Source organism: Heteronotia binoei, chromosome 15 (assembly GCF_032191835.1).
Source record: "Heteronotia binoei isolate CCM8104 ecotype False Entrance Well chromosome 15, APGP_CSIRO_Hbin_v1, whole genome shotgun sequence".
NCBI classification, from domain to species: Eukaryota; Metazoa; Chordata; class Lepidosauria; order Squamata; family Gekkonidae; genus Heteronotia; species Heteronotia binoei.
Genome location: NC_083237.1, coordinates 18,649,280 through 18,782,609, shown reverse-complemented (window position 1 = coordinate 18,782,609; position 133,330 = coordinate 18,649,280). Strand labels below are relative to the sequence as shown.

Here is a 133,330-nt window from a genome sequence, read left to right as displayed (position 1 = left end):
TTCTTCATCAGCGAAAGCCAGTCGGAAGAGGAAGGTCTTGCAGGCCCTGCGGAATTGTTCAAGATCCCGCAGGGCCCGCATTTCCTCTGGAAGTTGGTTCCATAGGCTTGGGGCTACAGAGGAGAAGGCCCGGTTACGGGTGCTTTGCAGCTTCACCTCTCTCGGTCCGGGAGTAGTCAACAAGTTTTTCCCGGCTGACCTCAGTGCTCTCTGGGGTTCGTATGGGGAGAGACGGTCCCTAAGGTAGAAAGGTCCTCGACCATATAGGGCTTTAAAGGTAATGACCAGCACTTTGTAATGAACCCGGTATATAACTGGCAGCCAGTGCAGCTCGCGCAGTCCAGGCTGTATGTGCTCCCATTTAGGGAGCCCCAACAACAGTCTAGCCGCTGCATTCTGCACCAGCTGCAGCTTCCGGGTTCGGTACAGAGGCAGCCCCATGTAGAGGACATTACAGTAATCCAGTCTCGAGGTGACCATTGTGTGAAGTACCGTTGCCAGATCTTGGCGCTCTAGGAAGGGAGCCAACTGCTTTGCCCGCCTTAGGTGGAAAAAGGCTAACTTGGCAGTGGCTGCAATCTGGGCCTCCATTGATAATGAAGGCTCCAGTAAAACTCCCAGACTACTATCTGAGACTACTATGCTGAGACTCTATCAGCAGATAGAGTTGGGTGTCATCAGCATATTGATGGCACCCAACTGCATGTCTCCTGGCAATCTGGGCAAAAGGGCGCATATAGATATTAAATAACATTGGTGAGAGAACTGCCCCCTGGGGCACTCCACAATCCAGTGTGCGCCTCCGGGACCGTTCGCCCCCAATTGCCACCCTTTGTCCCCGATCCTTGAGGAAGGAGGAGAGCCATTGTAAGGCAGACCCCCTTACCCCTATATTGGCGAGGCGGCGGGGCAGTAGCCGATGGTCGACCGTGTCAAACGCGGCCGACAGATCTAGCAGCATCAGCAACGCCACACCGCCTCAATCCAGGTGCCGTTGGAGATTGTCTACCAGGGTGACCAGTGGTTTCTCCGTCCCATAACCCGGGCGAAAGCCGGACTGGCAAGGGTCTAGGATGGAAGTGTCATCCAGAAAGCTCCAGAAAGAAGATGACTCAGATGGCTCTTGTCTCTTCCAACACACTTTTGAAGGGTACATGTCTGAATCTTATCTTCCATTTCCCAGCTGTTTGCTTTGTGTGCTACTCATGAGATATCGAGTAGCAATATGGTCTCTCATTTTAGCAGTGAATGGCTCCATGGAAGCTTTTATAACCAGAACATGGAGATTTCATCTTGGATTTGTTTTCTGTTTCATTCTGGAAAATTACTGAAAATTCGACTGATTGAAGAAATGACAGTCATTTTGGTAATTATACTGGAGCTAATCTCCTCTGGAAGACTGTAATGTCCTGAGGTCATTAGCTGCAGAAATAGTGAAGCAAAAGTATTTGTCTGATCTCATCTAGCAAGATTAGCAGCTGGAATGGTGTGGTCAGACCACCAGAGGCCATGGCCATCCATGATGCAATCCAAACAACAACAACCAAAAATGGGATGGGATTCTCAGACAGGAAGTAGCCATGCAAAATCAGTGAGCAACTTCTCCTTGGATGCATCTATTTGTTTATTGATTCAGAACATGTCTGCACCACTTGTGCAGAGAACCTGTGCAAGCTGGTTTACAACCTAAAACATGATAAAGCAACAAAGAGCATAGAATCTCACTCAAGAGTTTAAAAGATGCCCATTCACTATTACTGTCATGAGGGAGGGGGTGTGACTCAATGGTAGAGCCGCTGCTTGGCATGCAGAAGGTTCCAGGTTCAGTCCTCAGCATCTCCAGTCAAAATGCCTAGGTAGGAAGTGATGTGAAAGAACTCTGCCTGCTACCCTGGAGAGCCACTTCTAATCTGAGTTGACGACTGACCTTGATGGACCGATAGAAGATAAAGGACAACCCTTTCTTCATCAAGCCGCATTCCAAAGTGACAGCTCCCCCCCCCCCAACCTCCACACCCACAAAAAAAAGCAAGATGTTTCCTATGGGAACTGAGGCAAAAATGTCATGATAGGGTCTTGACCTCCTGATCGGTAAAATGAATGCCTGATGTAGTGGGATTGTACTTTTGGGGGGAATGTTCTGTTTTGGAAAGTATATATACATTTATCTCTATATATACATCCACAGTAAAAGTATATTTTAGAATCCTTGTACATCCAATGTCCAGAGCATTTTAAAATTTCCTGTTCTTTGGTCTGTGATCCTATTTAAAAGCAAGCATCTTTCTGCAAGGTCTTACTCCTAAAACAAACAAACTAGAGGTGTTCAATTTCAAGATGTTTTGATAATTCCATCTATCTTATAATATATAGCCATTTGTGAGACCAACAGCATTTGACCGCAAGCAGTCCTAAAAGGTCACGGTCCAGTGGTTTTATGGGTGAGAAGTTGTAAACTTTGTTGTGTTAGACTCTCATCAACAAAAATTATGGTTGTTTAGCCCCCCCCCCCCTCTGAGCACTCATGGATCCTCAAGACTTCAACAAGTACTGCACACAGCCAACAGCTTTTCTCAGTGATTACAAGGACTAGAAAAATGCTTTAGAACACAGAGATTTCTGCACCGAAGAACCATTTTACATGCAGAGTAAAAAAAGCATGGATGCAGCTGCTGCATAGAAGCTTCTGAAATTGGCTGGGGAAAAAAAATGCAGGGAAGAGGGGAAGTTATACCATACAAGTTATGCCACATTGAGGACTGGTTCTCCTCCACCCTTGGTGCCTCAGATCCCAAGTGACTGTTCATTATGAGCGCCTATACATGTAGTTGTTCACTTTCTGTACTGGTATGGGTGAGGGGCAAGAACCTCTGAATCTTAGTGCCAGGAGGCAAAATCAGGGGGAAGGGCTTGGCCCTCCAGACAGTGTAACAGGCTGTCCACTCTGTGAGGCAAGATGTTGAATTAGATAGACCTCTGGCCTGATCCAGCAGGGCTCTTTTTACGTTCTTATGAATGTTTTTGCTTAAAAACAAAGAAGGGTGATTATCCTGAATGCGGTGGTTACCTAGCTATAGACATTATGCATTATAAAATGCAACCAAACAATTTAAGTCAGGCTGTTTTGTTTTTTGCAATGATGCAAACCTTCAAGACCGGCTGTGAATCTTATGTCCGGCCATCAAACAGGGCCATACCAGAGTGTTACTCTGGTGCTACTGAGCAATTAGAGAGAAGGACTGGTAGAAAGAGCCGATCCCTCCCTCAACACGGGATGTTTCTGACACCGAGGATATTTCCTAGGGCATGAAGTGTGTGCCTTCTCTGCTGCCACCTACCCAAGTTCTCCATCTGAGGCGGACTGCAGAGGCACTTCCTTCGCAACCTGCCTCAAACGGAGCCAGCATGAACAGCAGAGAAGGGCAAACATCCTCTAGTGTCACCTGGGAGGAAAATGTAAATGTCCCCTTATGCTATTCAGGCAAGATCCACGGTGGGGTGTAGAAGTCTCTGCTTCTTGCTTTGGACCCTTAACACCAGCAGCTCTGGTCTCTGGTGAGGAAAGGGCAACAGGGACGCCACGCATGTCACCTTTTTTCCATCGTCAGCATCATCCACCTGTTAGCACTCCAAGGAGCTGTCTGGGGGTTACTTGAGCAATGAACATGGCCCCGGCAGTAGAAGGTTGCCTAGGATTCTAAAAGAAAAAGAAGAGTTTATCGTTGCTGCTTTAGGGAGAAGAGGAGGTTGTGGGTCATGGGCAGCCTAGGAACTGATCTCCTTGATGAACCAAGGGTGCAGGCAGAGGAGCGAATTCCACATTTTAATCACTCTCTGTGTAAAACAGTATTTCCTTTTGGCCACCCTGAATATGCTATCAGCCTCGTTGTATTGAGTTCTAGTATTTTGAAAAGGAGAAAAAGTTCTGTTTGTCAACACTCTCCACCCCTTGCATAATTTTATAAACCTCTATCTTGACCCCTCTCCCCTCCCCCTCCCCCACTTAGCCATCTCTTTTCTAAAACTGAAAAGTCACTCATCAGCCTTTCCTCATAGGGAAGGTGCTCCAACCCCCCCCCCCATCAACTTTGTTGCCCTTCTCTGCACTTTTTTTCTAGCTCTGCAATGTCCTTTTGGAGATACGGTGACCAGAATTGTACACACAATTCCAAACAAGGCTGCGATATAGATCTATACAGGGGCATTACAATATCGGCTGTTTTATTCTCAATCCAGTTCCCAAGAATACCTACCACAGACTTTGCCTTTTTCATTGCTGCAGCACACCGGGTTGACACTTTCACCGAACTATCCACGACATACTTGGGATTTTCCCCCCTCTCAGTCACAGCAAGTTCTATCCCTATTACCTTATAAGCGAAGTGGGGATTTTTTTTTTGTCCCACTGTGCCATCACCTTACACTTACCAGCACCTCACCCCTAGTTCCTAATCATTTATGAATAAATGAAATAGTCTTGCCCCCGTACCAATCCTTATCGGACCCCGCAGCATACTTCCCTCCATTGTGAGAATTGTCCACCGATTCCTACTCTTTACTACCTGTCATTTAACCAGTTTTTTTAATCAGAAAGAGAACCCATCCTCTTATCCCATGACTGCTAAGTTTACTCAGGAATCTCTGGCGCGTCTTTCTCAATGAACTCTAAAAGGTTGGTGAGGCAGGACTTCCCTTTGCAGAAGCCATGCAGGTGAAGATTAAAAACAAAAAACAAAAAAACCTGGCACGATTGTGATCTGAGGGTGAAAAAATGTTTTTGTTTCAAACAGTCTTATTAGTAACATATGGCAATAAATTTCAATTTCTTACATCATTAATAATTACTTTTTATCTATCCCATATATTACTTTCTACCCACTCCTCCCCTGTTACTTGACACCCGCAGGTGCTTTACACTTAAAATCTTAATATTAAAGGTACCCTTAATTAATAAGAACCAAAATTAATAACCTCCTCCCTCTTGTACTTAGTCATTATCAAAAATTGTCCAATGTCCTTTTATTTTCCACTCTTTTTCTACGTATCTTCTGAACTTTTTCCACTGCATCTTAAATACTTTAAATCACAGTCTCTTAAGGTTCTTGTTAACTCGTCCATTTCACTCCGTGTCATAACTTTTACAATCCAACCCCATTTCTCTGGTATTTTTTCTTGCTTCCACAACTACGCATATAATGTCCTAACAGCTGAAAGCAAGTACCAAATTATAGTTCTATTTTCTTTTGGAAATTCTTCCATTTGTAACCCCAACAGAAAAGTCTCTGCAACTTTTTTAAATTCGTATCCCAAGATCCTAGAAATTTCTTGTTGAATCATCCGCCAATGCTTTTTTTTTTTTTGCTCTTTCACAAGTCCACCACATACGGTAGAAAGAACCTTCATGTTTTTTTACATTTCCAACATCGGTCTGGCATCTTATTATTCATCTTTGCCAATGTCACCCAGCGAGTTGCATTTGAACCCGAGTCTCCTGGGTTCTCATTTAACACTTAACCCGCTAGAGCCAGCGGAGTATTTTACTTACTTTACTGTAGCTCCCCCCCTTTTTTTTTTGCTGAGACTGAAGGCAGCTTACACAAATGTAAAAACAATGTACTCAACTAGGATAGGCATTAGAGGGGCACACTAGGATCCGGAACATAAGAACATAAGAGAACCATGTTGGATCAGGCCAACGGCCCATCAAGTCCAACACTCGGTGTCACACAGTGGCAAAAAATTTTATATACACACATACACTGTGGCTAATAGCCACTGATGGATCTGTGCTCCATATTTTTATCTAAACCCCTCTTGAAGGTGGCTATACCATCAAGTTCAAATCCTGACTCTGCCACGCAAGATTGCCGGTGACTTTGAGCCTATCACGCTCTCTTGCCTTAGCCTATCACGCTCTCTTGCCTTAGCCTACCTCACAAGGTTGCTGTTGCGAAGATAAAATGGAAAAGGGGGGGAAACCATTTGATAAGCTGCTTGGTATCGTGATTAGGGAGGGAAACAGGATGTAAAAACTAAGCGCTACCCCACAATGGTTTCCATGAAATGTGTGAGCTGGACGGCGGTAAGAGATCGCAGAGGCTACTGTTACACGGCTAACCCTACCGGCTTCCGAGCTCTGACAAAATTGGGCTAGTCAGTTATATTCAGGCTTCCCATGAAACATTTACACGCGGATATTTAGAGAAATAAGAGCCCCAGTGGTGCAGAGTGGTAAAGCTGCAGCACTGCAGTTCTAACCTCTGTTAACGACCTGAGTTTCACGGTTAAAACAATTTTATTCGGTAACATATGGTAACAAGTTATATTTCTTTCATCATTAATAACTTCTTTTATCTATCCCATATATTACTTTCTATCTACCCCTCCCCCATTACTTGACCCCCACCGGTGTTATTTACTTAAAGTACTAATGTTTAAAGGTACCCTTAACTAATAAAAACGAAAATTAACATTCTTCTTTTTTTCTAAGACTTCATCATTATCAAAAAATTGTTCAATGTCCTTTTATTTTCCACTCCATCTTAAAAACTTCTAAATCACAGTCTCTTAAAATTCTTGTTAACTTGTTCATTTCACACAATGTCATAACTTTTACAATCCAATCCCATTTCTCTGGTATTTTTTCTTGCTTCCACAATTACGCATATAATGTCCTAGCAGCTGAAAGCAAGTACCAAATTATAGTTCTATCTTTTTTGGGGGGGAAATTTTTCCATTTGTAATCCCAACAGAAAAGTCTCTGCGACTTTCTTAAATTCACATCCCAAGATCCTAGAAATTTCTTGTTGAATCATCTGTCAATACTTTTTTTTTTTTTTTGCTCTTTCACAAGTCCACCGCATACGGTAGAAAGAACCTTCATGTTTTTTACATTTCCAACAGCTGTCCGGCATCTTATTATTCAGCTTTGCCAATTTTCTTAGGAGTCATATACCATCTATATATCATTTTAAAACAGTACTCTTTAATACTCTGATACGTCGAAAGCTTCATAGAGTTCTTCCACAAATATTCCCAAGTTTCCATATATATTTCTTTATTTGCATTAATTGCACACTTAATCATTTGAGATTTCACTAAAGCAGAAACAGATGTACAGGTAAGTTGTGAGAAAAGAGGTAAGCTGGGAGGATTGCAATGGCAGGTCATGTAGCGTTATGCCCTTTCTTTTTTTTAAAATTAGGCGGCGGAGGGATCAGAGACCAAAGTCGCTGATTTAGAGGATTTGATCATGTGTGGGAAGCTAACCCTGGTGTTGCTCAAATCTTTAAGAAAGCGTGGTTCTAATCTCAAGAACTCAACAGAGGTGGAGAATTATGAATCCCCTTTGAGGGAGAGTTCCACAAAGAAGGCTTGGGAAAAGGCAGAGCTCTCTGAGAATGGCGTCTCTATCAAGGAGTCAGAACGTGGAGGGAAGGCACAAGAAAATATGGAGATTGTGGAGGAAACAGTCTATTTGAACGCGTTCTTTCTGAATGTAAGGCCTAAAAAAAAACACCGAGGTGTATGGAATTGGGGGTGGAGGGCACGCTCATGAGACAGGATACTATTTTTTTTTTTTTTTGTTCTTCAAACTTTTAGGTAGAGAATGTGGCAGCGGTCAACTCAGGGATGCCGGACACCTGTCACTGCCCATACTGTGGGGGTCTAGCACACTTTCAAGATTCAGATGAGGAAGATTCCCTAGCAGATGCCGAGCACGGTACCGCCGGTGATTCCGGAGCGGACATGGAGGATACCTCTGGAGATTCTGAAGCAGACACGAAGGATGAAGCTGTGGAAAAGGCGAGAGAACCCCCGATTGATGAAGCGCAAACACCAGAGTCTCCAAAGGAGGTTGATTCCCTCATGGAGGAAGAAGAAGAGGTTGCAAAGAAGGAAAAACATACAGATTAGAATCGAGAATGTCCCAACCACATGTAGATGAGAAAACACACACGTCTGTTTGTATATAAGACCCGTATCCTGAAGCAGATAGTAAGAACTGTATTTTTTCAGTAGGGTGGGGGAAATAGCACGCTTGTTTTTGTTTTCTCACATTGATAAAGCGGATGTATCGTTGCTACACTTTCTGTACATACACACGTGTCTAATCCTTGTGAATCGCAACACGACAAAGATGTATGCCGTGTATTTCTTACCCTGCCCCCCCCCGCAGGATTTCTTGGCAATCCCCCCTTCCCTCCTATTCGACAACAAAGTGGAAGACGCCTCATTCGCGGGGAACTGTAGACACGTGGGTTGGGATGCAGATTGTTGTTAATTAAAAAAAAAGCTACGCTTTGTATATTCTCGCTTTAATAAAATGCTTTTCTATTAGATATGACGGTATGAAACACGTGGTATGCTCGACTGAAATAAGCTTAGAATTCCCTCCATAAAAATCCAAACACACATCGTTACGCCGGTTGCACCGCAAGGTCATCTAACGTATTTTAGCATAACGTCTCAGTTCTCTAGAATGGAACTAACAAAACATACAAACTTAGGATCTGAACAATCTTTGTTTCCATTTGTTTGGTTTTTTGACGTTGCCAAGGTGGGTTGTGCTTCATTTAAACATTCAGGCCTAGACACCGATTTAGGCAACATTATTAAAATTGTAAAAATATAGAGCGGACTCATCACGGGTACTTGTTCATAGTTTCATCGCGCTTGTTCATAGTTTCGAATTCACGGTGTACTTTTATCGCACAGCCATGAGGAAAGCTAATCCCGCTAGGACAAATCCGGCGGTCGCTATGATAGTGTTGCTTTTGGTATCGCACCGGCTGATTGAATCAGAACCGTGTTTGTTGAAGCAGCGGTAGAACCCTTCCCAGCCACCATGAGCCTCCGGCCACTCGCGCTTCTCCACAGACAGATAGATGACCAATGCCTCTGTCAGGCCGCCGATCTCCTCGTGGGCCCCCCGCTCAGCCAGCGCTGTTGCCAAGGTGCCGGTGAACACAAACAGCGCCACTACTCGACCCCAGTTAAGCCCTCCATCAGATCCTTCGGGCATCCGGTTTGCGGTGGAGCGGAATGGCGGCGTCTTGGAGAAGCTCCTCCGAGGCGTGCTAAACAAGGCTCTTCAGGGGGGCTTGAGGGTCCGTACAGACCTCCAGTCGAGGAGGCAAGTACACTGAGGGGGGGAGAAGAAGGTACCGGAAAGGGATTTTCCCGGAGGTGCCGGCTCTCTTACCCTGTCCCGGAGCCAGCTGCGCCTGTGGGCGGTTTAGCTCCTGCCACCGGAACACTGAGGCTGCTTGCTGGAAAGCTGGCGCGTTATTTTGGCTGTTTTTTTGCTTTGTCGGTGGCTTTTTGTTTGTTGGTTTGTTTATTTATATCTGGTCCCTCCCTTAAACCCATTGTTTGGGCTGACGCTGATATTCTGCTAGCTGGAGAAACGGCGGCTTGCAGTGGGAGGAGAGGCACGCAAACAGGCAGAGCCGGTCGGTGACGCGGAGGAGAAGAAGGAGGGGAGGAGGAGAAAGAGGCGTCGCTGTTTCAAGCTGAGAGGAGAGGTACGACGTAGAAGAGGAGAGAGAAACTGTTTTGCAAGAAGGATCCTATTACTGAGTGGCCAGCTGGATTGAATCTGCATTTCTAAAGCGACGTTGAATCTGCATTTCCAAAGCGACGGAATCCTTGAGTGGCTGAGGTTGCTAGGAGTTGCTGCAGTGACAAAACTGCAGTGACAAAACTGAACTGAACTGAACTGAATTAAACTGAACTAAACTGGAGTAAAGAGGATACAAGGACTGCAGTGGTGATTGACGGAGAGGGCTGTGAAACTTTTTGCACCCTTTTTGTACCCTTTTTGCACCCTTGTTTTTTTGTTTTTGTTCTCTCTTTCTCTTTTTTATATATTATATGGTGTACAAGTGTTGTATAAATTGGTGTGACGGGGGGGGGAAAGTGTTTGGGAGTTGAAACTCTGATCACTCTCTGATTTCAGGTAGAGTGACCAGAACTAGCTGGTCATCCTTGGGCTTTGTAAAGAAGCTAGTCAATAGTAAAATCAAAGAGCAAAAATACTTAGCAAATATGTCCCAGCAGGCTAAATCAAAATTTTCCCCTGGACAGCCAAAGTCAGTGGGGTCGTTACTCCCGCAAGACTCTCTTAAAGAGATTCAGCAATCTTTTCTGGATGCTTTAAACCAGGCTCAAATGTCTTTAAGTAACCAAATAGAGGGGTTGGCAAACAAACTAGAACTACTGGATAATAAGTTTAAAGACACAAAGAAAGATATCATGGAGGTAATAACAATTACAAGGTCCATAGAGGATAAACTCAGGCTAACAGAAGATAGAGTAGCTGAAATAGAGACTAAACAAGAGGAGCAGGATAGTAAACTGTTAAAAATGGAAATAGGTCAGGCTGATTATATGTTCAGATGTTTGAATATCCCTGAGGAGAAAGATGAACACCTGGTTAACGTCCTGGCTGAAGCTTTGGCCGAAATTTTAAAGACGAGCAAAGATGACGTAGAAAGAGAGCTTGACTATATTTATAGAGTTAACTCGCAATTTGCAAAGAAAAATGATCTTCCAAGGGAGGTTCATGTAAAGTTCGTTCGTAAATATATGAAAGAAAAGGTATGGAGAGAAATAAGGGAGCAACCTCTCATGATCAAAGGGATTAGGATAAAGGTTAAGAAAGAAATCCCTTGGGCAGTTAGATATAAGAGGAAAACATACATGAATTTAGCTTTGATGCTGCAAGAAAAGGGAATTATATATAGATGGTTGACTCCTGAAGGATTAATGTTTACTCATGCAGGTGTCAGATTTAAGATTGATTCATCGGAGAAAGTTGAGGAATTTATAAGAAGCCATACCAGGAACTGGTCCAAGAATTTAAATAGAGGGAATGTTAAATCCATACAGGTCAGAGAGAGTCAGAGCGAATCTAAAGAGAGGGGTGACCCTACTAATACTAAAGAACGAGAGGAAGGTGAGGTTGAACAGGAAGAGGAGTTAGCATCTAGAGAAACAAGGTTACAGAAAAAAAGAGAAAAATGTTCAAGGGGACCGTAAAGATTTTTAAAATACAAACATGACAAACCGAATGAAGATCTTATCAGTAAATATTAATGGTTTAAATGCACCAAAGAAAAGAAATCGTGTTTTTCTTCAACTAAAAAAATTAAATGCGGACATAATTTGTTTGCAGGAGACTCACATGAAAAGGAAAGACGAATTTCTATTGATTAATAAGAAGTTAGGGAAAGCGCTAATAACGTCAGAGATAGATAAGAAAAAAAGAGGACTTGTAACTTATATTAGAGAAGGTCTAGAAGGTAAACTGATATTCCAGGCGGCTGATGCGAGGTTTCAAGGAATTGAAATTATTAATGACCAACAAAAGTTCTTATTGGTTAACATTTATGCGCCTAATGATTGTCAGGGGAAATTCTATAAGCAGTTATACCAGGTAATTAGTTCATATGATTATGAGAAGATCTGCTTTATTGGAGATTTTAACGCAGTAAATTGCTCGAAACTAGACAGAAGCGTTAAAAATAATAAATCCAAGATATCAAGAAGTAATACCCTGCCCGAGTGATTTTACAGAATGGTGGATGAATTCACCTTAGTAGATGCTTGGAGGACTTTGAACCCGTCTAAAAGAGATTTTACTTTTTTTTCTAGTAGACATTGTTCATGGTCCAGAATTGATATGGCACGGGTCACGGCAGGGCTAATGAAATCAATTGAGGAGGTAGAAATTTTACCGAATACCTTAGGTGACTATAACCCAATCATGTTGTATATGAGAGTGCCCCAAAAAAAAATCGGGTTGGAGAATGAACCCAAAATTGATGGAGGATACGCAATTTTTATAGTATCTCAAGGATGAGATGAGGTTTTTTTTTCATGCAAATACACAGAAAGAGGTTTCTTACAGGACTATTTGGGAAACAAGTAAGGCTTATCTTAGAGGTTTAGTGATAAGTTATAACGCCTATAAGAGGCGGGAAGAGAATAAAAATATGGTAGACCTAACGGAGGCATTAAAAAGAAAGGAAAGACAATTAAAAGAAAAATCCACACTACAAGAAATTAAATTAGAATTAAAAGTCCTACAGCATAGAATTCATGTTATGTTTTTGGAAGAGATGGAGAAGAAGGTTCGCTATGCTAAGCAATTTTTTTTTGAGTCAGCAAACAAGCCGGGGAAATGGCTTTCTTATAGAATAAGGAAAGAACGGGAAAGAAAAATAATAAGAGTTCTGAAAGACAAGGAGGGCAAACAAAGATCCTCGTTAGAGGAAATGAAAATGATAATATGGGATTTCTACACACATCTGTATAGTGTGAATGAGCTTGACCGGGATAAAGAAAAATGTATTTAGATAAAAAATCTCCGCAAAAATTAACAGAAGATCAAAAGAGTATATTAAATAGTCCGTTTTCGATATTTGAAATTGAAGAAGCATGGGGTCAACTAAAGAGTAATAAAGCGGCCGGACCAGATGGTCTCCCGGCAGAGTATTATATGGCCTTTAAGGAAAACATTATTACTCATTTCAAAAATTTAATAGACGAGGTTTGGATTTCAGCAGAAATTCCGGACTCCTGGAAATATGCTAACGTAGTGTTAATACCAAAAACCACAGAAAATGTTAATGAGATTGGGAATTTTCGACCAATATCATTATTAAACGTGGACTACAAGATTTACACTACTATTTTGGCCAACAGAATAAAGAAAATTATGAGAACTATAATTCACCCTGACCAATCAGGATTCCTTCCTAGGAGGTACATGAGGACCAATATTAGAATTATATCTAACCTATTGGAATATTACGAGTTACACAGGGAAAAACAAATGGTGTTGTTTTTTATCGACGCTGAAAAAGCATTTGATAACTTAAACTGGAAATTCATGTTACAAGTGTTAAAAGTAATGGATTTCGGTGAGGATTTTACTAAAAATATTCAGGCCATTTATAATGATCAGTCAGCGAGATTCATTGTTAATGGTGCACAGACAGAGGAGGTTAAAATTTGTAAAGGAACAAGACAAGGGTGCCCCCTCTCGCCGTTATTGTTTATTTTAACTTTGGAAATTCTGAATAACAGTATAAGGAATAATGAAAAAATTCTAGGTTTAAAAGTCAAAGGAGAAACATATAAGATATTATCGTATGCAGATGATATGGTCATGATATCCCAAAACACCTCAGAGTCAGTAGAGGAGTTGTTAAAAGAATTAGAGGAATATGGATATGTCGCAGGTTTAAAAGTAAACAAGCGGAAATCTAAAATACTCACGAAAAACATGTCACCACAAGAAGCTCAAGATCTTGAAAAGAAAACGGGCTTCACTTGTGTGAAAAAAATTAAATATTTAGGGATAAGTATGTCAAACAAATGCAGTAATTTGTACGAAAATAATTTTGAGCCACTGTTAAGAGAGATAGATTCTTCTCTGAAAAAATGGATTAATATGAAATTATCGTTTATGGGTAGGATCACAGTAATCAAAATGAATATTCTTCCCAAAGTTATGTTTTTATTTCAAATGATTGGTTTCGCGATTAGGAACCTTTTTTTGTAAAAATAGACCAATTGACCAAATCTTTTATCTGGCAAAATAAGAAGCCCAGGGTGAAATGGAAAATTTTAAAGGACACTAAGGAAAATGGGGGCTTAGGCCTCCCGGATTGGGAAACATATTACACGGCCTGTGTTACAGTATGGTTGAAGGATTGGATAATTCTAGAAAACATGCATGTGTTGGCTTTGGAAGGATTTAATTTACAGGCTGGATGGCATGCAAACCTCTGGTATATTAACAAAGAACAAAGATATTTTAAAAACCATTTAATCCGTAAAGCTATTCTTGATGTGTGGTTAAAGTATAAAAAATTAATTTATACCAAGACCCCAAGGTGGCTGTCTCCTGAAGAAGCATCATTGCAGCCGCAGTTATGGAATTGCTCTAAGAGGTTAAGGTATCAGGACCTCCTAGATGAAAAAGATAGCTTGAAAAGTCAAGCGGAATTAGAACCTCTGGGTATAAAAATGGACTGGTGGACAAGGAATCAGATTGTAGCCAAGTATAATAAAGATAAGCTTCAAGGTTTCACAAAAAGTAACTTTGACTTTGATAGATTATTACTGTTGAAGGAAACCAAAGTGATTAAGTGGGTATATAATTACCTGATTCAAATAAAATTGGAGGACGAACTAGTCAAAGAGACAATGGTCAGATGGGCAAAAAACTTTCAAAAAAAATATTGATTTAGATCAATGGCTTAATCTTTGTAAAATGAATTACAAGATCATGAAGCCAGTCAACTTCCAAGAAAATTTCTTTAAAATGCTCCACAGATGGTATATTACTCCACTGCAAATATCTAAAATTAATAAATCTTTCCCGGCTAAATGTTGGAAGTGTGGAACAGCAATTGGCTCCTTCTTCCACATCTGGTGGTCCTGTAAAACTTCTAAAAAATACTGGATAATGGTATTTGATTGGTTAAAGGATATACTGGGAACAAATATTCAATTCAAACCCGAGCTGATGCTTCTGTCTTTAGTGAAAAACGAAGTGTGCTCAGACGATGAATATATAACGGTGTATATGACTACTGCGGCAAGGATAGTTTTCGCCAAACATTGGCGGCAAAAGATCTGCCTTAATTAACTGAGGTGATTGATAAAACGCTTCAAGCTGCCGAAATGGATATACTCTCCAAGTTATTAAGAGGAGAGTCCAAAACTGAAGCTAGCAGAAATTGGGAGAAACTTTACAAATGGTTGGGGAAAAAAATCTCATAAGAACGCATTAGGATTATAAGAACTATATGGAAAATTAAGACTTTTTTCATATTATCTAGAACAATGTATATCTAGGTTACTGATTTAATGTTATACAATATATTGTTATCATCCACCAGCACCCTCCCTGTGGAAGACTGATATATGTATTATGTGACTCATTTACTGTTGTATTACAAGGTTTCTCTATTTATTTTATGTTGTATTTTGGTCACACGATTAGGTGTTTAATAAAAATTAAAAACGGAAAAAAAAATAATAAAATAATAATAATAAAAAATAATAAGCCCACCATCAGATGCCATCTGCGCCGCCACACGTCTCAAATGGACGTCTGCCCTACCAGGCTCCGGCAAGATTGCTGTGGAGCAAATGGAGCGAAAGAATGTCTTCTCACGGCTCTCCAGCTTGTCAGCCACTCTCCGCAGGGTCTTGGCCATGTGGCTGTGAGACAGCACCGAACCGCTCAGGTTGTGTCGCAAGTAGCCATCCACCAGTCGCCTTGTCTCAGCTGTCAGATCGCTCAGCATAGCGACTCTTCGATGACTGCCGAAGAATACGTCGACCCACTCCAACCGTGCCCCAGTACCGCCGGTTCTATACAGATATGGTTTTACAACCTACTTTCCCCCAATCGGTAGGTTTCTTACAAACCGAGAAGCCGACAAATTAAGCATCCGTAATAGATACGGTCATAGAAATGTAGAGGAAGTACCGTCCGAAAGAACATGGGTAAAAGAATGATAGGATTACCTACGTGTATAGACAAGGAACATACCCTCCCCTTCCCTAAGATGATCCAGCAGCGGACTATAACGCTGTTGCTCGGGTGTTACTTTGTAATATGTTTATTGTACCCCAACCTGATTCCGGCCTCCCCCATTCTCACCTTTTCCCATTATGCTCACCCTCGGCACCTTTGATTCGTAGCCATCTTTATACGATATTACACCCGCTTTTCTATATAAAATCAGATAGACTCCCTCTGTTTCTTGCCCCGTCTGCCCCAGCTAATTTTAATCCGCCCAAGCAAACGCCGAAGAAACCTATCCTCCCACAATTGCGATCCACAGCCTTTACACCATCACTCCTACCCTGTTCAATAGGTCATATTTACAGGGGAGTGTTTCACTGTAAAGTGAAAATAAAGGGAAAAAGCTTATATGTAATAACCGGGTGTGTCCGATTATTCAGTGTATTTTTATACTTTGTTTCTTTGTTGCCCAAAGTGTTTTACAAAAAGCCATTAGCCAAAAAATTGGCATGACTATACATTATTAAAACAAACCAGGAGAAGGACTTTCTGTGTTGGTGGTATCGGATGAGAGAAGAGATGGCCCCCGCCTTCAGCTGGGGCATAAGAATGGAACCGCTACAGAAAAAGACTTGCTTCGGCTTTTAAAGAACTTTTAAAGAGCTGTTCAGGATTATGTGGGGAAGAGCGTGCACTGTGTTGTTTTTTAAAGTAAGGAACCCATGAAAACACGCTGTCGGTATTAGGACTTGTGTTTAAATAGCTCTCGGTCTATCTTAAGTTTTCTCGGTGCAGAGACGTTATTTTCAGCGTTATTGGTAAAACCATACACCTATCGGTGTATCAGCGTCAATCTCCCTCTTACTGATCTAAAGCGACCTCCCTAAATGCAACGTGATCTTTTTAAATATCGAATATTTTTTAGTATCAAAAATTCAGTATCAAAATTTGCACAAACTCAATGGCTTCTAAATACATTTTTATTTTTATACATGTGAATGTATAAAATGTACATTTATTACAGAAAGTTTTTAAAATTTATTTACAAAAGGGGGAAAAGAAAGGTATTCACAGATGTGCCATTCTGAAATGTATTATGCAGAAATTTCTCAACAAGTGTCACATAGGGTCGGTGGCATTTCTGAAACAATGTTCTCAATTGTTCACAGGGGGTCGGGGATGTTCGTACGCCTTCCACCAGGTTGGCCAACGCTATGACATGATTCTTGTTAATACCACAACAATCAAGAAAACACGCAATAACCGTGATCACATACAACACGGGGCCCATATTCAGATTGCAACAAACATATCTTAAGTTCTCATCGTAAAAAGCAGAGGACCACGTCAAACATACATGAGAATTCTGTCCGGGTCTATCTAAAATGCATCCGTCACACATAGAATAAGAGAGATCGTTGGAGCAATAATTGAGAACCGAATAAGCGGTGGCAGTTATCAGTTTGTACATCGCAGAACGTGACTTTTGCTTGTCCACAGGTGGAACGTCTTCATCGGACACTCCCACATATTTTTGCAGGACGGTTTGAATCGACGTCTGAACACCTGACAAGTCCACGAGACAAATTTTCTAAAAAAATCACAAACACACAAAATGAGAAAAGGAGCCTAAACAGAAACAACACAACCTTTTACACATCTTTCCCATGTTGTTCTACCCACCTTAAATGTATCTTGTTGTGACGGATTCACGGAGTCACAACTCTCACCATCCTGGAAACATCTACTCCGCTTCGGTGTACAGATTTCTGCCCCATCTTTCATTTTCTCGGGGGAAGCAAAAAGGCGTTTAGCAAGAACTGGCTGTACATTCTCCTTGTCAGAATCGGTGCTAGGTTTTTGAATCCTCGCTGTAGTTTTCCTCCTCACAGGTGCTCCAGGGACCACAGGATTAAAAACAGACAGGGGTGTATTCGCCATGGTGGTACGGAGCCGTCAGAACGGCGCTCGGGTTTCCCGTATTTAAAGAGAATCCTGCGCTGACCCCCCCGCACCCGCTGGCGCGTTTGAACAACGGCGACTCCCCTATTGGTGATGGGGCCGCGGAGCTGAATTCGCAGAAGGGGGCCTATCTCGGGGTTGTCAAAAGTCAGAGTAACAAGGTTGTCTAACGTTATACTTCGCGATTGCGTATTATATTTTATTTGATTATATACAGTGACCGTCTAAGACACGCGTAATCAAAACATCGAATTGCACGGATGCTTTAGAAACTACCGCCGAGGGCCCCGATTTGCGTGCCTTTGTATTAAAACTGAAGCGCGCAAAACATGATCAAATAGCAATCTATGACAAAGGAGCAGTCGTAACATTTCTCTATCCTCGGTGCCTGCAGAAGTAATAAGGATAACGGCGGCGATGGGAGAGGGAAAAAGGGTGTCATATAACCAATTACTAAAAATACAAAGCTGTAAAATAGAATTGAAAACTGCTGAAGAGTTGAATAATAAATATGATTGTTTCAAATGCAACAAATAAAAAGTTTGGTGGAAAGCGATGTTAAAACTGAAGGAATAAGATGAGAACAAACAGAAATGGGAAAAGTTCTGCTTGGAGATAATGAAAAATTAATTTCAAAATTCTATAAATTACTTTTAAAATGGTCTACGGAAGATGAAATAGTGAAATCTCAAATGATTAAGTGTGCAATTAATGCAAATAAAGAAATATATATGGAAACTTGGGAATATTTGTGGAAGAACTCTATGAAGCTTTCGACGTATCAGAGTATTAAAGAGTACTGTTTTAAAATGATATATAGATGGTATATGACTCCTAAGAAAATTGGCAAAGCTGAATAATAAGATGCCGGACAGCTGTTGGAAATGTAAAAAACATGAAGGTTTTTTCTACCGTATGCGGTGGACTTGTGAAAGAGCAAAAAAAAAAGTATTGACGGATGATTCAACAAGAAATTTCTAGGATCTTGGGATGTGAATTTAAGAAAGTCGCAGAGACTTTTCTGTTGGGATTACAAATGGAAAAATTTCCCCCCCAAAAAAAGATAGAACTAGGCCGCCTGAGACGCCTAGGCGGGGAGGGCGGGATAGAAATAAAAGTTATTATTATTATTATAATAACTATAATTTGGTACTTGCTTTCAGCCGCGTAGTTGTGGAAGCAAGAAAAAATACCAGAGAAATGGGATTGGATTGTAAAAGTTATGACATTGTGTGAAATGAACAAGTTAACAAGAATTTTAAGAGACTGTGATTTAGAAGTTTTAAAGATGGAGTGGAAAATAAAAGGACATTGAACAATTTTTTGATAATGATGAAGTCTTAGAAAAAAAGAAGAATGTTAATTTTCGTTTTTATTAGTTAAGGGTACCTTTAAACATTAGTACTTTAAGTAAATAACACCGGTGGGGGTCAAGTAATGGGGGAGGGGTAGATAGAAAGTAATATATGGGATAGATAAAAGAAGTTATTAATGATGCAAGAAATATAACTTGTTACCATATGTTACCGAATAAAATTGTTTTAACCGTGAAACTCAGGTCGTTAACAGAGGTTAGAACTGCAGTGCTGCAGCTTTACCACTCTGCACCACTGGGGCTCTTATTTCTCTAAATATCCGCGTGTAAATGTTTCAAGGGAAGCCTGAATATAACTGACTAGCCCAATTTTGTCAGAGCTCGGAAGCCGGTAGGGTTAGCCATGTAACAGTAGCCTCTGCGATCTCTTACCGCCGTCCAGCTCACACATTTCATGGAAACCATTGTGGCGTAGCGCTTAGTTTTTACATCCTGTTTCCCTCCCTAATCACGATACCAAGCAGCTTATCAAATGGTTTTCCCTCCTTTTCCATTTTATCTTCGCAACAGCAACCTAGTGAGGTAGGCTAAGGCAAGAGAGCGTGATAGGCTAAGGCAAGAGAGCGTGATAGGCTCAAAGTCACCGGCAATCTTGCGTGGCAGAGTCAGGATTTGAACTTGATGGTATAGCCACCTTCAAGAGGGGTTTAGATAAAAATATGGAGCACAGATCCATCAGTGGCTATTAGCCACAGTGTATGTGTGTATATAAAATTTTTTGCCACTGTGTGACACCGAGTGTTGGACTTGATGGGCCGTTGGCCTGATCCAACATGGTTCTCTTATGTTCTTATGTTCCGGATCTTAGTGTGCCCCTCTAATGCCTATCCTAGTTGAGTACATTGTTTTTACATTTGTGTAAGCTGCCTTCAGTCTCAGCAAAAAAAAAAAGGGGGGGAGCTACAGTAAAGTAAGTAAAATACTCCGCTGGCTCTAGCGGGTTAAGTGTTAAATGAGAACCCAGGAGACTCGGGTTCAAATGCAACTCGCTGGGTGACATTGGCAAAGATGAATAATAAGATGCCAGACCGATGTTGGAAATGTAAAAAAACATGAAGGTTCTTTCTACCGTATGTGGTGGACTTGTGAAAGAGCAAAAAAAAAAAAAGCATTGGCGGATGATTCAACAAGAAATTTCTAGGATCTTGGGATACGAATTTAAAAAAGTTGCAGAGACTTTTCTGTTGGGGTTACAAATGGAAGAATTTCCAAAAGAAAATAGAACTATAATTTGGTACTTGCTTTCAGCTGTTAGGACATTATATGCGTAGTTGTGGAAGCAAGAAAAAATACCAGAGAAATGGGGTTGGATTGTAAAAGTTATGACACGGAGTGAAATGGACGAGTTAACAAGAACCTTAAGAGACTGTGATTTAAAGTATTTAAGATGCAGTGGAAAAAGTTCAGAAGATACGTAGAAAAAGAGTGGAAAATAAAAGGACATTGGACAATTTTTGATAATGACTAAGTACAAGAGGGAGGAGGTTATTAATTTTGGTTCTTATTAATTAAGGGTACCTTTAATATTAAGATTTTAAGTATATAGCACCTGCGGGTGTCAAGTAACAGGGGAGGAGTGGGTAGAAAGTAATATATGGGATAGATAAAAAGTAATTATTAATGATGTAAGAAATTGAAATTTATTGCCATATGTTACTAATAAGACTGTTTGAAACAAAAACATTTTTTCACCCTCAGATCACAATCGTGCCAGGTTTTTTTGTTTTTTGTTTTTAATCTTCACCTGCATGGCTTCTGCAAAGGGAAGTCCTGCCTCACCAACCTTTTAGAGTTCATTGAGAAAGACGCGCCAGAGATTCCTGAGTAAACTTAGCAGTCATGGGATAAGAGGATGGGTTCTCTTTCTGATTAAAAAAACTGGTTAAATGACAGGTAGTAAAGAGTAGGAATCGGTGGACAATTCTCACAATGGAGGGAAGTATGCTGCGGGGTCCGATAAGGATTGGTACGGGGGCAAGACTATTTCATTTATTCATAAATGATTAGGAACTAGGGGTGAGGTGCTGGTAAGTGTAAGGTGATGGCACAGTGGGACAAAAAAAAAATCCCCACTTCGCTTATAAGGTAATAGGGATAGAACTTGCTGTGACTGAGAGGGGGGGAAATCCCAAGTATGTCGTGGATAGTTCGGTGAAAGTGTCAACCCGGTGTGCTGCAGCAATGAAAAAGGCAAAGTCTGTGGTAGGTATTCTTGGGAACTGGATTGAGAATAAAACAGCCGATATTGTAATGCCCCTGTATAGATCTATATCGCAGCCTTGTTTGGAATTGTGTGTACAATTCTGGTCACCGTATCTCCAAAAGGACATTGCAGAGCTAGAAAAAAAGTGCAGAGAAGGGCAACAAAGTTGATGGGGGGGGGGGGTTTGGAGCACCTTCCCTATGAGGAAAGGCTGATGAGTGACTTTTCAGTTTTAGAAAAGAGATGGCTAAGTGGGGGAGGGGGAGGGGAGAGGGGTCAAGATAGAGGTTTATAAAATTATGCAAGGGGTGGAGAGTGTTGACAAACAGAACTTTTTCTCCTTTTCAAAATACTAGAACTCAATACAACGAGGCTGATAGCATATTCAGGGTGGCCAAAAGGAAATACTGTTTTACACAGAGAGTGATTAAAATGTGGAATTCGCTCCTCTGCCTGCACCCTTGGTTCATCAAGGAGATCAGTTCCTAGGCTGCCCATGACCCACAACCTCCTCTTCTCCCTAAAGCAGCAACGATAAACTCTTCTTTTTCTTTTAGAATCCTAGGCAACCTTCTACTGCCGGGGCCATGTTCATTGCTCAAGTAACCCCCAGACAGCTCCTTGGAGTGCTAACAGGTGGATGATGCTGACGATGGAAAAAAGGTGACATGCGTGGCGTCCCTGTTGCCCTTTCCTCACCAGAGACCAGAGCTGCTGGTGTTAAGGGTCCAAAGCAAGAAGCAGAGACTTCTACACCCCACCGTGGATCTTGCCTGAATAGCATAAGGGGACATTTACATTTTCCTCCCAGGTGACACTAGAGGATGTTTGCCCTTCTCTGCTGTTCATGCTGGCTCCGTTTGAGGCAGGTTGCGGAGGAAGTGCCTCTGCAGTCCGCCTCAGATGGAGAACTTGGGTAGGTGGCAGCAGAGAAGGCACACACTTCATGCCCTAGGAAATATCCTCGGTGTCAGAAACATCCCGTGTTGAGGGAGGGATCGGCTCTTTCTACCAGTCCTTCTCTCTAATTGCTCAGTAGCACCAGAGTAACACTCTGGTATGGCCCTGTTTGATGGCCGGACATAAGATTCACAGCCGGTCTTGAAGGTTTGCATCATTGCAAAAAACAAAACAGCCTGACTTAAATTGTTTGGTTGCATTTTATAATGCATAATGTCTATAGCTAGGTAACCACCGCATTCAGGATAATCACCCTTCTTTGTTTTTAAGCAAAAACATTCATAAGAACGTAAAAAGAGCCCTGCTGGATCAGGCCAGAGGTCTATCTAATTCAACATCTTGCCTCACAGAGTGGACAGCCTGTTACACTGTCTGGAGGGCCAAGCCCTTCCCCCTGATTTTGCCTCCTGGCACTAAGATTCAGAGGTTCTTGCCCCTCACCCATACCAGTACAGAAAGTGAACAACTACATGTATAGGCGCTCATAATGAACAGTCACTTGGGATCTGAGGCACCAAGGGTGGAGGAGAACCAGTCCTCAATGTGGCATAACTTGTATGGTATAACTTCCCCTCTTCCCTGCATTTTTTTTCCCCAGCCAATTTCAGAAGCTTCTATGCAGCAGCTGCATCCATGCTTTTTTTACTCTGCATGTAAAATGGTTCTTCGGTGCAGAAATCTCTGTGTTCTAAAGCATTTTTCTAGTCCTTGTAATCACTGAGAAAAGCTGTTGGCTGTGTGCAGTACTTGTTGAAGTCTTGAGGATCCATGAGTGCTCAGAGGGGGGGGGGGGCTAAACAACCATAATTTTTGTTGATGAGAGTCTAACACAACAAAGTTTACAACTTCTCACCCATAAAACCACTGGACCGTGACCTTTTAGGACTGCTTGCGGTCAAATGCTGTTGGTCTCACAAATGGCTATATATTATAAGATAGATGGAATTATCAAAACATCTTGAAATTGAACACCTCTAGTTTGTTTGTTTTAGGAGTAAGACCTTGCAGAAAGATGCTTGCTTTTAAATAGGATCACAGACCAAAGAACAGGAAATTTTAAAATGCTCTGGACATTGGATGTACAAGGATTCTAAAATATACTTTTACTGTGGATGTATATATATAGATAAATGTATATATACTTTCCAAAACAGAACATTCCCCCCAAAAGTACAATCCCACTACATCAGGCATTCATTTTACCGATCAGGAGGTCAAGACCCTATCATGACATTTTTGCCTCAGTTCCCATAGGAAACATCTTGCTTTTTTTTGTGGGTGTGGAGGTGGGGGGGGGGGGACCTGTCACTTTGGAATGCGGCTTGATGAAGAAAGGGTTGTCCTTTATCTTCTACCGATGGTCTGATTCAGTATAAGGGAGCTTCATGTGCTCATGTGTTCATGACTGCTGTGTAGAGCAGGGGTGGCCAACGGTAGCTCTCCAGACGTTTTTTGCCTAGAACTCCCATCAGCCCCAGTCAGCACGGCTGATGGCTGGGGCTGATGGGAGTTGTAGGCAAAAAACATCTGAAGAGCTACCGTTGGCCACCCCTGGTGTAGAGTGTGCACTATCCCACCACACAAACACACACCATGTATAAGATCTGGTAACTTTCTAAGCTATGAACTTGCCTTATGTTTAACATCTGATGGGGCATATAGAGAGAGAGAGGGACAGAGGAATTGTGTTTTACCCATTTCTTTTTAATCCCTTGCTCACCCTAAGCTGTGCTAAAAGTATGCTTGTTAACATTTTTGCTTTAATAAATGATTTATACCTAGGCTGTCAAACATGCAGCCCGAGGGACAGATCAGGCCCCCAGAAGGCTCCTATCAGGCCCTACTGTCATCTGATTCCTTCTTCCTCTCTCTTGCTTCCTTCTGCATCACCGCTTGCTTTTTCAGGCTTGTTCAACCACACAGGAGCTACAGAGCAAATCCTCTGTTTTCTCTATTGGCTGACCAGCACATGAAGCAACTTATGTATAGAGCTCACAATGCCCAGCCGTTTCATGTTTTCTCCTGGGTCTTAGGCTCAAAGCATTTACCTTGAGATTTCTGCAATGGATGTCAATAAATCAAAGGTAGGCTTGCAACTTACAGACACACACCTGAACAACACCCGAACAGTGTACTCAAGATAGCTACAGCACAGACATTGTCTCCAGATTTTGATGCAATAATTCAAAGCAAGATGTGTCAGTTATCAGAAACTGTTAGATAGGCAAAATATTGCAAGAGTGCTAATATTTTAAGCGCATTTTACTTTAAGTTTTTTTTTAAGATTATTTGTGTTTTTCCGTGTCTTTTATAAAGTTTATATCTCCACTACTTGGCATTACATTTTATGACATGCATGGCCCAGCCCGACAAGGTCTAATTTATGTCAGATCTGGCCCTCATAACAAATGAGTTTGATGCCCCTGCTTTACACAATTTGATCTTTTTAGTGGTTCTCTGTGCTACACAGACCCCCACCATCTTGAACATGCCATTTTAGAAGGAGTACTAGGAGGAAGGGGAGGACAGTCATTGGGCAAGTGGCTGTTCCCCCAGTGGTGCTCAAGGCAGTAAGCTGTTCCCATGGTAACCAGGTGCAGAGGAGGTGCAGGGGCAAGGCCTCAGAACTTGGAAGGGAAGTTGGGAGTCCTGACCATCACAGGGGCAATTGCTACAAAGGGCAGGTGGTGGTGGTTAGGAAAGCCTTGGAGGGCAGGGTAGCACAGGGCCTAGGACAGAGCAGGACCATTCTGCTACAAAGGGCAAAGGTGAAAGTGGCTAGGACACCCTACTGGAAAGGGACCCAGAATACAATGCTCTCCTTGTGAAGGGTCATGGCTCCTACACGATTTCAAAACGCTCGGGGGAACTGTAGGATCCCAAATATTTGTTCTCTTGAGGTTGCAGTGGGAATGTGGACTGTAAACCTTGAAGTTATTGAATTTTTAGTTCTCATTGACCTCTTGTGGAAGTCACCCTACTGGTTTACCGCTGGGTGACCGGATGGGGTCCAGGAGACATCCTACAGAAGCTGGCGGTCATAGTCAGAACCCAATACCGCCAGACTAGACTGAGATAGCGTACTAGTTTTTAACCTGATAAATGTTTTATGGTTTTATATGTTTTATGGAATTGATTGTTTTTATGATACTGTAAGCCGCCCTGAGTCCGCTTGCGGAGAGGGCGGGATATAAATGTAAAGTAATAAATAATAAATAATAAATAAATCTAGAATGACCTTGGCAGAGAACTCACACTAAATCTGACAGATGGTGGTACGGTGCTCTTTCGAAGACCCAGGGCTTTTTTTGTAGCAGGAACTCCTTTGCATATTAGGCCACACCCCCTGATGTAGCCAATCCTCCAAGAGCTTACAGGGCTCTTAGTACACGGCCTGCTGTAAATTCCAGGAGGACTGGCTACATCAGGGGTACATGGCCTAATATGCAAAGCAGTTCCTGTTACAAAAAAAAAGCCCTGGAAAGACTTATAAAGCAGCAGCAATTTCAGCAAAGAGATGATATCGCTACTACTGCATCAGAGGTGGCTTGTTATTGCCTTCCACTGCGTAGTGACTCTGGACTTCCTTGTAGTTCTCGCATCCAAGTATCAACCAAGGTGTCCTCATTTAGCTTTGGAGATCAGGCAAGATCAAGCCAGCCTGGACCATCCAGGTGACAGCTACAGTGATAAAATACATCTTGTTATATTACTCAGTGGCATTGTGAATTTGCATCAAGATGTCTTCTCAAAATTGGATGATAATTTCATCCGCCGCATCTCCATCCCCAAAGACAAGCATTGGAGGATGCGGCGCTCTGGGTTTCAGGGACTCTGGCAATGGGACTCGGGGAAGTAGTTTGGCCCAGGGCATGAAGTCCTTAGTATTGATGCAAGGAACCCTGGAAAATGCAAGCCTTGAGACCCCTTATGTTAGGAAGGGAGGAAAGCCTTGCAGAAGTAAGACATCTCCACTGCCCATATCAGGTATTAGGAAAGGGATAATAAAACACCATCATGTTTTCCAGGGCTTTTTTTGAGCAGGAACGCACAGAAACACAGTTCTGGTGGGCTTGGTGGCAGGGGGTGTGACATAATATGCAAATGAGTTCCTGCTATTTCACTATATGGAATGGTGCTGATTGCAGGGGTGTGGCCTAATAGGCAAATGAGTTCCAACTGGGCATTTTCTATAAAAAAAGCCCTGGTGTTCTCAATGGTATTTTGGGGAGAATGTGACCATTCATGTTTCAACGTCAGAAAAGGATTTATCTAATTTTCAGGAAATAACCATTCTTTATTGAGCGGATGACAGTAAAACCATCCCTATGATGTGTCTTCACATATAAATTAGCATTACCCACAGTTAGATCATATAGATAAACAATAATGATTTCCACATACAATTACGTTTATCGAACTAGCTGGAATGCATAAAAATTGTGAGTGCCTTATAAAATAATGGAGAATTCATTTTATTGTATGTGTTACAGAATATATACTTGAAAAGTGCTTGCAGAGTATTCTAGTGGAAATGTGTACTGTTGCCTTCCAGTGCCCAAAAGGAGTCAGAAACACTGAACAGGGATCTGTGCCTTTGTTATCTAGCACTGACTGCATCAGCTTCTTCTTTTTTTTACATGGTCACTGTTCTTTTCAAAAAGACCTCTTTTCTCCTCCATAATCGGAACAGCGCCTCCTTTACCTGATCATTCCTCAGACAGTAAATCAGGGGGTTGAGAAAGGGTGTTAAGGCAGTATAGAAGAGTGCTACTGTCTTAATGACATTTGAATCCGTCTCTCCTCCTGGGTTTACATACAGCCCTGCTGGAGGGCCATAGTAAAGCATGACCGCTAACAAGTGGAATGATATGGTGGAGAAAGACTTAACCGATTGCCTTTGCTAGAGTTTTTCATCAAAGTGACAATCACAGAACTGTAGGACAGCACAGTAAACACGATGTTGCCGAGGATCACCACAACATCCATGAAAATCAGACTAATGAGGGGAGCCTTTGGTAGTGGAGGACAAGCCAAAGGCAGAATTGGCCCAGGGTCACACAAAAAATGGTCAATGATATTAGGACCACAGAAAGACATCTTGGAGATCAGTGTGACTGGGGCAATGTATGCCAGGAAGCCAAGGACCCAAGAAGCAGTTACTAGGATGCAGCAAAAATTTGGGGACATGATCTGTGGATATCGCAGTGGGTGGCAGATGGCCAAGTACCGATCCAAGGCCATAGAAGAGAGAAAGAAGCATTCGGTACTGCCAAGAGAGAAGAAGATGTAGAACTGGAGGAAGCAGGAACTGAAGGAGATGATCTTGTTGGACAATGCCAGGTCTAAGAGCATGCGGGGCACCGTGGTGCTCGCATAGCAGATCTCCAGCCAGGAGAAGTTGCTCAGGAGAATGTACATGGGAAGCCGGGACAAGCGGCTGTCAAGATGCACCAACGTGATGATGGTGATGTTCTCCGCCATGGCAAGCATGTAAAGAATAGTGAAAAAGGTGAGGAGCAGGAGTCGTTGCAGGTGCCCAACTTCAAAACCCACCAAAATGAATTCCTGAACTGTCCTGTTGGTGAACTCCATCTGGAATTAGAGAACAGAGTCATCATTGCATACGATATACTCTTATCTGGCTATTTGTCTCCATAGAAAGAGAAATGCTAAAAAGACATGGCATCCAGTTAGGGAGAAAGGGGATGTCCACGTTTCAGATCACATCCATTTAGTCATAGAATCATAGAGCTGAAAGGGACCTCCAGGGCCATCTAATCCAACCCCCTGCACAACGTAGGAAACTCACAAATACCTCCCCCTAAATTCACAGAATGTATTGTTCCTCTGGGTACTTATAAATAACGATTTATAAAAAGTAGTAGCAAAACATGCACTTTAGTAACCTTCTGCACAGGGTAGGTAGGAATGAAGTTACTGCAAAAAGATGGTCACAAGTTCTAAGCTCCAAATCTCAGAAATCAAAATGTCAATGGTTATTTAATTTTTACTTTGGCTATTAAATTGCTGCCAAAAGTACTGTAAAATCAATCAATTAGAATTAAATTATGAGAAATCAAAAGTGTTAGTCTTCTCCAAATCTAGGAAGCAATATACTTGAAGGGTGGGTGACCACGAGCTCGAACAAGTAAAACACTTCATGCACTTAGGGTAACATTTCCAGGCTACTACATCATGGACCCAACTATGCAAAGTAACGATTAATAATGCCAAAGCAAATGTTAACTCACTTCTGCGTTTCTGTTTCTCTGAAAAAGGGAATCAATATGTTCCTGCTGTGCTACAAGTTTTTAATTTGAAAACTGACCCTCAATTACTCTATGGAACCCCTATTTGGATTGATTCAATAAATAAAGCAGTTGAACAAGTACACTCAGGCTTTCTACAGAAGTTTTTGGGTGTTCCATCTTGCGTACCATATGCTGCCTTATGCCTGGAATGTGGCCAAAATTTTATGACCGCAAGTGCGAGGTTTATGACCATTAAATTTTGGCTTCGATTGCACTATAGATCTGAGCCCCCTAGCTACTATGGCCAATTCTTGACAGAAGGCCCGGCCCTTCCCAGCCAAGCTGGCATCGCCGGCGTTCAGGCTGGGGGCCGTCTTTGCCCCCTCGGAAGCAGGGAGCAACAGAACGCTCGGCCCGGAACATCCGGGTCTGTTTCTGGGCATGGCGTCAGGGCTATATAAGCCCCGGCCCCGCCCAGAGCTCTTCAGTTCCTTTTGGGCTCTCTGAGTTGAGAGCCACGTGCAGCGTCAGCACGCTAAAGGACGAGGCCTTGAGCGTTTGTGGCCGGTGTCCGCTGGGTCCGAGGCGCGTGCGGTTGCAGTGCGGCGCTGGCGGCGGCTGAGAGGCGCGAGCGCCGGGAGAGCTTCCTTTCTACATTGTGGTGAAGTGCTGGGGGGTGCAGCTGATGGCAGTTTGCGCTTGCGGCGGCCATTTTAGGGTGCACTTATCTGGGTGGCAAGGGAGCGGGGGGAAAGCACGCATGGCGGCCATTTTAAGGGCTGTTTGCTCTTTAGGTGGCAAGGGTGAGGAGAAGCGCGTGCAGTGGCCATTTTAGGGGGGAGAATGAAGTCTTGGTCAGCATAGAGTCTAATAATATACCTTGGTAAGGTGTTTGAGGGGTCCTTTAGGTGGATATCACCACCACCACCCCCGCCCCTTACCAGGCCGGGTAGTCTGCTCCCTTCCCGTCACTGAGTGGGTGTGCATAGAGTCTAATAATATACATCGTTGGGGTGTTCGAGGGGTTCCTTAGGTGGATATCACCCCCCACCCCCCCTTCTGCTCCTTACCAGGCCTGGTAGTCTGCTCCCTTCCCATTACTGTTTGGGTGTGGAGTGTCTGAGGCGGTGGGGGGGCGGGGTTTATGGCTTATACATCCACCTATCCTTCTGTGGACACCAGCACCCTCCCTCCTATTTACACTGTGCCCGCTGGCAGTTGGAAGAGCCCCTCGACGCAGAGTGTTAAAGCTGCAGTACTGCAGTCCTAGGCTCTGCTCATGATCTGAGTTCGATCCCTGGCGGAAGCTGGGTTTTCAGGTAGCCGGCTCGAGTTTGACTCATCCTTCTATCTTGAAGCTGCTTGGGGTCTTGCTTGATCTTTCTCTCCCCTAGTTGGGTCGGGTGGCTAGGGGGTGCATCAACCTTCTGGGCACCCATCCACTTATTGTGTCAATTAGGCTTGACAGGGGAACTTGAGACCGGCTGGGAAGGTGTCGCACAGTTACTGCTGTGGGCCTGGCTGCTGGTGGGAGGCGTCCTGATGGCACCCATGAAAGAGCAGGACAGGTCTAAGGGCAAACAGCCTGCCCGCCCGGCCCGGGGGCGAGGCCTGCAGCCTGGTCCTGCTGAGGAGCCGGGGAAGGGGGAGCGGGTCCGAAGGGCCATCATGGGCCAGTTAGAGGCCCTCGAGTGGGAAAGAGTTACCAGGGTTGCTCCCATTTGGGAGGGGCGTCGTCGCACCTCTGGGCGCTCGGCGCGGCTAACTTTTGAGACGGAGGTGCTGGCCCGCTTGTCTGCTTTACAGGGCGGCGCACCTGGGCCCGAACCTCAATTGGAACCGGACCAGGACGATGGCACGGACGAGGGTCTGTCGGGTGAACAGGCGAGCGGCGGCGCGTCTGGAGGCGGAGTGCAGCAGACCCTGGGCGGGGCTGGAACACCCTTGGGTATTGGTGGTAAGCTCCTGTTGCAGCAGACACAAGGGTGGCCCTGGGGTCCTATTCAAATGCCATCCCTCCCCCCGGCGGCGGGGGGTGGGGCTTGGCGCACTGGGCAGTCCGGAACTCCTGCCGAGCGGTGGGGTTCCGGGCTGCCTTTGGCTTGGGGCATGCAGGGCTGCATGAGTTTGGCCAGTTCGGCGTGGGGATGTGGCGGTGGTGGCTGCTGCTGCTGCAAAGCAGCACGAGTTCGGCCAGTTCAGCCTGGGGACGCGGCGGTGGCTGCTGCTGCAGGGCGGCAGGAGTTTGGCCAGTTTGGCTTGGGGACGTGGCGGCGGTGGCTGCTGCTGCTGCAAGGCAGCATGAGTTTGGCCAGTTCGGCGTGGGGATGCGGCAGCGGCTGCTGCTGCTTCAGGGCGGCATGAGTTTGGCCAGTTTGGCATGGGGATGTGGCGGCGGCTGTTGCTGCAGGGCAGCACGAGTTTGGCCAGTTTGGCTTGGGGACGTGGCGGCGGGGGCCGCCGCTGCTGCAAGGCAGCACGAGTTTGGCCAGTTCCTGCTTGGGGATCTGGAGTGGTATTGCGGGGGTGCCGAGAGCCTGAGTTTTGGGGGTTGGAGGGCTCACGGTGAGGCCGGAGGGCCTCCTGCCCCCCCTTTCCTTGCCATGGTGGCTGAGCTGAGCGGGTTGTTTGAGGAGTGTGGGTTTCTTTTGCAATCTTTGGAGTTGTGGGTAGGCACCCCCCCTCCGCTTGTGGTCTTGGAGAGGGGCGTTGGCTTGGTTGCAGGGCATCTGCTTGGCAAGCTGAGGGGCCCTGTTGCTATCCCTAACAGCCCCAACTAAAAAGGACTCCAGGCAAATGGGCATAGAAAACCTCAGCTGGAGGCCCAGTGAGCTGCTGCCAGTCTGTGCGGACAATTCTGAATCTGACAGACCCACGGTCTGATTCTGTATAAGGCAGCTTCATATGGTCATATGTTAGTTTAATGTTCTCCCCTTTACCTCACGGGGAACCAGCCGATTCAATCCCGGCTATTATGCTGGAAGTTTGCTTCAAAGGGAGTGTGCCCCAGAAAACCCTGCAATTTCAAGCACGAGTGTCCACTTTGCAGTGGGGCTCATGCCTTCTCCGCCTGTAGCAGGTCGAAGCCGAGGCCTGGGGGTAGGCGCCCCGGCAGGGGCGGTGGTGGCAGTCAGCAGTCCCCTGGAAAAGGGGCCCAGCCCCATTCGACTGATGGTACTCAGTAGATTATTGAGTAAGTACCCACGTAAAGCGGATGGCCAGTATCTGTCAGAGGGGTTTTCGGATCCCTTATCAGGGGCCTAGGCCCCCCCCTTTTTGGCTGCTAATCTTCGGTCAGTGGCGGGTCTTGAGCATGTAGTTAGGGCTAAGATCACCAAAGAGTGTCAGGAGGGCAGGGTCTTGGGACCCTTTGATACGCTGCCTGTACCCACATTGTGCGTATCTCCCTTGGGGGTGGTGCCTAATAAGGCGCCAGGGGAATATCGCCTCATTCTTCACCGGTCCTACCCCAGAGGGGCGTCGGTAAATTATGGAATTATTTTCGGTACGGTACACTTCCTTTGACCAGTCGGTCAACGTACTGTGGGGTTTCAAGTACATCAAATCGGCATTTCGCCTCTTGCCAGTTCATCCCAAGGATTTCGAGCTCCTGGGGTTTTTGTTTTGAGAGTAAATTTTACATGGATCGCGCCCTCCCGATGGGGTGCTCGGTCTCCAGCGCTGCATTTGAGCGCTTTAGCTCCGTGGTTGAGTGGGCGTTACAGGATAGGACTGGGCTTAATGACACGGAGCACTACCGGGGTGACTACCTTTTTGTCGGTCCAGCGGGCACAAGGTGATGCGCCTGGCTCTTACATGCTTTTCAGGAGTTGGCCATCATGCGGGGGTGAGCAACTCGCCAACCAGTTTGTGCTTTTCTGGGGCGATAACATGGCGGTAGTACATGTTATCAACTCCTTGACCTCTAAGTCATGTTGGTGATGAACCCGGTTAGGTTATTCACACTTCGTTACCTCCGGTGGAATATTTGGTTCCTGACAGGGCACGTACCCGGAGGCTGCAATGGGGTGGTGGACGCTCTATCTCGCCAACAGATGGAGCGCTTTCGGCAGCTCGCCCCGGAAGTGGACTCGTGGCCGGCGCGAATGCCCCTGGACCTCTGGTAACTTGGGAAGCTGAAGCTGGTAGGGACATTCAGCTGGCTTTGGCACCTAGTACCAGAAGGGCTTATGGTAGAGCGGCTTCCCTATTCTGGGAGTTTCGGAGGGCCGCTGCGCTGCAGGATTGCTGGCCGATTTCGACGGCTCATATTATGCAATTCTGCGTGTTTCAGAAAGAGAGGTTTGGGGTTGAGGATTATTAGGGGCCAACTGGCGGCGTTGGCCTTTATTAGTAAAGCCCATGGGTTCGTTGAGAAGACCTACTAACAGAAGGGCATACGACAGAGCGGCTTCCCAATTCCGGGCATTTGGGAGCACCGCGGGACTGCATATTAGTTGGCTGGTCCCGTGGCACGGGTTATGCAGTTCCCCTTTCGGGGCCGCCCTGCTTCATGCGGCCTCGTTGATGGCCTTTTTCGGCGTTATGTATCAGCAAGTTAACTAAGACTGACACTGCGGGGCGGGCACCCCAGGCCAGGGATGTCAACATTGGTTGGCCTGTGGAGGACGGCAGCCTTTTGAACCAGGTGCGCCCGTTGGTCATCTAGGGGGTATTTGTGGAGGGCGGTGGTTTCATCGCCTCTTTGTTATTATCTGTTCTGACAATTTTCTGTTTTTCAGGTGCTGTGGCTCGTAGTGAGAGGCATCGTGTTCTCATCTGCGCGCACAGCAGGGTGTCCAGGCGACCCATCAAGCCAGGCGGTCTCCAATGGGCACCCAGCTGGGCTTCAGCGACGGGACAGTTGGGGAATGGCTAGGTCGCCGGGGGCCGGTGTTGCCCGGGGATTAGGCCATCGTAGTGCGGAGAGAGGAGGGCACCTCATCCGCACATCTGGGTCATTCACTTGGGCGGTTTCAGGGGAGCACCTATGGCCTAGCACCAAGTATGCAGGTGGTCTGTATGAACCGCAGATGGGCTACACGGCTCAGTGCGGGGACTGCAGATCACGGAACAGCCTCACCTGAGCATATCTTTCCATGGGGGATTGACGCTAGCCCAGGTGGTGAATGGCTCGGGGCCTGGCCGCTCAGCAACAACCCGAATCTGGCGGACTTGTGCTGGGGGCAGGGTGGCTCGCCCTCCAGGATAAGGCGGGGTCAGGGTGTGACCCCAGGGCTTGTCCTTCTTGGCTGATCCTGGTATGGTCAGCTAGATCGCCATGCAAGAGTTGGAGGTGCCCCTTTCACCTGGTGGGATAGAGCGCTCTAGGCGCAAGGCCAATAGGGCCCTGTAGAAAGCCATGGAGCATGGCTTGGGGATTTTCTCCCTCATCCGGCCATACGGGTCGAGGACGCCGACCTGTATCGGCCGGATGGGGTTCATCTTTCGGAGTTGGGCAACCGGGCCTTTTTAGAAGGGATGCGGCAGGGTTTGCGGTCGGCTTGGGGTCGTCCGTTGAGGCGCTAATGCCTAAGCAGAGGCTTGGCATTGGCGGTGGCTGGAGGATGTTTTGGCCACAGTGTTTTAGGGGAGCACCTATGGCCTAGCACCAGTGGTGCGGGTGGTCTGTAGGAACCGCAGATGGGCTACACGGCTCAGTGCGGGGAATGCAGATCACCGAGAGCCTCACCTGGGCGGATCTTTCCGAGGGGGATTGATGCTAGCCCAGGTGGAGAATGGCTGGGGCCTGGCCGCTCAGCTACAACCCAAATACGGCGGGCTTCTGCTGGGGGCAGGGTGGCTCGCCCTTTGGACAAGGCGGGGTCAGGGGGTGACCCCAGGGCTTGTCCCATTCAGGTCCCATCCCTGCCAGTTATAGGTTGATTAATTATTTAATAAAGCGGCCCGGTTTTTATACCCAACACTTTGTGTCTGTCTCTTCATTCCGACTGGGGGGGCAATCTAATATTTCCCCATGGCTGGTAAATATTGAAAACAAACTAAGAACACTGATTATTTCCTTTGAATCTCTTCTCTCCCTTTCAGAATTAGAGGCAATGTGAACAATAAGGGACAGATATTTGAGGTCGAGTTATCTGAACTGTACAATGCCGCTAGTGACATGCTCGCCTCTTAGTCATGGGATCTTACCTACTGCTAGCTACTTTTACCAACTTCAGACTCCAGCATTACGCAGAATCTTTTCTCTTGCTCGGTTCAATGCCCTCCCTTCAGCGATTTTAACTGGGAGATCTAACAGTACACCTTTTGTTAACAGACTATGCCCTTGTGCAAGTGGGTCCCTTGAAACTGTGCCTCATGTGTTATTAGGAAGCTTTTATTATGTTAATATTCAGCGTAGCGTTTTATCGTTAATTCTTGATAGTATCTTAGAGCTTCCGGATTCATATAAACTGCTGTATGTATTAAACAACAAAGATGGGAACACAACTGATGCTGTGGCAATGTTTTTGCAGGCTGCTCTTCTTGTACGCAGTAATGTGTTGTAATTTAAATTTGTATTAGACAGATTGATTTATTTTTGTACAGATTTTAGACCCTTTTAGAATGTTCTTTTGTCTTGACTCATGTTGGCATGTTTTATCTATTTTTATACATATATGTTGAAAAAGCAGGAGTCAAGAAGCACCTTTAAGACCAACCAAGTTTTATTCAGGACGTAATCTTTTGTTTGCTCTCTAAGCACACTTCATCAGATGAGGGGCTCAGATATTGTGGGCTGAAATACAAGCAGTTTGTTGATTAAGTATGCAGACTGATCACATGGTAAACCAGTGTGGCTTGGCCATTTGGTCTGGATAGCCATAAAAGGTAATAAAGTCCTCTGCCAATTGGTGTTTCTGTATATCTAGGTGAATCACAAAAGGAATAGGCAAGCCACACTTGTCTACCATGTGATCAGTCTGCGTACTTAATAAACCAATCTCTTAAATAGACATTCTGTATTGCTAGTACTGCTATATATCTTGTGCTTTCCAGTTAGGATGATGTGAGAGGTTTACAAAGTACATAGATCATGCCATCAAAATCAAAGGATGTGAAAAGCGGATTGTGTCTTTATGATTTCTATTTTTATGATTTTCTAGAACACGCCAGAAGAAATGAATTGGACTGAATTCACCGTGAAATAGCTGGCTTGTTTCACGCCACTTATGGCTAGCGTAACACCAGGTGTAAAATGAACACACAGAACGGAACTCTTCCACCAGAACCGAGATGATGACAGAGAACATGAGATGATGACAGAGAAATTGTCAGCATCAGCAGGAGTTTCAAAAGTTTCTATCCCATATGAGAGTTTACAAATACTCGTTTAGATAGATGCTCTGAAACTGGTGTTGGAGTGGGGAAAGAGAGGGAGAGAAGGGAAATCAATCAAAACACATTTTAATTTTTTTCACAGACCCTTGAATGATCAGGAGGGGATTTGTCTGGTCTTCCAATTGTTCAGTGCACTGAATGAGAGACCCTCCTTGCGGGCAGGCAGGCACTTTACTGCCTTCTACTATCAATGCCTTTTCAAAGTTGGTATTCATGATCCTTCCCACCATTTCCTTTGTCATATATCTTATGAGTACATCTCTTGGTAAGTTATTTTTCTTGGCAAAAAGTGAGAATCGTGAAAGAGCTGCCAAGGCAAGTGATAAACGATAGAAGAACATATAAAAAGTTGACAGAAGAATTGAGAGACAATGGAATGAGGTTTAGATGCATAATACCTGAAGGTTTGAGCTTTGAACTCCAGGGTAAGAGAATCACAATTACAAATGCTTGGGAACTGCGTAGATTTTTTGAAGAAAATAAAGAATTTGCACCATGATGGATTACAAATTATTGTTTTGGAATGTTAATGGACTAAATTCACCACAGAAAAGAAGGGCAACATTTCATTGGATTAAGAAACAAAACTGTAATATAATTTGTTTGCAAGAAGTGCATATTAAACAAAAAGATTATAGATTTTTATGGAACAAACAATTGGGAGTGGAATTTTTTTCATTGGCTGAACAGAAGAAAAGGGGAGTGGTTTTGTATATTATACAAGAATTGGAGCCAAAATTAGTGTTTAAAGATAAAGATGGAAGATTTGTAGCAGTGGAGACAATATTAAACGGGAAAAAAGCGTTGCTATTGGGATTGTATGCGCCTAATGGCGCAAAGGATTCTTTTTTAAAAGACATTATACAACAGCTTGATGAACTGACCTATGACCAAGTTTTGATAATGGGAGATTTTAATGGAATAGTTAAGAACTCATTGGACAGGTCTGGAGGGAAAAAAACAATAGCAAAGAAGGAAAATTGCCAAAGTCTTTTTTTGAATTGGTGAAACAAGAAAATTTGGAAGATATATGGAGGAAATTCAATCCTGAAGTCTGGGACTATACTTTTTTTTCAGCAAGACACAAAACTTTTTCTAGAATTGACATGTTGTGGGGAACTAAAGATTTAGGTCTTATAACAAGGAAGATAGAGATTTTACCTAAAAATTGGGGCTGATCATAACCCAATAATGTGGATTACAAAATTGTCCAAGAAGTTGAGAAGATGGAGATTAAATGAAGATTTGCTACAGAATAAAGAAACAGTGACATACCTAGAAAATGAAACCAAAGCTTTTTTCCAAGTGAATGACAAAGAGGATATTGATTTTCAGGCGGTCTGGGATGCTTATAAAGCAGTAATGAGAGGAATGTTGATTACTTTGAATAATAAAGATAAGAGAGTAAAAGAAAAACAGTTGTTGGACAATCAAAATGAAATAAAGAAAAAGGAAGGGGAGCTGAGAAAAAGGCCAGGGAAAAAGAAAATTTTAAGGGAAATTACAATATTACAAACTCAATTGAGACATTTGTTAAATAAAGAAGTGGAATGGAGTTTGAAAAGACTTCAGCAGAAATCCTTTGAGGGAGCAAATAAGCCGGGAAAGTATTTGGCTTGGCAATTGAAGAAAAAGAGAGAAAATAGAATTATTAACAGAATTGTGGTAGATGGAAGAGAAGTGGTTACTCAAGAGGGAATAAAAAGATAATTCTTTAAGTACTATGCCAAATTGTTTAAAGGTGTTAAAATAAAGAAAGAGAAGATGGATGAGTATTTACAAAAGATAAAAATAGCGCCCTTAACTGAAAATATGCGGAAAGTTTTGAATGATCCAATTGAAAAAATAGAAATTGAGCAGCAATTAACGCAATGAAAAATGCACTGGGGCACCGGGGCCAGATGGATATACAGCTAAATATTTTAAAACCTTTAAAGATGAATTAATACCAAAACTGCAGAAGTTGATGAATACGATAAGGATAAAAGGGAATGTACCAAACACATGGAAAGAAGCTGTTATTTCGTTGATACCCAAGGAAGATAGAGATGTCACGAATGTAAAAAAATTATAGACCAATTTCGCTATTAAATAATGACTATAAAATATTTACAAGAATCTTGGCAAAACGGCTTAAACAACATTTGATAAACTTTATAAAGGAAGATCAAGCAGGGTTTCTTCCCAAAAGACAAATAAGAGACAATATTAGAACTGTTGTAAATATTGTAGAATATTATGAAGGACATCCAGAATAAGAAGTAGCATTATTCTTTGCAGATGCAGAGAAAGCATTTGACAATTTAAATTGGGACTTTATGTTTGCAGTAATGGAAAAAATGGAGCTGGGAGAAAGTTTTATAAGAATGCTAAAACAATATACTCTGAACAAAGTGCAAGGTTGTGTATAAATGCAGACCTTACAGAAGATATGAAAATTAGCAAAGGTACTAGACAAGGCTGTCCGCTTTCACCACTGTTGTTTATAATGACTCTTGAAATATTACTGATGCAGATCCAAGAAGAAAAAGATATAGAAGGTTTAAGAATACAAGGATTTACTTACAAATACAGAGCTTTTGCTGATGATATAATGTTTATAAATGAAAACCCCATACACGTTACACCTTTGCTGTTAGCTAAAATACAAGAATATGGGGAGTTGGTGGGACTTTGTATTAATAGAGAAAAATCAAAAATTCTGTGTAAAAATATGCAGATGAACAAGCAACAAGAATTACAGAGACTAATGGGCTGTGAAGTCACTTCCAAGGTAAAGTACTTAAGGGTGGAGATAACAATGAAAAATATTGATCTGTTTAAAAATAATTATGAGAAGTTATGGCGTAAAATGGATGAAGACATGCTAAATTGGAACAAGCTTAATTTTTCATTGTTGGGTAGAATAGCTGCAATTAAAATGAATATCTTACCAAGAATAATGTATTTGTTTCAAACTATTCCTATTGTGAAGGATGGCAAACAATTTGATAAGTGGCGAAGGAAAATCTCAGAATTTGTGTGGGCTGGGAAGAAACCAAGGATTAAAATGAAAATTTTGACAGATGCAGAAGAGAGAGGTGGTTTTCAACTACCATATTTAAAATTATATCAGGAATCAGTTTGTTTAGTATGGATGAAAGAATGGATAACGTTGTTAAATAAAAAACTTTTAGTGCTGGAAGGTCACGGAAATAAATTTCGCTGGCACGCGTATTTGTATTATGGAAAAAAGAAGATGGACAGTTTTTTCTCTCACCATTATATAAGAAATAATTTGCTAAATACATGGATAAAATACAAGAAATATGGAGATGAGAGAATACCGTTATGGATAGTGCCAGCTGAAGTAATAAAAATAACAGCGGGGATAGGCGAATAAAAGTGGTTGTCATATAATCAATTATTAAAAATACAAAGTGGCAAAATAGAACTGAAAACTGCTGAAGAGTTGAATCATAAATATGATTGGTTTCAAATGCAACAAATAAAGTGCTTGGTGGAGAATAATATTAAAACTGAAGGAATAAGGAAAGAGCAAACAGAAATGGAAAAAGTTCTGCTTGGAGACAATGATAAATTAATTTCAAAGGTATATAAATTACTTCTACAATGGTCTATCGAAGATGAAGTAGTGAAATCTCAAAGGATTAAATGGGCAACTAATGTAAATAAAGAAATACAGATGGAAACCTGGGAATATTTGTGGAAGAATTCTATGAAACTTTCAACATGTCAAAGTATTAAAGAGAACTGTTTTAAGATGATGTATAGATGGTATATGACTCCTAAAAAATTAGCAAAGATGAATAACGAGATGCCAGACAGATGTTGGAAATGTAAAAAACATGAAGGTTCTTTCTACCGTATGTGGTGGACTTGTGAAAGAGCAAAACAGTATTGGCAAATGATTCAACAAGAAATTTCTAGGATCTTGGGATATGAAATAATGAAAGTTGCAGGGACTTTCCTATTGGGATTACAAATGGAAAAATTTCCAAAAGAAGATAGAACTTTAATCTGGTACTTGCTCTCAGCTGCTAGGACATTCTATGCGCAGTTCTGGAAGCAAGAAAAAATACCAGAGAAATGGGATTGGATTATAAAAGTTTTGACATGGAGTGAAATGGACAAATTAACAAGAATATTAAGAGACAATGATTTAGAAGTTTTTTAAGATGGAGTGGAAAAAGTTTAGAAGATACATAGAAAAAGAGTGGAAAATAAAAGGATATTGGACAATTTTTGATAATGATTAAGTTTTAAAAAGAAGAAGAATATAAGTTTTTGTTTTAATAGTTAAGGGTACCTTAACTATTTGCGAATATAATGCGCATATAATGTCTATGCAGCTGAAAGCATATACCAAATTATTGTTCTATCTTGCTTTTGAAATTTTTCCATTTGTAATCCCAACAGGAAAGTATCTGGTGCTTTCTTAATATTATATCCCAAGACTTTTGAAATCTCCTGCTGAATCATTTGCCAATATTGCTTCGCCTTTTCACAAGACCACCACATATGGTAAAAAGATCCTTCATGGCATTTGCATTTCCAGCATCTGTCCGACAACTGATTATTCATTTTTGCCAGTTTCGTAGGTGCCATAGACCACCTATATAACATTTTGAAGCAATTCTCCTTAATGTTATAACAAGTAGAAATTTTCATAGAGTTCTTCTATAGGTATTCCCACAACTCCATCTGTATTTCCTTATTTATATTTATCACCCATTTTATCATTTGTGATTTAACTACTTCATCTTCCGTAGACCATTTCAATAATTGTATGTCCTTGAAATCAGCTTTTCACTTTCTCCAAATAGCATTTTCTCCAGTTCTGTTTGTTCTTGCTTTATTCCCTAGTTCTTAATATCCTGTTCAAGCAAACTCTTTAGTTGTTGCAATTGAAACCAATTATATTTATGTTGTATTTCTTCCGCTGTTTGTACTTCCACCTTTTTTTCTTGGATCTTTAAAAGCTGGATATAGGTTAGCCACTTCTCTTCTTTAATATCTGAATACAATTTTATTACTTCTGTTGGTACGATCCAAAGCGGTTTCCTCTCGTCACCATATCTTTTATATTTTAACCAGGTATTTAACAGATTATTTCTGATATAGTGATGTGAGAAGAAACCATCCATCTTATTTCCCCCATAGTACATATAAGCATGCCATCCAAAGACATTTCCATGTCCTTCTAATGTCAATAACTTTCTATTTGATAATGTCATCCATTCCTTAATCCACACCAGGCAAACTGCATCATGATACAACTTTAGATTAGGCAGCTGGAATCCACCTCTTTCTTTCGCATCAGTCAGAATTTTCATCTTAATTCTTGGTTTTTCCCAGGCCCATACAAATTCTGAAAGTTTCCTTTGCCACCTAACAAATTGTTTATTGTCTTTCACTATTGGGATTGTTTGAAACAGGAACATAAGTCTCGGTAAAGCATTCATCTTAATTGCAGAGATTCTACCCAGTGTAGATAGGTTCAATTTGTTCCATTTAATCATATCTCCATCAATCTTGCGCCAAAGTTTTTCATAATTATTTTTATATAGATCAATATTTTTCATTGTTATTTCCACACCTAGATATTTTACTTTTGAAGTAATTTCACACTCTGTTAATTGCTGTAGTTCTTCCTGTTTGCTCTTTTTCATATTTTTACACAATTTTTTTGATTTTCCTTTATTTATATAAAAACCTGCCAATTCTCCATATTCTTGTATCTTACGAAGCAGCAATGGTGTTATATGGGTGGGATTTTCATTTATAAACATCACGTCATCTGCAAATGCTCTGTATTTGTAAGAAAAACCTTTCATTTTTAGCCCCCCCCCCCTCTCTCTCTCTCTCTCTCTCTCTATATATATATATATATATATATATATATAGAGAGAGAGAGAGAGAGAGAGAGAGCCACTGTGTGACACAGAGTGTTGGACGGGATGGGCCATTGGCCTGATTCAACATGGCTTCTCTTATGTTCTTATTATTATCAGAGTATAATTTTTTAATTAGGGATTAATTAGGGATTCAGGGGTTGGCCTTACAGGGCTTTCCTCTTTCCTGGAAGGTCGGGGACAAAGGGTCGCAATTGGGGGGGAGCTGTCTCGGAGGCGCTCACTTGATTGTGGTGTGCCCCAAGGGGCGGTTCTCTCCCCGATGTTATTTAACATCTACATGCGGCCTCTTGCCCAGATTGCCCGAAGGTATGGGTTGGGGTGTCACCAGTATGCTGATGACACCCAGCTCTATCTGCTGATGGATGGCCAGCCTGTCTGCGCCCCGGAAAACCTTGACCAGGCACTACGGGCCGTGGCTGAGTGGCTCAGACTGAGTGGGCTGAAGTTAAATCCTACGAAGACAGAGGTCCTTTGCTTGGGCCGCCGCGGCCCGGGGAGGGGGATCCCCCTGCTGGCTTTTGATGGTGCGCCGCTTATGGCGGCAGACAGGGTCAGGAGCTTGGGGGTGCTGTTGGAGCCTTCTTTAAAGATGGAGGCTCAGATAGCAGCCGCTGCCAAGTCCGCATTTTTTCATCTTAGACGGGCAAGGCAGCTGGCCCCCTTTCTGGAGCGCGACGACCTAGCAACAGTGATCCATGCTACGGTCACCTCAAGGTTGGACTACTGCAACGCCCTCTACATGGGGCTGCCCTTGTCTCGGACCCGGAAACTGCAGCTGGTGCAGAATGCCGCGGCCCGGCTGTTATTGGGTCTCCCAAAGTGGGAACACATCCAGCCGGGTCTCCGGACTCTGCACTGGCTTCCAGTGATATACCGAGTCCGGTACAAGGTGCTGGTTATTACCTTTAAAGCCCTATATGGCCTGGGACCTGCCTACCTGAAGGACCGTCTCTCCCCACATGTTCCCCAGAGAGCACTGAGGTCAGGAACACAAAATCTCCTCACTATCCCCGGGCCAAAAGAAGCCCGCCTGAAAGCCACCAGGGAAAGGGCTTTCTCCGTTATGGCCCCCGTATGGTGGAATCAGCTGCCGGAAGAGGTGAGGGCCCTGCGGGACCTAGCGCAGTTCCGCAGGGCCTGTAAGACGACCCTCTTCCGGCTAGCCTATACCTAGCCTACATTTAGCTAGGATAATAACTTGAGGAAACTGGCCAGCCATCTGTTTATAGGAAATTGAATTACTCTGTTTTAATGTTTTAACTGCTTAAATTATTTAACTGTTTTATATTTGAAATTGTTTACTTTTAAGTTTGACTAATTGTTGGAAGCCGCCCTGAGCCATTCGTGGGAAGGGCGGGATATAAATCCCAAATAAATAAATAAATAAATAAAAAAATTTCCATTACTTCTCTCAGAAAGAGAGAGAGAGAGAGAGATTCAAATGTATAATTCTTCTGTTTGAAATGTAAACCTAGCCTAATGAAAGAATGTCAGGAAATGGTTCATTGGTTTCATTCTCTCCACAAAACAAAAATTCCTTATTTGCATTTGATAAAAATATAACTGGAGAACAAGTGGATGGCTGACTAAAGAATTAAGTGTTTTTTCCGTATCAGCAGCTCTCTTGTGTTCAACTCAGGTCTCAGAAGAATGACATAGCATTTGGGCAAAAAGATACAGCCTAGCAAGCCAGCACTGGAAGCTAAGATGGAGAAGATCTCCACAGCCACCGTATCTTTTCCTTTCGTGCTCAGGTAGGTGGGGACAAAGGACAGCCAAACACTGCAAAAGACCAGCATGCTGAAGGTGATGAACTTGGCTTCGTTGAAACTGTCAGGCAACTTTCTTGCTATGAAAGCTACAATGAAGCAGATGGTGGCAAGGAATCCAATGTAACCCAAGGCACAGTAAAACATGGTGACTGACCCTTCATTGCATTGCATGATGACTTCTCTACTCAGTGAATGCTTGTCGATATCTGGGAAGGGTGGAAAAGAACCAAGCCAAACAGCACAAATGGAAACTTGAACAAAGGAGCAAGAAATAACAATAAAATGTGCCAATTCTTTCCCCACCCATTTCTGAAAAAGGTTTCCTGGCTTGGATGCCATAAACACCACAATGACAGTCACGGTTTTTGCCAGAACAGAAGAAACAGCAACGGAGAAGATGATGGCAAAAGTCACTTGTCGGAGGAGGCAGGTCACCTTGTCAGGCTGCTCGATGAAGAGCAAGGAGCAGAGGAAAGAAAGGAAAATGGAGACTAGCAGAATGTAGGTGAGGGTCCGATTGTTGGCTTTAACGATGGGAGTGTCCCGGTATTTTATAAAGGACAGAATCACCAGAGCTGTTATCAGAGACAGGAGAAGAGCAAAAAAGGCTAAAGCAATGCTCATCGGCTCACGGAATGAAAGAAAGTTTGGGATCTTGGGAAGGCAGTGGTTTTGTTCCTGGTTTGGATAATGACCTTCAGAGCAAGGGATGCAATAATCCATGTCTGAAAGGAGAAGAAAACCTACTGAGGCACTTTGATTCTACAAGAAGAGGTTTTTGTAAGATAGTAGCTAATATTTTCTCCTCAGTCCATGATGAAAACAGTTTTATAAACCTGTCCCAACATTGAAAATAAGTAAGAAGCAATAACACCATTTGCACCTTCCGGGGTATACCGAGATGAACGCACAAATCCTATTGTGGTTGAAGAACTTTTGTTGTTCCTGCTGATCCTTCTCAATTTCCTCACCAGACAGCCTCTGTCCTTCAAACAGAACTAAGCCATACTGGTGTTCAGGAATTCTGTTACTTTTAAATCTAAATTCCCATAACTTCACAAAATCTCTGGAAACAACTGGAGAAATACACAGGAATGTTCAACACCAGTAAGTGTAAGGAGTGGTAAGCTGCAGTACTGCAGTCCAAGCTCTGCTCATGACCTGAGTTTGATTCTGGTGGAAGCTGGGTTCAGGTAGCCGGCTCAAGGTTGACTCAGCCTCCCATCCTTCTGAGGTTGGTTAAATGAGTACCCAGCTTGCTTAGGGGTAAAGTGTACATGACTGGGGAAGGCAATGACAAACTACCCAAATAAAAAATCTGCCATGATGATGTTGTGAAAGCAACGTCACACCAGAGTCAGAAATTACTGGTGCTTGCACAGGGGATTACCTTTACATTTTTTAAAAGTCTAAGGTTACAAAAAAATTCCCATCTTCAAATATATACTAATGAAGTCTGAACTTTGGGAAACTGAGAAGGAAAGAGACCTTGAGTTCCTAGTGGATAACTCAATGGTGTGCCACAGCAGTGAAAAATGCTAACTCTATGCTGGGGAGCATTCGAAAAGGGATTGAAAATAAAATATCAGTATCAAGCAGTATCACAATGCCCCTATGTAGATCTGTGGTGCAGCCTCATTTGAAATACGATGTGCAGTTCTGATAACCGCATCTCAAAAAGGACACCACACAGCTGGGAAAAGTACAGCAGAGGGCAACCACAGTAATTAAAGGATTGGAGGACTTCTCCAATGAGGAAAAGCTGAAGAATTAGTTCAGAAAAGAGATGACTAAAAGAACAGACCTGATAGAGGTTTGGAAAATAAACATTGGATAGAAAGTAGGGGCAGAACAAAATAACTTTCTCTGCCTGACCCGAAATACTAGAATTCAGGGGTATTTCAGGAAACTGATGGGCAGCAGATTCAGCACAGACAAAAGGAAGCACTTCTTTACACACAACCTAATTAAAAACAGGGACCGATTTCCCACGAGCCTTACGCCGGTCTCACGCTCCTCTTCTCTGCGGGGCTTCCGCCGGATTTCACACTATCTGCCCCGGGACTGTAACTAGCTTCACCTTTTCCCCACGGCAAACAGAAACTGGTTTTTAGAGGATCTTGTTTGCTGCGGCGAAGCAAGTTGCAGCCCTGGGGCAGATAGTGTGAAATCCAACAGAACCCCCGCTGAGAAGACGAGTGTGAGAGCGGCATAAGGCTGGTGGGAAATCAGTCATGGAATATGCTGCCTGTTGATGTAGAGATGGCCACAGACTTTGGCAGCTTTAATAGGGAATCAGATTCATGGAAGATGGCCTGTCAGTGGCTTCTGACCTTGTTGACTAAAGGGAACCTCCACATTCAGAGGCAGCAAACCTCTGAATCTCAGAGCCAGGAGACAACGTCAAGGGAAGGCTTTGGCCTCTATACCCTGTTGTTGGCCATCCAGATGAACGGGTTGGCTAATATTGAGGAAGGATGCTGGAGTTGACAGACTGCTGGTCTGATCCAGTAGGGCTCTACTTCTGTTAAACATTCTTAATGCATAATGACAAAATGGCCAATTTAAGTCTTTTTTGATAATTCCTCAAAGAGTAAATGTTTCAAATTCCCACACTTTGAGTAATGAAACATTTGGGGAATCTTTAAAAGGAGGAATCTTTCCCAGAGCATCTCCTACCTTCTTTGTCTGACATTTTCCCTTCTGGACACAGATCACAATCGTAGCAGCAGAACTTCTCCCCTTCCTTCTTTCTCTTGCTGTAACCAAGTTTGCAGTTCTCATTACACAGGGAGGAAGGAGGCACCTGTCCTTGAAGAAAGCAAGAATTTAGAACTGAGGACAAAGTAGGAGTCTAGTAGCACCTTTAAGACCAGAAAGTTTTATTCAGAATGTAAGGTTTCGTATGCATAACACTCTTAACTCACCAGCTATATGTATTTCAGCTCACTGTACCCCATCCCCTCGTCTGAAGAAGTATACACGCATACGGAAGCTTACATTCTGGATAAAACTTTGTTGGTCTTAATGGTGCTACTGAACTCCTACTTTGTTCTACTGCTTCAGACCAACACAGCTGCCCACCTGGATCTTAAAACTGAGAAGCTATCATGAGTACTTTGTCTCAGAATTACTCTACAAGTTGTCAATGAAATGGAAGTGTGATATCTGGGATCTCAAAGATGGCTCATAGTGTGTGAGAGGAATGCACACATGTGATTACATGTGGCATTTTTGTTGCGCTTATTGATTTGATTTGATTTATATCCTGCCCTCCCTATACAGGATGCTGTAATTAAGAGCTGATTTAGCAAATGTCATGGATTAAAAACATCATGGAATCCATTTGCTCCCCTTAAGTCTTCTCCTTTCCCATTTCATTAAACGATGAAGGGTTTTGTATTTGTTTGAGAAACACTGAGATGGTTTCTCACCTGTGGAAGGTGCCTATTCCACTTAATCTCATCCTGATCAATTATCACTCGTTGACTACGGGGAACCTGAGGATCCAGCCTCCCGATCTTGACTCTGACATAGGACTTATTTGGAAAAGCGATCATGTTGGTAATATCGAATCCACCTTTCAATTCTCCATGTTCATTGAAGGCCACTTCATCTCCAGCGCTGTTGTTGAAAGCAATTGTCTGAAGAAGGGTGTTGAGCTTGGTGGAAAGAGAAGGAGCATTTAAGGGCATGGACTGAATTGGATGGGTTGGAGTGTGCTCACCAATACTTCTCAGTGTCAAACAGAGTTTTAGATTACTTTCTTCTAGGAGAGAAGTTATTTATGAATGCAACTAATTTGTTCTTTTGCCGATGAAAATAAACTTCCATTGCCAGACACAAGACAAAGGAAAGAAGAAGAAGACGACTGCAGGTTTATACCCCGTCCTTCTCTCTGAATCAGAGACTCAGAGCGGCTTACAAACTCCCCCCACAACAGACACCCTGTGAGGTGGGTGGGGCTGAGAGGGCTCTCACAGCAGCTGCCCTTTCAAGGACAACTTCTGCAAGAGCTATGGCTGACCCAAGGTCATTCCAGCAGCTGCAAGTGGAGGAGTGGGGAATCAAATCCGGTTCTCCCAGATAAGAGTCCGTGCACTTAGCCGCTACACCAAAAATGTGATGTGAAAGGTGATGTGAAGGGAGTCAGTTTGATCTAGCGGTTAAGTGTGCGGACTCTTATCTGGGAGAACTGGGTTTGATTCCCCACTTGCAGCTGCTGGAATGGCCTTGGGTCAGCCATAGCTCTGGCCGAGGTTGTCCTTGAAAGGGCAGCTGCTGGGAGAGCCCTCTCAGCCCCACCCACCTCACAGGGTGTCTGTTGTGTGGGAGAAGATATAGGAGATTTTGAGCCACTGTGAGTCTCTGATTCAGAGAGAAGGGCGGGGTATAAATCTGCAGTTTTCTTCTTCTTCCTCTGCTGGACACTCTGGAGAGCTGCAGCTAGTCTCAGTACACCTTGATCCAGGGCCGGATTAACAAATAGGCCAAATAGGGGCTGGCCTATGGACCCCCATGCCTTCATTGGCCCTGGGCCAGCTTCCCCCCCGCTTGCATCTCTCCCAGCCTGCACGCACAGCCAGCAACTGAGCTGCTCTTGGCTCAACTTGCCTGGTAGTGCATCCTTCTCATTTGCACAAGGACTTATCCGTGGCACATCCAGCTAAATAGAACAAGTAGTATTCTCACAATTTTTTTTGCTTAATTTCACATTTTTTTTTAAAAAAAAAATTAAAATAAAACTGTGGATAAAAAATGTAAATAGTTTCAAGTTTCTTCATTTTTCCTACAATTCTGTTTTTTAATTTTTTTTTTTGGGGGGGGGGTGAGGGCTAGCAGCAGCTCACCTAGGGCACCAAAACCCCTCGCACCAGCCCTGCTCAAATGAGCAGGGAGAAAAGATTAAAGATCCCATTTTCCCACTCCTGCCAACATATTGAACCCCAAACATGGCAGAGGACTAGTGTTCCCACTAAGCTAAGTTAGGGTGAACCAGCTCACAGTTTTTTAGCCTCTGGCTCACACATTTTTGTCTTAGCTCAGGGAACACGGCCCCAGAGCAAACTAACTGGTGCAGTAGAAGACGAAGAAGACTGCAGATTTATATCCCGGCCTTTTCTCTAAATCAGAGTCTCAGAGCAGCTTACAATCTCCTTTATTTTCTTCCCCCACAACAGACACCCTGTGAGGTGGGTGGGGCTCAGAGAGCGCTCTCACAGAAGCTGCCCTTTCAAGGACAACTCTGCAAGAACTACGGCTGACCCAAGGCCATTCCAGCAGCTGCAAGTGGAGGAGTGGGGAATCAAACCCAATTCTCCCAGATAAGAGTTCACTCACTTAACCACTACAGAAAACTGGCTCACAGCTTTAATGCCAATAGCTCAGGAAGCAGAGTTTTTGCTCAGAAGACTCCACAGCTTAGAGGGAGCATGGCAGAGGACTCTCTTTTTCCCTAACGAAGAAGAATTACCTTCCAAGGTGGCACATCCAAAGAAGCCAAGCTGCCTCCAGTCTCTATTGCTCTGTGGTTGATTCTAGATGAGTCCAAGATGTGTAGGGCATGCGCAAGGAAATAGACGGCATTATATATACCGTAGCTATGGCTGGTCATCCTCATTTCAAAAAAAGGTGCTGGGACAGTCTCCAGCTTCTCCTCTTCGGTGCATGTCTTACCAGAGTGTTCTGGGTTAACAGAACCTGGGAATGCACAGTCGAACACTTGCTCCCAGAAGTCCTTGATAAAGCCATCCCCCTTTGCCTGGGAAGGTTTTAGAAGTTGAAGAAATCTATGGAAGCCTCGGATGGGCTTGGAATGAATTGAGAAGGAAAGAGTACCATGGAATATCTCTATATCAAACGCTTTTAGAAAAGTGGTGAGTGCAAAATCCATCTGGGCGGTTGTAATCCACACTTTTCCTGTAGAGGTCCTCTCTCCGTAGTCAGCCCCTGTGAGATTCATCACCATCGTGGGCATGAAGATAATGGTCGTCAGCCAAAGAAATGCTCCACTTCCTCCATAGACGACAATTGCATTGGCTTCGCTGTCCAAGAACTTTGCATTACTACTGTATAGATATTTGTTCAGAAAAAGTATGTCATCCCAGGGGAGCTTTCCTGTAGCCTTTTCTGTGAAAGCTGCACAGATTCCATTCCTGGAAAGCATCGGCTCCAAAGTCTGCAAGAAACGATCTCCCCTTTCGTCATCCAGAGTGATGAGCCCAACCCATCTCCACCGGAAATGCAGAAGTAAGTGGACAATCCCCTCATACTGAAGGGCTTCCTTGGGGAACATGCGGTAAAAAGATGACTGACTGGTTGGGACATCCACATCCGATTCAAAGGAGCCAAATGACAGCTAGGAAGGAAACAAAAAGTCATGTTATAGAGCAGGGGTGGCCAACGGTAGCTCTCCAGATGTTTTTTTGCATCTGGAAAGCTACCGTTGGCCACCCCTGTTATAGAGGGATAATCAGACTACTTGACTCTATTCATCACCTTCTTCTTTAAAAGACATTTAAATGTTACTCCAGATCTTATACTATCCCCAATGTAAATGGTATAAAATACAACTCTGCTTTCCAGACTGTTCCACATGTTCTTTGTCTGCATATTTCAGCCTTCTACTAGTATAATTGTTTGTAATTATTTTATTTTATTTAGAAACATTTATTAGCCATCTTTTCAACTTGAATATTCAACACGCATCCTTTGGAGTCCTTTCTGACAATTGTCATTTCAAGTTCCATATCACTCCCAAATCCCCCGTGTACAATTGGCCCCTTATTTTTTTATTCTTTGCAGTACTTGATAATAGATCAGCAAAGGTGATTAAACTATGTGTGAGATTTGTGAAAGTCCAAATAATCCCAGTTCTCTGATCGTACCTGTGGGATCTTGTAAAGACTTAAGATAGTCGCCATGTCTGATGTGGTTTCAGAACTATAGCCCCCAATTATGCCAGCCATTTTTTTCTGGTAGCCACATTTGTAGTTTGGGACAAGTTCAGCTGCTGTGAAGAGCAGGTCCAGGGTGGGTCTGTAAATCCATTTTGAATCATACGTGGAGTCATGGATGTGGAACCCAAGAGTAATGTTGGGCAAGATGGTGGGGTCCTCATTGATCTCAAAGATGGCAAACACCAAGGCCAGGACATGCTGGTAGAACTTTGTTTTCACGCTACAAAGACAATCATTGTTTAAGAAGAGAATGTTTCAATGCACAGCATCTGGATTGCTCACAGTATTGTGTCTGAGAACATCACTAGGTGCCAGCTGAATGAGAGAAATGACCCATCGGATTCACTATTCATTTCCCATAGTATAATGCTCTTGGGAAACCTGCAAGCTGGACATGGAGCCATCTGCCAGTGACTGATTTTCAAATGGATACTGGAGGTTCCTTTTAGTTACCAAAACAAATAGCCCTTGATAGAACTATGGATTTGTCTAATTCCCTTTAGGATGCACAATCCAGTAGCCTTCAGCAGAGATTTTATGTCTGTCCTATATTGCTAAAATAAATAAAGTTTAGTGATTCTGAAATCTGCTGTTGTGAACAGTGGGGAAGACACTCTTGTTCTGCTTTCCCCAAATTCTCCCTTCCCCCAAAATATCTCTCTGCTTTTTGGCTTATATACAGGAGATATTTAACCTGAGGGACAAAAATGTTTGCCCATTGATGCTGCAGTTGCTTCAGTCTGTAGTGATAAATATCACAAGCCTCTTGTGTCATACAAATATTTTTGCATATACGTCACACTGACATTTTTCTCAGAATTTTTGTATTTTTCAAACAATAGTTCCCTCCTCGTTACTTTATTTTCAAGTTTTGGCATCCCCGGTGTAGAACTGGCCTTTCTCAAAATAGCCTGCATTTGGGTGGATGTATATTTGATGCTGTCTGAACTCTCTGCTCACAACCTGAGTTCAATCTCAGCGGAATCTGGTTTCAGGTAGCCGGCTCGAGGTTGACTCAGCCGGCAACATGAGTCTGCCGTGAAAATGTTGTGAAAGCAATGTCACCCCAGAGTTGGAAACGACTGGTTGCAAAGGGGACTACCTTTTACTTTTTATATTTACTGCAGCTTTAAAAAAAAATCTCTACCTCCTGCTATGTACCTTCTAATCAAGGAAATATATCCAGAGGAGTTGGCTGCGTTATTCGGTTGCTGCAAAATAGTAAAGAGTCCAGCAGCACCTTTAAGATTAACAGATTTTATTTTAGCATAAGCTTTGGAGAAACAGCTCTTGTCATCACAGTTCTGACAGAGAGAGCTCTGTTTCTTGAAAGCTTATGCCACAATAATTCTGTCAGTCTTTAAGATGCTACTGAACCCTTTACTAAACTAGGAAAGTGTATAAATGCTAAACAAAACAAAAAAAGTGCAATCTACTTATAAATTATTAATGAAGCAATATGGTATAAGCATAATCTTTGGCCTTGGAGCGTGAGTACTTTATTTGGGTAGCCACAATGCTTAGTGCTATCCATTATTATTAAAAATGCCTACTGAGCTTTGCAAATATGCAGATTTGCTCAAATAAAATCAGATATCATCACCACCACCACCACCTCTGTGTTAGCGGAACAATGATTCTCTTACATCGGATAACATTTATCAACCTGGCAGGGATGCTGCCTAAATTCAAGCTTTTGCAAAACGCAACCAGTATGAGACACAATTCCACCAATCAGGATTTCACCAGGCTGATATGACTGTTGTGGAATCTGAGGAGGATGGTTTCCAGTGCACTTCATACTACGGGATTTATACACAAGGAAGTAGTATCGGTATCAGCACCAACATCACAGATTCTGCCATATGCAATCAAAAAACACCTTTCTCCATTTGGACTCTGTGTAGAGTCGCCTCTTTAGGGTCTCCTCTAGAGTATTGTCAACATTATCTTCAGCCTGGTTTTAAGAAGATGACTCAGATGGCTCTTGTCTCTTCCAACACACTTTTAAAGGGTACACGTCTGAATCTTATCTTCCATGTCCCAGCTGTTTGCTTTGTGTGCTACTCATGAGATATTGAGTAGCAATATGGTCTCTCATTTTAGCAGTGAATGGCTCCATGGAAGCTTTTATAACCAGAACATGGAGATTTCATTTTGGATTGTTTTTTGTCTCATTCTGGAAAACTACTGAAAATTCGACTGATTGAAGAAATGACAGTCATTTTGGTAATTATACTGGAGCTAATCTCCTCTGGAAGACTGTAATGTCCTGAGGTCATTAGCTGCAGAAATAGTGAAGCAAAAGTATTTGTCTGATCTCATCTAGCAAGATTAGCAGCTGGAATGGTGTGGTCAGACCACCAGAGGCCATGGCCATCCATGATGCAATCCAAACAACAACAACAAAAAATGGGATGGGATTCTCAGACAGGAAGTAGCCATGCAAAATCAGTGAGCAACTTCTCCTTGGATGCATCTATTTGTTTATTGATTCAGAACATGTCTGCACCACTTGTGCAGAGAACCTGTGCAAGCTAGTTTACAACCTAAAACATGATAAAGCAACAAAGAGCATAGAATCATTAAAAGTTCTGAACAGAACACCCTAAAAATCCAATAGTCTAACTCAACCTAAGACATATGCAGGGCCTTTTTTCTGGAAAAAGAGATGCCGCGGTGAATGGCGGAGAAACACATGGTTGCCCCTCCTGAACTTTCAATCATTTTTTGACTCCTGAAAGCTTATGACTCAAGAATTCTTGTAGTTACAGGACTCCAATCAAACTTTGTATAACGATTCTTAATACGACCTCTTTGGACACTGGATCTCACTCAAGAGTTTAAAAGATGCCCATTCAGTATTACTGTCATGAGGGAGGGGGTGTGACTCAGTGGTAGAGGCTCTGCTTGGCATGCAGAAGGTTCCAGGTTCAATCCTCAGCATCTCCAGTCAAAATGCCTAGGTAGGAGGTGATGTGAAAGACCTCTGCCTGCTACCCTGGAGAGCCGCTTCCAATCTGAGTAGACGACTGACCTTGATGTACCGATGGTCTGATTCAGTATAAGGGAGCTTCATGTGCTCCTGTGTTCATGGCTACTGTGTAGAGCAGGGGTGGCCAACGGTAGCTCTCCATATGTTTTTTGCCTACAACTCCCATCAGCCCCAGTCAGAACGGCTGATGGCTGGGGCTGATGGGAGTTGTAGGCAAAAAACATCTGGAGAGATACCGTTGGCCACCCCTGGTATAGAGTGTGCACTATCCCACCACACAAATGCACACCATGTATAAGATCTGGTAACTTTCTAAGCTAAGGAACTTGCCTTATGTTTAACATCTGATGGGGCATATAGAGAGAGAGGGACAGAGGAATTGTGTTTTACCCATTTCTTTTTAATCCCTTGCTCACCCCAAGCTGTGCTAAAAGTATGCTTGTGAACATTTTTCCTTTAATAAATGATTTATACCTAGGCTGTCAAAAATGCAGCCCGAGGGACAGATCAGGCCCCCAGAAGGCTCCTCTCAGGCCCTACTGTCATCTGCTTCCTTCTTCCTCTCTCTTGCTTCCTTCTGCATCACCGCTTGCTTTTTCAGGCTTGTTCAACCACACAGGAGCTACAGAGCAAAGCCTCTGTTTTCTCTATTGGCTGACCAGCACATGAAGCAACTTATGTATAAAAGCTCTCAATGCCCAAACGTTTCATGTTTTCCCCTGGGTCTTAGGCTCAAAGCATTGAACATGACATTTCTGCAGTGGATGTCAATAAATCAAAGGTAGGCTTGCAACTTACAGACACACATCTGAACAACACCTGAACAGCGTACTCAAGATTACTTCAGCACATTGTCTCTCGATTTTGATGCAATAATTCAAAGCAAGAGGTGTCAGTTTTCAGAAACTGTTAGATAGACAAAATATTGCAAGAGTGCTAATCTTTTAAGCGCATTTTACTCTAAGTTTTTTTTTTAAAAAAATAATAATTTGTGTTTTTCCATGTCCTTTATAAAATTTATATCTCCACTACCTGGCATTACATCTTATGACATGCATGGCCCGGCCCGACAAGGTCTAATTTATGTCAGATCTGGCCCTCATAACAAATGAGTTTGATGCCCCTGCTTTATACAATTTGATCTTTTTAGTGGTTTTCTGTGCTACACAGACCCCCACCATCTTGGACATGCTATTTTCGAAGGAGTACCAGGAGGAAGGGGAGGACAGTCAGTTAGCAAGTGGCTGTTCCCCCAGTGGTGCTCAAGGCAGTAAGCTGTTCCCATGGTAACCAGGTGCAGAAGAGATGCAGGAGCAAGGCCTCAGAACTTGGAAGGGAAGTTGGGAGTCCTGACCACCACAGGGGCAATCCCTACAAAGGGCAGGTAGTGGTGGTTAGGAAAGCCTTAGAGGGCAGGGTAGCACAGGGCCTAGGACAGAGCAGGACCATTCTGCTACAAAGGGCAAAGGGCTAGGACACCCTACTGGAAAGGGACCCAGAATACAATGCTCTGCTTGTGAAGGGTCATGGATCCTACAGGATTTCAAAACGCTCAGGGGAACTATAGGATCTCAGTGGGAATGTGGACTGTAAACCTTGACGTTATTGAATTTTTACCTCTCATTGACCTCTTGTGGAAGTCACCCTTCTGGTTTACCTCTGGGTGACCGGAAGGTGTCCAGGAGACATCTAGGATGACCTTGGCAGAGAACTCACACTAAATCTGACAGATGGTGGTACAGTGCTCTTTAGAAGACCACGGCTTTTTTTTTGTAGCAGGAACTCCTTTGCATATTAGGCCACACCCCCTGATGTAGCCAATCCTCCAAGAGCTTACAGGCCTCTTAGTACAGGGCCTGCTATAAATACCAGGAGGACTGGCTACATCAGGGGTATGTGGCCTAATATGCAAAGGAGTTTCTGGTACAAAAAAAAAAGCCCTGGAAAGACCTATAAAGCAGCAGGGATTGCAGCAAAGAGATGTTATCGCTGCTACTGCATCAGAGGTGGCTTGTTATTGCCTGCCACTGCGTAGTGACTCTGGACTTCCTTTTACTCTCGCATCCAAGTATCAACCGAGGTGTCCTCGTTTAGCTTTGGCGATCAGGCAAGATCAAGCCAGCCTGGGTCATCCAGGTCATAGTTACAGTAATAAAATACATCTTGTTATATTACTCAGTGGCATTGTAAATTTGCATCAAGATGTCTTCTCAAAATTGGATGATAATTTCATCCGCTGCATCTCCATCCCCAAAGACAAGCATTGGAGGTTGTGAAGCTCTGGGTTCCAGGGACTCTGGCAATGGTCCTTGGGGAACTAGTTTGGCCCAGGGCATGAAGTCCTTAGTATGGATGCAGGGAACCCTCGAAAATGCAAGCCTTGAGACCCCTTATGTTAGGAAGGGAGGAAAGCCTTGCAGAAGTAAGACATCTCCACTGCCCATATCAGGTATTAGGAAAGGGACAATCAAACACCATCATGTTCTCCAGGGCTTTTTTTGACCAGGAACGCACAGGAACACAGTTCTGGTGGGCTTGGTGGCATAGGGTGTGGCATAATATGCAAATGAGTTCCTGCTGGGCTTTTTCTACCGGAAAAGCCTCACGTGAAACAATTGTGATATCAGTGGGTGTGGCCTAATATGCAAATGAGTTCCTGCTATTTCACTATATGGAATGGTGCTGATTGCAGGGGTGTGGCCTAATATGCAAATGAGTTCCAGCTGGGCTTTTCTATAAAAAAAGCCGTGGTGTTCTCAATGGCATTTTGGGGAGAACGGGATCATTCATGTTTCAAAGTCAGAAAAGGATTTATCTAATTTTCAGGAAATAACCATTCTGTATTGAGTGGATGAAAGTAAAACCATCCCTATGATGTGTCTACACATATAAATTAGCATTACCCACAGTTAGATCATATAGAGAAACAATAATGATTTCCACATACAATTATGTTTATCGAACCAGCTGGAATGCATAAAAATTGTACAGTTGTGAGTGCCTTATAAAATAATGCAGAATTCATTTTATTGTATGTGTTACAGAATATATACTTGAAAAGTGCTTGCACAGTATTTTCGTGGAAATGTGTACTGTTGCCTTCCAGTGCACAAAAGCAGTCAGAAACACTGAACAGGGATCTGTGCCTTTGTTGTCTAGCACTGACTGCATCAGCTTTATCTTGGAGATTACTGTGGCATGTTCCTCTTTTTTTTACACGGTCACTGTTCTTTTCAAAAAGACCGCTTTTCTCCTCCATAATCGGAACAGCGCCTCCTTTACCTGATCATTCCTCAGACAGTAAATCAGGGGGTTGAGAAAGGGTGTTAAGGCAGTAGGGAAGAGCGCTACTGTCTTAATGACATTTGAATCCGTTTCTCCTCCTGGGTTTACATACAGCCCTACTGGAGGGCCATAATAAAGCGTGACCACCAACAAGTGGAATGATATGGTGGAGAAAGACTTTAACCGATTCCGATTGCCTTTGCTAGAGTTTTTCATCAAAGTGACAATCACAGAACTGTAGGACAGCACAGTAAACACGATGTTGCCGAGGATCAGCACAACATCCATGAAAATCAGACTAACGAGGGGAGCCTTTGGTAGTGGAGGACAAGCCAAAGCCAGAATTGGCCCAGGGTCACACAAAAAATGGTCAATGATATTAGGACCACAGAAAGACATCTTGGAGATCAGTGTCACTGGAACAATGAATGCCAGGAAGCTAAGGACCCAAGAAGCAGTTACTAGGATGTAGCAAAAATTTGGGGACATGATCTGTGGATATCGCAGTGGGTGGCAGATGGGCTTGGTGGCAGGGGGTGTGGCATAATATGCAAATGAGTTCCTGCTGGGCTTTTTCTACAAAAAAAGCCTTACGTGAAACAATTGTGATAACAGCGGGTGTGGTCTAATATGCAAACAAGTTCCTGCTATCTCACTATATGGAATAGCGTTGATTTCAGGGGATGAGGCCTAATATGCAAATGAATTCCAGCTGGGCTTTTTCTATAAAAAAGCCGTGGTGTTCTCAATGGCATTTTGGGGAGAATGGGATCATTCATGTTTCAAAGTCAGAAAAGGATTTATCTAATCTTCAGGAAATAACCATTCTGTATTCGGATGACAGTAAAACCATCCCTATGATGTGTCTACACATATAAATTAGCATTATATAGAGAAACAATAATGATTTCCACATACAATTATGTTTATCAAACTAGCTGGAATGTATAAGAATTGTGCAGTTGTGAGTGCCTTATAAAATAATGCAGAATTCATTTTATTGTATGTATTACAAAATATATACTTGAAAAGTGCTTGCACAGTATTCTAGTGGAAATGTGTACTGTTGCCTTCCAGTGCACAAAAGGAGCCAGAAAGACTGAACAGGGATCTGTGCCTTTGTTGTCTAGCACTGACTGCATCAGCTTTATCTTGGAGAGTACTGTGGCATGTTCCTCTTTTTTTACACGGTCACTTTTCTTTTCAAAAAGACCGCTTTTCTCCTCCATAATCGGAACAGTGCCTCCTTTACCTGATCATTCCTCAGACACTAAATCAGGGGGTTGAGAAAGGGTGTTAAGGCAGTAGGGAAGAGTGCTACTGTCATAATGACATTTGAATCTGTTTCTCCTCCTGGGTTTACATACAGCCCTACTGGAGGGCCATAATAAAGCGTGACCACCAACAAGTGGAATGATATGGTGGAGAAAGACTTTAACTGATTGCCTTTGCTAGAGTTTTTCATCAAAGTGACAATCACAGAACTGTAGGACAGCACAGTAAACACGATGTTGCCGAGGATCAGCACAACATCCATGAAAATCAGACTAACGAGGGGAGCCTTTGGTAGTGGAGGACAAGCCAAAGCCAGAATTGGCCCAGGGTCACACAAAAAATGGTCAATGATATTAGGACCACAGAAAGACATCTTGGAGATAAGTGTCAATGGAACTATGAATGCCAGGAAGTTAAGGAGCCCAGAAGCAGTTACTAGGATGTAGCAAAAATTTGGGGACATGATCTGTGGATATCGCAGTGGGTGGCAGATGGCCAAGTACCGATCCAAGGCCATAGAGGAGAGGAAGAAGCATTCTGTACTGCCAAGAAAGAAAAATATGTAGAACTGGAGGAAGCAGGAACTGAAGGAGATGATCTTTTTGGCCAATGCCAGGTCTAAGAGCATGCGGGGCACAGTGGTGCTCACATAGCAGATCTCCAGCCACGAGAAGTTGCTCAGGAGGATGTACATGGGAAGCCGGGACAAGCGGGTGTCAAGATGCACCAACGTGATGATGGTGATGTTCTCCGCCATGGCAAGCATGTAAAGGAAAGTGAAAAAGGTGAGGAGCAGGAGTCGTTGCAGGTGCCCAACTTCAAAGCCCACCAAAATGAATTCCTGGACTGTCCTGTTGGTGAACTCCATCTGGAATTAGAGAACAGAGTAATCATTGCATACGATATACTCTTATCTGGCTATTTGTCTCCATAGAAAGAGAAATGCTATAAAGACATGGCATCCAGTTAGGGAGAGAGGGGATGTCCACCTTTCATATCACATCCATTTAGTCATAAAATCATAGAGCTGAAAGGGATCTCCAGGGCCATCTAGTCCAACCCCCTGCACAACGTAGGAAACTCACAAATACCTCCCCCTAAATTCATAGAATGTATTGTTCCTCTGGGTACTTATAAATAACGAATTATAAAAAGTAATAGCAAAACATGCGCTTTGAGTAACCTTCTGCACAGGGTAGGTAGGAATGAAGTTACTGCAAAAAGATGGTCACAAGTTCTAAGCTCCAAAACTCAGAAATCAAAAATGTCAATGGTTATTTATTTTTTACTTTGGCTATTAAATTGCTGCCAAAAGTACTGTAAAATCAATCAATTAGAATTAAATTATGAGAAATCAAAAGTGTTAGTGTTCTCGAAATCTAGGAAGCAATCTTGAAGGGTGGGTGACTATGAGTTCGAACAAGTAAAACACTTCACGTACTTAGGGTAACATTTCCAGGCTACTACATCATGGACCCAACAATGCAAAGTAACGATTAATAATGCCAAAGCAAATGATAACTCACTTCTGCGTTTCTGTTTCTCTGAAAAAGGGAATCAATATGTTCCAGCTGTGCTCAAAGTTTTTAATTTGAAAATTGACCCTCAATTACTCTATGGAACCCCTATTTGGATTGATTCAATAAATAAAGCAGTTGAACAAGTACACTCAGGCTTTCTACAGAAGATTTTGGGTTTTCCATCTTGCGTACCATATTCACAACAAAAAAACATGCTCCTGAGTCTTTAAGATTTTTTGTTATTGAAAAATTCAATTTCAATGTATACAACAGAAATGATGTTAATAAATGGTTATTACAACGTGAGGCATTCTGGATTTTTAAATGTAATTCTCTTCAACCAAATGGTTGAAACTATGAATGTGATTTGTCCTGCTTTATATGAGTGTTTGCAGCATCTGTAGACTTGATGTGGCTCCTTTAAATGATCACGTTAACTTTGAACACCTGTAAATGTGTTTCTATTTCATGACTGTATAGTGGGTTTTAATGGTCACTGGAGCACCACATTATAAATATAACTTTCATTGCACTTGAAGGATTGATTTCCATTATCAACTTTGTAATCTTTTGCATTAAGGTAAAATGGTTCATTTGTTTATCTGAAACTATTTTTGTATGGATTATTTGTATACTCAGTTTGTACTCTTCTTCACTCAGCCTGTGGAAGCTTCAGAGAAACGGAGGCAGAGAGGCGCCGCCTTCGTAGCTGCCTGCTACTGTTTGCTTTTTTTCTACAGCAGTTTGACTTGTGAAGAAGACTCTACTTTGCCAGTTCTTGGCTGAAACCATTTGGAGGCCTTTTGGTCCCAAGAAAGACTGTGCATATTAGGCTCGGCACCTTCCCAGCTAAGCCGGCTTCGCCCGCGATCAAGCTGGGTGCCATCTTTGCCCCCACGGATGAAGGGAGGAGCAGACCGCCAGTCGGATGCTCCCGAGCTGTTGGGGGGTGTGGTCAGGGCTTTATAAGCCCTGGCTCCGCCCAGACTGTCTGTCATCTCCGGCGGGGCCCTACAGCGCGAGCGGCGGCTGATTCCGGGTGGGCTTTAGGCATTGGGTTGAACTTCGTGCTGCATGAAGCGCGCGTGGCGGCCATTTTGGTTGAGCCGCGTGCTCTGGGAGGATTGCCTGTTACTGGGCGGCCATTTTAGGGCTCGGCTGAGTTCTTCTTTGGGCGGCCATTTTAAAGCACATCGGCTGAACGCTCATTGCTGGGCCGCCATTTTGGCGCGACGGTGGTTGGGCTGGTTACGCCAGGTGCGGGTGGCAGTCATTTCTGGGAGTCCCCATCTGGCATTTTGTGGCAGCGCTGAGAGGCATTGCCTGGAAGTTCAGCATTATCAAATGCGTGTGCTGCGATCAATTTTGGGGGTCTGCTTTTTGAGTTTTGTTCCCATCTTTGTGAGGCCAGGGTGTTAGCCGTAATATTTGGTTAGCATGACGCCTAGAAAGGGTTTGGGGAAGGCTAAGGGCAAACAGCCGGCTTGCCCGCCCAGGGGCCGTGGCGGGCAACTTGGGCCTGATTTCGGGAGAGCGGGTTAGGTTGGCCATTATCCAGCAGCTGGAGGCGTTGGAGCAGCAGAGAGTTGCTGCAGGGGCCCCTATTTGGCAGGGTCTCCGCCGCGCTTCGGAGCGGTCAAAGTGACCCATGTTTGAAGCGGAGATGCTGGCCCGTTTGTCTGCATTGCAGGGCGGCGCAGCTGTACCTGATCCTCCGCAGCAGTTGGATGACGAGGAGGATCCTGGTGAGGACCCGTCGGGGGAGCAGTCGACTGGCGGCGGCTCGGGGGACGGTGTGCCTCAGACTCCGGATGGTGCAGGACCTTCTTTGGATGCGGGTAAGTGTTTTTTGCAACAGACACCACATTGGCCATGGGGACCGGTGCAGACGCCACCCCTCCCCCCCAGTGATGGGGAGTGGGGTTTGGGGCGGAGGGCAACCTGGGGCATCCACTGTTCCCTGGGATTCGGGGTCTCCTTGGGCCTGGGCCCTGCAGAGTCCTGCAGTGCAGGGGCCCGGTTTAGGGGTGGCTGGCTTGAGTAGCCCTGGACCACAGACACCGGTCCAGCAGGCTGTCCCGTCTACCTCTGCGGCGGCGACGGTTGCACCCATGCCAGGGGTTTTGCCGTGGGGTGGGCAGCAATATGCACAGTGGCACGGGCTGTGGCCCGGGGGCCTGGCGGTGGGTGGTTTTACCCCCCCCCGTTCCTTACTCTAACATACCATGCCACGCGCTCCCATTTGGCGACACTTCGTTGCCTTTGGGAGATCACCTAACGAGCGCCACGTGTGACAAAATTTTGCGTGGTGAGTACATTGACATGTTTAGTCTCCTGTATCGTGAGCTCGAAAAGAAAAGCAAGGACGAGCTTGACGAGAAAGAGAAAGAAAAGCTGAAGCGTAGGAAGGTGGATAGGACCTGGGCAAACTGGTTGCCTGGGTTTCTAATTTACGCGGGAGTCATTGCCCGGGCTCAGCCAGCACGTGCCGCCGCCTTGTTCCAATACATGGATATAGTGTATAGGGCTTACTCGGACTTTGTCAGTGCAGCTTGGCTGCAGTATGATGAAGCTTTTCGAATGAGGGCGGCGGTCAATCCAGGGTTGCCTTGGGACCAGGTCAGCCAACAGCTCTGGTTGCAGCTGATGTCTCCGGCCAAGCCGAATGTGGGAGACAGGTCCGACAGCGGACATTTGGTTCACAAGCAGCTGCAGCTTACAGGGGCCTGCCCAGCGGCGGGCCAGCCGGTTCAAACCCGGATGCTTTGTTGGGAGTTCGCTTCCAAAGGAGCGTGCCCTAGGAAGCCCTGTAAGTTCAAACACGAGTGCCCGCTCTGTAGCGGGCCTCACGCCATGTCGGCTTGTAGTAGATCAAAGCTGAGGGGAGGGGGCAAGCGCCCTGGTGGTGACAGTGCAGGACAGCAGCCCCCTGGTAAAGGGTCCCAGTCCCATTCGGCTGAGGGTACTCAGTAACCTACTGAGGAGGTACCCACGTAAGTCAGATGGGCAATATTTGTGGGACGGGTTTTCATTTGGTTTTAGGATCCCATTTCAGGGGCCTAGGGCCCCTTATTTTGCGTCCAACCTCAGGTCTGTGGCCGGTCTTGAGCACATTGTTCGAGCTAAGATCGCCAAGGAGTGTGAAGAGGGCAGAGTCCTGGGCCCTTTTGACACTCCGCCTGTCCCAGCATTGAGGGTTTCCCCTTTGGGAGTGGTGCCAAAGAAAGCACCCGGGGAGTACCGCCTCATACACCATTTGTCCTACCCCAAAGGGGCGTCGGTTAACGATGCCATTCCAGAGGAACTATGTTCGGTTAGGTACACTTCCTTTGACCAGGCGGTCAAGATAGTGCGTGGTTGTGGGGTGGGGGCGGAGATGGCAAAATGCGACATCAAGTCGGCATTTCGCCTCTTGCCAGTTCACCCCGAGGATTTTGAGCTCCTGGGCTTTTGTTTTGAGGGCAGATTTTATATGGATCGTGCCCTCCCCATGGGTTGCTCTATATCCTGCGCAGCTTCTGAGCAATTTAATTCTTTCTTGGAGTGGGCATTACGGGACAAGACTGGGTGTACTGCCACTGCGCATTACCTTGATGACTACCTTTTCGTGGGTCCTCCGGGTACTGGGCAGTGTGGCAGGTTGCTACGCACCTTCCAGGGGCTGGCTGATGAGCTGGGGGGTGCCCCTGGCACACGAGAAGACAGAGGGGCCCTGTAAGGTGCTTACCTTTCTGGGTATTGAGCTGGATACGCTCAGCCGGTCTTCTCGACTGCCAGAGGCGAAGGTAACCGACCTTAAGGCTAGGTTGGCCGCCCTGATGGTAAGGCGCAAGGTCTCTTTGTTGGACCTGCAACAGTTGGTTGGTCACCTCAACTTTGCTTGCAAAGTTGTGGCACCAGGTAGGGCCTTTTTGAGGCGTCTTTGCGACGCTATGTGCCAGTTGCGCTTCCTGCACCATAGGGTCCAGAAATCTGCGGGCATGCGGGCGGACCTGGAGGTATGGGTTAGGTTTTTAGAGGAATTCAATGGTGTTTCCTTTTGGAGGGAGGATTTGAAGATTGAAGCTGAGCTTCAGATCTCCTCCGATGCCTCAGGGTCGACCGGGTTTGGAGTCTATTTCAGAGGGCACTGGTGTGCAGAGCAGTGGCCGGCAGAATGGCTGGATAGCGGGCTCATTAGGGATCTGCACAAAAGAGTGTGGAGCAACAAGCATCTGAAAAAAGGCACAAAGATCAATGTTTACAAAGCGGTTGTGATGACAACCCTCATCTACGTCTCCGAATCGTGGGTTTTATACCGTCATCACCTGCGACTCCTTGAGCGCTTTCATCAGCGCTGCCTTCGCACCATCCTCAACATTCACTGGAGTGACTTTGTGACCAACACTGAAGTTCTCAAGCGGGTGGAGGTTACCAGCATCGAGGCACTGTTGTTGAAGACGCAGCTGCGCTGGGCAGGGCATATTTCTAGGATGGAAAACCACCGCCTTCCCAAGATTGCCCTGTATGGCGAACTCTCCACCGGCCATCGAAATAGAGGGGCACCAAAGAAGAGGTACAAGGACTCCTTGAAGAAATCCCTTGGCACCTGTCGCATCAACCATCACCAGTGGTCTGACCTAGCCTCAGATCGCAAAGCATGGAGGCACACCATCCACCAGGCTGTCTCTTCTTTTGAGAACGCACGCATAGCTGGTCTTGAGGACAAAAGGAGATTGAGGAAGAATCGCACTGCTACAGCACCAACCCTAAATCAGACTTTTCCCTGCAGCCACTGTGGCCGGACCTGCCTGTCCCGCATTGGTCTTGTCAGCCACCAGCGAGCCTGCAGCAGACGTGGACTATTGTACCCTTCTTAAATCTTCGTTCGCAAAGTCAAGCCGAGAGAGAGGGATCTGACATTTTTGGAGTTTTTCCCTATCCTTGTTGCAGTTTGGCTCTGGGGTGAGCAGCTTGCCAACCATTCTGTGCTCTTCTGGTGTGATAACATGGCAGTGGTACATGTTATCAACTCCTTGACCTCAAAATCCAAGGTGGTGATGAATCTGGTTAGGGCCTTTACGCTACGTTGCCTCCAGTTGAACATTTTGTTCACGGCGAGGCATGTACCCGGTGTCTGCAATGGGGTGGCAGACGCTCTATCTCGTCAACAGATGGAGCGTTTTCGGCAGCTCGCCCCAGAAGCGGACCCACGGCCGGCGCTGATGCCATGGGAGCTATGGCAGCTTGGGAAGCCGAAGCCGGTAGGGCCATTCAGTTGGCTTTAGCGCCTAGCACCAGAAGGGCCTACAATAGAGCGGCCTGCCAATTCTGGGAGTTCAGGAGGGCGGCTGATTTGCCGGATTGCTGGCCGATTCCCACGGCCCACATTATGCAATTCAGCGTTTCCCAGAAGGAAAGGGGTTTGGGGCTTAGGACTATTAGGGGCCAACTGGCTGCTTTGGCCTTTTTGAGTAAAGCCCAGGGGTTTGTGGACAATACGTCCGACTTCCGTATTAGGAAGATGTTGGAGGGTTGGGCCAGGGAGCGTGGCCCGTGTTCTGACAATCGGCAGCCCATTTCCCCTGCTGTTTTGAAGGGGTTGTTTGGATGCTGGCCTGTTATTTGTTCTTCTCCTTTTGAGGCCGCGTTGTTTCACGCGGCATCATTGTTGGCGTTTTTTTGGCGCGTTGCGCATCAGCGAATTAGTTTTGCAATCCAAGACCGACGTGTCCCGTCGGGCGCTGCAAGCCGGGGATGTCAAAATGGTCCAGGGGCAGATCATTTTGACGCTACGGCGGTCCAAGACTGACCAGAGGCAGCGGGGGTCCATCATAACAATTGGTCCGTGTGAGGTACAGGAATTATGTCCGGTGCAGGCAGTTACACATTACATTCAGGTCCGGGGCTGTGTGGAGGGCCCCTTTTTCCTGCACGAGGATGGATCCCCGCTCACCAAGTTTCAGTTTTGGGCTGTGACGAGTCGAGCATTGGCTGCCATTGGCCTGAGGGGGGTCAAATTTGGTACACATTCGTTTCGCATTGGAGCTGCCTCCACAGCGGCTTCAATGGATTACACGCCATCCACTATTCAACGGATTGGGAGATGGCGGTCAGCGGCCTTTAAGACATATGTGCGCCCGTTGTTGGCCTAGAAGGGTGCCTATTGGTGGCCTAGTTAGAGGTCATTCAAATTTGGGCTTTACTGGTTTTGATTCACTGGTTTAACACTATTCTGTCTTTTCAGGTGCTGTGGCTCGGGGTGAGAGACGGCGTATTCTCATCTGTGGGCACAGCATGGTATTCTGGGCTGCCCATCAAGCTCGGCGGTCTTCAGTTGGTACCCAGCTGGGGCTCAGTGCTTGGGCTGTCGTGGAATGGCTGGGACGGCGGGGCCTACGTTGGCCCGGAATTATGCCCCTATTGTTCAGGGAAAGGGCTGGCAGGCCTCCACACATCCTTGTCGTTCATTTGGGCGGGAACGACCTTGGGATGCTGCGAGGGAAGGCTCTCTCGCAGCAGGCCCTGGCTGATCTCCAAGAAATCAGATGGAGATGGCCGGGGGTGCTTTTAGTGTGGTCTGCTATTCTGCCACGCAGGGTGTGGAGGTATGCCCTTTCGCCTGGGGGGATTGAGCGCGCTAGGCGCAAGGTTAATAGGGCTCTTCAGATAGCCATGGAGGGTGGTTTGGGTTTGTTCCTGCCTCATCCGGCCATACGGGTCGAGGATGCTGACCTGTATCGGCCGGATGGTGTCCACCTGTTGGAGTTGGGCAACCGGGCCTTTTTGGAAGAAATTCGGCAGGGTTTGCGGTCGGCTCTGGGCCGCCCGGTGGGGCGCTAATGCCTAAGCAGAGGCTTGGCATTGGCGGTGGCTGGGGGATGTTTTGGCCACAGGATTTGTAGGGGAGCCCCTATGGCCTAGCACCAGTGGTGCGGGTGGTCTGTATGAACCGCAGATGGGCTACACGGCTCAGTGCGGGGAATGCAGACCACGGGTAGCCTCACCTGGGCGGATCTTTCCATGGGGATCGATGCTAGCCCAGGTGGAGAATGGCTGGGGGCCTGGCCGCTCAGTTACAACCCGAATTACGGCGGGTTTGTGCTGGGGGCAGGGGTGCTCGCCCTTAGGACAAGGCAGGGTCAAGGGTGACCCCAGGGCTTGTTCTGATAGGTCTTATCCCTGCCGAGTTTACAGGTTAATTGATTTAATAAAGCGGCCCAGTCATAATCCAACACCTGTGTCTGTCTCTTCTTTCGACTGTGGGGGCAAGGCTCGGCACCTTCCCAGCTAAGCCGGCTTCGCCCGCGATCAAGCTGGGTGCCGTCTTTGCCCCCACGGATGAAGGGAGGAGCAGACCGCCAGTCGGATGCTCCCGAGCTGTTGGGGGGCGTGGTCAGGGCTTTATAAGCCCTGGCTCCGCCCAGACTGTCTGTCGTCTCCACTGGCTCTCTGCCCGCCCACCCGCCCTAGGCAGTACAGGTTTCGACCGGTCGCCTTTTTCGGGGCCAGGTAGGAATTTTTTCTTCTTCACATAATTGGCCCATGTGGAGTTGTTTTTCGCCTACCTTGTACTGCCTTGTAGTGTTAGGTCCTGTAATTTTTTCTGCAGTTGTTGGTCACTGGCTGGGGGATGTTTTGGCCACAGGATTTGCAGGGGAGCCCCACAGGATTTGCAGGGGAGCCCCTATGGCCTAGCACCAGTGGTGCGGGTGGTCTGTATGAACCGCAGATGGGCTACACAGCTCAGTGCGGGGAATGCAGACCACGGGTAGCCTCACCTGGGCGGATCTTTCCATGGGGATCGATGCTAGCCCAGGTGGAGAATGGCTGGGGGCCTGGCCGCTCAGTTACAACCCGAATTACGGCGGGTTTGTGCTGGGGGCAGGGGTGCTCGCCCTTAGGACAAGGCGGGGTCAAGGGTGACCCCAGGGCTTGTTCTGATAGGTCTTATCCCTGCCGAGTTTACAGGTTAATTGATTTAATAAAGCGGCCCGGTTATAATCCAACACCTGTGTCTGTCTCGTCTTTCGACTGTCGGGGCAATATAACTTCACCTAATTTTGTCCTTATAAAGGACTGTGCATACTGTATGACTTCACCTTATGTACAATTCACTGCTTTAAGTGGTTGTTTATGTTTCCTTTATAAATTTCTATGAGAATTTGTTGATTATATTGGAGGCTGGTTTAGTCACAGAACCCTTAGGGGCTCCCTTGCTAGTCACCCACCTAGGGATTGGCATCTCTAGGTAGGCCTCCTGCCTACCTCCTGATTGTTCTTAGCAGATAGTTTGTGGGTTGGTGGGCTGGCAGCTCGGTCACTCTTGTCCCTGTATAACTCAAAAGAGCAATGGTTGGCCTCTTTTCTCCAAGGTCGGGGACAAAGGATGGTGATAGGGGAAGACTCATCCCGAAGGTACTCACTTGTATGTGGTGTGCCACAAGGAGCGGTTCTGTCCCGATGTTATTTAACATCTATTTGCGCCCCTTTGCCCAGCTTGTCAGGAGGTACTGGCTGGGATGTCATCAGTATGTAGATGACACCCAGCTCTATCTATTGATGGGTGGCCAGTCCGACTGTACCCCGGATAATCTAGACCTGGCTCTTCAAGCCGTAGCATCTTGGCTCAGGCTGAGTCGGTTGAAGCTGAATCTGACAAAGATGGAGGTTCTCTATCTGAGCTGGGGTGGCCCAGGAAGGTTGATCCCTTTGCCAGCTCTTGACAGGGTGCCAGTAATTCCAGTCCCTAAGGTCAAGACCCTGGGAGTGCTCCTGGAATCCTCTCTGACAATGGAGGCCAGATAGCAGCTACTACGAAATCCGCCTTTTTGCACCTTCACTAGGTGCAGCAACTGGCCCCTTTTTTGGAGCATGACAACTTAGCAATGGTGATCCATGCTATGGTCACCTTCAGAATAGATCACTGTAATGCTCTCTACATGGAACTACCCTTGACCCTGACTCAGAAACTACAGCTGGTGCAGAACACTGCAGCACGGCTGCTATTGGGGCTCCCTCGATGGGAAAACATTCAAGCAGTGCTGAAAGAGCTGCACTGGCTACCTATTGAGTTCCAAGTCCATTTCAAGGTGTTGGTATTGACCTTTAAAGGCATTTATGGTTGGGGACCTGCCTATCTACAGGACTGCCTTTCTCCGCATGTTCCCCAGAGAGCACTGCATTCAGGGACACAAAAGCTATTATTTATCCCCCGACCAAGGGAGGCCAGACTGTGTGCTGCACGGGCTAGGGCCTTCTTGATGGCAGCACCAGAAATGTGAATGTCCTCCCAGAGGCGAGAAGGGTTCTGCGGGATCTCTCTCAATTCCGCAGGGCCTGCGAAAGGGAACTATTTCAACAGTCCTTCAACAACTAAACCAGGAGAGGACTGCCATCCTACACTGCTGAGGAACTACGATCATAGGATCACTGTCAGAAGATCCCGCCTACACTGAAGTTGAAAAAGGTAAAGGTAGTCCCCTGTGCAAGCACCAGTCGTTTCCGACTCTGGGGTGACGTTACTTTCACAATGTTTTCACGGGGTGGTTTGCCATTCCCTTCCCCAGTCATCTGGGGACTTATTTTACCAGCCTCGGAAGGATGGAAGGCTGAGTCAACCTGGAGCTGACTACTTGAACCAGCTTCCACTGGGATCGAACTCAGGTCAAGAGCAGAGAGTTCAGATTGCAGTACTGCAGCTTTACCACTCTGCACCAAGGGGCTCTCTACTGAAGTTGAACAGCACCATAAAATGTTTTAATTGTATTCTATCATTTTTAAATTGCAATTGTAGATGTTTGAACTGATTGTTAGCTGCCCTGAGTCTGCTTGCGGAGAGGGCGGGGTAGAAATCTAAAGTAATAAATATACTTTGGTGGGCATCATAATGCCTATGGGCACCATATTGGGGACCCCGCCCTCCTCTGCGGCATCCAGGGGCGGAATTCTAGCAGGAGCTCCTTTGCATATTAGGCCACACACCTCTGATGTAGCCAATTCTCCTGGAGCTTACAGTAGGCCCTGTACTGAGAGCCCTGTAAGCTCTTCCCCATATGCCTTGGAGATCCCTTTTCTGCACTTCAATAGTATTCAATGTGATGCTTTATCCAGAAGACGGTACACCATAAGCACTGTGTCTCCTTGGGGTGTACAGTTGTGAGGCATTGGATAGGCTTGATAGGAAGGAAGAATGCATATGTATCTGGTGGCTTTGTCCCTCAAAGACAATATAATTACTCACCCAAAAAAGCTCTCTTTCTGGAGATAGGCTGCTCCCAGGTGATTTCCACAGGTAACTGCTGTTTTCCTAGTTTAAAACAATTTATTGTAATATATTGTAGTAGCATATCTTCATTTGTCATTAAATGTTAATACACATATATCACATTTTCTCCATCCCACCCCCCACCCTTTTGTGACCCCCAATAGTACATGCTCCCCTATCCAATGTCCCCATATTGTTATTTAATCTAGTTTGTTATAAAGTAAAAAGTTTTGTCTATTATAAAATCTTTTTCATACACACTCAAAGGTTATAATCCATTTTAATAATTTTTCTTCTTAGTCATTGGGGAAACGAAAAAAGGTTGTAGTCCAATAATCATGTCTTTTAAACTGTAATCCATACATCGTTTCTTTAAATATTAACCATTTCCAAAGATCACCAAGTGTCCTTTAACCTTCCATTGTTTTTCAATATATTTTTGAAGCTTTCCCCAGTCATTTTTAAATTTCTCTAAATCTTGTTCTTTTAAGATTCTCGTAAGTTTGTCCATTTCACTCCAATGCATAACTTTCAAAGTCCATTCCCATACTTCTGGAATTTTGTCTTGTTTCCACATTTGTGCATATAATGTCCGTGCAGCTGAAAGCATATACCAAATTATTGTTCTATATTGCTTTTGAAATTTTTCCATTTGTAATCCCAACAGGAAAGTATCTGGTGCTTTCTTAATATTATATCCCAAGACTTTTCAAATCTCCTTCTGAATCATTTGCCAACATTGCTTCGCCTTTTCACAAGACCACCACATATGGTAAAAAGATCCTTCATGGCATTTGCATTTCCAGCATCTGTCCGACAACTGATTGTTCATTTTTGCCAGTTTCTTAGGTGCCATATACCACCTATATAACATTTTGAAGCAATTCTTCTTAATGTTATAACATGTGGAAATTTTCATATAGTTGTTCTATAGGTATTCCCACAACTCCATCTGTATTTCCTTATTTATCTTTATCGCCCATTTTAACATTTGTGATTTAACTACTTCATCTTCCATAGACCATTTCAATAATAATTTGTATGTCCTTGAAATCAGCTTTTCACTTTCTCCAAATAGCATTCTCTCCAGTCCTCTTTGTTCTTGTCTTATTCCCTAGTTCTTAATGTCCTGTTCAAGCAAACTCTTTATTTGTTGCAATTGAAACCAATTATATTTATGTTGTATTTCTTCCATTGTTTTTATTCCACCTTTTTTCCTTGGATTTTTAGAAGTTGATTATAGGTTAGCCACTTCTCTTCTTTAATATCTGAATACAATTTTATTACTTCTGTTGGTACGTTCCAAAGCGGTTTCTTCTCGTCTCCATATCTTTTATATTTTAACCAGGTATTTAACAGATTATTTCTGATATAGTGATGTGAGAAGAAACCATCCATCTTATTTTTCCCATAGTACATATAAGCAAGCCATCCAAAGACATTTCCATGTCCTTCTAATGTCAATAACTTTCTATTTGATAATGTCATCCATTCCTTAATCCACACCAGGCAAACTGCATCATGATACAACTTTAGATTAGGCAGTTGGGATCCACCTCTTTCTTTTGCATCAGTCAGAATTTTCATCTTAATTCTTGTTTTTTTCCTGGCCCATGCAAATTCTGAAAGTTTCCTTTGCCATCTAACAAATTGTTTATTTTCTTTCACTATTGGGATTGTTTGAAACAGGAACATTAGTCTCGGTAAAACATTCATCTTAATGGCAGAGATTCTACCCAGCGTAGACAGGTTCAATTTGTTCCATTTAATCATATCTCCATCAATCTCGCACCAAAGTTTTTCATAATTATTTTAATATAGATCAATATTTTTCGTTGTTATTTCCACACCTAGACATTTTACTTTTGAAGTAATTTCACACTGTGTTAATCGCTGTAGTTCTTCCTGTTTGCTGTTTTTCATATTTTTACACAATTTTTTTTATTTTCCTTTATTTATATAAAAACTTGCCAATTCTCCATATTTTTGTATCTTACGAAGCAGCAATGGTGTTACATGGGTGGGATTTTCATTTATAAACATCACGTCATCTGCACATGCTCTGTATTTGTAAGAAAAACCTTTCATTTTTAGCCCCTCTATCTCTTTATCATCTTGGATTTGACTTAACATGTGGAATTCACCGCCACAGGAGGTGGTGGCGTCTACAAGCATAGCCAGCTTCAAGAGGGGGTTAGATAAAAATATGGAGCAGAGGTCCATCAGTGGCTATTAGCCACTCTTTCACTTTGTGTGTGTGTGTGTATATGTAAATATTGCCACGGTGTGACACAGAGTGTTGGACTGGATGGGCCATTGGCCTGATCCAACATGGCTTCACTTATTTTTTTATGTGACACAGAGTGTTGGACTGGATGGGCCATTGGCCTGATTCAACATGGCTTCTCTTATGTTCTTATTACTATCAGAGTATAATTTTTTAATTTCCATTACTTCTCTCAGAAAGAGAGAGAGAGAGATTCAAATGTATAATTCATCTGTTTGAAATGTAAACCTAGCCTAATGAAAGAATGTCAGGGAATGGTTCATTGTTTTCATTCTCTCCACAAAACAAAAATTCTCTATTTGCATTTGATAAAAATATAACTGGAGAACAAGTGGATGGCTGACTAAAGAATTTAGTGTTTTTTCCGTATCAGCAGCTCTCTTGTGTTCAACTCAGGTCTCAGAAGAATGACATAGCATTTGGGCAAAAAGATACAGCCTAGCAAGCCAGCACTGGAAGCTAAGATGGAGAAGATCTCCACGGCCACCGTATCTTTTCCTTTTGTGCTCAGGTAGCTGGGGACAAAGGACAGCCAAACACTGCAAAAGACCAGCATGCTGAAGGTGATGAACTTGGCTTCGTTGAAACTGTCAGGCAACTTTCTGGCTATGAACGCTACAATGAAGCAGATGGTGGCAAGGAATCCAATGTAACCCAAGGCACAGTACAACATGGTGACTGACCCTTCATTGCAATGCATGATGACTTCTCTACTCAGTGAATGCTTGTCGATATCTGGGAAGGGCGGAAAAGAACCAAGCCAAACAGCACAAATGGAAACTTGAACAAAGGAGCAAGAAATAACAATACAATGTGCCAATTCTTTCCCCACCCATTTCTGAAAAAGGTTTCCTGGCTTGGATGCCATAAACACCACAATGACAGTCACGGTTTTTGCCAGAACAGAAGAAACAGCAACGGAGAAGATGATGGCAAAAGTCACTTGTCGGAGGAGGCAGGTCACCTTGTCAGGCTGCTCGATGAAGAGCAAGGAGCAGAGGAAAGAAAGGAAAATGGAGACAAGCAGAATGTAGGTGAGGGTCCGATTGTTGGCTTTAACGATGGGAGTGTCCCGGTATTTTATAAAGGACAGAATCACCAGAGCTGTTATCAGAGACAGGAGAAGAGCAAAAAAGGCTAAAGTAATGCTCATCGGCTCACAAAATGAAAGAAAGTTCGGGATCTTGGGAAGGCAGTGGTTTTGTTCCTGGTTGGGATAATGACCTTCAGAGCAAGGGATGCAATAATCCATGTCTGAAAGGAGAAGAAAACCTACTGAGGCACTTTGATTCTACAAGAAGAGTTTTTTGTAAGATAGTAGCTAATATTTTTTCCTCAGTCCATGATGAAAACAGTTTTATAAACCTGTCCTAACATTTTAAATAAGTAAGAAGCAATAACACCATTTGCACCATCCGGGGTATACCGAGATACCTTGAAATCAGGGGACTACCTTTACCTTTTTCAACTTCAGTATATGCGGGATCTTGTGACAGTGATCCTATGATCGTTGTTCCTCAGCAGTGTAGGATGGCAGTCCTCTCCTGGTTTAGATGTTGAACGCCTGTTGAAATAGTTCCCTTTCGCAGGCCCTGTGGAGTTGAGAGAGATCCCGTAGGACTCATCTCGCCTCCGGGAGGACATTCACAGTTCTGGTGCTGCCACTAAGAAGGCCCTAGCCCGTGCGGCACACAGTCTGCCTTACTACAGGACTGCCTTTCTCCACACGTTCCCCAGAGAGCACTGCATTCAGGGACACAAAAGCTACTATCTATACCCCCAAGCTATTGTGGTTGAAGAACTTTTGTTGTTCCTGCTGATCCTTTTCAATTTCCTCACCAGATAGCCTCTGGGATAACTATCCAAAAAGGGTCTTTTTGGAGATCCATCTCTCCCAGTTTCTGGAGTCTCTTTCCAAAGTAAGAGAGCTGCTTACTGGCATGATCAATTTTACTATGCAGCAGTTTTAGTTTATTATAGTTGTGCTCAACTGTTATAGCAACAAGGCTGATCAAATCAGATGGGTCATTAGAACTGTTGCCCTCAGTGCTGCTTAGAGGACTCCGCACTGCCCCCTCCGGCTTACAGCTGTTATTAATTACTGGATGTGAATCACCAACTTTTTGTTTGATTAAGACTGATTAATTTAAAGTTGGTTTATTTAAATCATCATTATAGTCCGCCAGAATCTCAAGACGATTGGAGGTTGGAATTTGTACAGAGTACAAACAATTAACAGCCTAAAGGAACAGAAAAAAGGTTTAAAAGGTTAATAAAACTGTATAAAAGGTTAATAAAAGAGCGTTTTGGAGCTTTGGCGGCAGCCGCCTTCATTCATTGCCCAGAACCCCGAACACACTTTAGCTATTAAGAGAAGTGCATCTGTGTCTGTGACCTCTCAGGTCTTTTACTGTGACTCTTCTCTAGTCACACACAGCCCCGTGGCTGTCTAAATAGAGTGAACAGTGAGTGAACAGTGTCCAAAAGACATTTAAGAACTTTATTCCCAGGGGAAACGGCTTGGATTGATCTACATGAGATAGATCTCTTTGATGCTTGTTCCCAGTCACAGAGGGTGCTTTTATCTTTCAGGTCAGTGCAGATTCCTCAGCTTCTGTTGCGATCAAAAAAATATCTCTCATCCAAAGGAATCTTCCCTACGCACGTCTTCAAGAATGAAATCATTCTACCCCTGATTCATCGAAAGAAATATCTAGATCTACAGGATAACTCTTCAATAGTTGCAGATAGATCAGGTGACATCTTGAATGCAAACACTTCATCCACCACAGCAAATTTGTCACCTCAGTCTTACCCTCTTAATGAATCTATGGAGGTTCTTTCTGCAACCAACATCTTGGAAGACAATATTAGAGATCAGTTCCAATCCCTTCAGTCTTATGATCAACAAGACATTTTAAAAAGACTAGACTTGTTGAAAGAAAGCCTCTTATTGAAGCAGAGTGAGCAGCAAAAGAGCTCTCCTAGGTCTTCTTCTATCGAGTTGAGAGAGCTTCAAGATGTGCCTTTGATTGACCTAGATCATCAAGATCCTCCTCACTCACTCTTCAATTTCCATTTGCCCTCCTTTAACAAACTCGAATGTGGACAATATGAGATCTACTTTCCCATCTGAGATTTCACTAACCACTTACCCCCAATCTGAAATCAGGCGGCCTTTGGAAAGGCTGGTCGTTGCTGAAATTCATCCAGCGCCCACCACGTCTATGGACAATTCCATCAATCCTAAGGATAATTTCATCTGGCCAAGCCTTTGTGAACTTAGCAAAAATATTTCTAGGGGCCTTGAAAATGAAGGTATGACTTTTGTTTCTTCCTGCTTGCCAAACCAATTTTCCCAAGATGACTGACTGAGATCCTCCTCATTGTCTTCAACTCCAAATACTTCTCCACTATAGGACATTAAGATCATCTCGTGGAATGTTGCTGGTTGGTGGAATAAATCCAAAGATGCTGAATTTATTAGCTACCTTAAGAACTTTGATGTCATCGTCCTACAAGAGACTTGGTCCCAAAGTCCGATTCATCTTGAAGGTTATAAGTCCTATTCGCTCCCAGCCTTTATAACCAACTCAAGAGGCCGTTTTCAAATGGGTTTGTCTACATTTGTGTCTCTTCTTCACAATTCTGTAGACATCCCCCCTACAGGCTGGAAGTGTTATGGAACAAGCTGTCAAGCTTGTTTATGGGAAACTTTCCTTGACTTTGGTAAACATATATATCCCCTAGATAAATTGGCCCTTTTATATCATTGGGAACGTTTGAATGTAATTGTGAGTGAATTGGAAACCAAATTTCCCTCTTTTGAAATAATAATAGCAGGAGATTTTAATGCAAGTGTGGGCAATGATGATAAAATCTTTTCTAAGGCCCTTAACCTCAATCTAGATGATACTTTACCACCTTTTTTTTTCCTATAGGAGGCAATCTAAGGATAGGTATTCAAATTTGGCAGGCATTTGCTTTGCCAAATTTTGTATCCAACACAATAGGGTCTGGTTAAATGGTTTGGAAAGATTTTCTCATTCAGGGGATTTTACATTCATTTCTAATACAGGTTGCAGTATAATTGATTATATTACTGTCCCTTTCTCACTAGAATTTTACATAAAAGATTTCTGTATAGGTGATCTCATTATTAGTGATCACCTTCCACTTATCTTGACCCTTCATACAGACTCTTCCCCAGACTCTTCCCTTAATCCCTCTATACACTTGTTGGAGTCTACGTCCTTACCAAAAATCTGCTGGAATAGTCAGACTAAACAAGCAGCTCAGTTACTTTTAAATTCTCATTCCCTTTTGAATCTTAGAAGGGTTTTAACCACTGCAACAAATTCTGCAGTGCTAATAATAGCCTATGATTCTCTAGTATCTAACATTCTTAGTTCACTAAATGTTAAACCTAAAAATGTAAAAAAGGGAAGAAATATAAAATCTCTGCAGCCCTGGTTTGATGAAGAATGTAGAGCCGTTAAAACTCTGTTGCGTAACACCTACAAATGTTACCGCGACTCTGGGGCTTTGTTTTTACCATCAGAGTACTTTGATCTTAAAAATCAGCTGTCCCAGGTTATTATAAGCAAAAAGAATGATTATGCTAAACTTCAATGGGAGGAGCTATACCAGGCCATAATCTTAAAGAACTCTAAAAAATTCTGGTCTATTGTATCAGGTGCCCATAGAGTTGATGCCCCTTCTATGTCTGCCATTTCCCCCAATGTCTGGTACCAATATTTATTCTCTATGTTCTCCCAAAGTAAACTATACACTTCTAGACCTTTTGAACTTTCTCAGGTAGATCTTCTGGAGTGGCCCTCTGTGACTTCTGATGAAGTTAAAGATGTAATTTTGCAACTGAAATCAGGTAAAGCAGCAGGACCAGATGTTATTCCCTCTGAAATCCTAAAGTTAGATCCAGATTGTTGGGCTACTCCGCTCGCATCTCTCTTTACTAGTATTGACAGAACTGGCATAATTCCTAAAGCCTGGCTTAATTCAATAGTGGTTCCAATTTATAAAAAAGGAGATCCCGCCATCCCAAATAATTACAGGCCGATTAGTCTCCTATCCACCATTGGTACATTATATTCTAAGTATCTGCTGAGGAAACTTGAGCAATGGATGACACGAGAAAAAATTCTTGGTACGGAACAGCTGGGTTTTTGTAAAGGCAAAACTACTCTCGATCATTGTAATACTTTGTCCCATCTAATTTTTAAATACACTATTGGGAAAAAGATGAAATTGTATGTAGCCTTTTTAGATTTAAAGGGAGCATTTGATTCAATTGACAGAGACCTGTTGTGGGATAAACTGGAACAAACAAGTATTGATAAAAGACTCCTTATGCTCATAAAAAATATATACTTTCAACTTTTGTCAAGTCAAATGCTCTTTATCAGGCAATCTTATGTCAAAAATCCTGTTAAGAAAGGGGGTTAAACAAGGTTGTGTGTTGGCCCCCTTTTTGTTTAACCTCTTTCTTAATGATCTTGCTCCCTTTTTGTCAGATACTGACCATCATAGTCCAAAACTTGGTGCCAGACATGTTCCCTTACTGTTATATGTGGACAATACAGTCTTATTATCTTGTTCCAGAATTGGATTAAAGCGTTTGCTTGTTCGCTGTATCACCTTCCTTAACAACAATAAGCTTCTATTGAACTATGACAAATCTAAAATTGTTGTTTTTTCCAAATCTTGGAAACCAACTAAATGGTCAATAGGTGGCAAAGAGATAGAACAAGTAAAATACTACAAATACCTAGGAATTCATTTTCAATATAACACACTTTGGACTAATCATCGTAACTGTATAATTAAGTCAGTCAATGTTAGTGTTGCAGCTATCCCGCGCCTCTTTTACAGCAGAGGCAATCAGTTTATCCCAGCCGCGCTAAAAATCTTTAAGGCTAAAGTGATACCGCAGTTTTTATATGGGGTCCCAGTGTGGATCACAGCCTTGGATAATAACATTGAAGGTGTCCAATCAAAATTCCTATGGAAAATTCTGGAATTCCCAAAGTGCGTACCATATGCAGTTTTGTGTTTAGAAACAGGGACGAATCTTGTGGAAACACAAGCATGGCTAATATCACTTAAATACTGGCTTTGACTACATTTCCACTCTGACTCAGAGAGCCTTTTATATCAACTGCTCTCAGTATCTAATTTGTCAAATTGGCTAGTATTTATTGAGAAGAAAATAAAATCTATGGCATTGATTTAGATTCACTTCTTATGCTATCCTTAAAAGAAGCTTTTTTGAAACTTAAGCTCAGAATTCTAGATATTGAAATGCAAACGTTATATAGCCTGGCCAACAAGTCCTGCTCCCCGCGGAATTTTGAACTTCCTCTTTCAGTAGGGAAATAAGCGTCGTATTTCTCCTCTCTGCAAGCTCCACAGCAATGGCATGCATTCTCGTTAACAAGATGTAATGCATTACCATCTGCTATCCTATTTGGTAGATTTAACAGGATTGAGTACTCTAATAGACACTGTCTTTGTAATTCCAAGTGTATTGAAACTATTTCCCTTGTACTACTGAACTGTCCTCTTTATGATGATATTTGTTGTATATACTTGAAAGATACCTTAGCCGATATGTTGGGCTGTGCTGATTCAGGCAAAGTCCACAAACTTTTAAATGACACTTGCACTGGGGTAACTTTAATGGTGGCTAGATTTCTCCAACAGGCCATGGAAATACGACAGAGAATGGTTCTGGAATGACCACATTTTATCTTTTAATTATTTAATTTGGCTAAACTCGACTCATATATATTTTACTTATTTTATGTATTTTAGCTCCCTATGTACTTTATAATCTAGGATTTTATATTATTTATATTGCTATTTTACTGCTAAATCTGTTTTATGCCAATAAAGGCTTGCTATTTGCTATTTACAGATAGCCTCTGTCCTTCAAACAGAACTAAGCCATACTACTGTTCAGGAATTCTGTTACTTTTAAATCTAAATTCCCATAACTTCACAAAATCTCTGGAAACAAATGGAGAAATACACAGGAATGTTCAACACCAGTAAGTGTAAAGAGTGGTAAGCTGCAGTACTGCAGTCCAAGCTCTGCTCATGACCTGAGTTTGATGCTGGTGGAAGCTGGGTTAAGGTAGCCGGCTCAAGGTCGACTCAGCCTCCCATCCTTCCGAGGCTGGTAAAATGAGTACCCAGCTTGCTTAGGGGTAAAGTGTAAATGACTGGGGAAGGCAACGACAAACCACCCCATTAAAAAATCTGCCATGATGATGTTGTGAAAGCAACGTCACACCAGAGTCAGAAATTACTGGTGCTTGCACAGGGGATTTCCTTTACATTTTTTAAAAGTCTAAGGTGACAAAAAAAAATCCTATCTTGAAATATATACTAATGAAGTTTGAACTTCGGGAAACTGAGAAGGAAAGAGACCTTGAGGTCTTAGTGTCTAACTCAATGGAAGTGACAACCCGGTGTGCCACAGCAGTGAAAAATGCTAACAATATGCTGGGCAGTATTAGAAAAGGGATTGAAAATAAAATATCAGTATCAAGCAGTATCACAATGCCCCTATGTAGATCTGTGGTGCAGCCTCATTTGAAATACGATGTGCAGTTCTGATAACCGTATCTCAAAAAGGACACCACACAGCTGGGAAAAGTACAGCAGAGGGCAACCACAGTAATGAAAGGATTGGAGGACTTCTCCGATGAGGAAAAGCTGAAGAATTAGTTCAGAAAAGAGATGACTAAAAGAACAGACCTGATAGAGGTTTGGAAAATAAACATGGGATAGACAGTAGGGGCAGAACAAAATAGCTTTCTCTGACTCACCCAAAATACTAGAATTCAAGGGTTTTTTAGGAAACAGATGGGCAGCAGATTCAGACAGACAAAAGGAAGCACTTCTTTACACACAACCTAATTAAAAACAGGGACCGATTTCCCATGAGCCTTACGCCGGTCTCACGCTCCTCTTCTCTGCGGGGCAGATAGTGTGAAATCCAACAGAACCCCCGCTGAGAAGACAAGTGTGAGAGCGGCATAAGGCTGGTGGGAAATCAGTCATGGAATATGCTGCCTGTTGATGTAGAGATGGCCACAGACTTCGGCGGCTTTAATAGGGAATCAGATTCATGGAAGATGGCCTGTCAGTGGCTGCTGACCATGTTGACTCAAGGGAACCTCCACATTCAGAGGCAGCAAACCTCTGAATCTCAGAGCCAGGAGACAACGTCAAGGGAAGGCTTTGGCCTCTATACCCTGTTGTTGGCCATCCAGATGAACGGGTTGGCTAATATTGAGGAAGGATGCTGGAGTTGACAGACTGCTGGTCTGATCCAGTAGGGCACTACTTCTGTTAAACATTCTTAATGTATAATGACAAAATGGCCAATTTAAGTCTTTTTTAATAATTCCTCAAAGAGTAAATGTTTCAAATTCCCACACTTCAAGTAATGAAACATTTGGGGAATCTTTAAAAGGAGGAATCTTTCCCAGAGCATCTCCTACCTTCTTTGTCTGACATTTTCCCTTCTGGACACAGATCACAATCGTAGCAGCAGAACTTCTCCCCTTCCTTCTTTCTCTTGCTGTAACCAAGTTTGCAGTTCTCATTACACAGGGAGGAAGGAGGCACCTGTCCTTGAAGAAAGCAAGAATTTAGAACTGAGGACAAAGTAGGAGTCTAGTAGCACCTTTAAGACCACAAAGTTTTATTCAGAATGTAAGGTTTCGTATGCATAATACTCTTAACTCACCAGCTATATGTATTTCAGCTCACTGTACCCCATCCCCTCGTCTGAAGAAGTATACACGCATACGGAAGCTTACATTCTGGATAAAACTTTGTTGGTCTTAAAGGTGCTACTGAACTCCTACTTTGTTCTACTGCTTCAGACCAACACAGCTGCCCACCTGGATCTTAAAACTGAGAAGCTATCATGAGTACTTTGTCTCAGAATTTCTCTACAAGTTGTCAATGAAATGGAAGTGTGATATCTGGGATCTCAAAGATGGCTCATAGTGTGTGAGAGGAATGCAGATTATCCAAAATATGATTACATGTGGCATTTTTGTTGCGCTTATTGATTTGATTTGATTTATATCCTGCCCTCCCCATACAGGATGCTGATTTAGAGAGAGCTGATTTAGCAAATGTCATGGATTAAAAACATCATGGAATCCATTTGTTCCCCTTAACCCTTCTCCTTACCCATTTCATTAAACGATGAAGGGTTTTGTATTTGTTTGAGAAACACTGAGATGGTTTCTCACCTGTGGAAGGTGCCTATTCCACTTAATCTCATCCTGATCAATTATCACTCGTTGACTACGGGGAACCTGAGGATCCAGCCTCCCGATCTTGACTCTGACATAGGACTTATTTGGAAAAGCGATCATGTTGGTAATATCGAATCCACCTTTCAATTCTCCATGTTCATTGAAGGCCACTTCATCTCCAGCGCTGTTGTTGAAAGCAAGTCTCTGAAGAAGGGTGTGGAGCTTGGGGGAAAGAGAAGGAGCATTTAAGGGCATGGAATGAATTGGATGGGTTGGAGTGTGCTCACCAATACTTCTCAGTGTGAAACAGAGTTTTAGATTACTTTCTTCTAGGAGTGAAGTTATTTATGAATGCAACTAATTTGTTCTTTTGACCATGAAAATAAACTTCCATTGCCAGACACAAGACAAAGGAAAGAAGAAGAAGAGGACTGCAGGTTTATACCCCGTCCTTCTCTCTGAATCAGAGACACAGAGCGGCTTACAAACTCCTCTATCTTCTCCCCCCACAACAGACACCCTGTGAGGTGGGTGGAGCTCAGAGGGCTCTCACAGCAGCTGCCCTTTCAAGGACAGCTTCTGCAAGAGCCATGGCTGACCCAAGGTCATTCCAGCAGCTGCAAGTGGAGGAGTGGGGAATCAAATCCGGTTCTCCCAGATAAGAGTCCGTGCACTTAGCTGCTACACCAAACTGGCTCTCAGCAGGCTTCAAGGTGTTCCTTGAATGAATGCTGCTGAGAGAGCTTCCAAAAACATCCATTTTGGTTTTGCTGCATCTAAACTGGCAAACAGGAAGTGTCCGTACCTCAGTGCTGAGGATTTGCTGGGCATGCAGAAGGTCCCAGAGACAATCTCCAGCACTTCCCTTTAAAAGGCAGGGCAGTAAGTGATGTAAAAGGTGATGTGAAGAGACCCAATTTGGACTCTTATCTGGGAGAACCGGGTTCGATTCCCCACTCCTCCACTTGCAGCTGTTGGAATGGCCTTGAGTTAGTGATAGCTCTGGCAGAGGTTGTCCTTGAAAGGGCAGCTGCTGGGAGAGCCCTCTCAGCCCCACCCATCTCATAGGGTGTCTGTTGTGGGGGGAGAAGATATAGGAGATTTTGAGCCGCTCTGAGTCTCTGATTCAGAGAGAAGGGAGGGGTATAAATCTGCAGTCTTCTTCTTCTTCCTCTGCTGGACGCTCTGGAGAGCTGCAGCTAGTCTCAGTACACCTTGATTCAGGGCCGGATTAACAAATAGGCCAAGTAAGGGCTGGCCTATGGACCCCCATGCCTTCAGGGGCCCTGGGCCAGTTCCCCCCCCCCCGCTTGCATCTCTCCCAGCCTGCACGCACAGCCAGCAACTGAGCTGCTCTTGGCTCAACTTGCCTGGTAGAGCATCCTTCTCATATGCACAAGGACTTATCCGTGGCACATCCAGCTAAATAGAACAAGTAGTATTCTCACAATTTTTTTTGCTTAATTGCACAATTGTTTTTTTAAAAAAATAAATTTAAAAGAAAAGAACTGTGGATTAAAAATGTAAATAGTTTCAAGTTTCTTCATTTTTCCTACAATTCTCTGTTTTTTAATTTTTTTTGGGGGGGAGGGCTAGTGGGCAGCTCACCTAGGGCACCAAAACCCCTCGCACCAGCCCTGCTCAGATGGGCAGGGGAAAAAGATTAAAGATCCCATTTCCCCACTCCTGCCAACATATTGAACCCCAAACATGGCAGAGGGCTAGTGTTCCCAGTAAACTAAGTTAGGGTGAACCAGCTCACAGTTTTTTAGCCTCCGTCTCACACATTTTTGTCTTAGCTCAGGCAACACGGCCCCAGAGCAAATTAACTGGTGCAGTAGAAGACGAAGAAGGCTGCAGATTTATATCCCGGCCTTTTCTCTCAATCAGAGTCTCAGAGCAGCTTACAATCTCCTTTATCTTCTTCCCCCATAAGAGACACCCTGTGAGGTGGGTGGGGCTGAGAGAGCTCTCCCAGAAGCTGCCCTTTCAAGGACAACTCCTGCAAGAGCTATGGCTGACCCAAGGCCATTCCAGCAGCTGCAAGTGGAGGAGTGGGGAATCAAACCCGGTTCTCCCAGATAAAAGTCCACACACTAAACCACTACAGAAAACTGGCTCACAGCTTTAATGCCAGCAGCTCAGGAAGCAGAGTTTTTGCTCACAACACAGCTTAGAGGGAGCATGGCAGAGGACTCTCTTTTTCCACAGGGAAGAAGAATTACCTTCCAAGGTGGCACATCCAAAGAAGCCAAGCTGCCTCCAGTCTCCATTGCTCTGTGGTTGGTTCTAGATGAGCCCAAGATGTGTAGGGCGTGCGCGAGGGCATAGACGGCATTATATATACCGTAGCTGTGGCTGGTCATCCTCATTTCAAAAAAAGGTGCCGGGACAGTCTCCAGCTTCTCCTCTTCGGTGCATGTCTTACCAGAGTGCTCTGGGTTAACAGAACCTGGGAATGCACAGTCGAACACTTGCTCCCAGAAGTCCTTGATAAAGCCATCCCCCTTTGCCTGGGAAGGTTTTAGAAGTTGAAGAAATCTATGGAAGCCTCGGATGGGCTTGGAATGAATTGAGAAGGAAAGAGCACCATGGAATATCTCTATATCAAACGCCTTATGAAAAGGGATGAGTGCAAAATCCATCTGGGCGGTTGTAATCCACACTTTTCCTGTAGAGGTCCTCTCCCCGTAGTCAGCCCCTGTGAGATTCATCACCATCGTGGGCATGAAGATAACGGTCGTCAGCCAAAGAAATGCTCCAGTTCCTCCATAGACGACAATTGCATTTGCTTCGCTGTCCAAGAACTTTGCATTACTACTGTATAGATATTTGTTCAGAAAGGATATGTCATCCCAGGGGACCTGTCTTGCTGCCTTTTCTGTGAAGGCTGTACAGATTCCATTCCTGGAAAGCATCGGCTCCAAAGTCTGCAAGAAACGATCTCCCCTTTCGTCATCCAGAGTGATGAGCCCAACCCATCTCCACCTGAAATGCAGAAGTAAGTGGACAATCCCCTCATACTGAAGGGCTTCCTTGGGGAACATGCGGTAAAAAGATGACCGACTGGTTGGGACATCCACATCTGATTCAAAGGAGCCAAATGACAGCTAGGAAGGAAACAAAAAGTCATGTTATAGAGCAGGGGTGGCCAACGGTAGCTCTCCAGATGTTTTTTGCATCTGGAAAGCTACCGCTGGTCACCCCTGTTATAGAGGGATAATTAGACTACTTGACTCTATTCATCACCTTCTTCTTTAAAAGTCATTTAAATGTTACTTCAGTTCTTATAATATCCCCAATGTAAATGGTATAAAATACAACAATATGTTCCACATATTCTTTGTCTGCATATTTCAGCCTTCTACTAGTATAATTGTTTGTAATTATTTTATTTTATTTAGAAACATTTATTAGCCATCTTTTCAACTTGAATATTCAACACGCATCCTTTGGAGTCCTTTCTGACAACTGTCATTTCAAGATCCATATCACTCCCAAATCCCCTGTGTAGAATTGGCCCCTTATTTTTTTATTCTTTGCAGTACTTGATAATAGATCAGCAAAGGTGATTAAACTACGTGTGAGATTTGTGAAAGTCCAAATAATCCCAGTTCTCTGATCGTACCTGTGGGATCTTGTAAAGACTTAAGAGAGTCGCCATGTCTGATGTGGTTTCAGAACTATAGCCCCCAATTATGCCAGCCATTTTTTTCTGGTAGCCACATTTGTAGTTTGGGACAAGTTCAGCTGCTGTGAAGAGCAGGTCCAGGGTGGGTCTGTAAATCCATTTTGGATCTACTGTGGAGTCATGGATGTGGAACCCAAGAGTAATGTTGGGCAAGATGGTGGGGTCCTCATTGATTTCAAAGATGGCAAACACCAAGGCCAGGACATGCTGGTAGAACTTTGTTTTCAGGCTGCAAAGACAACCAGTTATTGTTTAAGAAGAGAATGCTTCAATGCACAGCATCTGGATTGGTCACAGTATTGTGTCTGAGAACATCACTAGGTCCCAGCTGAATGAGAGAAATGACCCATTGGATTCTCTGTTCATTTCCCATAGTATAATGCTCTTGGGAAACCTGCAAGCTGGACATGGAGCCATCTGCCAGTGACTGATGTTCAAAAGGATACTGGAGGTTCCTTTTAGTTACCAAAACAAATAGCCCTTGATATATCTATGGATTTGTCTAATTCCCTTTAGGATGCACAATCCATGAGCCTTCAGCAGAGATTTTATGTCTGTCCTACCTATACTGCTAAAATAAATACAGTTTAGTGATTCTGAATTCTGCTGTTGTGAACAGTGGGGAAGACACTCTTGTTCTGCTTTCCCCAAACCCTCCCTTCCCCCAAAATATCTCTCTGCTTTTTGCCTTATATACAGGAGATATTTAACCTGAGGGACAAAAATGTTTGCCGATTGATGCCGCAGTTGCTTCAGTCTGTAGTGATAAATATCACAAGCCTCTTGTGTCATACAAATATTTTTGCATATATGTCACACTGACATTTTTCTCAGAAGTTTTTATATTTTTCAAACAATAGTTCCCTCCTCGTTACTTTATTTTCAAGTTTTGGCATCCCCTGTGTAGAACTGGCTTTTCTCAATATAGCCTGCATTTGGGTGGTTGTGTATTTACTGCAGTCTGAACTCTGCTCACAACCTAAGTTTGATCCAAGTCGAAGCTGGTTTCAGGTAGCCAGCATTAGGTTGACTCAGCCTTCCATTATTCCGAGCTCGGCAAAATGAGTCTGCTATGACAATGTTGTGAAAGCAATGTCACTCCAGAGTCGGAAACGACTGGTGCTTTTACAGGGTACTACCTTTTACTTTTTATATTTACTGCAGCTTTAAAAAAAATCTCTACCTCCTGCTATATACCTTCTAATCAAGGAAATATATCCAGAGGAGTTGGCTGTGTTAGTCTGTTGCTGCAAAATAGTAAAGAGTCCAGCAGTACCTTTAAGATTAACAGATTTTATTTTAGCATAAGCTTTGGAGAAACAGCTCTCTTCATCACAGTTCTGACAGAGAGAGCTCTGTTTTTTGAAAGCTTATGCCACAATAAAATCTGTCAGTCTTTAAGATGCTACTGAACTCTTTACTAATCTAGGAAAGTGTATAAATGCTAAACAAAACAAAAAAAGTGCAATCTATTTATAAATTATTAATGAAGCAATATGGTATAAGCATAATCTTTGGCCTTGGAGCGTGAGTACTTTATTTGGGTAGCCACAATGCTTAATGCTATCCATTATTATTAAAAATGCCTACTGAGCTTTGCAAATATGCAGATTTGCTCAAATAAAATCAGATATCATCACCACCACCACCACCACCACCTCTGTGTTAGAGGAACAATGATTCTCTTACATCGGATAACATTTATCAACCTGGCAGGGATGCTGCCTAAATTCAAGCTTTTGCGAAACACAACCAGTATGAGACACAATTCCACCAATCAGGATTTCACCAGGCTGATATGACTGTTGTGGAATCTGAGGAGGATGGTTTCCAGTGCACTTCATACTATGGGATTTATACACAAGGAAGTAGCATCGGTATCAGCAGGGGAGGGACAGTGGCTCAGTGGTAGAGCATCTGCTTGGTAAGCAGAAGATCCCAGGTTCAATCCCTGGCATCTCCAACTAAAAGGGTCCAGGCAAATAGATGTGAAAAACCTCCGCTTGAGACCCTGGAGAGCCGCTGCTAGTCTGAGCAGACAATACTGACTTTGATGGACTGAGGGTCTGATTCAGTATAAGGCAGCTTCATATGTTCAACATTACAGATTCTGCCGTATGCAATCAAAAAACACCTTTCTCCATTTGGACTCTCTGTAGAGTCTCCTCTTCAGGGTCTCCTCTAGAGTATTGTCAACATTATCTTCAGCCTGGTTTCAAGAAGATGACTCAGATGGCTCCTGTCTCTTCCAAAACACTTTTAAAGGGTACACGTCTGAATCTTATCTTCCATGTCCCAGCTGTTTGCTTTGTGTGCTACTCATGAGATATCGAGTAGCAATATGGTCTCTCATTTTAGCAGTGAATGGCTCCATGGAAGCTTTTATAACCAGAACATGGAGATTTCATTTTAGATTTGTTTTCTGTTTCATGCTGGAAAACTACTGAAAATTCGACTGATTGAAGAAATGACAGTCATTTTGGTAATTATACTGGAGCTAATCTCCTCTGGAAGACTGTTGGTAATGTCCTGAGGTCATTGGCTGCAGAAATAGTGAAGCAAAAGTATTTGTCTGATCTCATCTAGCAAGATTAGCAGCTGGAATGGTGTGGTCAGACCACCAGAGGCCGTGGCCATCCATGCTGCAATCCAAACAACAACAACAAAAAATGGGATGGGATTCTCAGACAGGAAGTAGCCATGCAAAATCAGTGAGCAACTTCTCCTTGGATAAATCTATTTGTTTATTACTTCAGAACATGTCTGCACCACTTGTGCAGGGAACCTGTGCAAGCTGGTTTACAACCTAAAACATGATAAAGCAACAAAGAGCATAGAATCATTACAAGTTCTGAACAGAACACCCTAAAAATCTAGTAGTGTATCTCAACCTAAGACATATGCAGGGCCTTTTTTCTGGAAAAAGCGGTGTCGCGGTGAATGATGGAGAAACAAATGGGTGCCCCTCCTGAACTTTTTTTTGACTCCTGAAAGCTTATGACTCAAGAATTCTTGTAGCTACAGGACTCCAATCAAACTTTGTATAACGATTCTTAATACAACCTCCTTGAACACTGGATCTCACTCAAGAGTTTAAAAGATGCCCATTCACTATTACTGTCATGAGGGAGGGGGTGTGACTCAATGGTAGAGCCTCTGCTTGGCATGCAGAAGGTTCCAGGTTCAATCCTCAGCATCTTCAGTCAAAATGCCTAGGTAGGAGGTGATGTGAAAGACCTCTGCCTGCTACCCTGGAGAGCCGCTTCCAATCTGAGTAGACGACTGACCTTGATGGACCGATGGTCTGACTCAGTATAAGGGAGCTTCATGTGCTCCTGTGTTCATGACTTCTGTGTAGAGCACAGTCATGAACTCCCATCAGCCCCAGTCAGCACGGCTGATAGCTGGGGTTGATGGGAGTTGTATGCAAAAACATCTGGAGAGCTACCGTTGGCCACCCCTGGTATAGTGTGCACTATCCCACCACACAAACACACACCATGTATAAGATCTGGTAACTTTCTAAGCTAAGGAACTTGCCTTATGTTTAACATCTGATGGGGCATATAGAGAGAGAGGGACAGAGGAATTGTGTTTTACCCATTTCTTTTTAATCCCTTGCTCACCCTAAACTGTGCTAAAAGTATGCCTGTGAACATTTTTGCTTTAATAAAGGCTTTATACCCAGGCTGTCAAACATGTAGCCCGAGAGACAGATCAGGCCCCCAGAAGGCTCCTATCAGGCCCTACTGTCATCTGCTTCCTTCTTCCTCTCTCTTGCTTCTTTCTGCATCACCGCTTGCTTTTTCAGGCTTGTTGAACCACACAGGAGCTACAGAGCAAAGCCTCTGTTTTCTCTATTGGCTGACCAGCACATGAAGCAATTTATGTATATAAGCTCACAATGCCCAGCCGTTTCATGTTTTCCCCTGGGTCTTAGGCTCAAAGCATTGACCATGAGACTTCTGCAATGGATGTCAATAAATCAAAGGTAGGCTTGCGACTTACAGACACACATCTGAACAACACCTGAACAGCGTACTCAAAATTACTACAGCACATTTTCTCTCGATTTTGATGCAATAATTCAAACCAAGAGGTGTCAGTTATCAGAAACTGTTAGATAGACAAAATATTGCAAGAGTGCTAATCTTTTAAACGCGTTTTACTTTAAGTTTTTTTAAAAAATAATTTGTGTTTTTCTGTGTCCTTTATAAAGTTTATATCTCCACTACCTGGCATTACATTTTATGACATGCATGGCCCGGCCCGACAAGGTCTAATTTATGTCAGATCTGGCCCTCATAACAAATGAGCTTGGTGCCCCTGCTTTATATCTTTTGATCTTTTTAGTGGTCCTCTGTGCTACACAGACCCCCACCATCTTGGACATGCTATTTTAGAAGGAGTACCAGGAGGAAGGGGAGGACAGTCAGTTGGCAAGTGGCTGTTCCCCCAGTGGTGCTCAAGGCAGTAAGCTGTTCCCATGGTAACCAGGTGCAGAGGAGATGCAGGGGCAAGGCCTCAGAACTTGGAAGGGAAGTTGGGAGTCCTGACCATCACAGGGGCAATTCCTACAAAGGGCAGGTGGTGATGGTGGTTAGGAAAGCCTTGGAGGGCAGGGTAGCACAGGGCCTAGGACAGAGCAGGACCATTCTGCTACAAAGTGGGTAGGAAACCCTCGTGGAAAGTGACCCAGAATACAGTGCTGTGCTTGTGAAGAGTCATGGATCCTACAGGATTCCAAAATGCTTGGGGGAACTGTAGGATCCCAAACATATGTTCTCTTGAGGCTGCAGTGGGATTGTGGACTGTAAACCTCCTTGAAGTTATTGAATTTTTACCTCTCATTGACCTCTTGTGGAAATCACCCTACTGGTTTACCGCTGGGTGACTGGAAGAGATCCAGGAGACATCTAGAATGACCTTGGCAGAGAACTGACACTAAATCTGTCAGATGGTGGTACAGAGCTCTTTAGAAGACCCAGGGCTTTTTTTGTAGCAGGAACTCCTTTGCATATTAGGCCACACACCCTGATGTAGCCAATCCTCCAAGAGCTTACAGGGCTCTTAGTACAGGGCCTGCTGTAAATTCCAGGAGGACTGGCTACATCAGGGGTATGTGGCCTAATATGCAAAGGAGTTCCTGTTACAAAAAAAAAAAAAAGCCCTGGAAAGACCTATAAAGCAGCAGGGATTTCAGCAAAGAGATGTTATCGCTACTACTGCATCAGAGGTGGCTTGTTATTGCCTGCCACTGCGTAGTGACTCTGGACTTCCTTGTAGTTCTCGCATCCAAGTATCAACCGAGGTGTCTTCGTTTAGCTTTGGAGATCAGGCAAGATCAAGCCAGCCTGGGCCATGCAGGTCACAGCTACAGTGATAAAATATATCTTGTTATATTACTCAGTGGCATTATGAATTTGCATCAAGATGTCTTCTCAAAATTGGATGATAATTTCATCCGCTGCATCTCCATCCCCAAGGACAAGCATTGGAGGATGTGACGCTCTGGGTTTCAGGGACTCTGGCAATGGACCTCAGGGAAGTAGTTTGGCCCAGGGCATGAAGTCCTTAGTATGGATGCAAGGAAGCCTGGAAAATGCAAGCCTTGAGACCCCTTATGTTAGGAAGGGAGGAAAGCCTTGCAGAAGTAAGACATCTCCACTGCCCATATCAGGTATTAGGAAAGGGGCAAGCAAACACCATCATGTTCTCCAGGGCTTTTTTTGAGGAGGAACGCACAGGAACACTGTTCTGGTGGGCTTGGTTGCAGGGGGTGTGGCATAATATGCAAATGAGTTCCTGCTGGGCTTTTTCTGCAAAAAAGCCTTACGTGAAACAATTGTGATATCAGTGGGTGTGGTCTAATATGCAAATGAATTCTTGCATATTCATCCTTATCATGTGTCTACACATATAAATTAGCATTACCTACAGTTAGATCATATAGAGAAACAATAATGATTTCCACATACAATTATGTTTATCGAACTAGCTGGAATGCATAAAAATTGTACAGTTGTGAGTGCCCTATAAAATAATGGAGAATTCATTTTATTGTATTTGTTACAGAACATACACTTGAAAAGTGCTTGAACAGTATTCTAGTGGAAATGTGTACTGTTGCCTTCCAGTGCACAAAAGGAGTCAGAAACACTGAACAGGGATCTGTGCCTTTGTTGTCTAGCACTGACTGCATCAGCTTTATCTTGGAGAATACTGTAGCATGTTCCTCTTTTTTTACACGGTCACTTTTCTTTTCTCCTCCATAATCGGAACAGTGCCTCCTTTACCTGATCATTCCTCAGACAGTAAATCAGGGGGTTGAGAAAGGGTGTTAAGGCAGTATAGAAGAGTGTTACTGTCTTAATGACATTTGAATCCGTTTCTCCTCCTGGGTTTACATACAGCCCTGCTGGAGGGCCATAGTAAAGCGTGACCACCAACAAGTGGAATGATATGGTGGAGAAAGACTTTAACCGATTGCCTTTGCTAGAGTTTTTCATCAAAGTGACAATCACAGAACTGTAGGACAGCACAGCAAACATGATGTTGCCGAGAATCACCACAACATCCATGAAAATCAGACTAACGAGGGGAGCCTTTGGTAGGGGAGGACAAGCCAAAGCCAGAATTGGCCCAGGGTCACACAAAAAATGGTCAATGATATTAGGACCACAGAAAGACATCTTGGAGATCAGTGTGACTGGGACAATGTATGCCAGGAAGCCAAGGACCCAAGAAGCAGTTACTAGGATGTAGCAAAAATTTGGGGACATGATCTGTGGATATCGCAGTGGGTGGCAGATGGCCAAGTACCGATCCAAGGCCATAGAAGAGAGGAAGAAGCATTCTGTACTGCCAAGAGAGAAGAAAATGTAGAACTGGAGGAAGCAGGAACTGAAGGAGATGATCTTGTTGGCCAATGCCAGGTCTAAGAGCATGCGGGGCACAGTGGTGCTCACATAGCAGATCTCCAGCCAAGAGAAGTTGCTCAGGAGGATGTACATGGGGAGCCGGGACAACTGGGTGTCAAGATGCACCAACGTGATGATGGTGATGTTCTCCGCCATGGCAAGCATGTAAAGAAAAGTGAAAAAGGTGAGGAGTAGGAGTCGTTGCAGCTGCCCGACTTCAAAGCCCACCAAAATGAATTCCTGAACTGTCCTGTTGGTGAACTCCATCTGGAATTAGAGAACAGAGTCATCATTGCATACGATATACTCTTATCTGGCTATTTGTCTCCATAGAAAGAGAAATGCTGAAAAGACATGGCATCCAGTTAGGGAGAAAGGGGATGTCCACGTTTCAGATCACATCCATTTAGTCATAGAATCATAGTGCTGAAAGGGACCTCCAGGGTCATCTAGTTCAACCCCCTGCACAATGTAGGAAACTCACAAATACCTCCCTCTAAATTCGCAGAATGTATTGTTCCTCTGGGTACTTATAAATAAGGAATTATAAATAAGAAGTAATAGCAAAACATGCGCTTTGAGTAATCTTCTGCACAGGGTAGGTAGGAATGAAGTTACGGCAAAAAGATGGTCACAAGTTCTTTTCTCCAAATCTCAGAAATCAAAATGTCAACGGTTATTTATTTTTTACTTTGGCTATTAAATCACTGCCCAGGAGTACTGTAAAATCAATCAATTAGAATTAAATTATGAGAAATCAAAAGTGTTAGTCTTCTCCAAATCTAGAAAGCAATATACTTGAAGGGTGGGTGACCATGAGCTCGAACAAGTAAAACACTTTAAGTACTTAGGTTTACATTTCCAGGCTACTACATCATGGACCCAACAATGCAAAATAACAATTAATAATGCTAAAGCAAATGTTAACTCACTTCTGTGCTTCTGTTTTTCTGAAAAAGGGAATCAATATGTTCCAGCTGTGCTAAAAGTTTTTAATTTGAAAACTGTCCCTCAATTACTCTATGGAACCCCTATTTGGATTGATTCAATAAATAAAGCAGTTGAACAAGTACAGTCAGGCTTTCTACAGAAGATTTTGGGTGTTCCATCTTGGGTACCATATGCTGCCTTATGCCTGGAATGTGGCCAAAATTTTATGACCGCAAGTGCGAGGTCTATGATCTTTAAATTTTGGCTTTGATTGTGCTATAGATCTGAGCCCTCTAGCTGCTGTGGCCAATTCTTGACAGAATCTAATATTTCCCCATGGCTGGTGAATATTGAAAACAAACTAAGAACACTGAATATTTCCTTTGAATCTCTTCTCTCCCTTTCAGAATTAGAGGCAATGTGAACAATAGGAAAGGAAAGGTGCCCTGTGCAAGCACCAGTCGTTTCCGACTCTGGGGTGACATTGCTTTCACAACGTTTTCACGGCAGACTTTTAATGGGTGGTGTGAGCAATTAGGGACAGATTATTTGAGGTAGCGCTATCTGAACTGTACAATGCAGCTAATGACATGCTTGTCTCTTAGTCATGGGATCTTATCCACTGGTAGCTACTTTTACCAACTTCAGACTCCAGCATTACGCAGAATCAATACAGTTCAGTTTGCTTTATTACGGTCCATGACCAAATACACAGCACAATGCAGGCCAACAACAACCACCACATAAAAACTGTAAAAATCAAGATGGACCTAAATAAGTAAAACGAAAGATATTTAAAAAGTAAATGTGAAAATAACATATAGGTCATTAATATGAATAATGAGATATGACAAATAATACAGTAGTGGTCAAACATCCTCTAGCTTAATAAATATAGTACTTATAATAAAAAAAATTAAAATTTAAAAATTTAAAATTTAAAAATTATACAGCTCCAGAAGAAATATTAACTAGAATACACTGGTTTCTCCTGCTTGGTTCCATGCCCCACCCTTCAGCGATATTAACACCTTTTGCTAAAAGACCATGCCCTTGTGCAAGTGGGTCCCTTGAAACTGTGCCTCATGTGTTGTTAGAATGCTTTTATTATGTTAATATTCAGCGTAGCATTTTATCGTTAATTCTTGATAGCATCTTAGCGCTTCCGGATTCATATAAACTGCTGTATCTATTAAACAACAAAGATGGAGACACAACTGATGCTGTGGCAATGTTTTTGCAGGCTGCTTTTCTTATACACAGTAATGTGTTGTAATTTAAATTTGTATTAGACAGATTGACTTATTTTTGTACAGATTATAGACCCTTTTAGAAGGTTCTTTTGTCTTGACTCACATTGGCAAGTTTTATCTATTTGTATGCATATATGTTGAACAAAGCAGGAGTCAAGAAGCACCTTTAAGACCAACCAAGTTTTTTTCAGAACATAAGCTTTCGTGTGCTCTTTAAGCAGACTTCATCAGATGAGGGGCTCAGGTATTGTGGGCTGAAATACAAGCAGTCTGTTGATTAAGTATGCAGACTGATCACATGGTAAACCAGTGTGGCTTGGCCATTTGGTCTGGATAGCCATAAAAGGTAATAAAGTCCTCTGCCAATTGGTGCTTCTTTAAATCTAGGTGAATTACAAAAGGAATGGCCATGCCACACTGGTTTACCATGTGATCAGTCTGCATACTTAATAAACCAATCTCTTAAATAGACATTCTGTATTGCTAGTACTGCTATATATCTTGTGCTTTCCAGTTAGGATGAGGTGAGAGGTTTACAAAGTACATAGCTCATGCCATCAAAACTAGAGGATGTGAAAAGCAGATTGTCTCTTTACGATTTCTATTTTCATGATTTTCTATAACACCTCAGAAGAAATGAATTGGACAGAATTCACCATGAAATAGCTGGCTTGTCTCACGCAACTTATGGCTAGCGTAACACCAGGTGTAAAATGAACACACAGAATGGAACTCTTCCACCAGAACCAAGAAACATGAGATGAAGACAGAGAAATTGTCAGCATCAGCAGGAGTTTCAAAAGTTTCCATTCCATATGAGAGTATACAGAGACTAGTTTAGATAGATGCTCTGAAACTGGTGTTGGAGTGGGGAAAGAGAGGGAGAGAAGGGAAATCAATCAAAACACATTTAAATTTTTTTCACAGACCTGTGAATGATCAGGAGGGGTTTTGTGAGAGGAGATGTCTGGTCTTCCAGTTGTTCAGTGCACTGAATGAAAGACCCTCCTTGCGGGCAGGTAGGGACCTCCACACATTTTTCAGAGAGACTTCATCCCCCAGTATCATAGAAAAATAACACGACAGTGTCCATACATAAAGATGGCAGGCTGTCTTTGAATGAAACTGGAATTTGAAGAGTCTAACTGGAGGAAAGCACTTTGTCTTTACAATTAAGTACAAATTATGAATGCAGCTGACAATCCTGGAATACCTCACAATCCCTCAGTTTCATTGGTCAGATTCTCTCTTTTCTAGCCACAATGTTACCAAAGATCATAATTTCCTTTAAGAAGCACAAATGCTTTTTTCCCCTGGACTCTGTCAGCCGTTCAAGGTCCCACTTCCGTCGCCTTTGCTGCCTGTAATTGTTCCCATTACTGTACCTCAAGAGCTTTGAAAGCACTGTTCCATCCAGTAGAAAAATCATCAAAAATCTTCTGTCAGCATTGGGTTGGGGGAGAAATCTATTGTACTTTACTGTACTTTTACTGAGCAGCACAGCTGTGATGCTGGTGCTCCATGCAAAAGGTTTTCTGGAAAGAAAAAGGTGATACGAAAGAGCATCGAAGACTTAATGCTTCTAATAAATCTTTGGGTGCCCTTGAGACTGTGTCCCCCAAGAACATCAATAAGTCTTCACTTCAGAAACAGAAACTTCTGAAGTCTTCACTTCAGATACATTTCCCTGACATTTCTCTTTGGACTATTTTAAGCAACCAGATCTACCAGTAGAGTTGATTAGGTTGTTAAGGAAGGGCTAAAGTAGCTGGAACCTTTTAGTTTAGAAAAAAAGACACAGCTAAGGTGAGGAGATACCATAACATACAGCATGAATATCTTAAGAACATAAGAGAAGCCATGTTGGATCAGGCCAATGGCCCATATATATATATACACACACACACTGTAGCTAATAGCCACTGATGGACCTGACAGTAGCTGTCAGATCAGCAGCAGTGCCTCATGCCTTACTGGCATTATTTCCTATGCCAACACTGAAGTGGGTGGAGGGCCTCCAAACTGGGGGATCCCCTGCCACCACCTGGGGATTGGCAACTCTAGGTAGGCCTCCTGCCTACCTCCTGATTGTCCTTAGCAGATAGTTTGTGGGTTGGTGGGCTGGCAGCTCAGTCACTCTTGTCACTGTATAACTCAAAACAGCAAGCAAGCCCCTCCCTAAGATTACCAACCTCCAGGTGGGGCCTGGAGCTTTCCCCAGGTTACTGTTGATCCTCCAATTAGAAAGTACAGTTTCCCTGGGAAAATGGCAGCTTTGGAGGACCAAAGCTATGGCGGGGATCATAGCTTTTTGAGCCTTGACACTTCTGCATTGGATCCATTCCAGTCCGGCTTCTGCTCGCCCTCATACATTATCTTATGTGCCACCTGGATTGGGGCGGCTCAACAATGCTGTTATTATTAGATCTGACAGCCGCATTTGACACGGTTGACCATCAGCTACTGTCTAGCTGCCTCGCTGACGTGGGGATTCAGGGGTCGATCTTGCAATGGTTGGCCTCTTTTCTCCAAGGTTGGGGACAAAGGCTGGTGATAGGGGAAGACTCATCCTGAAGGAACCCACTTGTATGTGGTGTGCCACAAGGAGCGGTTCTGTCCCCAATGTTATTTAACATCTATATGCATCCCCTTGCCCAGATTGTCAGGAGGTATGGGCTGGGATGTCATCAGTATGTAGATGACACCCAGCTCTATCTATTGATGGGTGGCCAGTCCGACTGTACCCCGGATAATCTAGACTTGGTCCTTCAAGCCGTAGCATCTTGGTTCAGGCTGAGTCAGTTGAAGCTGAATCCGATGAAGACGGAGGTTCTCTATCTGAGCTGGGGTGGCCCAGGAAGGTTGATCCCTTTCCCAGCTTTTGACAGGGTGCCACTAATTCCAGCCCCTAAGGTCAAGACCCTGGGAGTGCTACTGGAATCCTCTCTGACATTGGAGGCCCAGATAGCAGCTACTACGAAATCCGCCTTTTAGCACTTTCAGCAGGTGCGGCAGCTGGCCCCTTTTTTGGAGCATGACAACTTAGCAATGGTGTGTTTTAACAATTTATTGATAACATATGGTTACAAAACTTAATTATACATTTTCTGTATTAGCCCATATGGTATTTCAATCCCCCCTCCCTCCATTGTTGACTTCCCTGAAGTTATAGATTTAAATTCAATACTAAAGGTACTACTAACCAATCAAAGTTCAATATATATTTTTTTCTCATTAATACTAAAAAATTGTCCAATGTCTTTTTACATTCCACTCTTTCTCCATATATTCTTTAAATTTCTTCCACTCCTTTTTGAATATATCTAAATCATAGTCTCTTAGGGTTCTAGTTAGTTTGTCCATCTCACTCCATGATAAAACTTTCTTAATCCAGTCCCATTTCTCTGGTATTTTTTCTTTTTTCCACAGCTGCGCATACAATGTCCTAGCAGCTGAGAGCAGGTACCAAATTAAAGTCCTGTCTTCCTTTGGACATTTTTCTAGTTGTAATCCAAGCAAAAAAGTCTCTGCAGTTCTCTTAAGGTCGTAACCCAAAATTTTGGAGATTTCTTGATGTATCATCTTCCAGTACTCTTTCACTTTTTCACAAGTCCACCACATATGAAAGAAAGAACCTTCATGTTTTTTACATTTCCAACATCTATCCGACATTTTCTTACTCATCCTAGCCAGTTTTTTCGGAGTCATATACCACCTATACATCATCTTAAAACAGTTCTCTTTGATACTCTGACAAGTTGAGATCTTCATCGAGTTCTTCCAAAGGTGCTCCCACGTATCCATTTGTATTGCTCTGTTCATATTTATTGCCCATTTAACCATTTGAAACTTTACTACTTCATCTTCTGTAGACCATTTCAATAATAATTTGTATACTTTCGATATCAATTTTTCATTATCTCCAAGCAGGACCCTTTCCAGTTCTGTTTGTTCTCGTCTAATTCCCTCCAATTTAATATCGTTTTCCATCAAGCTTTTAATTTGCTGCATTTGAAACCAATCGTACTTATTATTTAGCTCTTCTGAGGATTTTAATTCAATTTTGTCTCCTTGAATCTTAAGCAGTTGATTATATGACATCTCTCTTTCTTCATTGGATTCAGCTGTTATTTTTATTACTTCTGCTAGCACTATCCACAGTGGTTTTCTCTCGTCTCCATATTTCTTATATTTTATTCAAGTATTTAGTAAACTGTTTTGAATATAATGGTGAGAGAAAAAACCATCCATTTTTTTCTTCGCATAACACTTATACGCATGCCAGCCGAATTTATTCCCATGAGCCTCTAACCACAAAGGTTTTTTATCTAACAGCATTATCCAATCTTTGATCCATGTCAAACAAACCGCATCATGATACAATCTTAAATCCGGGAGTTGAAAACCACCTCTCTCTTTGGCATCTATTAAAATCTTCATCTTAATCCTTGGTTTCTTTCTGGCCCAAATAAAGTCAGAAATCTTCCTTTGCCATTTGTTAAATTGTTTGGCACCTTTTACAACCGGGATGGTTTGAAACAAATACGTTATTCTTGGCAAAATATTCATCTTAAATGCAGCTATCCTGCCCAATAAGGACAAGTTAAGTCTATTCCATTTCATCAAATCCTTGTCCATCTTACACCACAGTTTTTCATAGTTATTTTTGAATAGATCAATATTCTTCATTGTTATCTCTATTCCAAGATATTTGACTTTAGTAGTGACCTCACAGCCCGTCACCTTTTGCAATTCTTTTATTTTATTTGGTTACATATTTTTACATAAGAATTTCGATTTCTCTTTATTTATATATAGTCCTGCTAACTCTCCATATTCTTTTATCTTGGCTAACAGCAATGGTGACACTTGAATCGGATTCTCTAATATGAACACTATGTCATCTGCAAAAGCTTTATATTTATAAGAGAATCTTCTAATTTTTACTCCTTCTATTTCTTTATCCTTTTGTATTTGTTGTAACAAAATTTCAAGAGTCATTATAAACAACAATGGTGATAACGGACATCCTTGCCTTGTTCCTTTACTTACTTTCAATTCTTTGGTAAGATCTGCATTTATGCACAATTTTGCTTGTTGATCCGTATATATTGCTCTTGTCATTTTTATAAATTGTTCCCCTAAGTTTATTTTTTCCATTACCACAAACATAAAGTCCCAGTTCAAATTGTCAAAGGCTTTTTTTGCATCCACAAAGAATAAGGCCGCTTCCTTTTCTGGATGCTTCTCATAGTATTCCACAACATTAATAACAGCTCTTACATTGTCTCTTATTTGTCTTTTAGGAAGAAATCCGGCTTGGTCTTTGTTTATAAAGTTGGTCAAATATTGCTTCAATCGTTCTGCTAAAATTCTTGTATAAATCTTATAGTCATTATTCAGCAATGAAATTGGTCTATAATTCTTTACATTTGTGATATCTTTGTCTTCTTTAGGAAAAAAGGATATTATAGCATTGGAGAAAGTCCAGAGAAGGGCAACTAGAATGATTAAAGGGGTGGAGCACTTTCCCTATGAAGAAAGGTTGAAACGCTTGGGACTCTTTAGCTTGGAGAAATGTCGACTGCGGGGTGACATGATAGAGGTTTACAAGATAATGCATGGGATGGAGAAAGTAGAGAAAGAAGTACTTTTCTCCCTTTCTCACAATACAAGAACTCGTGGGCATTTGATGAAATTGCTGAGCAGACAGGTTAAAATGGATAAAAGGAAGTACTTCTTCACCCAAAGGGTGATTAACATGTGGAATTCACTGCCACAGGAGGTGGTGGTGGCCACAAGTATAGCCACCTTCAAGAAGGGTTTAGATAAAAATATGGAGCACAGGTCCATCAGTGGCTATTAGCCACAGTGTATGTGTGTATATAAATTTTTTGGCCACTGTGTGACACAGAGTGTTGGACTTGATGGGCCGTTGGCCTGATCCAACATGGCTTCTCTTATGTTCTTATGTTCTTAATCAAAGAAATTACAGCTTCCTTCCAAGTATTTGGAATTTTCCCTTCTTCTCTTATCGTATTTAACAATTTCATCAGTTTGGGTGTTATCTCATCCTTAAGAGTTTTGTAAAATTTTGATGTAAATCCATCTGGCCCTGGGGCTTTGCCATCTTTCATTGCTTTTATTGCTGCTTCTATTTCGATTTTCTCTATTGGGTCATTTAAAATCTTCTTCGTGTACTCAGTCAGAGGTGCCACTTGGATATTCCGTAGATACTCTTCCACTTTTTCTTTCCTAATGTTCACACCTTTAAATAAATTTGCATAATATTTAAAAAATTCTCTTTTGATTCCTTCTTGATTTACTATTGCTTTTCCATTTACCATAATTTTATTTATGATTTTATTTTCTTTCTTTTTCTTCAATTGCCAGGCCAAATATTTTCCGGGTTTATTCGCACTTTCAAACGATTTCTGCTTCAAACTTTTTAAATTCCATTCTAATTCTTTGTTCAGCAAGTGCTTAACTTGGGTTTGTAATATCGTAATTTCTTTTATTAATTTCTTTTTTCCTAGCCTTTTTTCAAATCCCTTTCTTTTTTATTTATTTCATTTTGCAATGCTGACAACCTTTCTTTTTTGGCTCTTTTATATTGTTCAATGTGATTAATAGTCCTCTCATTACTGCTTTATAGGTCTCCCATACTGTTTGAAATTCCATATCATCAGTTTCATTTATTTGGAAAAATGCTGCAGTCTCCTTTTCTAAGGATGCCACAATGTCTTTGTCTTGTAGTAAGCCCTCATTGATTCTCCATCTTCTTGTTTTCTTTTGCAATTTTGTAGACCAACATATTGGATTATGGTCCACCCAAACCTTTGGTAGAATCTCAATTTTTTTTGTTATGAGGCTCAAGCTTTGGGAACCCCATAGCATGTCTATTCTAGAGAAAGAGTTATGTCTCGCTGAGAAGAATGTATAGTCTCTTACTTCAGGGTTAAATTTTCTCCAAATGTCTTCTAAGTTCTCCTGTTTAATCAACTCAAAGAAAGAATTTGGTAGCTTTCCTTCTTTGTCATTCTTCTTTTGGCTTGATCTGTCAATATTATTTTGTATTGTCCCATTAAAATTGCCATCATCAAAACCTGATCATATGTCTTTTCATCCAGATGCCGATTTATGTCTTTAAAAAATGTATCTTTCGCTCCGTTGGGAGCATATAATCCTAATAATCATGTTTTTTTCGCCTCAATTGTCACTTCTACAGCGATATATCTTCCTTCTTTATCTTTAAATATTAGTTTTGGCTCAAGTTGTTCTTTGATATAAAAGACTACCCCTCTTTTCTTTTGTTCTGCTAATTAGAAAAATTCCAGCCCCAAATTTCTATTCCACAAAAATTTTCTGTCTTTGCGTTGTATATGAACTTCCTGTAAACAAATTATGTTGCATTTTTGTTTTTTAATCCAATAAAATGTTCTTCTTCTTTTCTGTGGTGAATTTAGTCCATTTATATTCCAAGATAATAGTTTATACTCCATTATGATGTTGATTCTTTGTTCTCTTCAAAAAAGCTATGCATCTCATGTTCACTCCTTATTGTAATCCTTTTCCCATGTTGTTCAAATCCAAGACCTTCAGGTATTATCCATCTATATCTTGTGCCCTCTGCACGCAGCTGGTCGGTTAACTTCTTGTATTTCTTCCTATCACTGATCACTTGTCTTGGTAGCTCTTTCATTATTTTAATTTTGCTCCCTTCTATGGCCCAAGCTTTTTGGAAACCTTTGCTCAAAATTTTTCCTGCCAAATCTTTTGATCTTAGTCTTATAACAATGTCTCTTGGCAGGTCTTTATCCTTCACATATGCTGAGTTGACTCTGTAGGCACCATCCAGCATACTCCTAAATTTGTCAGGGTCTTCCTCTAAATATTCAGTGATAATGTTCACCATATATTCCATTAAATCTGCCTCTTCCTTTTCAGGTACCCCTCTCAGACGAACTTGAGTTTCCATCAACTTGCAATCATGTATTGTAACCTTCTCTTGGAGTTTTAACAAGATAGAGGCATGTGTATCCACTTTTCCCTCTACCTCTTTAACTCTATTTTTTATCTCATCTTTGAAACCCTCTATATCTTTTCTGAGATCTCCAATTTCCTTTTTGAATTCTTTTTTCATTGCCATTTGCATTTTGTCCATAGCTTTTAACATTTTCGATTCCAGAGAGTCAAATTGGGATTGCATCTTGTCAAATGAGTGAGCCCTTGCACGAGTTACTCTCCCTTCTGACATATAAAAAGTCACCAAACCTTAAAAAGTTCACCAATTAAAATTCAACACCCAGTCCAATAGCTTAGAACATGCTTTTTCAAATGAGACTAATTTCGTTTTCCTCCTATCTTCCTAAGCAGAGATATTGATTTTTAACAAATTTGACAGTTTTTCTCCCTTTTAAGATGGCAATTGTTGTTTCTCTATGGTAAAGTTCAATTCCTAGAAAGGTCTTTCTTGATCTTTAAATTCCTTCCTGGTTCAAATGTCAAATGTCACAGCTTTTGTAATCCTTACAGACTTTGTATTATTGGCCAGTCCCTTTTACTTCCTGGTGCAGATTGCTCTGATCTCGTGTCTAGTATCACAGCCTTTGAGATTCGTGAAGAAGCCACAGCCACAAGTATTCAAAACAACTTGTCCTTTTCTCAAATATCTTTCGAGGCTATTAAGTTGACAACATCCAGTTTTCACAGGCTGAATTTTCTTTCAATTATGCCTTAGTTCAGTTCAGTCTGTTTAGATTCCAACAGTTTGTAGGAGTGAATACACAACAAGAAGCGATCTTCTTTACACGTCACCAACCGCAGACCACAGTCCGTCACAACAACTCCCTCTTTTATTTTCAGGTTCTGCTACAGCCTTTTTACTTTCAAAGTTTCAGAGTTCAAACTTAATAAGGTAATTATCTTTATTCAGTTACGCTTCAACTTCATCTGTTTTTATTCCACACAACGTTTAATTCAAGGTCTCTTGGAGTAGAGATAAGAATAGATTAAAGTACCTTAACCAGATGTTATTTCTTGCGACACTTCGCTTTGTTACCTTGCAATTAAAGTCAGTCCGTCTTTAAGTGTTTGGATTCTGACAGGCTTAAGTCAAATTAATGACTTTAATTCCACTGTAGATGCATGACTGACGTACCCTCTATTGCTGGATCTCAAGATCTGAAGAAGGCAGCTCCCTGCCTCTCCCTAAATCAAAATCAACAGCTAAAGGAATTTAACGTCATCTTGGATTAACCTTTGACTAAGGTTAATGGGCATAGACCCCCCCCCCAGAGGTCTTTAATACCCTGAACAGTGAAAAAAAAATCCCCCTTGCTAGGGAGTTGCAGCCTGTCTTCCAAACCAAACAGGAAGTCTGACAACTTAGCAATGGTGATCCATGCTATGGTCACCTCGAGAATAGATCACTTTAATGCTCTCTACATGGAACTACCCTTGACCCTGACTCGGAAACTACAGCTGGTGCAGAACATTGCAGCACGGCTGCTAATGGGGCTCCCTCGATGGGAAAACATTCAACCAGTGCTGAAAGAGCTGCACTGGCTACCTATTGTGTTCCAAGTCATTTTCAAGGTGTTGGTATTGACCTTTAAAGCCCTTTATGGTTGGGGACCTGCCTATCTACAGGACTGCCTTTCTCCGCAATTCCCCAGAGAGCACTGCATTCAGGAACACAAAATCTACTATCTATCCCCTGACCAAAGGAGGCCAGACTGTGTGCCACACGGGCTAGGGCCTTCTTGGTGGCAGCACCAGAAATGTGAATGTCCTCCCGGAGGTGAGAAGGGTCCTGTGGGATCTCTCTCAATTCCGCAGGGCCTGCAAAATGGAACTATTTCAACAGGCCTTCAACATCTAAACCAGGAGAGGACTGCCATCCTACACTGCTGAGGAACTACGATCATAGGATGACTGTCAGAAGATCCTGACTATACTGAAGTTGAAAAGGTAAAGGTAGTCCCCTGTGCAAGCACCAGTCGTTTCCGACTCTGCTTTCACAACATTTTCATGGGGTAGTTTGCCATTGCATTCCCCAGTCATCTACACTTTCCCCCCAGCAAGCTGGGGACTCATTTTACCAACCTCGGAAGGATAGAAGGCTGAGTCAACCTGGAGCCAGCTTCCTGAACCAGCTTCCACTGGGATCGAACTCAGGTCATGAGCAGAGAGTTCAGATTGCAGTACTGCTGCTTTACTATTCTGTGCCACGAGCTCTCTACTGATGTTGAACAGCACTGTGGGGATTTAGTTTAAGTGCAAAGAAGGTGCAGTGATGTAGATTTAAGTGCAGACAAGAAGTAGTAATGAAGGTTTGAGAGGGAGAGAGAAAAGTGCATGGATGGAATGTTTTGCAGACAAACTTGATTTATGGTACTAGAGAAACATGCTAGGTTTGAGAGATTTGCGCAGGTGTAATTTGTGGTCACGTTGAGCTGATACGGTGGATAATTGGCTGGAGCAAGTGGAATGTTATGAGGTCATGAAATAAATAAAAACGGCCATCCTGGTATTGCGCAGCAGCGAACAAAGAGTTTCATGAATTATGAGAAGCTGCTAGCAACTCTGATGACCTTTAGAAACTAATCCAGGCGCCTCCCTGTGTGTGTCTCTGTGCGTGTGTGTTTTCATTGTCGTGTAAATCTTACTTTTCTCACTGGTGCGTGGGCTGGCCCCACGACACAGCACCATAAAATGTTTTAATGGTATTCTATCATTTTTTAAATTGCAATGGTAGATGTTTGAACTGACTGTCTGACAGAACTGAGTCTGCTTGAGGAGAGGGCGGGATAGAAATCTAAAGTAATAAATAAATAAACTTTGGTGGACATCATAATGCCTATGGGCACCATATTGGGGACCCCTCCCTCCTCTGTGGCATCCAGGGGTGGAATTCTAGCAGGAGCTCCTTAACATATTAGGCCACACACCTCTGATGTAGCCAATTCTCCTGGAGCTTACAGTAGGCTCTGTACTGAGAGCCTTGTAAGCTCTCCCCCATATGCCTTGGAGATCCCTTTTCTACACTTCAATAGTATTCAATGCGATGCTTTATCCAGAAGATGGTACACCATAAGCACTGTGTCAAGATATGGGTCACGTGTGTTATTTCTTGTGTCTCCTTGGGGTGTACAGTTGTGAGGTATTGGATAGGCTTGATAGGAAGGAAGAGTGTATATGTATCTGGTGCCTTTGTCCCTCAAGGACGATATAATTACCCACCAAAACAAGCTTTCTCTCTGGAGATATTCTGCTCCCAGGTGATTTTCACAAGAAACTGTTGTTTTCCTGAGCTATATATTTATTTATTATTCCATTATTTTCAATGTGTGTGGATCATTATCTTAAATCAAATGTAATATATTATGGCCAAGCAGCTAGATTAGTGATAATAGCAAAAGTGAAGGAAGATTCTTCTCCAAAATGATCACTCGTCACTCTGTTCCACGGTCTTTTTCTGGAATGGGGCAATGCTACAAAATCATAAAAATCCATGCATGCAGAAAATTAGCATGTGATTGTAAATTCCATGTATGTTTTGAGGGGTAGAAGCCATACTGAGCCATGCAAAATCCTCCAAACAGTACCAGAATTCACAAGGCCCTGATCTGGTGTGGCACAGAACTCTACAAGAGCTCCATACAATAAGCACATTAGGGCCTTGTGGCATTTTAAATTAACTATAAAATGGTGAGGGCAAATTTGTGGTGGTTACTTCATGGAGCACATGAAAATCATACAGTTGGGACTGTCATTAACAACAACAACAACAAATTATTCATTCGTACAAGGGGATCTACATAACATTGCATTTGAAATTTGGTGGTGTTGTGTTGTCAAGCATGGCAAGACCTTTGACATGTGTTCCATTTCACAAAGAGTTCCTTTTCACAACCATCAAAAGTCCCTTGATGCAGTCTCTACTAGGAAAATGACAAGCTCCACCGTGACCCTCCACAACCTTAGACTAATTTGGGGGCTGCCTACCTGAGCAATCCAATAAACACTGAACAGGGAAAGGGTCGCTTCTTGTATGGGTAAAAACAGTAGTCATCTATCTTTGATGGAAATCTCAGATGTTTTGTCGTATATTTCCTCTCGCTTTCCTCCTTTTTACACTTGAGGCCAGTAGCAACCTTAAAGACCAAAAAGGTGTCCAGGGTAGGAGCTACTAAGCATATACCCTGGAAATTTTATTGTACTTTAAAGAACATGGCATCCACCTGACATGGTCACCTTTCTGTTCAAAACTATTGTCTTTCTTCTCCACAACTTGCATAGTGCTTCCTTCACCTGAGACACTATAATTAAGTGAAATGATATGATGGAGGAGGATTTTAACTGATTACCTTTGCTAATTACCTTACCTGATGACCTTTTAAAATCAGGGTGACAATCACTGGGCCTAAGACAGCACAACAAACACGATATTACCAAGGATCACCGAAACATCCTTGAAAATTGAACTAATGAGACGAGCAGTTGTTCACCTGTCCCTTAAGCTAAAAGGTTAAACTAAACCAACCCTCACCAGGTGTTAAGAAAGGGAAGAGATAACCAAATGCTCTCATGTTCTCAGTGACATTTTTGGGAGAATGGGATAGTTCACATTTCAAACTCAGAAAAATAAAAGAAGAAGAAGAAGATGATGATATTGGATTTATAGCCCACCCTATACTCTGAATCTCAGAGCAGTCACAATCTACTTTACCTTCGCCCCCACACCAGACACCCTGTCAGGTAGGTGAGGCTGAGAGAGCTCTCGCAGCAGCTGCCCTTTTTCAAGGACAGCTCTGCAAGAGCTTTGGTTGACCCAAGGCCATTGCAGTAGCTGCAAGTGAAGGAGTGGGGAATCAAACCCAGTTCTCCCAGATAAGAGTCTGCCACTTAACCACTACACCAAACTGGCTCTCAAGTAGTTATTTGATTTTGGGGAGAATTTTTTGGGAGAATGGGAGAGTTCACATTTCAAATATTTGATTTTCAAAATATAATCATTCTATATTGAGCCAACGACACTAAAACCATCTTTATAACATATCTACAAATATATATCAGCATTACCTACAGTTAGATCATATAGAGAAACAGTAGTGGTTTTTGCATACGATTATTTTTTTTGCACTTGCTGGAATGCGTAAGAATTATACAGTTGGGAGAGACTGACAAAATAATGGAGAATTCATTTTACTGTATTTATTACAGAATAAATGCTTCAAAAGCACCTACATAGTATTCTAGTGGAAATGTGTGTTGTTGTCTTCCAGTGCACAAAGGGGTTGGAAACACTGAACAGAGAACAGTACCTCTTTTTTCTTTTCGTATCATATATATATTTATTGCTCACAGACCATTTGGTCATAAGCCAAAGGCAATGAAATAGAAAATTCATCAATAATATAGATTTTACAGATTTTACAAAATAAATGTTTAGAATAAGCAAAGTGCACAACATAAAACATCGTTTTCCATTTTCTTAAAATCCTCATCTTGTGTCTTAAATCTAAACACTCTCAGAAGAAATTTTACAACTGAAACTTGGATGGTTAGATCAAAGCAAGCAAAAGTTGGAGCTTATTTTCCACATGCAGATCAATATCAGAAATCTGTGAGTCGATAAACTGTTTTCTTAAGTAGTTATACCTTTGGCAAACAAAAAGACACGTTTTACAGTTGCAAAAGAGCCAGATCCACAACCACACAATCTCTTGGAATAGGGCTTTCTCATGTAGCACCCACTAAGAAAAGCAGTAGGGAGCACATTAAATCTGGCTAAAAAGACTCTTCTGGGATGGCCAGAAAATCTATAAAGGGACAATAGGACTTGGAGTATATAAAACCAAAGAAGGCAGGAGAGCGCACGTGATGAACTCGGATAATAGTGCCGTTTAAGCCTTTCTGTTGTCCACCATTGTACAGATCAGCTTTTCCTCATACACTAATCTTGAATGTTTTGTTATATATTTCCTGTCCCTTTCCTCTTTTTTACACTGTCAATTTTACTTTTCAAAAAGACCGCCTTTCTCCTCCATAATCGGAACAGTGCCTCTTTCACCTGATCATTCCTCAGACAGTAAATCAGGGGGTTGAGGAAGGGTGTTAAGGCAGTATAAAAGAGTGTTACAGTCTTAGTGATATTTGAATCAGTTTTTCCCTCTGGCTGTACATACATCCCTGCTAATGGGCCATAGAAGAGTGTGACCACCAACAAGTGGAATGATATGGTGGAGAAGGACTTTGCCCGATTGCCTTTGCTAGAGTTTTTAATCAAGGTGACAATCACAGAACCGTAGGACAGCACAGAAAACAAAATGTTGCCTAAGATCACCAAAATATCCATGACAATCTGACTAATGAGGGGAGCCTTTGGAAGTGGGGGGCAAGCCAAAGCCAGAATTGGGCCAGGATCACACAAAAAATGGTCAATTATGTTAGGACCACAGTAAGACATCTGGGAGATCAGTGTGACTGGGACAATGTATGCCAGGAAGCCAAGGACCCAACAAACAGTTACTAAGATGTAGCAAAAATTTGGGGACATGATCTGTGGATATCGCAGTGGGTGGCAGATGGCCAAGTACCGATCCAAGGCCATAGAAGAAAGGAAGAAGCATTCGGTACTGCCAAGAGAGCAGAAGATGTAGAACTGGAGGAAGCAGGAACTGAAGGAGACCATCTTGTTGGACAATGCCAGGTCTAAGAGCATGCGGGGCACAGTGGTGCTCACATAGCAGATCTCCAGCCAGGAGAAGTTGCTCAGCAGGACGTACATGGGAAGCCGGGACAAGTGGGTGTCAAGATGCACCAACATGATGATGGTGATGTTCTCAGCTATGGTGAGCATGTAAAGAAGAGTGAAAAAGGTGAGGAGCAGAAGTCGTTGAAACTGCCCAACTTCAAAGCCCAGCAAAATGAATTCCTGAACTGTCCCGTTGGTGAACTCCATCTGGAATTAGAGAACAGAGTCATCATTGCATATGATATACTCTTATCTGGCTATTTGTCTCCATAGAAAGAGAAATGCTAAAGAGATATGGTATCCAGTTAGGGAGAGAGGGGATGCACCTCCACCACCCTGGTAATAGCAAAACATGAACTTTGAGTGATCTTCTGCATAAGGTATTAGTGATGTTTCCGCTAGGAGATGGGGACAAGATCTTAGCTCCAAACCTCAGAAGTCAGTCAATGGTTATTTACTTTTTGTGTAATCTGCCCAAGAATTGACAAAATAAATTCTGGCAAGCCTGAGAATCCTCCATTGGAGGTTGCATATTTTTGAAAGGATCAAATGGAGAGAAGCACTTTTATTTCTTTATTTCTTGTATTAAATTTATATCCTGCCCTCTCCTTAACAGGCTCAGGGTGGCTAAAAACCAGTAAAAGAACATTGAGATATAAGACTTAAAACAATACTATACAATGAAATAATCAGTCAAATTACAAAATCCATAGCCAACAGCAATCCAAGGTTTGTAATCCTTATGGTGCTCATGATGCCTTAAAATTAAATTGGATGCAGCCGAGAACCCTGGAATACCTCATGATCCCTCAGTTTCATTAGTCAGAATCTCTCTTTTCTAGCCATAATTTTATCATAAATCTTTGTAATTTCCTTCAAGAAGCACAATCGCTTTTTACATCCATTTAAGGTCCCACTTCAGTTGCCTTTGTTATTGCCATTACTGTACCTCAGGAGCTTTGAAAGTACTGCTCCATCTAGGAGAAAAGTCATCAAAAAGCTTCTGCCACAACTGGTGTGTGTGACTATTGCAACATCCTGTTCTTTTTTACCAAGAAGCCCAGCTGTGATGTTGGTGCTCCATGCGACTGGCTTGCCAGAAAGAAAGAGGAGGCATGGATAAGCATTGACATCTGAACGCTTCTAATAAATCTTTGGGGGCCCTTGAGATTGTGTCCCTCTAGAACAATATCAGTATATTTTCAATTCAGAAATAGGCTGCTTATTTCTGCCATGAGGAAACATATCCTCACACAATCATTTCCCTGAGGTTTCTCTTTGGACTAATTTCAGTAACTAGATCAATCAATAGAGTTGATAAGGTTGTGAGGAAGGGCTACAGCAGTTGGAACTTTTGAGTCCAGGAAAAAAAGGTGTATATGAGGAGTTACCATTACACACAGCATGAATATCGTCTTCTCACGTTCCTCCTGCTATGTTAGGATTGACAGTCATCCAGTCAAATTGGCAGACAATCCATGGAGGCTGGTCCAGTAGGGCAAATGGGACAGGGCTCTACCAACTCAGGCTGCTCCATCTGCCTTAGGGTTGCCAAGTCCATTTCAAGAAATATCTGGGGACTTTAGTGGTGGAGCCAGGAGACGTTGGGGGTGGAGCCAGGAGCAAGGTTGTGACAAGCATAATTGAACTCCAAAAGGGAGTTCTGGCCATCACATTTAAAGAGACCACAAATCTTTTAAATGCCTTCTTCTATCAGAAATAATGAAGGATACGAGCACCTTGTTTTGGGGCTCATGGAAGTGGAACCCATGTCCAATTTTTTTGAAACCTGGAAGTTATTTTGGGGAGAGGCACCAGATGTAGGCTTCCCAACCCTCCCGCCCTGGCGGGGGACCTCAGGATTTCCAGCCTCTTCCCCCGCTCCTCAAAAAAACGGAAACGGGGGGAAGGGGGGAAACGGCGCCAAGGAGCGTGGCAAGCCGCCCCATCTTGGAGTGGGCGATGCCGCTGCGCAGCTGCCGCCTCTTCTCCGCTTCACCGTAGCTGCTCCTCCGAGATGGGCTCAGGCTGAGCCCATCTCGGAGGAGCAGCTAAGATGAAGCGGAGAAGAGGCGGCAGCAGCGCAGCGGCATCGCCCGCTCCGCCTGAGGTAAAAGCAGAGAAGGGGAGGGTGGAGGCAGGCCAGGAGCGTGGCGAGCCGCGAATCTGGGTCCTTCTAGGACCCGGACTCACGGCTTGCCACGCCCCTGGCCTGCCTCCACCCTCCCCTTCTCTGATTTCACCTCAGAGGCGGAGCGGGCGACGCCGCGGCGCAGCTGCCGCCTCTTCTCCTCTTCATCTTAGCTGCTCCACCGAGATGGGCTCAGCCTGAGCCCATCTCGGAGGAGCAGCTACAGTGAAGCGGAGAAGAGGCGGCAGAAGCACAGCGGCGTTGCCCGCTCCGCCTCTGAGGTAAAATCAGAGAAGGGGAGGGTGGAGGGAAGGAAGGCATTTAAAAAGTTGTGAGGTCCCTTTAATTGTGATGGACAGAACTCCCTTTGGAGTTCAATTGTGCTTGTCACACCCTTGCTCCTAGCTCCACCCCTGTCAAATCCCGGGTTGCAGATAAGGAACGACGGCTGCCAACGTCCGGCAGCTGGCCAGAACGCTGTCAGCCGGCTGGGGAGGAGCGCAGGGGTGGTCGTTAAAACAGTCCAATTTTTTCAACACCGTAAATCAGTCTGGCTGAAGGAGGAGACAGAAAGGTTGGTCACAGGAATGCAGGGGGTCGGAAGCCAGAGAAAACAACGCCAATTACCTAGGTCAGTCCACAAAGCAAAGTCAGAGTCCAGAAGTTCAAGTCCAAGGTTCAGGCCGGGTCAGGAGTTACACGGGTTCTCGCAGCAAGCAAGAGGGTGCAGAGCGTAGTCATGTCCCAGGAGGGTCATTCGTTGCCAGCACAGTTTGCCTTGAGGTCAGGGTTACAGATATACTGTGCTGGCTTGTTAACTTGTTAGTACTCCGGGCTGAGATCTCTCCTCCCACGAATGCGTGCATCTCTCCGTCTGTTTCTGAACTCCTGTCGCCTCCTCTCACGTAGCCGGCTTACAGGAGGTGGTGATTCAGGAGGGGATGCACTAGGGCCTGGTGTGGCCTGATCAGTTTCAGGTGGCTCCTGCTCTGAGTTAGCAAGGGCGGGGTCTGGGGCAGGCACGACAACCCCAGTGTCTCCTGGCTCCACCCCCAAAGCCTCCTGGCTCCACCCCCAAAGTCCCCAGATATTTTCTGGAATTGGACTTGGCAGCCCTAACCAGATGCTATGCTGCAATTTTTGTGCCTCTACCTCAAGGTGTTGGTATTGACCTTTAAAGCCTTCTATGGTCAAGGGCCTGCCTATCTACAGGACTGTCTTTTTCCTCATGTTTCCCAGAGAGCACTGCATTCAGGGAAAACAAAACCTACCATCTATCGCCCGACCAAGGTAGGCCAGACTGTGTTCCACACATGTTAGGGCCTTTTCAGTGGCAGCACCAGAAATGTGGAATGTCCTCCTGTAGGCCATAAGGGCCCTGCGGGATCTCTCTCAATGCTGCAGGGCCTGCAAAGCTGAACTATTTCAACAGGCCTTCAACATCTAAGCCAGGAGAGGACTGCTATCCTGCACTGCTGAGGAGCTACGATCATAGGATCACTGCCAGAAGATCCCACCTATACTGAACAATACCATAAAATGTTTTAATGGTATTCTATCATTTTTAAATTGCAATTGTAGATGTTTGAACTGACTGTCTGACAGAACTGAGTCTGCTTGTGGAGAGGGCGGGATAGAAATCTAAAGTAATAAATAAACTTTGGTGAGCATCGTAATGCCTATGGGCACCATATTGGGGACCCCTCCCTCCTCTGTGGCATCCAGAGGTGGAATTCTAGCAGGAGCTCCTTTGCATATTAGGCCACACACCTCTGATGTAGCCAATTCTCCTGGAGCTTACAGTAGGCCCTGTACTGAGAGCCCTGTAAGCTCTCCCCCATATGCCTTGGAGGTCCCTTTTCTGCACTTCAATAGTATTCAATGTGATGCTTTATCCAGAAGATGGTACACCATAAGCACTGTGTCAAGATATGGGTCACGTGTGCTATTTCTTGCGTTGCCTTGGGGTGTACAGTAGTAGGGTATTGGGTAGGCTTGATAGGAAGGAAGAGTGTATATGTATCTGGTGGCCCTGTCCCTCAAGGACAATATAATTACTCAGCAAAACAAGCCCTCTCTCTGGAGATGGGCTGCTCCCAGGTGATTTCCACAGGTAACTGCTGTTTTCCTGAGCTATATATTCATTTATTATTCCATTATTTTCAATGTGTGTGGACCATTATCTGAAATCAAATGCAATACATTATGGCCATGCAGCTGGATTCTGTGATAATAGCAAAAGTGAAGGAAGATTCTTCTCCAAAAACATGGTCACCCGTCACTCTGTTCCACTGATGGTCTTTCTGTGGAAAGGGGCAATGCTGCAGAATCGTAAAAATCCATGCATGCAGATAACTAGCATGTGATTGTAAATTCCATGTATGTTTTGAGCAGTAGAAGCCATAGTGAGCCATGCAAAATCCTCCAAACAGTATCAAAATCCACAAGGCCCTGATTTGGTGTGGCACAGAACTCTGCAAGAGCTCCACACAATAAGTCATTGGCACATTCGGAAGCTTGCAGCTTGCAGCGTAGCTGCTAGGCTGCTTCTGCGCTGTTTGCCTCCCTGGGAGGGAGGAGTCAGAAGTCGCCCGTTTGGGGCGCAATGTGAGGGGCGGGGCTAGCAGCTTTAACAGCTAGCTCCACGTTCCCCTCAGTTCTCTCCGTCGTTGATCGGCGCAGCAGCTTCGGGGAGGCTTCGTTGCAGGCTCTTCCGATTGGAAGGTCAGGAGCCTGTCGCTGCATCGGCGGGCCGTTCCTTCGCCTGAGGATCATCTTAGGCGGCGTTTTGGCAGCGGCCTCTGGCTGAGTCTCCGGGAGTTTGAGCTGCATTGGGCTGGGGGTGGTCAGCCTTTCTGTGAGGGGGGTCATTGGTGTTTGAGCGAGCTGTCTGGCTACAAGGGTCTCTGGACGGGGGTTTTCTTGAGAGGTGGGGTGGTCTGCCTCCCCCCCCCCCTTTTATTTTTCGGGAAGAGGACAGCCTGGAGGGATGTGGGCTCTGTGGTCAATCTCCAGCATCTCCAGCTATAAAGGGTGCAGGCAGATAGGTGTGAAAAACCTCAGCCTGCTACCCTGACGGCCAGGAGGGACAGGGGCTTGGTGGTCATCTCTAGCATCTCCAACTATAAGGGGTGCAGGCAGTTAGGCATGAAAGACCTTAGCCTGCGATCCTGAAGTGGTCATTTTGAGACTATGGTCTGCCTCCCCCCCCCCATTTTTTAAGGGAGTAGTTTGCCTTGGAGGGGACCTTTGGTGGCCGTTTTAGTACTGTTGCTAGGGAGAAGATAGTACTGTTGCTAGGGAGGCTATGGTCTGCCTCCCCCCCCCCCCCCCAGTTTTTTAAGGGTGTAGTTTGCCTTGGCAGGTTGGAGGGGACCATTGGTGGTAGGTTGCCAAGTCCAATTCAAGAAATATCTGGGTACTTTGAGGGTGGAGCCAGGAGACTTTGGGGGCCGAGCCATGAACAAGGGTGTGACAAGCATAATTGAACTCCAAGGGAGTTCTGGCCATCGCATTTAAAGGGACAGCACACCTTTTAGAATGCCTTCTTCCATAGAAAATAATGAAGGATAGGGGGACCTTCTTTTGGGGCTCATAGAATTGGACCCCCTGGCTCATAGAATTGGACCCATATCTTGACACAGTGCTTATGGTGTACCATCTTCTGGATAAAGCATCACATTGAATACTATTGAAGTGCAGAAAAGGGACCTCCAAGGCATATGGGGGAGAGCTTACAGGGCTCTCAGTACAGGGCCTACTGTAAGCTGCAGGAGGATTGGCTACATCAGAGGTGTGTGGCCTAATATGCAAAGGAGCTCCTGCTAGAATTCCACCTCTGGATGCCACAGAGGAGGGAGGGGTCCCCAATATGGTGCCCATAGGCATTACGATGCTCACCAAAGTTTATTTATTACTTTAGATTTCTATCCCGCCCTCTCCACAAGCAGACTCAGTTCTGTCAGACAGTCAGTTCAAACATCTACAATTGCAATTTAAAAATGATAGAATACCATTAAAACATTTTATGGTATTGTTCAGTATAGGTGGGATCTTCTGGCAGTGATCCTATGATCGTAGCTCCTCAGCAGTGCAGGATAGCAGTCCTCTCCTGGCTTAGATGTTGAAGGCCTGTTGGAATAGTTCAGTTTTGCAGGCCCTGCAGCATTGAGAGAGATCCCGCAGGGCCCTTATGGCCTACAGGAGGACATTCCACATTTCTGGTGCTGCCACTGAAAAGGCCCTAACACGTGTGGAACACAGTCTGGCCTACCTTGGTCGGGCGATAGATGGTAGGTTTTGTTTTCCCTGAATGCAGTGCTCTCTGGGAAACATGAGGAAAAAGACAGTCCTGTAGATAGGCAGGCCCTTGACCATAGAAGGCTTTAAAGGTCAATACCAACACCTTGAGGTAGAGGCACAAAAATTGCAGCATAGCATCTGGTTAGGGCTGCCAAGTCCAATTCCAGAAAATATCTGGGGACTTTGGGGGTGGAGCCAGGAGGCTTTAGGGGTGGAGCCAGGAGACACTGGGGTGGAGCTAGGAGCAAGGGTGTGACAAGCACAATTGAACTCCAAAGGGAGTTCTGTCCATCACAATTAAAGGGACCTCACAACTTTTTAAATGCCTTCCTTCCCTCCACCCTCCCCTTCTCTGATTTTACCTCAGAGGCGGAGCGGGCAACGCCGCTGTGCTTCTGCCGCCTCTTCTCCGCTTCACTGTAGCTGCTCCTCCGAGATGGGCTCAGGCTGAGCCCATCTCGGTGGAGCAGCTAAGATGAAGAGGAGAAGAGGCGGCAGCTGCGCCGCGGCGTCGCCCGCTCCGCCTCTGAGGTGAAATCAGAGAAGGGGAGGGTGGAGGCAGGCCAGGGGCGTGGCAAGCCGTGAGTCCGGGTCCTAGAAGGACCCAGATTCGCGGCTCGCCACGCTCCTGGCCTGCCTCCACCCTCCCCTTCTCTGCTTTTACCTCAGGCGGAGCGGGCGATGCCGCTGCGCTGCTGCCGCCTCTTCTCCGCTTCATCTTAGCTGCTCCTCCGAGATGGGCTCAGCCTGAGCCCATCTCGGAGGAGCAGCTACGGTGAAGCGGAGAAGAGGCGGCAGCTGCGCAGCGGCATCGCCCACTCCAAGATGGGGCGGCTCGCCACGCTCCTTGGCGCCGTTTCCCCCCTTCCCCCCGTTTCCGTTTTTTTGAGGAGCGGGGGAAGAGGCTGGAAATCCTGAGGTCCCCCGCCAGGGCGGGAGGGTTGGGAAGCCTACATCTGGTGCCTCTCCCCAAAATAACTTCCAGGTTTCAAAAAAAATTGGACACGGGTTCCACTTCCATGAGCCCCAAAACAAGGTGCTCGTATCCTTCATTATTTCTGATAGAGGAAGGCATTTAAAAGATTTGTGGTCTCTTTAAATGTGATGGCCAGAACTCCCTTTTGGAGTTCAATTATGCTTGTCACAACCTTGCTCCTGGCTCCACCCCCAACGTCTCCTGGCTCCACCACTAAAGTCCCCAGATATTTCTTGAAATGAACTTGGCAACCCTAAGGCAGATGGAGCAGCCTGAGTTGGTAGAGCCCTGTCCCATTTGCCCTACTGGACCAGCCTCCATGGATTGTCTGCCAATTTGACTGGATGACTGTCAATCCTAACATAGCAGGAGGAACGTGAGAAGACGATATTCATGCTGTGTGTAATGGTAACTCCTCATATACACCTTTTTTTCCTGGACTCAAAAGTTCCAACTGCTGTAGCCCTTCCTCACAACCTTATCAACTCTATTGATTGATCTAGTTACTGAAATTAGTCCAAAGAGAAACCTCAGGGAAATGATTGTGTGAGGATATGTTTCCTCATGGCAGAAATAAGCAGCCTATTTCTGAATTGAAAATATACTGATATTGTTCTAGAGGGACACAATCTCAAGGGCCCCCAAAGATTTATTAGAAGCGTTCAGATGTCAATGCTTATCCATGCCTCCTCTTTCTTTCTGGCAAGCCAGTCGCATGGAGCACCAACATCACAGCTGGGCTTCTTGGTAAAAAAGAACAGGATGTTGCAATAGTCACACACACCAGTTGTGGCAGAAGCTTTTTGATGACTTTTCTCCTAGATGGAGCAGTACTTTCAAAGCTCCTGAGGTACAGTAATGGCAATAACAAAGGCAACTGAAGTGGGACCTTAAATGGATGTAAAAAGCGATTGTGCTTCTTGAAGGAAATTACAAAGATTTATGATAAAATTATGGCTAGAAAAGAGAGATTCTGACTAATGAAACTGAGGGATCATGAGGTATTCCAGGGTTCTCGGCTGCATCCAATTTAATTTTAAGGCATCATGAGCACCATAAGGATTACAAACCTTGGATTGCTGTTGGCTATGGATTTTGTAATTTGACTGATTATTTCATTGTATAGTATTGTTTTAAGTCTTATATCTCAATGTTCTTTTACTGGTTTTTAGCCACCCTGAGCCTGTTAAGGAGAGGGCAGGATATAAATTTAATACAAGAAATAAAGAAATAAAAGTGCTTCTCTCCATTTGATCCTTTCAAAAATATGCAACCTCCAATGGAGGATTCTCAGGCTTGCCAGAATTTATTTTGTCAATTCTTGGGCAGATTACACAAAAAGTAAATAACCATTGACTGACTTCTGAGGTTTGGAGCTAAGATCTTGTCCCCATCTCCTAGCGGAAACATCACTAATACCTTATGCAGAAGATCACTCAAAGTTCATGTTTTGCTATTATCAGGGTGGTGGAGGTGCATCCCCTCTCTCCCTAACTGGATACCATGTCTCTTTATCATTTCTCTATCTATAGAAACAAATAACCAGATAACAACAGGATATCGTATGCAATACTGATTTTATTCTCTAATTCCAGATGGAGTTCACCAACGGGACAGTCCAGGAATTCATTTTGCTGGGCTTTGAAGTTGGGCAGTTTCAACGACTCCTGCTCCTCACCTTTTTCACTCTTCTTTACATGCTCACCGTAGCTGAGAACATCACCATCATCATGTTGGTGCATCTTGACACCCACTTGTCCCGGCTTCCCATGTATGTCCTGCTGAGCAACTTCTCCTTGCTGGAGATCTGCTATGTGAGCACCACTGTGCCTCGCATGCTCTTAGACCTGGCATTGTCCAACAAGATGGTCTCCTTCAGTTCCTGCTTCCTTCAGTTCTACATCTTCTGCTCTCTTGGCAGTACTGAATGCTTCTTCCTTTCTTCTATGGCCTTGGATCGGTACTTGGCCATCTGCCACCCACTGCGATATCCACAGATCATGTCCCCAAATTTTTGCTACATCTTAGTAACTGTTTGTTGGGTCCTTGGCTTCCTGGCATGTTTTGTCCCAGTCACACTGATCTCCCAGATGTCTTTTTGTGGTCCTAACGTCATTGACCATTTTTTGTGTGATCCTGGCCCAATTTTGGCTTTAGCCTGCCCCCCACTTTTAAAGGCTCCCCTCATTAGTCAGGTTGTCATGAATGTTGTAGTGATAGGCAACATTTTGTTTTCTGTGCTGTCCTACGGTTCTGTGATTGTCACCTTGATTAAAAACTCTAGCAAAGGCAATCGGGCAAAGTCCTTTTCCACCATATCATTCCACTTGTTGGTGTTCACACTTTTCTATGGCCCATTAGCAGGGATGTATGTACAGCCAGAGGGAAAAACTGATTCAAATATTACTAAGACTGTAACACTCCTCTATGCTGCCTTAACACCCTTTCTCAACCCCATGATTTACTGTCTGAGGAATGATCAGGTGAAAGAGGCACTGTTCCGATTATGGAGGAGAAAGGCAGTCTTTTTAAAAAGTAAAATTGACAGTGAAAAAAAGAGGAAAGGGACAGGAAAAATATAACAAAACATTCAAGATTAGTGTATGAGGAAAAGCTGATCTGTACAATAGTGGACAACAAAGGGACTTAAACGGCACTATTATCCAAGTTCATCAAGTGCGCTCTCCTGCCTTCTTTGGTTTTATATACTCCAAGTCCTATTGTCCCTTTATAGTTTTTCTGACCATCCCAGAAGAGTCTTCTTTTTAGCCAGATTTAATGTGCTCCCTACTGCTTTTCTTAGTGGGCGCTACATGAGAAAGCCCTATTCCAAGAGATTGTGTGGTTGTGGATCTGGCTCTTTTGCAACTGTAAAACGTGTCTTTTTGTTTGCCAAAGGTATAACTACTTAAGAAAACAGTTTATCGACTCACCGATTTCCGATATTGATCTGGGTGTAGAAAATTAGCTCCCACTTTTACTTGGTGGCTTTGATCTAACCATCCCAGTTTCAGTTGTAAGATTTCTTCTGAGAGTGTTTAGATTTAAGAGTCAAGAGGAGGATTTTAAGAAAATGGGAAATGATGTTTTATGTTGTGCACTTTGCTGATTCTAAACATTTATTTTGTAAAATCTGTAAAATCTATATTATTGATGAATTTTCTATTTCATAGCCATTTGCTTATGACCAAATGGTCTGTGAGCAATATATATATATATGCTATGAAAAGAAAAAAAAGGTACTGTTCTCTGTTCAGTGTTTCCAACCCCTTTGTGCACTGGAAGATAACAACACACATTTCCACTAGAATACTATGTAGGTGCTTTTGAAGCACATATTCTATAATAAATATAGTAAATGATTTGTCCATTATTTTGTCAGGCTCTCCCAACTGTATAATTCTTACGCATTCCAGCAAGTGCAAAAAAAATAATCGTATGCAAAAACCACTACTGTTTCTCTATATGATCTAACTGTAGGTAATCCTGATTTATATTTTTAGATATGTTATATAGATGGTTTTAGTGTCGTTGACTCTATACAGAATGGTTATATTTTGAAAATCAAATATCTGAAATGTGAACTCTCCCATTCTCCCAAAAAATTCTCCCCAAAATCAAATAACTACTTGAGAGCCAGTTTGGTGTAGTGGTTAAGTGGCAGACTCTTATCTGGGAGAACTGGGTTTCATTCCCCACTCCTCCACTTGCAGCTACTGGAATGGCCTTGGGTTAACCGAAGCTCTCGCAGAGCTCTCCTTGAAAAAGGGCAGCTGCTGCGAGAGCTCTCTCAGCCCCACCTCACAGGGTGTCTGGTGTGGGGGTGAAGGTAAAGGAGATTCTGACTGCTCTAAGATTCAGAGTATAGGGTGGGATATAAATCCAGTGTCTTCTTCTTTTATTTTTCTGAGTTTGAAATGTGAACTATACCATTCTCCCAAAAATGTCACTGAGAACATGAGAGCATTTGGTTATCTCTTCCCTTTCTTAACACCTGATGAGGGTTGGTTTAGTTTAACCTTTTAGCTTAAGGGACAGGTGAACAACTGCTCGTCTCATTAGTTCAATTTTCAAGGATGTTTCGGTGATCCTTGGTAATATCGTGTTTGTTGTGCTGTCTTAGGCCCTGTGATTATCAGCCTGATTGAAAAAGGTCATCGGGTAAGGTAATCAGCAAAGGTAATCAGTTAAAATCCTCCTCCATCATATCATTTCACTTAATGGTGGTATCTCAGGTGAAGGAAGCACTAGGCAAGTTGTGGAGAAGAAAGACAATAGTTTTGAACAGAAAGGTAACCATGCAAAAAGGATGGTTTCAGGCGGGTGCCATGTTCCTCTGCAGTAGAAGACAAAAAGACAAGTCCGCTATCACCTTAAAGTCCAACAAAATTTCCAGGGAATATGCTTTGCAGCTCCTACCCTGGACACCTTTTTGGTCTTTAAGGTTGCTACTGCCCTCACGTGTAAAAAGGAGGAAAGCGAGAGGAAATATACGACAAAACACCTGAGATTTCCATCAAAGATAGATGACTACTGTAGTTACCCATACAAGAAGAGACCCTTTCTCTGTTCAGTATTTATTAGATTGCTCAGGTAGGCAGCCCCAAATTAGTCAAAGGTTATGGAGGGTCACGGAGGAGCTTGTCATTTTCAGAGTAGAGACTGCATCAAGGGATTTCACAAAGAACTCTTTGTGAAATGGAATGCATGTCAAAGGTCTTGCCATGCAAGAGGAGGGTCTTGACAACACAACACCACCAAATTTCAAATGCAATGTTATGTAGATCCCCTTGTACAAATGAATAATTTGTTGTTGTTGTTAATGACAGTCCCAACTCCATGAAGTAGCCACCACAAATTTGCCTTCACCATTTTACAGTGAATTTTAAATGCCACAAAGCCCATTTGCCCCCCAAGGTCGGAATAAAGAGTCAGACACAATGCATTGGAATAAAATTGGGCCACTTTATTAACTAACAGCATAAACAGCAAGGGTACCCCACCAGCGGCCTGGTCAGGGCTAGGGGTCACCGCGACCGCTCCCCTGCCATTAACGGGCGAGAGACCCAGCCCCCCAGCCAGAGCTGAGCAACTCAGCTCCCTCCAGGCAGGCCCAGCAGGGAGGCACGCACCAGAGGGCCCCAAACCCAAACGCACGTCTCGCCAGAAAGGCACCCTCTAGCCGAGCCTCCTGGACAGTCTGCAATCTCCAAACCCGGGTCTCCAAACCCCAGGTTGTTCATGCCAGACCCCAAATTCCCCAAAAGGGGGATGCTTCGCAGTCCTCCCCTAGCCGCATAGTGTCCTAAACCCCAAAAACCTGCCACTACTAAGGCCAAGTCTCTACTTAGGGCTTAGTGCCCACCGGAAGGCCCAAAGCCACCCGCAACCCTTGCTGCAAATCTCTCAGGAAAAGCATATTACCCTTTTCCGAGAGAAGGACCCCATCCCCTCTGTAGAGGCCAGGACATTTACCAAAATATCTGGATGGGGCAAATAGTAGCCCAATGCCCTTTCTAGCAGTTTTTTAAGTTCCTTGTTGGCCTTGTATCTAGCCCTTTCTATAACTGTGGGGTCCAAAGCACAACGCCATACCAGGCGGGGCAGCATGGCTGACCACACTACGATGGTCCCCGGCCATCGCTCCCAATGTGCTGGAAATCATCACAGGCTTGCCATACCAAGGCCTTGCCCTTCAACAACCCCAGATCATTACCTCCCAGGTGAACAATTAAGATCTGAGGAGGAGGACCCGCTCTATGATTGAACCAAAATGGTAGCGAGCCCGGCCACTGAAGGCCCCGGTGCCCCTGCCATTCGATAACGGCATGCTGGCTGAGTCCCAGCTGAGAGCCGACCGCAGTTCTCCGTCCCTGAAGAGCGGCCCAAAACACGTGTCTATGGCCGAGATGAGAACTCGACTCCGGCTCCTCTGGCCAGGAACAGCAGCATCTAAAGAGAAAAAACAGTTAACACAAACAGAACCAATAGCATTCCAACAACCAAAGTTACTCACGGCCCGCGAAAAGGTCGTACATAGCCTTATAGGTCGATGAATGCCACCGACCCAGCCTCCGAATAGAAGTAGCAGGATACCCCATGTCCACTGCTGTAGAGGCCGCCCCAGTCCAAAGGAGTGGGTCCCAAAACTGCACCCCTGACAACCCCAGCTCACAAAAAGCCCGGGCCGTCACCGCCCAAGACTGGTGTCTCGTCAACAGCTCGCTCACCCTAAGAGCCCCCCCAAAAGGCTAACAAGGACACAGCATGGAACAAACATGCTTCAAAGGCGAAGCACACATGTCCAAGAACTTCATCAAACCACATAGAATCGAAGGAGACACGGGACTCCACGTATCAACCCTGGGACCGGCCGTTCTAGATCACCCCTCCCACATCTTTCGCAGACCAAAGTCCGCCGTGTCTTCCCTTGCTGGCAAAAGCCAACGCAGACAGGCGCCCCCTAATGGATCGCACTGCCAACCCCTTACTTCTCAGCAAAACACAGTAATGGAGTAATTCCTCCACCGTAAGGGGCCACACCCTGCGGTACCCTATGTCACGACTCGAGCCTCGGGTAGGAAACGGCTGCTGGTGTCCTGGCAGTCAGCCTGAACTCTTGCAGCCGGCTGAGGTTTTCAGGGAGCAGCACAGGCGTTATCTTAAACAGTCCAATTAGTCAAAACCATAAATCAGTCCGAGCCAAGGGATGAGACAGAGAGCGTAAACACAGGAATGCCGAGGGTCGGGTAACCAGAGAGAGCAAAGCCGAATGAAGTCAAATTACCAAAGCAAGTCCACAGAGCAGAGTCACAATCCAGAGGTCCAAGGTCCAAACCGGGTCAGAAGTATGCGGGTTCTCACAGGAGTCAAGAGGGTGCAGAGCGTGGTCACGTCCCAGGAGGATCGTTCGTTGCCAGCACAGTTTGCCAAAGGGCCAGGATTGCAGATATACTGTGCTGGCTTGTTAACCCATTAGTATGCCGGGCTTAGATCTCTTCTCCCCCGCATGCGTGCTTCACTCCTTCTGTTTCTAATCTCCTGCCGTCTCCTTTCACGGAGCCGGCTAACAGGTGGTGGAGATTCAGGAGGGGATGAGCTGGGGCCCGGCGTGGCCTGATCAGTTCCAGGTGGCTCCTGCTGCTGGCTTGCCTCCTCAGGACTTACGTCCAGGGCTGTTAAAGGCGCCTGCTCTGAGCTAGCAGGTGCTGGGTCAGGGGCAGGCATGACACCCTACCTCAGCCCTAAAGTCTTCAAACTGCCACACAGCCCGTTCGAAAGACTTCTGTGTGCTAGGCGCAATGGCTAGACCTATCGCTCTGCAGGCCTCGGCTCTCCAATCAGCCATAGCTCCTGGGGCATTGGCACCGGTCTGCCTCTGGGGCCAGCTGATGAAATCTCTCCATCTGTTGCCATCCCATTACTAACCCCAGGAACATGCTTGGCTAAAAACAGAATATTAAGCCGCAAACAACGCAGAGTGAAGGCCCTCGCCAATCTCATAACCTACCCAGATTTGGATGAGAGGGAATTAATGACGTGGACCACTGCCATATTATCACACCAAAATGAACGGTGTGATTGGCCATATCCTTCCCCCACAGCCAAAGTACAACTAAGATGGGAAAAAACTCGAGAAACGTGAGATCCCGGTTCACCCCCACCCTTGCCCACCGCACCTGCATCAGGACCACTGAGACCGGCATCCCTGCCAGGCACGACTCCACCATACCTGCCCTCAAGAATAGACAGCCTGGTGAGAATGCTAACTTGCCTTGCCTTCCTGGATTGCCTCATCCCGTCCCCCCCACTTGGAGAAGGGACACCTGACACCTGCTCAAGCACCCTCAGCCTGTGCAGTATACTAGGTTCTACTGCTGCTCCATCCTCATCCTCCGATGATGACGGGGATGGTGGCCTCGGTGCAGGCTTCTGCCATTAGGCTTGCCTGCGCCCATACCCCCAGCCATATTGCCACAGAATTGTCTGAGCAAACAATCACCTCCGAAATAAAACATATGAACATATGACGCTGCCTTATACTGAATCAGACCCTCGGTACGCCAAAGACAGCATTATCTCCTCTGACCGGCAGTGGCTCTCCAGGGTCTCAAGCTAAGGTTTTCACACCTATTTGCCTGGACCCTTTAAGTAGGAGATGCTGGGGATTGAACCTGGGACCTTCTGCTTACCAAGCAGATGCTTTACCACTGAGCAACCCTCCCTCCCCAAGATGGAGAGCTGAGTCAGCCTGGAGCCAGCTACCTAAACCCAGCTTCCGCCGGGATCGAACTCAGGTCGTGCACAGAGGGCTCCGACTGCAGTAGTACAACTTTATCACTCTGCACCACGGGGCTCTAATCCAGTCCTAAAATGGCCACCACACCCTACAAGAAAGGAGACTTAAGATGGCCGCTCCACTCTCTCAACAAGTAAGCAAAATGGCTGCACTCCCTTTCCCCAGGGAAGACACACAAAATGGCTGCCACTAGCCTCTTAAATGCCCTATCTCACTCCAAGAAAGGGCAGAAAATGGCCACCTAACAACAGTACTAAAATGGCCACCAAATAGGCTTCCCAATCCCCAGGTCCCAGCAGGGGATCCCCTGGTTTTACAGGCTTCCCCGCTCCCCCAGCCAGCTGGCCGGCGGGAGAAGCTCCACCCCACAGTCATTATGCACCTCCAGGAACAATTCCCATAGGGAATGATGGGGAATTGATCTGCGGGTGTCAGGGGCTCTGGGGGGGGGGGGTCCCTGTTTTTTGAGGCAGAGGTGCCAAATTTTCCGTATAGCATCTAGTGCCTCTCCCCAAAACACCTCCCAAGTTTCAAAAGGATTGGACCAGGGGGTCCAATTCTATGAGCCCCAAAAGAAGGTGCCCCTATCCTTCATTATTTTCTATGGAAGAAGGCATTCTAAAAGGTGTGCTGTCCCTTTAAATGCGATGGCCAGAACTCCCTTGGAGTTCAATTATGCTTGTCACACCCTTGTTCATGGCTCCGCCCCCAAAGTCTCCTGGCTCCACCCTCAAAGTACCCAGATATTTCTTGAATTGGACTTGGCAACCCTACCACCAATGGTCCCCTCCAACCTGCCAAGGCAAACTACACCCTTAAAAAACTGGGGGGGGGGGAGGCAGACCATAGCCTCCCTAGCAACAGTACTAAAACGGCCACCAATGGTCCCCTCCAACCCGCCAAGGCAAACTACTCCCTTAAAAAACGGGGGGGGGGGGGGAGGCAGACCATAGCCTCAAAATGACCACTTCAGGATCGCAGGCTAAGGTCTTTCATGCCTAACTGCCTGCACCCCTTATAGTTGGAGATGCTAGAGATGACCACCAAGCCCCTGTCCCTCCTGGCCGTCAGGGTAGCAGGCTGAGGTTTTTCACAGCTATCTGCCTGTACCCTTTATAGCTGGAGATGCTGGAGATTGACCACAGAGCCCACATCCCTCCAGGCTGTCCTCTTCCTGAAAAATAAAAAGGGGGGGAGGCAGACCACCCCACCTCTCAAGAAAACCCCCATCCAGAGACCCTTGTAGCCAGACAGCTCGCTCAAACACCAATGACCCCCCTCACAGAAAGGCTGACCACCCCAGCCCAATGCAGCTCAAACTCCCGGAGACTCAGCCAGACGCCGCTGCCAAAACGCCGCCTAAGATGATCCTCAGGCGAAGGAACGGCCCGCCGATGCAGCGACAGGCTCCTGACCTTCCAATCGGAAGAGCCTGCAACGAAGCCTCCCCGAAGCTGCTGCGCCGATCAACGACGGAGAGAACTGAGGGGAACGTGGAGCTAGCTGTTAAAGCTGCTAGCCCCGCCCCTCACATTGCGCCCCAAACGGGCGACTTCTGACTCCTCCCTCCCAGGGAGGCAAACAGCGCAGAAGCAGCCTAGCAGCTACGCTGCAAGCTGCAAGCTTCCGAATGTGCCAATGACTTATTGTGTGGAGCTCTTGCAGAGTTCTGTGCCACACCAAATCAGGGCCTTGTGGATTTTGATACTGTTTGGAGGATTTTGCATGGCTCACTATGGCTTCTACTGCTCAAAACATACATGGAATTTACAATCACATGCTAGTTATCTGCATGCATGGATTTTTACGATTCTGCAGCATTGCCCCTTTCCACAGAAAGACCATCAGTGGAACAGAGTGACGGGTGACCATGTTTTTGGAGAAGAATCTTCCTTCACTTTTGCTATTATCACAGAATCCAGCTGCATGGCCATAATGTACTGCATTTGATTTCAGATAATGGTCCACACACATTGAAAATAATGGAATAATAAATGAATATATAGCTCAGGAAAACAGCAGTTACCTGTGGAAATCACCTGGGAGCAGCCCATCTCCAGAGAGAGGGCTTGTTTTGCTGAGTAATTATATTGTCCTTGAGGGACAGGGCCACCAGATACATATACACTCTTCCTTCCTATCAAGCCTACCCATTTAAAGAGACCACAAACCTTTTAAATGCCTTCCTCTATCGGAAATAATGAAGGATAGGAGCACCTTGTTTTGGGGCTCATAAAATTGGACACCTTGGAGGTTATTTTGGGGAGAGGCAGCAGATGCTATGCTGCAATTTTGGTGCCTCTACTTCAAGGTGTTGGTATTGACATTTAAAGCCTTCTATGGTCAAGGGCCTGCCTATCTATAGGACTGTCTTTCTCTGCATGTTCCCCAGAGAGCATTGCATTCAGGGACACAAAACCTACTATCTATCTCCTGACCAAGGTAGGCCAGACTGTGTTCCACACGGGATCCCTGCGGGATCTCTCTCAATTCTGCACGGCCTGCAAAACTGAACTATTTCAACAGGCCTTCAGCATCTAAGCCAGGAGAGATGTTGTAGATGTTTGAACTGACTGTCTGACAGAACTGAGTCTGCTTGCGGAGAGGGCAGGATAGAAATCTAAAGTAATAAATAAACTTTGGTGAGCATTGTAATGCCTATGGGCACCATATTGGGGACCCCTCCCTCCTCTGTGGCATCCAGAGGTGGAATTCTAGCAGGAGCTCCTTTGGATATTAGGTCACACACCTCTGATGTAGCCAATCCTCCAGGAGCTTACAGTAGACCCTGTACTGAGAGCCCTGTAAGCTCTCCCCCATATGCCTTGGAGATTCCTTTTCTGCACTTCAATAGTATTCAATGTGATGCTTTATCCAGAAGATGATACACCATAGCACATGTGCTATTTCTTGTGTCTCCTTGGGGTGTACAGTAGTGGGGTATTAGGTAGGCTTGATAGGAAGGAAGAGTGTATATGTATCTGGTGGCCCCTGTCCCTCAAGGACAATATAATTACTCAGCAAAACAAGCTCTCTCTGGAGATGGGCTGCTCCCAGGTGATTTCCACAGGTAACCGCTGTTTTCCTGAGCTGTATATTTATTTATTGTTCCATTATTTCAATGTGTGTGAATCATTATCTGAAATCAAATGCAATACATTATGGCCATGCAGCTGAATTCTGTGATAATAGCAAAAGTGAAGGAAGATTCTTCTCCAAAAACATGGTCACCCGCCACTCTGTTCCACTGATGTTCTTTCTGTGGAAAGGGGCAATGCTGCAGAATCATAAAAATCCATGCATGCAGAAGACTAGCATGTGATTGTAAATTCCATGTATGTTTTGAGGGGTAGAAGCCATAGTGAGCCATTCAAAATCCTCCAGACAGTACCAAAATCCACAAGGCTTGATCTGGTGTGGCACAGAACTCTACAAGAGCTCCATACAATAAACCATTGGCACATCAATTTTATTGTCCTTGGGGTGTACAATAGTGGGGTATTGGGTAGACTTGATAGGAAGGAAGAGTGTATAAGTATCTGGTGGCTCTGTCCCTCAAGGACAATATAATTGTCTGCTTCGGCGGGGAGGGCGGGATACAAATAAAAATTTATTATTATTATATTATTATTAATTACTCAGCAAAACAAGCTCTCTCTCTGGAGATAGGCTGCTCCCAGGTGATTTCCACAGGTAACTGCTGTTTTCCTGAGCTATATATTTATTATTCCATTATTTTCAATGTGTGTGGATCATTATCTGAAATCAAATGTGGAAAGGGGCAATGCTACAGAATCATAAAAATCCATGCATGCAGAAAACTAGCATGTGGTTGTAAATTCCATGTATGTTTTGAGGGGTCGAAGCCATACTGAGCCACGCAAAATCCTCCAAATAGTACCAAAATCCACAAGGCCCTGATCTGGTGTGGCACAGAACTCTACAAGAGCTCCATACAATAAACCAATGGCACATCAGGGCCTTGTGGCATTTAAAATTCACTGTAAAATAGTGAGGACAAATTTGTGGTGCCTACTTCATGGAGCACATGAAAATCATACATCTGGGACTGTCATTAACAACAACAAATTATTCGTTTGTACAAAGGGATCTACATACTGCATTTGAAATTTGGTGGTGTTGTGTTGTCAAGAGCCTCCTCTTGCATGGCAAGACCTTTGTTCCATTTCACAAAGAGTTCTTTGTGAAATCCCTTGATGCAGTCTCTACTAGGAAAATGGCAAGCTCCACCGTGACCATCCATAACCTTTGACTAATTTGGGGGCTGCCTACCTGAGCAATCCAATAAACACTGAACAGGGAAAGGGTCTTGTAGTGTATCGGCAGTGCGCCAGGCCTTGCGCGACGGCGACCAGGGGGCTGGACGCCCAGCGCAAGGCACGACGAGCCCCGCCCATCACCAGCAGCGGCGGGAAGTTCAACAGGCCACTATTGGCCTGACCTGTCCAGTAGGCTGAACCGGGGTTATGTATATAAGCGGGGCCCGGCCCGCATGTTCCCTCTCTTGCAACGTGCTCCCAATAAAGAATGTTGCCCGACTTGCGTCTCCTGTTTGAGTACGTTACACTGGCGACGAAGGTGGGATCCTAGCCTCATCGGCTACGACGGAGATCGAGGGCAACCACCGACCACCACCACCGCCATGGCCACCCAGAGCGAGACCACCAGCTACATCGAGACATTCGACCCCGCCAATCCCGAGGGCTGGGAGTCCTACGCGGAGCGGGGTCGAGTTCTACCTCAGGGCCAACAAGATCACCGACGCCGGCACGAAGAGGGACGTTCTCCTAAGCGTCTGCGGGCCAGCCACGTTCGAGATCGCCAAGGGTCTCTCGGCTCCCGTCCGCCTCACGGAGAAGTCCTAAGAGGAGATCATCAGGCTCCTCACCGGCCATTTCTTGCCACAGCCTTCGAGGGTGGCCCGTCGGTTCCTGTTCCACAGAAGGGACCAGGCGGTGGGGGAATCGGCCGCCGACTACCTGGCGGCTCTCCGCAAGATCGCCGGGAACTGCAACTTCCCCCAGCTGGATGAGACCCTGGCCGATCGCTTCACGTGGGGTCTCCGCGACGAGAGGCTTCAACAGAAGCTCTTCGCCAATTAAGAGCTCACCCTACAGAGCGCCTTCAGCGAGGCTGTGGCGTTCGAGCGGACCTCGAAGACCTTCCCCCGGGGTCGGCCGGACGCCGTGCACCACGAGGACCTGGACCAGGATCGCCCAGAGGAGGGAGAAGCCCACCAGCTGCGCCGGCCACCGGCCGGCCCGCCCAACCGAGCTTCGCAGCGCCCCCGAGCGGTCCGAACGGCCCCCATCGGCGGAAAGGCCGCCTGCCCCAAGTGCGCCAGTTGCGGGGGCCCCCACGACAGGCGGGACTGCCAATACAGGACCTGGGACTGCCGGAGCTGCGGAAAGACCGGGCACATCGCGAGGGCCTGCCGGGCCAGAACGGGCCGTCGAAGGCCAGCCACACACCAAGAGTCGGCGGACTACCACTCCACCGCATCCACCTCCCTACAGGTACTGAACTTGCCCCCATGCGTCCCTAACAAAATCAAAATGGCGGTCCGCATCGAGGGCGCTTCATGCAAAATGGAGGTGGACTCGGTTCCTCCATTTCGATTATATCGGAGGAGACCCTGAGAGACCTGTGCCCCGGAGGTGGTTTCAGACAAGACCAGCGGACTTTGTTCTAAGAGACTTCCAGAAGAACCCGGTCCAGACCGCGGGGTGGGCCCGGTGAATGTAGAGCGGGGGTCCTTCAAGGGGCGGTTGGACATTTTGGTGGTCAAGCGCCAGCTAACCACCCTGTTGGAGCTGGCATGGTTTAAACCCCTGGGAATACGGCTGGAGGGGGTGGGGCAAATCCTATCCACCAGCGGGGTCGGGGACGTATGCCGAGAGTTCCCCGATGTGTTCGATGGGTCCCTAGGCAGCTACAAGGGGCCGGCCATCTCCCTACCGCTGGACCCCACAGTCCGACCCATTAGGCTCAAGGCCAGGCGGGTGCCGTTCGCGCTCAAGCCTAAGATTGAGGCAGAACTGGACCGATTAACGGCCCAGGGGGTACTGGAGCCAGTAGAGTACGCCACGTGGGAGACCCCAATAGTCACACCGTTAAGCCCAACGGAGAGGTGCGCATATGCGCCGACTACAAATGCACCATAAACAGGGCACTTCAAGACAATCCGTACCCCGTCCCGGTAGTAAGCCACGTCCTGGCGGCCCTAGCCGGGTCTAAAATCTTTGGGAAGCTGGACCTGGCACAGGCCTATCAACAGCTCCCGGTAGATGAAAAAACGGCAGAGGCCCAAACCATAGTTACTCACAGGGGGGCTTTCAGGGTGCGGAGGCTACAGTTCGGGTGTGAGCGTGGCTCCAGGGATCTTCCAAAGCATAATGGATGCTCTCCTTAAAGGAATCCCTGGAGTCCAACCGTTTTTTGACGATGTTCTAATCACCGCCCCGGACCCAGAGGAATTCAACAACCGCCTCCGAGAAGTACTCCGTCGGTTCCAGTCAGCGGGGCTCAAGGTCAAGCGGGAAAAGTTTTTACTGGGCGTCCCGCGAGTGGAGTTCCTGGGGTTCGCTGTAGACGCAGCAGGGATCCACCCAACGGAGGAGAAAACACGAGCCATTGTCCAGGCCCCAGCCCCAAAATGCAAGGCCGAACTCCAAAGCTTCTTGGGCCTATTAAATTTTTACCACATGTTCCTCCCACACAAGGCAGCCCTGGCGGAACCCCTACACAGGCTGCTAGTCTGGGGCAAACGCCAAGCCGCCGCGTTTCAGGCGGTGAAGGACACGCTGGTCTCCAATGCGGTGCTCCACCACTTTGACGAGAACCTTCCGGTCATACTGGCTTGCGACGCATCGCCATACGGGAGTGGGCGCCGTCCTCGGGCACCAACTCCCGGACGGAGGGAGGTGCCAGTAGCATATTACTCTCGCACCCTCACGCAGGCTGAGTGCAATTACGCGCAGATCGATAAGGAGGCGCTGGCCATAGTAGCGGGGGTCCACAAGTTCAATGATTATCTTTACGGGCGTAGGTTTACGATCGCCACTGACCACAAACCGCTCTTGGGTCTTCTAGCGCCGGACCGCCAAACCCCCAAATCCTGTCCCAGAGGGTACTGAGGTGGAACCAGTTCCTGAACTCCTACATGTACACTCTAGTCCACTGGGCAGGCAAATCCATGGGCCACGCAGACGCCCTCAGTAGGTTGCCGCTGCCTGAGGAGGGTCCAGACCCAGCCCCCGCGCACCATATCATGCTAGTGGAAAGCCTCCCGGAACAACCCCTACACGCGGCGGAGGTCGCCAAGGCCACTCAGAAACACAAGATACTGGCACGGGTGCTCGACTGGGTGGTGAGGGGGTGGCCGGAGGGGAACATGGGGGAGGAATTCAAACCCTACAAGACCAGGAGGGAGGAACTGACAGCCCACAAAGGGTGCCTCTTATGGGGAAGCAGGGTGGTGGTGCCGCCCCCGTTACAAAAGCGGGTATTAGAGTCCCTACACGAGACCCACTCCGGCATAGTTCGCATGAAGGCCCTGGCCAGAAGCTACGTATGGTGGCCGGGGATGGACGGGGAAATCGAGAGCTGGGTGAGGGGGTGCCAGGCCTGCCAGGAGTCGAGGCCCGATCCGCCTAGCGCACCCCACCACACGTTGGGAACCCTCCAGGAAGCCGTGGTCGAGGCTTCACCTCGATTTCGCCGGGCCCTTTCAGGGGCAAATCTTCCTGATTATCGTGGACGCCTACACCAAATGGCTGGAGGTTTTTCCTGTAGCATCCACATCCTCAGCCTCTGCCATCCGGGCCTACGCAGGGCATTATGCACCCACGGCATCCCGGACACCATCGTCTCGGATAACGGGGCGGCGTTTACCTCGGGGGAATTCCAGGCGTTCCTCCAGAGGTACCTCATCAAACACATACGGTCCGCCCCGTTCCATCCGGCCACCAACGGCCAAGCCGAGCGCATGGTGCGCACTACAAAGGAGGCCCTAAGCCGGATAGTGCAGGCAGATTGGGAACACCGGCTAGCGGCCTTCCTATTCGACAACCGGGTGATTCCCAACCCCGCCACCGGGGTGAGTCCCGCAGAACTCCTAATGGGGCGCAAGCTCATTACACGACTCGACAGGCTGCACCCAGACAGGGCTTCAGACATTCGCGGGGACCCCGAGGTCAGGGATGCAGCCCGGGGGTTCTTTGCGGGCGATCCAGTGTACACACGGAACTACGCCAGGGGCCCCGAGTGGGTGGCGGGACGAGTACTGAGGGTCACGGGTTCCCGCCACTACGACATATCCACAGAGGGGGGCCAGGTAGTAAGGCGGCACATTGACCAAATTACGCCGCCGCATAATACCGGAGGAACCAGTGGGGTGGGAAGAGGGGAAACCCAGGGAGGAGCGCCCAGGGCTCAACCGAGGACGCATCCCCCCCCCCAAATATCCCGACACCGGAAGCGGCCGGGCCGGCAGCAACCGATAGACCGGCAGAATCGGACCAGCAGCCGCGGCGACACCACCGCCAACGGAACCACCGGCAGCCGGGATCCCCCCGGAAACCCTCCGCCGGTCCACCAGGGAACGGCGACCCCCAGCTTATCTTCAAGACTATGTGCATTCACTAGGAGGGGAGGGGTGTAGTGTATCGGCAGTGCGCCAGGCCTTGCGCGACGGCGACCAGGGGGCTGGACGCCCAGCGCAAGGCACGACGAGCCCCGCCCATCACCAGCAGCGGCGGGAAGTTCAACAGGCCACTATTGGCCTGACCTGTCCAGTAGGCTGAACCGGGGTTATGTATATAAGCGGGGCGGCCCG

The 133,330-nt window shown here is 44.5% G+C and overlaps 6 protein-coding genes and 1 pseudogene across 6 annotated transcripts; 1 reads left to right on the top strand and 6 right to left on the bottom strand.

Moving 5' to 3' along the window:
- Positions 1 to 8,707: 8,707 nt before the first annotated feature.
- Positions 8,708 to 15,329, bottom strand: LOC132582917 (anti-apoptotic protein NR13-like). The gene is made up of 2 exons (XM_060254566.1): positions 15,092 to 15,329; positions 8,708 to 9,015 (listed from the first exon to the last, which is right to left on the bottom strand). The coding sequence occupies exons 1-2, from the start codon at positions 15,327 to 15,329 to the stop codon at positions 8,708 to 8,710; spliced, it is 546 nt and encodes a 181-aa protein (XP_060110549.1).
- An 11,360-nt stretch (positions 15,330 to 26,689) lies between these two features.
- On the bottom strand, positions 26,690 to 27,648 carry LOC132583267 (olfactory receptor 11G2-like; annotated as a pseudogene).
- Positions 27,649 to 43,155: 15,507 nt separating this feature from the next.
- Positions 43,156 to 60,261, bottom strand: LOC132583266 (vomeronasal type-2 receptor 26-like). Its single transcript, XM_060254932.1, has 7 exons — positions 60,217 to 60,261; positions 57,948 to 58,723; positions 50,229 to 50,520; positions 48,815 to 49,699; positions 46,776 to 47,003; positions 46,021 to 46,147; positions 43,156 to 44,066 (listed from the first exon to the last, which is right to left on the bottom strand). Exons 1-7 carry the CDS (start codon positions 60,259 to 60,261, stop codon positions 43,156 to 43,158), a joined length of 3,264 nt encoding a protein of 1,087 aa, XP_060110915.1.
- An 11,999-nt stretch (positions 60,262 to 72,260) lies between these two features.
- On the bottom strand, positions 72,261 to 86,745 carry LOC132583264 (vomeronasal type-2 receptor 26-like). Its single transcript, XM_060254931.1, has 6 exons — positions 86,591 to 86,745; positions 84,839 to 85,130; positions 83,436 to 84,320; positions 81,205 to 81,432; positions 80,440 to 80,566; positions 72,261 to 73,162 (listed from the first exon to the last, which is right to left on the bottom strand). The coding sequence occupies exons 1-6, from the start codon at positions 86,743 to 86,745 to the stop codon at positions 72,261 to 72,263; spliced, it is 2,589 nt and encodes an 862-aa protein (XP_060110914.1).
- Positions 86,746 to 91,152: 4,407 nt separating this feature from the next.
- LOC132583263 (olfactory receptor 11H6-like) lies at positions 91,153 to 92,088 on the bottom strand. The gene has a single exon (XM_060254930.1). The coding sequence runs from the start codon at positions 92,086 to 92,088 to the stop codon at positions 91,153 to 91,155; it is 936 nt and encodes a 311-aa protein (XP_060110913.1).
- A 15,894-nt stretch (positions 92,089 to 107,982) lies between these two features.
- On the bottom strand, positions 107,983 to 108,972 carry LOC132583262 (olfactory receptor 11H6-like). The gene has a single exon (XM_060254929.1). It carries the CDS (start codon positions 108,970 to 108,972, stop codon positions 107,983 to 107,985), a length of 990 nt encoding a protein of 329 aa, XP_060110912.1.
- Positions 108,973 to 117,769: 8,797 nt separating this feature from the next.
- LOC132584373 (olfactory receptor 11H6-like) lies at positions 117,770 to 118,711 on the top strand (the record flags this gene model as incomplete). The annotated part of the gene is made up of 1 exon (XM_060256245.1): positions 117,770 to 118,711. A coding segment is annotated over exon 1 (942 nt), but the record flags the coding sequence as incomplete, so codon positions are not given.
- Positions 118,712 to 133,330: the final 14,619 nt, after the last annotated feature.

Bases quoted from the DNA above. Each gene is read 5' to 3' on its own strand.
- LOC132583266 (XM_060254932.1), bottom strand. From the start codon at position 60,261: ATGGCACCCAGCTTGATCGCGGGCGAAGCCGGCTTAGCTGGGAAG. The intron at 50,521-57,947 runs GTATGTAAACCC...TTGTCTTTGTAG, and splicing joins TATGGCCCTCCAGTAGGGCT to CGTGAAAACAAAGTTCTACC. The intron at 46,148-46,775 runs GTGAGAAACCAT...CTTCAAGGACAG, and splicing joins GGAATAGGCACCTTCCACAG to GTGCCTCCTTCCTCCCTGTG.
- LOC132583262 (XM_060254929.1), bottom strand. From the start codon at position 108,972: ATGGAGTTCACCAACGGGACAGTTCAGGAATTCATTTTGCTGGGCTTT.
- LOC132583264 (XM_060254931.1), bottom strand. From the start codon at position 86,745: ATGAAGTGCACTGGAAACCATCCTCCTCAGATTCCACAACAGTCATAT. The intron at 84,321-84,838 runs GTACGATCAGAG...TTTCCTTCCTAG, and splicing joins GTCTTTACAAGATCCCACAG to CTGTCATTTGGCTCCTTTGA. The intron at 81,433-83,435 runs GTAATTCTTCTT...CTTTCCCCCAAG, and splicing joins TGGATGTGCCACCTTGGAAG to CTCCACACCCTTCTTCAGAG.
- LOC132582917 (XM_060254566.1), bottom strand. From the start codon at position 15,329: ATGCTGAGCGATCTGACAGCTGAGACAAGGCGACTGGTGGATGGCTAC. The intron at 9,016-15,091 runs GTGGGCTTATTA...GGATGCCCGAAG, and splicing joins GGCGCAGATGGCATCTGATG to GATCTGATGGAGGGCTTAAC.
- LOC132583263 (XM_060254930.1), bottom strand. From the start codon at position 92,088: ATGGAGTTCACCAACAGGACAGTTCAGGAATTCATTTTGGTGGGCTTT.